The following is a 144,179-nucleotide window of genomic DNA, read 5'->3' on the forward strand; positions in this document are numbered from 1 at the left end:
ACGCTGACCAATCGCTACTCAATAAGTACGAGCGTGAGTTGATAAGGATCTTCCTCAACCGCCCTCTATGGACAAGTAAGTTTGAAGTTTTTTTATGATATTGTTTAAACTGCTTTTAGTTACCATTTAAGTAGGAGCGTTAACGCTTTAAAAATTTACTGGATAACATTTAACTTATAAGTGATACCCTTTAAATATTACCGCTACTCGCTTAAACATTCAATATAGAATTTAAAGTTTATACTTTAACGCTTTAATTTTTATACTTACAACATTGTTTACATGTCTTTGTTCCGCTCAACCACGAAAGACTCGTCGTGTGGAAGAATGACTCTGTCAGCACCACACGGGCCAATCTATTCGACCGCTCGAGGGGAAGGAGATGGTCACGCATCGATGTGATGGACGCATTCGTATGTATCTTGCAAAAAGACGATGAGCGTAGTGCCATATCGTTATAAGAGGCGCGCTCCATCACACGCACCACCGGCCTTGTTCATGTCAAAGCAAGGCGACGACGCACATGAATCCACGATGGCTATGATTGGAGATGCCACGCGCAACTTGCATGAAGTGGACATCGCTCATCCTCCCGATAATTATGAGTGGCCACTTCCATGTCATCGTCCCTTGACAATGAAAAAAACAAGAATATGGGCATTATTCTTCATGCCAAAGCGAAGAATACGATAAAAACGCGCTAGAAATGGTAAGTGCTTTAATAATTTGTGTTTGTGTAATAGTGTTCGGTAAATAATCGGCATTCTAATATGAACTTGTATATCTCGACAGCGGAACCTATTCGACCTCCAGTATCGACATGGAGTTGGGCGAGTCGGCGATCGCAAAGTACCCGCTTGTTCACGACAATCGAAGCCCCACGACGTAAAAAAAGGAAGTGTCGATCGCAGCTGCCTATGTCATGCGGTTTATCGAGCAGTTACTCGCCGGTGAGAAGCTACGGGTACCGCAGACTGACGTCCCTTATCTGCGATTAAGGTATGTTTCCCGCATACTTAGGGAGGGGAGGGCAGCCGGCATCACAGCCAGAGGGGAGTCTTCGCAAGCGGGTTCTTAGTCATTCTTTCTATATTTGTATACACGATTCTTTCTTTAATAATCCGGATTCATTGTTTAACATACACTTTCGAGTGTTTAAGTATATAGTTCATTGTGTAAATATCAATGTAATTAGTTTAAACTCCGCTTTTCATCTGTAAAAACGAACCGTAGGGGAGTGTACGCATAGCGGGGTCATAGTCATTGTATAGGTGTAATAGTTTTCAAATGTAAACCAGCTTTTAAATTCAATTCATTTTTTTCCGAAGAACATGACAAATTTTGTCAATGTAAATGTACATGTATCTAAATTCAATTAAATTCATTCTGTTTCGTTTTGAGGTTCTGTTCTAGCACCATCCCGTTGTACATTTTAAGCGGATACAAATTTATTTTAAACGATAAAAATAACAGTTAAACAGAGAATAAATATTTAAAACGTAAGAGATATATTTAAATATAAAGTTCAATATTTAAACAATAATAAGAAGTATATACACAATGCCTAGTCGGCACATGATTCATTCCACGATCCGCGATCGTGACCGAAAGCGTGGCAATGGCTACAACGCAACTTGCGGACCTCGGACGCTTACGACTCGATCCTCTTCGCCTAGGACACCCGTGTTGCCTTCTCGTCACAGCGGTCGCAAAACGCAGTCGCGATTTTTCATCCATCGGCTTGTCATTGTCCGGTATGGGGAATATAGCTTCCTTATACGCCATTTTTTTGAAGTCGAAGCTTCCTTCCACGATCACCCGGTGTTTCTCGCTCTTCGAGAATTTGAAGTCAAAATTCCTTTTGATTGCAAAATTCCTAAGTGCGTCTCGAAATGTTCAACGCCTTCAAAAACATTGTCCACTATCCAACGACAACACTTCACCTTGATCGGATGAGGAAGGAAGGCATGCCACACCCTCGAGCTCGCCATGATGTGGGAAATGTAAGCTACGCCAGATTCAATTCCCGCCAACACTTTAGTTTAAACAAACACGATCAATATTTAAACAGAGACACAAAAATATTTAAACGATAAACATAAATCTTAAACGTTAAAACAAAAAAAGTTAAATAATAAGTTAATAAGTTAATCGGAGACAATAGTGTTTAAATGGAAACTTGATAAATGTAAACGATGGCAGTGGATAATAAACAATAATTAACTTCTACAACTATATAAACATAACGAGAAGAAACTTACAACGAGAAGAACTCGCTTTTCGTGAGGATACGATGCCACATCATCCGCTCTCAACAACAAGATCAACAATGTAACATTTGAAGATGGAGTGCACGTGACACATGCTACTGGAAGTCAACCTCGCTTTTATATGAGACATACCGCTTTTATGTCCATCGGGTGTGATAAACTTCACCCTCGACACGGAAATATCGAGACCCCATCGCTCACATATTTCACCTAACACCGATTCCCAAGAAGTCAGCCGTGAACATTAGCACTCGTCCCCTCCCCGTCTGTATCTAGCAATAGCACAAAAAAACTCTCCATAATTTAATCGGAAGAGCTAAAATTGAATACACCAAATGAGAAGAAGAAAAAGAAGAAGAAGAAGAAGAAGAAGAACAAGAACAAGAACAAGAAGAACAAGATATGAGCCTTCTAAACTTTGTTTGAGAAAAAGCAAGCAGGAGGCAAAAAAAAATTGAAAAACTATGCATAAAGAAAGTTATGATTGGGCGCCATTTTTCCCACCTTTTGCAAGGGCAAAAAAGTAATTTCATATCGTGGACCCACTTCAACTTACCGGCGGGGGGTTAAAAGGAATGTAAAATATAACGGAGGGCTGTCCGGGGTGTGCAAAAGTTGGAGGGGGTTTTTGGGAAGTTTTGAAAATTACGAGGGGTGAACAGTAATTTTCCCTAAAAAAAATAATAATCAATTCCTGACTTAAAGTTTTAATTTTGAGAAGAAAAAAAAAAACTTGACTTAAATGCTCATTTTTTTTAATCATACAGTCAAATTTTGTGCGCATAAAATTTTCCTCAATCAATTAACCTCATTTACATAACTAATACAACGTATCGATATTTGTTTATAAAAAAAATTACTTACATACCCTTTTAAAAATAGATAATTTCTTATGTATATATGTATATGAAAATTATATTTATTTATATAAAAACTATGTTTTAAAAAATATTTTTTAAAACCACCACGAAGATACACAACAAATAATGAGATTAACGTTTGATAAAAAAAATTATGAGTTTGATTTTCTCTCAAAACACACCTAAAGGTTTGTCAACATTTGTAATATATATATATATATATAAATGTATATAGAAAAGAGGTAAAAAAAAATAGTAATTTTTTAAATCAAAATTTTAATTAATTCTGGATTGAAAAAATAAATATATAATAAGTAGAAGCACAATATATATATATATATATATAGATAGATGCTTTTGAAAAATTAAATGGAGAGAAGGGGTAAAAGAAATAGTAATTTTTAATTAATTTTGGATTATAAAAAAAAATAAATAAACAATATGTAGAAAAAAAATAAATATAATATATATATTTTCCAAGGGTATATTGCCGAGTAAATTTTTCAGGAGGTTACCAAACTATTACCTTGTTTCATTTAGGTATCCCAATTTTGATTTGAATCAAAAAGGATTCCAAACTTTGATTTTTTTTTTACCGACAAGTCACCCATAACATTCTGGCATAAATAAGCTGATGTGGAGCCCAGAATTTCATAATCAGCATGTGGTTTTTAATGAGTTTGTCCAAGTAGGTTTTCCACTTTATTAAAAATCACACGCTGACTGTGAAATTCCGGGCTCCACATCAGCTTATTTATGCTGGAATGTTATGCGTGACCTGTCGGTGAAAAAAAATCAGAGTTTGGTATCCTTTTTTATTCAAATAAAAGTTGGGATACCTAAATGAAACAAGGTAATAGTTTGGTAACCTCCTGAAAAAATTTACTCGTATATTGCCAATTTTGTCGTGCAAAGCACATGGCTTGAAAGTCTGTACAAAACCAGCCAGCCCATCCACGACTGACGACTATAGAGCACCGCTCTAGTTTCTCTTCCTCTCTTCCGTTGAGATCACCGATGGATGCTCCGATTAACCCACCGATTTATTATTTTATAATTATCTATATGGGGCGGAGCCAGAAATTATATAGAAGGGGGCCGAACTACAAATTTTAAAATAATTAATTAACAAAAATTTTAAAATTTAAATTTTAAATTATAAAATACATTTTTTTTTTAATAAAAATAAGTAAAAATTAAGAGAAATAATTAAAATTAATTAATATATCAAAATAAATATTTTTCTCAAAATTTAGATTTCTTTATGATTCTGACTTAGCCGGCTTAAGATAAATATAACGGAATTTTAGAATAAACCTGTAATTTATTTAATAAAAATTGATTTTATTTTAATAAATGAGATATTTGTTTATCTTTTTATATACTACTAAAATCATGATAAAATGATATATTTAAAATTAAAGAATAAAATTCAACAAAGTAAAAATTTAAAAAAGAAAATTGTAACAATATGAGTTATTTATAATTAAAAGAAATAAATATTTTTGTATCATGATAATTATTGGTAGTCTTTTAAAATTTGAGTTTTCAAAATTATTATTAAAAAAATTTAAAGATGGGGATTTAAAAAAAATAAAGGGCATAATGTAATTACTTCATTGACCTTACCCTTAAGTTGATGTTGTTCTGATTTGTAATTGTAAAAATATAGATAATATTTTATATTAAAAAAATTCTCATCTATAGGACATATTTAATTTAATAATTTATCTAAATTCGTTTAAATTTTTTTATTAATTTAATTTTTATAAATTATTTACATTTAAGATCTTATTAATTACAAAATAAACTGATATTTAAATATTTTTAAAAAATAATAACTTTCATTTAAACTTCTATTAAAGTAATCATAATTTAAAAAAAAATTATTTATTACTAAATCAAAGTTTTAATATTTCTCATATCCCTAAAAATCAATGCACATTAATCAATCACATATATTTTTACAAATTTTTTTAAATAAATAATCATTCAACTGAAAAAATAAATAAACAAATAAATAAATAAATAAATAAAATCATTCAACAGAAAAATAAAATAAAAAATATAAAATAATGAAAATATAAAAATACATAAAGATAAAAAATTAAAAATTAAAAATATATTTAAAAAAAACATTGAAAGGAGTGGGGAGGAAGGGGAGGGGAGGAAGAGGGGCAAGCAAGACAAGGGTGTCGGGAGGGGGGCGGCGAGCGAGGCCTTTGGAAGAGAAGGAGCGAGATCAACAGACCCACCAGCGACAGGGGGAAAGGGGGGGGCCGCTCTCCCTGCCCCCCTCCCCCTTCTTTTCTGTCTACATCACCAATGGATGCTCCGATTAGCCCACCGATTTATTATTTTATAATTATCTACATAACATATTGAGTTTTCACTATTTTTAGAGATATTATTTCTCATTAATTCTTTTTCATTGACATGTTCTGAGGGTTTCATATTTCCTCTCTTTTTTCACATGAGAGATCCTCCTCTTCAAGAGCTATATTTTTCTACTTCCTATTATTTTGGGGCTAAATCTTTGGTACCTATTGGCCTTTCACATCAATTTTATATTTCTTTTTCTTTTAATGGTGTAATAGGTATCTTAATTCTTACAGGAGCATTGACAGCTGGTATATATGACTTGGTTACTCTTTTTATATCTGTGAACACATTAGGTATTTCATTTGCAATTAATATTTTGTAATTTAATGATCCTTTGAACTTCAAGTTCACATTCTTTCGTACGAGGATCATATGTATATAATTTGGATGTGTTCCAATCAAATTCTTTTCCACTCATTTTGAATAATCATGTCTCTCCCCAATTAAAAAAAAAAGATAGATTCATTAAAATGACAATATGCAAATCTTGTCGTAAATACATCTCCCGTTAATGGCTCTAGATATCGTATAATTGAGGGAGATCGTAACCAACATATATACCAAATCTATGTTGTGGACCCATTTTTGTACGATTTAGTGGTGCTATTGGCACATATACTGCACAATCAAATATTCTTATATGTGAAATATTAGGCTCTTCACCAACAATAAGTTGTTGTGATTAATATAAATTACATGCAGTGGGCCAGATCCGAATTAAAGCTGCAACATGCAAAATAGCATGACCCTACGCACTTGTAGGCAGTTTTGTTCATAATAACATTGGGCGAGCAATTATGTTGAGTCTTTTAATTAATGACTCGGGCAACCCATTTTGCGTATGTACATGAGCTACCAAATGCTCAACTTATATTCCAACTGCCATACAATAATCATAAAATGATTTTGATGTAAATTCACCTGTGCTATCAAGATGAATTGTATTTATAGAATGATCTTAAAATTGTGCTTTAAGCCTAATAATTTGTGCCAATAACTTTGCAAAAGCTACATTTCTTGTAGATAGAAGCAAAATATGGGACCATCTAGTCGATGCATTGATTAAAACCATAAAATACATAAAGGGACCGCATGATGGATGTATTGGCCCACATCTCTTTGTATTATTTCTAAAAATTTAGGAGATTCACCAGCCACCTTACTTTTAGAAGGGCTGGCTATCAGCTTTCCCATGAGCATGTTGAACATACATGTTTATTATTTGTTAGGATTTTATAATCCTTTAATGGGTGTGCATGGGCACTAGTAATAATCTGGCGCATCATAATAGCACCTGGATGCCCAAGTTGTTCATGTAATAGTTTAATTATTTCCGGATCATTAACCTTCCTTGTTAAGACCGTATGTGATCCCGCTAATACTTTAATACGTGTATAATATAATCCTGAAGATATAAAGGGAAAGCTTTCAAGTACACATTTTTTGGCATGAAAAAACTTGAGTAATATAAAAATATTGTTTTCCCTCCTTATCAACTGTCTCTAAATGATATCCATTGAGACGTATATTTTTAATACTTAAAAGGTTTCTTCCAGATTTTGGAGAATATAGAGCATTTTTAATTTGCAAAAGTGTCCCATTTGGCAGCACTAGTGCTGCTCTACCGTAACCTTCCTTGCAAAAGTGTCCCATTTGACAACAAAAGTGTCAGGTCTGATGGCTCAACTATTGTGGCTATAAAAGTATTTTTCATTGTTAAGGATGTGAAATATATTTGCTTCTGCAATACAGTGTGCGTCGTTGCATAGTCAACAATGCGTTCATCATCAGCCATATTTTATCTATATAAAAAACATAACAAAGGAATATAACTTTAATGATATTTATAATATATTGGAAAAAAATAGTTCATATATTATAAATCTAATCTATGAGAAAGTCTGACACATCTGAGTGTGTATGCTTAATTATATCATCAACAAAGTTAGTTTCTGTGGAGTTGTTTGCAAAATTTGTTTTAACACCTTTACCCTTTTTGTCTTTAAGTGAATCTTAGTAAAGTTGGATAAAATGCTTGGGGGTTCTACAAATTTTAGACCAATGACCCTCCAATTAATCCACAAAGGTGACATGTATCTCTTTTCTTATCTAATCCATCATTATGGTTTTGTTATTTTTGTTGATGCACATTTATTTTATCATCGTGTGGTTAGAAATAATTTCAGCCCCCAGGATGACCACGTCTTCCACGACCACCACGATTTCGGTTCTTATAACCATCATTATGATGACGCCATTTTCGTTGCCCATAATTGGTTTCAGGCAGTGGCGTTGATCCGGATGGTTGGGTTTGATAATTTAGTATCAACAATTCATTATTTTGCTCTACCACAAGGAGACAAGAAATCAGTTCAGGAATTTAGTAAAATTCTTTTCTCTATATTGTTGTTGTAATATATCATCTCGAGCATGAAATGTTATTAATGTTTTTTCCAGCATCATATTTTCTGTCACCATTTTTCCATAGAGATGTAAAATTAAAACTATGTTAAATAGCTCAGAATTATATTCTTGCACACTTTTAAAATCTTGAAATCTAATATTTGCCCAATCATTAAGTGTTTTTGGCAAATAAACCATTTTGAGATGTTCAAATCTTTCTTTTAGGGAAAACCACAATTCTTGTACATCCTCAATGGTTAAGTATTCATTTTTTAGGCTATCATCAAGATGATGTCGTATGAATATCAATGCTTTTGATTGATTATCAATGGGCCCAATTGTTTTTTCCAGGTTTTTGGCATTTAGATGGAGCTTAACATCAAGGTTTGACGATATATAATTGTTTCCTGAGATAAAAAAAACCTCGAATTCTCTTCTTTTTTTTTGCGATATTAGCCATGATATCGAATTCTTAAACAATTAAAATAAAATACTAAAATAATGAAAATGATAAATAATAAATTTAATATTAGTCAATATAAAGCTAAAGCATGTAAGAATTAAATCAAAAGAATATATATATATATATATATCAAAAGCAAAGTTGTGTTGATAACATATTAAAAAGTAATGAATTTGTGACATAGAAATAAGTAATAAAAATAAATAAATGAAAGTAAAATATATTCCCAAATTACTTAATTAAAGGAAATAAATGAGAAATAATATAATAAGGAAAAGTGTTATAATATTCAACACACTTCTCTCAAACACATATCAGAACTCCCATAAATAGGATTCATGGATTTACATTGTTAATGTAACGAAAGGGATATTAGTGGAGGGGAAACGTATCAACATTTACATTCTTAATGCATCCATTAATAATAATAATAATAAGGTAGAATACGCTATTTAGTCCTTGTAATTTACTCAATCTCCCCCTTTAGTCCCTCTAATACAATTTGTCCTCAAAAGATCCCTCTATTATTCAGATTGGCTAAATTTAGTCCCTCACCCCAACGTCCGTCCAATTTTCCGTCCATCCATGCTAACGTGGCAGTTTTATCATTAAAATATCATTAAAAAATAATTTTTTAATCTAATCACTTAACTTTTTATTTTATATAAATAAATTTGTAACATATACTTTTTTATTTGATTATTTGATTTAAGATAAACAATTATCAAAATAAATATTTAAAAGATTAACAATCATCACGACAACTACTAAAAAAGAAATATATGATTTTTTGGTAAATAAATATTTGATTTTAATTTTTTTAAAAATTACTTTTAACATTGGATTATAATTTATTTGATATATCAATTTAAAAAGGCGCACGTTATTAAAAGATAATGTTCACTATATAAATTAATGAAATTATAAGTATTTCATATAAATATAGAAAATTAATTTTTTTGTTAAATTAAATTGGTTTATTGTTAGTTTTCTAATATTTAAATTTAAATAATAAATATTTAATTAATAATTGTTTTACTTGCTCTTCTATAATAACTGATAATGTTCATTATATAAATTATAAAATTATAAGCATTTCATAGAAAATAGAAAATTAATTTTTATGTTAAATTAAATTGATTTATTGTTGATTTTATAAAATTTAAATTTAAACAATTAATAATTAATGAATAATTGTTTTATTTGCTCTTATATAATTACAGATAATGTTCATTATATAAATTAATGAAATTATAAGTACTTCATATAAAAATGCAAAATTAATTTTTATGTTAAATTAAATTGGTTTATTGTTAATTTTATAATATTTAAATTTAAATAATTAATAATTAATGAATAAGAGATTTATTAAACTTGAAACATTATAAAATATAAATAATAAATATTTTTTCATACATTTTATTAATATATGAAAAAAATACAGGAAACTGCCAAAAAAAATTATCTAAGTTTGCAATATTGCTAAAAACACCCCCTTAATTTGGCAATGCCTAAAAACCCCCTCCTTTTAAACTCAATGTTTTCCAAACCACCAAACCATGCAACGGTGGTTAACGGAGTTATTTTTAAATTTTATGGACGAAATTGCCCTTGCATGGGAAGTCGTGGCACTGCAATCATCTCGGCGGTTTGAGAGGAAGTGGGGGGGTTTTTCTTAGGATAATCCCAAGAGACCACTATACTGGAGCCGTATACTTGTTTTTTCTCAACTTGCGTCTTCAACTTTTCCTTTTCCGAAGTTGTCTCTACCGGCACTTCCTCTGTAATTTCAGCTTTTCCTTTTCCATCGGTGTCTCGAAGGAGAAGTCCCGTGCAAGTATTCGGCATTTCATCAGTTTGCAATCTAAGGTATTGAAGAAGTTGTGATTATGGTTTTATGTTAACTATTCTGTTACAAAGAAAGATTTTTTGGTTTTGTTTTGTGGTTCTATTTTTATTGGAAGATATTAAAGTCTGCAAGGGGATTTCTTGGCTGGGGTTTTGTTAGTCTACAGAGAGATTTCTCGGCTAGGGTTTTGTTTTGTTTTACATTTTTGTCTAAGTACACGATCGAAATAGTTTTTTAATTGTTATGATTTGTGTAATGTTTATAATGTACGTTTTCCCTTTCGTTTGATATGGTTGCAGTTTTACAAATGAGGTTTCCGTTTTACAAATAAGTTTTAGTTTAAAAACGTATGCCTCCGTTTAAATATTGTTGTCTCTGTTTAAGAATCTAGGTCTCTGTTTAACAAGTAATATCTCTGTTTAAGAATTGAGAGGATACCGTTTAAAACCTTATATTTCCGCTTAAAAATTTGTAAATACTGTTGAATGTGTTGTTATTGTCGCAGGCTTGTGATTATGGCGGTCAACCTAGTTAATGGGCGATGCTACTTGACACCGGTAGTGGAGACCTTAGCTGAATTGAAAGTTCACATGACCCTCGATACTAGGAGATCATCCGGAGGACACCGTTTGCAGCATTTACTGAGCTGGAAGCTGTATTCCAAGAAAGGGCCCTTCTTGATTCTCTATTGCAAAGGTACGATGGCCGCACTAATAAGTTCAGGATCAAGGAAAGCCTGCTGAGTTTTAGGCCTGAAGATGTGGCCCTCGCTCTTGGTCTGCGTTGCGATGGAGACGCAGTCGTGTTTCAGAAGAAGAAAACACGCTCAGCTTTCGAAGAGAGGTATTTATCAAAAACCTACGAGAGACACAGAGACTCCATCAAGAGAACTCTTGAGCAACTTGTTCGACAGAGGAGAGAAGAAGAAAATTTTGTCAAACTCCTGATGGTGTACCTCATGGGTACCATCCTCTTCCCGAATACCTCATGCTCGGTTCCGAATTGGATCTTTGATTATGTTGATGATCTACCTGGCATGGGGCGATACGCATGGGCGCAGGTGACTCACAAGTGGCTTATGGAGGATATTCCACAAGCAGCCGCTCAAGTGCAAGCTAGATGCGCGGGGAAGAAGACCAACACTGGGTATATTAAGGGTTGCTCGGTTGCGGTGAACATCTGGTTTTACGAGCTGACCGGAACCGGAAAGAAAGTCTGTTTCGGTAAGACCCCAAGGATGCTGTCTTACGGTGAAAATAGTTACCGGAAGTAAGCGACTGTAGAAGCTAGTTTGTCATCTCTCGAAGGAAAAGAGGTAATAAATCATGAACAATGTGTTTAACAGCAGTAGTTAATGTTTAAATATAGTATTTAGTGTTTAACAGTATTTATTTTCTGTTTAAAAGTATTCTATAGAGTTTAAATATTTTGTTTTATGTTTAAAACCATGCGATACCTAAGTTAAATGTTTAAATATATTTGTTATTGTTTAAACTGAATGATTTCGGTGAGATTGTTTGGTTTACATATGTTAGTTTCCTAAGCTGGTCCAGGCGAATGCTGATGAAGATATATTTGTTCGGGCCAACCACCGGGTGGATGCTATTGCTCCGGAACCACTTGCTCGAAGGCAAGATGAGAGGCCAACCTTTTCCGTGCGCGCTAGATGTAGTTCTCCTACTTCCAGCCCAACGCGCGCACGCATTCCTCGATGCCGGAGAGGCCCTCCCCTACCCCTCCCGATTGCAACACCCCCCCGGGCCACGACAGTCCCCCCGATCGCCACAGCCCCGGCGACCGTGGCACCCCCCCCCACCCGATGGCACTGGCGCTGCTAATGTCAAAGCAGGAAGACGCGTCTGACACGACTTTCGCTATGATCGGAGACACCGCGCGCAATTTGCATGATGTTGACATTGTCATCTTCCCGATAATCATGAATGGCCACTTCCATATTGTGGTCCTTGACAATAACAAACAAGAATACATGCATTATTCTTCATGCCAAAGTGAGGAGTATGATAAAGACGTGTTAGAAATGGTAAGTTCTTTGATAAATAGAGTTTGACTAATAGTGTTTGGTAAATAATCGGTATTCTAATCTCAAATTGTATACCTCGACAGCGGAGACTATTCGATACTTGTATCGATATGGAAATCGGTGAAACGGTGACCGCAAAGTACCCACTATTTCACGACGTTGAAACCCCACGACAAAAAAAGGAAGTGTCGACTGCACCATCTATGTCACGCGGTTTATCAAACAATTACTCAACGATGAAAAGCTACGGCTACCGCAAACAGACGTCCCTTATCTCAGATTAAAGTATGTTTCCCGCATACTTAAGGAAGGGAGGGCAGCCGGCATCACTGAGAAAGGGGGGTCTTCGACTGCGGGGAAATAGAATTGATATGATATTTTTTGTTTTCAATTTAAATTCAATTCATTGTTTTCGAAGAACATGACAAATTTTTCAATATAAATTTACTAGTCTGTATACTTATGTAATTGACTTTCTTTGTTTAACTTTCAATTTTATTGTTTAAATATCAGTGTTTACATTTAAAATAAAGTAGTCTCTGTTTAACCAAACAACGTAGGATAATATGTTAAAATAAAGTAGTCTCTGTTTAAACAAACAATGTCTCTATTTAAATATATGTGTTACCTGTTAAGAATAAGAGTTTCTCTGTTTAAATATCAAAAGTTGGAGCTCAATTAAGTTTGTTTCTTTTTAAAAATTTGTTTATTTACAATGCCTAGTCGGTGACAGTTTCATTGCAAGATCTACAATTGTGACTGGAGCCGTGGCAGTGACTGCAATGTAACTCGCGGACCTCAAACACTTGAGACTCGATCCTCTTTTGTCTAGGACGCCCAGGTTGCCTTCTCATCACAGGAGGTCACAAACGCAATTCACGATGTCTGTCCATAGGCTTGTCATCGTCGGGTATGGGGAATATAGCTTCCTTATACTCCAGTTTGTAATTATCGACGGTGAAGTAGCCACTAATAAATCGATGAACGTTGGTGTCTGTCTGTATTATTGCAGCGCAAGCATGTTTGCACGGGATACCATAAACTTACCATCTGCGACATGAGCAAGTTCTATTGGCAAGATCTACAGAGTTGCTGCACTGGTCAATCACTTCATAACAATCATCGACACAACGACCAACACGAAGATTTCGGCTGTCCTCAACAAGTATCTCTACCTTTGAATGTATGTCCAGGCACAAGTAGGTCTCCCATTTGTTCGCTTGCTCACGGCAGTTGCATAACATATGCATCAACTTGAACCTGTACAACATAGAACATGAACATATTTAAACAAAGACACTGATATTTAAACAGTAACAATTATGTGTAAAGGGTAGGAGAAATATTTAAGCGAAGAGTAAGAAAGTTAAACACAGAAAAACGTTTTTGCACAATAATGAAATTAATTTAATTTTGAATACCTTATGGAGTCGACCATTTTTGTCACTGGTAAATACCGAGCTTCTTTGATCCACGCATTGAACGACTCCGCGATATTTGAATACATCTCACCCCAACGTTCACCTCTGAAGAGATAATTTGACCAATGTGCCATATCCGATTTATTAATCAACTAGTGATGGGCTTCGGAAGATGTGGCCTGAAGATAATTCACGGTATCATTGAAATCTTTAGCCGTCGATGCCCACGCAATACGAAAATATATAGACCAGTAGTCCTCCCTCAATGCCTTCCTAAGTCTGACGTTGGCTTTCATAAAATTTGCCTCCAAGTGTCGAAGACAGTATACATGTGGGGAAGAAGGGAAGACTCTCGCAATAGCATTCACAAGGCCCTTAGACCTGCTCAACACGAATGTAATTATCTCTTGATAATCTCCTTCATCGTATAAAGCATCACCTAACTTGGAAATGAACCAAGTCCAATTGGCATCGGTCTCGTTGTTAACAATACCGAAGGCAACGTAGAAAAAATCATTGTTTCCATCTTTGACTGTGGCTCCCAGTAGAGTACCCCGATACTTTCAAAGGAGGTGGGTACCATAGAGAAACAGCAGCGGCCTGCAAGCTCTCTTGAATCCCACAATACACGCACTGAAAGAAAAGAATGCACACTTAAAACGCTCACCGTCTCTTTCGATAATCGCAATGCTGCCAGGATTCATCTCAACTACCTTATCCACGTACCAAAGCAACAAATCGTAGTTGGAGATGTCGCTGCCGTTGAGGATCACCCAGGCATGCTCTTTTCCCAACCAAGCCTGCTTGTATGGAATGTGGACACCATGTTCCTGCAACATGTCCTTTTGAATGTCGATGGCCTTGTACAAGTGCCGGTCCTTGAGCTTCTGAATCACTCGTGCGCATTCCGCAGTCACTCGATGGCCTTGTACAAGTGCCGGTCCTTGTACAAGTGCATTCCGCAAGTGTGTGACAGGTTGATTGTCTTGATTCTGAAAGTATTTTTATTATATTCTTTTGATGTATGAAGGCGCCATTGACAACCATCGGCAGCGCATTCCGCAGTCACTCGGTGTTTTTCGTTCTTTATGAATTTGAAGTCAAAATTCCGTTTGATTGCAAAATTTTGAAGTGCGTCCCTGAAATGTTCAACACCTTCAAAACGTTGTCCGATATCCAACGACAACACTTCAGATTGATCTGAGGAGGAAGGAAGGCATCCTACACCATCAGGGTCACCATGGGGTAGGACCGGAGCGCTCGCAGAATCCGAATTCCTGCCAACACTTTAGTTTAAACGACAACGATCAATATGTTAAGCATAGACATAAAGTGTTTAAATGATAAATTAAAAATTTATACATTAATTCAAATATTTAAATAGAGACAAAATAAATTAAACGGAGAATACAATGTTTAAATGGGAACGTAATATATTTAAATAGAGAATGGCATAGTTAAACAATAATGAACTTATACAACTAGATAAACATAAAAGAGAAGAATCTTACAATGACAAAAACTCGTTTTCAGTAGGATTCGACAATGGCACATCGTCTGTCTCGATAACAAGATCGACTATAGCGCATTTGAAGATGAAGTACACGTGACACATCCGCTTGAACTCAACATCTTTTTCTACTGGACAAACTGTTTTATATCCATCTGGTGTGATAAACTTCACCTTGACACGGGAAACATCAAGACCCCATGCTCACATATCTCAGCTAACACCGATTCCCAAGAAGTCAGCGCCGTTAACATTAGCATTCGTCCCTCCCCGTTGTATCTAGCAATACCACAAAAACTCTCGATAATAAACCTGCATTTTTATAAACTGTATTACTCCCTCCCTACCGCAGAATGATCAAAATGAGAGCAACGACAATGAAGAAATTATCACCTTATCGGGAAACCGGCAGAACTCAAATCGAACAAACCAAATGAGGAGAAGAAGGAAATCGGCAGAACTCAAATCGAACAAACCAAATGAGGAGAAGAATAAGAAGAAGAATAAGAAGAAGAATAAGAAGATGTAAAGAGCCTTCTAAACTTTGTTTCACAAAAAGCAAGCAGAAAGGCAAACAAAAAAAGTGCACAATTGTATGCATAAAGGTTACACATGATGTTATTGGGCGGTATTTTTCCTTTCATCGCAAGGGCAAAAAAAGAATTTCATAACATAGACCCACTTGAAGTAACCGACAAGTGGTAATCCCTAGAGACAATTATTACTGGCGCCGGTTATACTTTTTTTTTCTCTTTCCTCCTCTTTAGGTTTTCTTTTCGGCTGGGCATCCTTGTCTCAAAGTTTTTCTTCGCTTTCCACCATTGTCTCGAAGAAGTATTCTGCAATTCATCAGTTTGCAGCGTGAGGTATTGAGCCGAGGTGAACGACGTTGAAGAAGTTGTGTTTATGGTTTTTTTTAATAAACGATTATGACAGAAAAAAGAGATTTTCAAACTGATGGAATGATATGCATGGGACGATATGTATGGGCGCAAGCAATGAACAAGTGGCTGATGGACGATTGAAGCCATATTGTCATCGCTCGAAGGAAAGGAGGCAATAAAACATGTGATTTAGTGTTTAAACTTTCGGTTCACTGTTTAAATATTTTTGATATCGTTTAAACACATATGTAAACCGTTTAAATATTTTCATTTAACTGTTTAAAAATATATGTTATTTTTTAAATTGAATGCGCCCTCGACGCCGTTCACTTAATGACACCCCCTGCCCGACGGCAACATCCACTTTATTCACGACATTGATACCATGTAAATAACATTATATCTCATTTAAATATAATTGATGTTGTGTAAATATCATTTTCATTGTTTGATTTCTAAGTTTATCTGTTTAAAAAATATTGTCTCTGTTTAAACAAAATTGTCTCACTGTTTAAATATCATTGTTTTTTGGCTTAGATACCGTTGTCACTGTTTAAATAATAAGCGTTTTTGTTTAATTTTTTTTTTATTTACAATGCCGTTTTTGTTTCTCAAAATGTTTAAGTAAAACGTTACGAGAGAATGTCTCTGTTTAAATATCAAAAGTTGACACTCAAATAAGTTTGTTTCATTTAAAATATTTAAACATTTACAATGCCTAGTCGGACCTCGGACACTTGTGACTCGATCCTCTTTTATCTATTAAGATCATCGACACAACGACCAACATGAAGATTTCAGCTTTCCTCAACAAGTATCTCTACCTTTGAATGTATGTCCGGGTATAAGTAGGTCTCCCATTTGTTCACTTGCTCACGCCGGTTGCATAACATGCGCATCAACTTCAACCTGTACAACGTAGAACACGAACACTTAAACAAGGTTAAACAAAGACACTGATATTTAAATAGACAAAATTATATTTAAACGATAACATTAGAATTTAAACGAAGAGCGAGATAGTTAAACGTAGACAATGATGTTTGCACATTAAAGAAAAGCTTTTAAAGGATAAGAACAATTCTCAAGTGATAAATATCAACTCCGTCTTAAAGGATGTGTTATGGTCATCCTCCTCTGGAGAATCCTCCGCAATCAAGCAATAAGTGAAAACTTTCTTTTCTTGCTCAAGTCGAAATGCCCACTTAATTGCTTGCCCATCATCCTCTGCTGGAGAATCCTCCGCATTCAGGCAATTACGCGGGCATTCCGACTTGGGCAAGAAAAGATAGTTTAACTTGTTGCGTGATTGCGGCTGATTGATTCTCCAGAAGAGGATGATCATGACACATCCTTTAAGATAGAGTTGATCTCAAAAATGTGGCCTGACTGAAGCGAATATCCTGGACACATGAAGAAGAAACTCATCCGAGAAGAAGTAGAGGAAGAGGAGGAGGAGGAAAAGGAGGAGGAGGGGGTGTCCAGGGGAAGGGGTCTTCCTTCTCATTTATGGTGTGAAGTCCATAAGCCGGTTGACGCTTCAGATCCGAGAAAAAAAAAGGAAAACGCAGAGGAACCGAGCTTGACTGATAACGAGGAAGGGGTCTTCCGATATTTATGTTAAATTTTAGAAAATTTAATGGCGTCATTAATTCTTGGGCACGGGATACCATAAACTTGCCATTTGCCACCTGCTAACACTTCAGTTTAAACGAAAAAGATCAATATTTTAAGCAGAGACATAAAGTTTTTAAATGATAAATTAAAAATTTAAACGTTAAGTCAATATTTAAACGTTAACACAAATATTTAAACAGAGACAGAATAAATTAAACGAAGAAGATAATGTTTAAATGTAAACGCAATATATTTAAACAGAGACTGGCATAGTTAAACAATAATGAACTTATACAACTAGATAAACATAAAAGAGAAGAATCTTATAACGAGAAAAACTCGTTTTCAGTAGAATTCGACAATGGCACATCGTCTGTCTCGACAACAAAATCGACTACAGTGCATTTGAAGATGGAGTACACGTGACACATCCGCTGGAAGTCAACCTCGTTTTCTATTGGACAAACCGTTTTATATCCATCGGGTGTGATAAACTTCACCCTGACACGGGAAACATTGAGACCCCATTGCTCACATATCTCTGCTAACATCGATTCCCAAGAAGTCAGTGCCATGAACATTAGCACTCGAATCGAACAAATTCTCACCTCATGAGGAAACCGGCAGAATTCAAATCGAACAAACCAAATGAGGAGAAGAAGATGTGATGACCCTTCTAAACTTTCTTTGACAAAAAAGCAAGCAGAAAGGCAAAAAAAAAATGCAAAATTGTATGTATAAAGGTCGGACATGATGTGATTAGGCGATTTTTTCCCCACCATTTTCAAGGGCAACAATGGAATTTCATAATATGGACCCATTTGAAGTGAACGGTCGGGGGTAAAAGGGAACTTAAACAATAACGGAAGGGTTGTCCGGGGTTTGCCAAAGTTGGAGGGGCTGTTTAGGAATATTTGAAATTCATGAGGGGTAAATAGTAATTTTCCCCAAAAATATGGCTCTTGGAAACATTGTTTTAATGATACTTTTGAAGGTTTGAACGTACAAAAATAATTTAATAAAGGCTTTTTCAAAAATCAAACACCAAGTAGGAGCCTTGGAATTACAGAGCCATGAGTGCAATAGACAACATGCTTATATCCAAATTTTTCAAATAAACTTATCTATCATGCACAAAAAAATGGATAATAAGATGTAAGCATACAATATGATTTAAAAAAGAGTTTTTTTTTGTTTAACATATCTCTAATTAAAAAAAAGTTGTCACTATGGCGCCAAGGTCATTATATTCATCAAATTGAGCCTAAGGTCAGTACGTCAACTGTCAAGGATCCAATTAGCACATTAATAAGGTAGATCCGTTAATGTACCCAATGTTTGGTGAATATGACACATAGCAAAGGCATAATCCAAAATGGGATTTTTCTTTTAAACATAGCTCTCTTTTTAAAAATTATCACAATGTCTCTCGTCCCATTATATTCATCAAATGAGTTCTGAGGACATTTTGTCAATTAGCCTGTCAACACAAATTGTTAAATGTGTGTAGAAAAGATTTTTAAAAAAATTCCCTATTTGGTCGGCCATGTTCATGTAGCTTGTGCTAGCAGAGAGCATGTGTCTATCTTAGTTTTTTCAATAACTATTTCTTTAAGGGGCTGTTTGGTTACCCGTAACTAGATGTGATGTAATTTGATTTACAAGTAAAATGTTAACATGGGTTGTTTGGTTTACTGTGAAAGCATATATGCAGGGATTTCACTTACATAACTGGGGTGTTTTGCTACATTTGGAGTTACGGCCAAATTGGTCGTAAGTCGAAATGCAGCATTTGTTTTTTTTTTAAATTACCCCTCATAAAACAAACAATAGCCATCGTTGACGCGGTTGGATTCCCCTCCGATGTCACCGACTGGGAGGATGCTCATTCGGTTCTCCAAGATCAGCAGAGTCTACTCCGACGAGCTCAACCATCAACAACGTCGCCGACTAGCTCGACCAATGGGAACCCGACCATAACCAGCCCGCCGAGAGAGTGGAATCCGGCCGAGCTCTAGGAGCCAAGATGTTCAAAAGGCTCAACAAGGAAAGCGGCCTCGAGAAGCCGAAGAACTCCTCGCCAGACGTCGCCTGGGTTTCCCATCTCCTCCGGTGATCACCTCCGGCAAGAACCTAGTATTCTTGAATATCTTAAAATCTCAGGGTCTTTTCTGTAAATATTTCAACGAAGGAGAAGAACCACATGAAGCCATTTGGAGGTCTTTTCCACGTGTTGCTCTATTCTGAAGATTTGTTTCACCAGAAAAATTTTCCACCAAAAACAATTAAATAAAAATATTCGGGTTTTTGTGTAAATATTTCTGATGGAGATGCAAGAGCTTTAGGACCAATTTTTCAATTCCAACCCTGCATTTCAATGTTATTATTTCTACTTCTTGTTTAAATAGATAAAATCCATTAAATTAAATATATTTAAATAAATAAAATACATTAAACTTAAATAAATAAAATATATTTTAAATAAAATATTAAAAAATTATAAAATATAAAAAAATTAGAAAAAAAGATAATCTCATCATTTATTTTACATGGTAGTTTTAACCCACAACTTACATCAAACCAAACACTTGAAAATTAAATGCAGCATTTTTAATTACAAGTAACCAAAAAACTATGATGTAAGTTAAAATACAGTAAATTGATTTACATTGTAATTGAAAATACGGCAACCAAACAGCCCCTAAAAAAAACTCTAAACTCACAAACAACTAGAATCTGTTTAAAAAAAACTTAAAGCTTGAGACATTGCTGCAATTTTAATGCTTTATAACATCTCTATTCATACCAGCAAACACAGCTCAGCCTTACAAGAACCTCAACAATGGCGGTCTCTGTCTTCTCTATACCCAAGAAATGCAGTCTTTGCAATAGTAATGCTTTGGGTTTTGGATCAAAACATTATTAGTGATCATGTTCTTCTCAGCCTGCCACCTTAATGTATCATGAGCCATAAGACTCAGCCTTCTTAATATTCTTTCAACTACCCCTTTCCATCCATTCACAAGATATATATCCAATGGCCATCAATCTCTTCAACACTCCTTTGATGGCCTTTTTATAGGTTCAAGTAACCTTAATGGTAGCATGCCATACCCACATATATATCTCATCACTGGCAACACTCTCTTTCTTAGCTTTATTGCAAATTTACTTTACTAACATTAGCTTCTTTGCCGAAACAATAACATCTATATATCTTAAGGTGATGCTTCATCCTCCAAAGGTGCATCAGCTTGGCTTCTTGAGGACCTAAGCATTCACTGCGCACAACAAATATTACTTTTGTTGACGGCCGGATTAATTTTTCAATCTTTAAAAATTATAAAAACTACCCCTAAAAGCTATAGTGACAGATTTAAACCATCACAAATCCGCATCTAATACTACTATTTCTAAAGATTTTGAGGTAGTTTAACATCTCTGGATAAACTGTCACTAAAAGATATCAATATATAGAGATGAAAATTTTGCCTCTATAACTCTATTTTAATTGATTAAGAATCATTTTTTATATTTGTAAATATACTACAATATTTAACTTTCAATGTCTTGCGTATAAAAAAAAAATTATAGTTTGAACAAATTGCAGAAATCAATACAAAATAAAGAAAATAATCAACATGCACAAAAAAGGCCTCCATGATTGTTTAGTACCTTATGAATGAAAATATAAAGTATTATGTGATATTTAGATCGACCATTGCCATAAAAATCAATGAACACATTATTTTAGAAAATGACAACTCTCCTGTTTGCAATCTCTTTGTCATTTCAGTAATTTATAAGTAAACACAAATAGAATTAATTTGTCAAACATGTTCATGTATTAAAAAACATCATGAATATTTACATTGTAAATTTGTAATCCAATAACCTGGATGCTCCTTTTTGAGAGATCTAATGGAAATTTAGATTTATCCATAAGTTTCCATGCAAAGATTGTTGAATCATTATATATATAAAAATATAAAGAAAATGAAAATGAACTTTATAAAATGCTCATAACAGAAACACAAGTAGACTGCTACCTTAGCATGATTCTTGCAAAAGCTTTTGGCAAAAGGATTTAATGGATTCATTAGATCTTCATGTTACAAAATATAATAAGAGATTCCGTAGAAAATTTGAAGGTATCCAAGTATTTTAAATGAAACTACACTACAAGAAAAACAGACTTTTGCGACAAATGTTTTTCGCGACGGCTTAAAATAGCCTTCCAAACAAGTTTTTTGCTACCATAAAAAATCATTGTAGCAAAACGAAACAATAATCTTTTGCAACTAACTCAAATACCCATCGCAACAACTATAAGCTTTTGCAACCAACATATACATTGATCGCAAAAACCATTACTATTTACGACCAACACAAATACTCGTCGCAAACACTTTGAGTTTTTGTGACCCAGATATACTCCTACGCATAAACTATGAGGGCTTCCTATGAAGACAAATGCCATCGCAAAAACTATTAACATGTGTGAAATTATGGGCTTTCGCGACAAAATTGCTTTTTGAGGAAAGTGAAAAAACCACGTGCATTAGAGAAAAAGAAAAAGGGGTACAAAATCCACTAGGCCACTAGGTGTGGAAACAAAAAAGAGAAAGTAACAAAGTAACCGAAACTAAGACAAAGAAAGGCCAAGAAGGCCAAACACAACAGGGAAAAGAAAGAAAAAGCATAAGAAAGTAGGTCACCCAGACCTCAAAGGGAGCTACCGGAGACCACAAAAAAACACAAGAGACTCGCCTGCCCCAGTCTGGTCATTGAGGAACTTCAAACTATGCCTAGCTACTGAAGCTGGCTCCTTCATTTTAGCTCTTATGGCTTTAGGCACTGCATTTAACCAATGAAAGAACATATGAATGCATTTCATAAGAATTGATTTGTGCACAGAGTATAAGTCCCTAAAGATGCGTTCATTTCTTTCTAGCCAAACATTCCAAAATAAAAAGCTAATGATTAAGACAGCCGCATCTCCTTGGCAGGTTCAGGAATGAGGGAGCGCCAACTCCCCCACAGGGCTTTAACCGAGAGAGGGGGAGGTGGAAGTTGGAAATACGTGGATAGGAAATCCCATAGTCTTTCAACAAAAGGGCATGAAAGGAACAAGTGATCCACAGTTTCTATCTCCGCATTGCACATCATGTAGGTGGATGTCACAAGCTTGTTGCAACCTCTAGCCTCAAGGTTATCAAGGGTAAGAATACTGTTATCCTAGGCAAGCCAATTGAACATACTAATTTTCTTTGGGCAAGGGGCTTTTCAAATCACATTGGTGATTCTACACGTGACTCCTCCATGAATAAGAAAACCACACATGGATTTAACTGTAAAGACTCCGTTTGGGGTGAGAGACCACCTCTTGTTATCCTCGGATCCTTGCCCATCCAAAATGTTATTGTTGAGTAGAAAGGGCAAAGATGTCTATTTTGCTTTAAACCAGGTAGTTTGGGTGAGGATTAGCATTTCTTTGATTGTACCTAACGGCCTCTCAGCTATACTGAATAGATTTGACCAAAGATTTTTTGGGGCACAATTGTCTACTCAATTATCCAGCTAGAATAGTGTTCCTCCATTGTGTACAATCAACGAAACGAAAGCGTTAAAAGCTGGGAGACATTGGAGCAACCCATTCCATAAAAAAGACCTTCTATTCGACGGTCTGCTGTGAAGGTTCTACACAAAATTAGAATGGGAGTAGTTGAAGTGGCCGATTTTTTCCCCACACCAAGGATCTCTGGTAACTATTTTACACCACCACTTTGCTAATAGAGCTCTATTGAAAATTTAAAGATTCAGAATTCCCCAAGACCCCTAATCACGCGGTCTACAAATGCGCTGCCACTTGACCAATCGCATTTTGGGATGTTCAATGTCTGGTCCGGACCATAGGAAGTCTCTTCTTATCTTATCAATTGCCTTGACTACCCAGCAAGGTAGTTTGAAAATAGACATCCAATAGGTTGGGATGGCAGAAAGTACAGAATTAACTAGTGTTAGTTTGCCTCCAAGAGAGAGGAGTTTGGCTTTCCATGTAAGTAATTTTGACCATATTTTTACAATAAGCTCCTCTCAAACTTGACAATTTGGTCGATTCCCAGAAATGGTTATACCCAAACAATTCACAGGAAGAGTTCCTTTATCACAGTTAAGAGTTTTAGCCAAATTTGTCAGGCAACATATTTTTAACAGTGATATAGAAACAGGTTTTCTGACAAATTGACAGTCAAGCCAGACATACCCTCGAATAAGATGAGAATTAGCTTGGTGATACTTAGATCTTCCTTACCCCAGCAGTAACAACAAGAAGATCATCAACATATTGGAGGTGGCACATCTTGCCCTAGGAACCCAACGGGACCCCGTGTAGGATTCCTGATTCTAAGGCGTGATTGAACATTAAACTAAGCACGTCCATGACCAACACAAAGAGTAGAGGTGAGAGAAGGTCACCTTGTCTAAGACCCCTAAGATATCTGACGTACCCTTTTAGTTCTCCATTGATTATGAAATTGGCTTTAGAGGAAAGAAGAATTGCTTTAATCTAACCAACCCACTGCCTACCAAAACCATAGGGATTAAGGAGCTCTTCCAGAAAGTCCCAGTCCACCATGTCAAAAGCTTTAGCGAAGTCAACTTTAATGATGTGTCCCAAAATTTTTCTTTTTTTGTAAACTAAAAATCAATTCTTCAGCAGTAAACATGTTGTCTAGGATACAACTACCTTTAATGAAGGCTGATTAGGACTTGTCAGTAAGGGAATCAATTAATTTACTCAATCTCGAAGCCAAGATTTTAGACATGATTTTTAGACCCGAGTTGATATGGCTAATCGGTCTAAAATTGGTCGAGACCTCATGGGAGTTGTTTTTGGGTATGAGAGCAATGCTAGCCCAATTGATACGCTCCAAATTGATTGAACCATTATGGAAATCAACACACAAAGTGAGGATATCCTTTTCAATGATATACCAATATTTTTGGAAGAAAGAGATTGGAAATCCATCTGGTCTCAATGCTTTATCGGCCCCTAGGTCAAAGGTAGCACGTTTGATTTCTTCCCTTGAGAAAGGGGCTTCTAGAGATGAAAGCTTCGGAAAATATTTATTTCTCAGGAGAGCGCTCCAAGAGAACATGAATCTGGAATCTCTTCTAATTCCAAAAAGGTTTTGGAAATGGGAGGCAAACACCTTACCCAAATTATCTGATCCTTCCACCAGAATTCCCTTGTCAAGAATCCTCGAAATGAAATTTTGATTTCTTCTGCCATTTGCAAAGGCATGAAAGAATTTTGTGTTTTCGTCACCTTCTTTTAACCATTTAGCTCTAGATCTTTGCTTCCAATAGATTTCTTCTTTTTTTTAAGGATGGTGTTTAGATCTGAGAGAATATTTGTCTCTTTCATCAATGCTTCCGGAGTTTGAGCCCTAGACTCTTTTGCCTTGTCGATTTCGTCAATTGCATGCAAGATATCCATTTTTTCAACTTGATAGAACCAAAATTTACTCTAGTACACTCTCTCAATTTGGATTTAAGCAATTTGAGTTTTTTTGGTAGGGCAAAAGCCCCACAGCCAATTGGGTTTGCTTTATCCCACCAAACTTTAATCAATTCCTCAAGACCTTCTTTAGAGAACCAGACTTGTTCAAACCTGAAGGTTCTTGCCTTGAAGGTGAAAAAGCCAGCCTTCAACTGCAGGGGAATATAATCCAACCCCAATCTAGGCAGGCTTGACTGGTGCACTCTTGGGTGCATAGCTAACTAGCTTTGATTAACCAAGAACCTATCTAACCGGATCCAGCTAGGCTCACTCATTTTGTTGCAAATACTTCATGCTTAAAAATCTACTTGGAAATTTTATTAAAATATAAATTAATTAGTTTTTGGGTAATTTTTCCCCCTTTGGGACATAAAAGTGAAAAATGATTTGATTTTTATTAATAAATATTATCAACAGTAATCTTAAAAAATAAGATTAATTAATAATTTTTTATAATAAATTTTTAATGTTTTTCAAAATAAATATATGCTTGAATAATATTGGTATATAATATTTATAAAAAATTATATATATTAACATTTTTATGAATAATATGTCAATAAATGATGTAATAAAAATTATTATCAAAACTGATAACAACTTATATTTTACCTACTATGAACATAAATATAAAATATTCATAATTGAATTTTATTTTTATGATTTTAATATGTTAATAAACATTATTTAAAAAAAATGCTTGTTTTAAAGATAAATCTCCAATTAAATATTTAACTAATAATGACAATAATTATGTAATGAATTAGCTTACTTTACTTTATGATTAATGGTGCAATAAAAAATCCAAAATAAAATAAATAATTGAATTATAAAACAAATAAAATTGGAGAACTAATTTCAATTTTATTGACAGAATGTTATATATTTTGAAAAAGTTAACGAATAAAGTTTTTCTATCATATATAAAAAAAATATTATACTATTTTATATAATTTACAAAAAATAAAATTAAATTGATTGATTACCGTGAAAAACATATGAGAGTGACCAGCTAAGAGAACTTTTATTATAATTATGAAAATGATTTTTACTTATATTTTCAACCATACCATTAGTTATATTTTTATGAATAATATTAAATGTTTGAGAGATATTTTATGCATCTAAATTTTGATTATATATGAGTAAAACAAAAATAACACAGGAGCATTTTAATCGAACTTTTAAAGTTAATACTTCGGTGCCGTTGTTTTTCCACTCTTATTATTAATTTATGTTTTGCCACAATTGTTTTACTTTATGTTTTTGTTAGAAATATCAAGATTCTGATTTTTTTTTTAGATAAGCCAGAAAATTATTTTATATAATAAATTTTCTCTAAACTATGTGCTTTTTTTCCTTTAAAAAAAAAAAAAGCAATCCAATGGGCCTATATATTAAATACGTATGTTATTGACATGATATTGGATTTATAAAAATTGGATATTTGATTGAGAGAAGAATATGTGCTGAAATATTGGATTGGTGCAGAACCTATTTTTAGGGCATTTAATTATTTAAATAAATATATTTGATGATCAAAATTAAAAAATATTAATAGTAGTAAATATATATTAATAAATATCTTGATTGAATTTTTTTAAATATAGGTAACATGCCTATTTTTAGCTTTCTTCTTTAAATGACATCTAAAATGTGGAAAGATGCTGTTGACAAATTATTATTATTATTTTTTGATAAAATTTTTTTAAAGCTTTTGGAGACTGGAGAGTAATAATAAAATAAAATAAAATAGGTTGATATTTTTCAATAGGATATATAATAAGACCGAAAACAAAATTTTAACATTTTTATAAGAAAATATTTTACAGCCGCATTTTTTAAAATTTCTCCTCCCACATATGCGTATTATGGTATAAATATAATAATTATATAAATAGCTATATTTCCAAAATATAAATTTACTTTATTAATATTATAACTCAAAATGCCAAATAGTATATGAAAATTAAATAAAAAAATGTTGATTATTTTATGGTGTGTATATATACGGCGTATAAACAACATTTTACCTAGTTTGATAAATTTTTAAATATGATGATAAGCAACTAACTTAACTAAAATTGGCAACTCAAATTTTCAACAAATATATAAGAAAAAAGCATTTATAAGGTTATATAGGTAAAAATATTATACTTTATAGATTAAAATAAAAGTTTTTTTTAGATGTATAGGCATGAAGCTTTTTTATTATTATTATTATTATTATTATTATTATTATTATTATTATTATAAACATAAAAAAGCGGGATAGATTTTTTAACTTTTAAATAAAATAAAATAAAATATCAGGTCTTTTATTGTAAGAGTGGAAATTAAAAACCCTGCAAGCTAAGTTTATACGCATTTAATTTTTTTTCTAAATAACTATATATTAAAATTTAATGATAGATAAAAATTAGATACAATATCTTTTTCACACATATCTCCAATCATTTAACATTATATATATATATATAAATTAGAGTACTTGAATTTATACTTATAATATATATATATATATAGATGGAAAGAAAATTACAAAAGAGAAATAGGAAATAATGAATAGGCTATAATTAAACATATAAAAGAGAATCCTAATGATAAAAAATCATAAATATAAAATTACATAATTTGCAATAAAAATACTCCATAATTTGTTTCATAGGTACCCCTCACCACCACCCTACAATTGCATAACCCCCAACATAAGTTTTCCCAAATCCACCAACAAACCAAAGCAAACCAAAAACTCTTTTCAAATATACCAAACCTCTCATCCCTCCCTCTTCACAATACCACAACCCTTTGCTTACAAGAAAACAAAGAAAACTCACTCCCATTCCCCCCACCACACCAAACTTCTCCTTTTTTAAGTTCTATTCTTTTGCTTCCTCTTTACCAACTCATTCCATTAATTATCTTCAATATATATACATATATATGATGATGATGATGATGATGATGATGATGATGATGAAGAGAAGGGAGTTTGGTAATTTGGAATGGTTATTGTATGGGATGATAATATTGGTATTGTTTAGTTTGGGAGGAGTTCATCAATGCAATGGTGGTAGTTTGATGGGAAATGAAGTAGTAGTGATGGTTGATGGAAAGGTGGCAGTGGCGAAGACGGACAATGAGTTTATTTGCGCCACCGTTGACTGGTGGCCGCAGGAGAAGTGTGACTATGGTACATGTAGCTGGGGTTCTGCTTCTTTGCTCAATCTGGTATGTCTATTGATTTTGTATTGTTACTGTATGTATTTTTGAGATACAGTTTCTTTTTTTTATGTGTATTTTAGAATGATAATCTTTTGGTATTGTAAGAGGATAATTATAGAATGGTTTGTATTTATTGAAATTATAGATGTATTTTTTATGTATTATATATATGTATATATCATTGAGATAGATGTTGTATATGTTGATGGTGATGACGGGTGATGTCTTTCTCCCCATTATTTGACATTTTTTAAGATGATTCATTTATAAATTAAATGAGAATTGACAAAGTGGACAAGCTGATGTTAGAGGTGTGTGTGTGTAGGTCTATCTTAAATATATAGTCTAACCTCATCCTGTGTATGAGAAACCTCACACCACTACTTGTGCATAGGAGACCTTGTATATTATTAGTTTTGTGGGAATTAAATTCATAACACCACATGAAAATGAAATACCTTAAATATGGAGGGCAAAAATATAAGTTTTTGGTTAAAAATGTTATCATTTTTTTTTTAATTAATGTTTTATTTTTATGTTTAAAATATTTATTACAAATAGATTTGGTCATTAATATTTAAAATTTTAATTTTATTCTTTTTTTAGGATTTTATTGAGAATAATTTGTTAAACTTTGATTATAAAATAAGATTTTATTTGTATATTTTATAGATGCTAGTTTAGGTCCATTATAAGATATATTTATACAATGGATTTGTTTAGAGATCCCCATCCAGATGGTCCCCCTTATATTGTCTTTACAAGGAAAATCATTAACTATTCTTAATCTACCATCCCTGATTATAGCATCTATAAAACTAAATAAAGTACAATAATTAATATTAGACATTTTTTAAATATATAGATAAAATGAACACAATACAATGACCAAAATAATTCATTCTTTTCTTTTTTCTGAAATGAAAAAAAATATCAATGATTAATCAATAGATCAAAAGATTGAAAACTCTGCAATGAATATCCTAATTTGTTTCCTTAAGCAATAAATAGAGTCATTTTCTTAAAAATTTGATTGACACAGGTGTTTCTCCTTTTGCTTCATGCAGAATCTCTCAAGCAAAATTCTGGCGAATGCTGTCAAAGGCAAGTTTCTGATACTGACTAAAAAAGATCAGAGAAACCGATGAGCAAGCAAAAGACGATGTTTTCTTTCTCTGATTTTCACTATTCATGCAGAGTTTTCACCGCTTAAACTCCGTCTAGGCGGTACATTGCAAGACAAAGTCATTTACAGCGTCGGGAATACTAGAGAACCTTGTACTTCATTTGTCAAAAACAGTTCAGAAATGTTCGGTTTTACTCAAGGCTGTTTACCTCAGTCTAGATGGGATGAACTCAATGACTTCTTCAGAAAAACCGGGTATTTGTTTCTGTTGAGCCTTTCATTCAAGTGATCATCTCTAGACTTACTGAACTTTGACAATAACTGCTTCATATCAACACTGTTTTTCTAACCAGGGCAGTAGTTGTTTTCGGATTGAATGCGCTAAATGGACGGGTTCCTATGCAAGATGGTTCAGTAGGAGGACCTTGGAATTCGACAAATGCCGTTGCACTTATTCGCTATACAGTCAACAAGGGTTACAAAATCCATGGTTGGGAGCTTGGTAAATTCAAACATCCTACATGCAGTAATGTTCATGTTGGGATTTCAGTTATCAACACCTGAACTCACTCTGCATCTTTGCTTGTTAGGAAATGAATTGAGTGGGAATGGAATTGGAACAAGAATTTCTGCAAATCAATATGCTGCTGATGTTATCACCCTGAAATCAATCATCAATGAAATTTATAAAAATTCGACAGTGAAGAAGCCACTAGTGATTGCACCAGGGGGCTTCTTTGATGCAGCTTGGTTGGGTAAACTCATCAATCAAACAAAGGCAAATTCACTGGATGTAATCAGTCACCACATATATAATCTTGGTCCAGGTAATTAAATTTGTTACCTGAAAAGTGAAATTTCAGCTGGTGTCTCTAATTTCACGGCAAGTTTGATACTAATAATTGGTAGGTGTGGATGAGCACTTGATTGACAAGATTCTTGATCCCAAGTATCTTGATGGCGAGGAATCGGTCTTCAGAAATCTTCAGAGAATACTTAGAAGCTCAGGAAGTTCGGCAAAAGCCTGGGTTGGTGAAGCAGGAGGGGCCTACAACAGTGGCAGAAACCTTGTAACAAATTCTTTTGTTTTCAGCTTTTGGTGAGACAATGCCATATATATCAACATAGTTTCAAAGTGAAGTAAAAGAAAAACTAGTAATTTGCTCACATTTGTTTCGGCTTCAACACGGTAGGTATTTGGATCAGCTTGGAATGGCTTCAAAATATGACACCAAGACTTACTGCAGACAAAGCTTGATTGGCGGGAACTATGGCCTACTCAACACAACCACCTTCAAACCAAATCCTGATTACTACAGGTGCGTCTGCAATTGCTCAAACAACGTAAATGAAAAATCATATCAATCAAACGAAGATGATATATATATATATATATATATGCACATCAATAATTCATTTCTTTCACAATACAGTGCGCTCTTGTGGTACCGATTGATGGGACGAAATGTTTTAGAAACAAGCTTTAACAGCACAAATAAGATCAGAGCATATGCTCACTGTGCAAGAAAATCAGTAAGATTAAAAAAAGACTAAATACCTTTTTTTCTTCTTCCCTGTATTCATTTTCTTTGGCTTCACTTTGCAGAGAGGAATAACAGTGCTCTTGGTCAACCTCGAAGGCAATAGAACAAGTCAAGTGTATATCAATTCTCGAGTATTCCACAGTAAAAAAGTTACAAAATTAGGCAGAAGAAGATCAAGTTTTCATCATCACAAGATTTCCAGAGCTAGGAGGCACGTGAGGTATGAGTACCACGTTACAGCCAAGGATGCCAACTTGCGGAGCCAAACAATGCTTCTAAATAATAATACCTTGGAAGTGGACTCCAATGGAAATATTCCAAAACTCAAGCCCATCAAAGTAAAATCACATAAGCCTATATTTATCAAACCATTTTCAATTGTATTTGTTCATATTCCTTACTTTCATGCTCTTGCCTGTAAGTAAGCTTGCGTTGACTTCCTAAACCTGCCATCGAGGCTGCAAGTTTTGCAAGATGTTGACCAAAAAAATAAAGAGAAGGAAAAAGAAAATTTACACATAAGAAAAAGTTGCTCCAATTTTTCTCCTTGTGCATTCATCTGCCAGTCTTTTTTCAACAATAAACTCAGAAACTATAAGAAAAATCAATTTACAAGATAAAAAACGGAGAACATTTCTTATTATGGATACAAAGCGTATAAGACAGACACTTCATTTGTCTGATTTGGAGCCTCTTATGTATAGGAAGGCCAATTTAGTCAACTGGAACTTCAACCTCCATTTTCATGCCAGACTTGCCAAGAATCTGAAAGATGCGTGCATGTAAGAGCCATGAATGCATAGTACACAGCAGAAATGAGAATTTCATCTCACTCAAAAAGAAAACAGTTGGGTAATCACACAAATCATGAGTACAGATAACAGAAAATTGAACTTCAGAAATAAAGAATTATTTATCTGCCCTTCTCCAGTGGGTGGAGATATGTATGATATTTTTTAGCAACAAAACAACATGGACAGTAAAACAGCCGTCAAGTGCAAAACAGTCACAGTACAAAACATATATAAAGAAATTTGATGCCCAGTTTATTATGCAGAAAGAATGAAATCCTTTATTGAAAGAATTAGTAAACAACAGAGTACCAATTATAGAGACAATTATCATGAAGTTTTGGAGAATTGTTACTTAATGCTTCTAAATAGCTTTTTGTGAGTGTGTGCTTCAAAGGAAATAGTAAACATTTGCAAGTGCAAAAAAATTTCATAAATAGCAAAATTTTCTTGCCAACAATTAAGCTTGTCCATGCCGTCTCTAGTGGTAGTTCATTTTAAAATTTTTCAGTTACACTGAAATCAAAAGGATTAAAAATATCTGTCACACATGAAAGATAAATGGTGCCACTTTACTTTTCTTATTTCTTTGCATTGAAAAAACCATCAGGTAGAAGAACAATTTGAGATGGGACGGTTGTCATTCGAACCTGATTGAATGGCTGAAGACCATAAAAAAATTGCACTAACTATAGATAGCATATGTAATATAACCAGAACAACATATTGTTCCTCGTTCAACAAAAATACCAAGGGTATCCAATCAGCTCAAATTTTGGTATAGCATCAGTATTTTTGTGCAGATAGCTTCTTTGAGTAAATAAAGTAATATATTGCTTTAATGAAATGATACTATGCGGATAATAGCAGTTCCATTAGAAACACAAATCTATCATATGCTCAATATCTGTTGTCTCCATCAGCACAAACTAGTGAGCAAATTGAGCTATAAATCATAAATTGAACATTAAGACTCTTGGATAAAAAGGCACTGTTTGTAGATTCCTAGAAAATTACCTTTATGAAATCATCCAATAAAAGAGAAGAGTTCCTGGTGTAACCGGCTTCTTCCAATAGACGGCTCAAGACTTGCTGTTAACATGATACATAAGTAAGAAAATATAATATAAATGACACTTGAACAAGGATAAATTATTAATCAAAGAGGAAAAACTTTAAATGTGTGAACAATGAAGCATGCACATAAAGGTCACCTAATGGAGTCTATATTAGTATTATTCAAAAGCAAGATATTTTGCAAAAACAAAAAAATAATTTAAAAAACCGGAAAAAAAAAAAAGTCTTTCAGCTTAAGACACTCACCAAAATTTCAAAGGCTAAGAATGCTTCTCATAGAAAAACTACCACAAATTAAAAAACGATGAAAGCAAACCTGTTCTCTTCTAATACACTACTTAGAGCACACTACAAAATTTGCAACTGGGAAACTATTGGCAATTTATTAAATAGTTAAATATACTAATTGGTGATGGATTCAGCCTCATTTCCAACCAAATGTTCTAAAGGCCAAAACCTAAGATAATCTTGGATGCTAATTTTGCCAGATAGCTAAAGAAAAAAACATCTGTTTGGGCCAAGACAAAAAGAGCCAAATAGTCCCCATCACTTTCAAATCAAAGGTGAAAATGAGCATATTGTCATCTTCAATTACATACAGAAGGAAAAGAAGAATCAACAGCCTAGCTCTATATGTGACCCTTTCCCCTTTAATGCCCAGTTTTTTTTCATATAAAAAAGGCCTTTGTTATCAACAAATAAGATCTCTCTCATTTTCAAACTTGACATTGTCAATAAAAAGAGGAATTAAAAATGAGCTCAGCCATTAATACTCATCAATGACAAACTCTTAAGAATGTAAAATACCCTTGCCAATTAAATCTTCATTATGGATGAAATTCTGAACATAATCAATAAATTCATATTCCCTAGAAAGCTTTGGTGCACTATGATCTTCCTTTCCAAGAACATAAAATGCACAAAGAATTGTACAAGTTGATACATGATAACATATGCATTGCATATAGATAATTTTCTAAGGCTTACTTTGGGAATAAGTTATATTTCACCACCTATTTATAATTCCGCTACCAAAGATAAGTAACAGTTTTATCAGTCTAATACTTTTTCTCTCTCATCTAGACTTCCTTAAAATTTAGAGTTACTGCCAAGGAGGTAGTTCAGTTGAAAAATATTGCTCGCCCATATATCCTGCCTACCAATCTACTAGTGCTCCTCAGAAATTGTATCCACACTATCTTTTGCTGAAAACTGACAGATCACCAAAAGACAGTAATTTAAATGGCATCAGCATAAAATTGCAATAAACATACACAGCTTCTAAAATCCTATGGGATTATCTTATTATAAGTATTTTCATTAATTATTTACCCAACAGTAAAGATTGAGCATATACCAGTTGCGAAAGTAATATCAGAAATCCATCCATGCTATGCCATATAATTCATGTTTTAGTTCCTTTTATATATAACGCAATAATCATCCAAATGATCAATGAAAACAAAATAAAACAATTTTAGTAGGATTAATGCACCTCTCTTTGCTTATCTGACATGAACGATCCCGTGAAATCCCGAAGCACCTCTATCAAGTCACTGAAAGTCACTCTCCCTTTAGAGTCAATATCATAAACTTTGAAGATCACTGGAAAAAAAACCTATGAATCACTAAACCATTATATATATATATATATATATATATATATATATATTTATATAACACCAAAATTGAAAGATCGCCATGAATGACTTCCACCAAAGACACACACACACACACACACACACACACACACACACACACAAAAAAAAAAGAACAAAATTTTCAGAGCCAATCAATCAACCAACCAACCAATTTACATACACTCCATCTTCTGGTGTGGTGTGGCCAGCGGACTAAAAGCAGACAAGAAAGCAACAAAATCCTTGAAGTTCAATCCATCAACCATCTTCAACAATCTCTACATAACAATTAAACAAAATCAAATTTAATAAGAAAAACACAAACAAAAATCACTCCCAACCACAATCCAACATCAAAAAAACCTGAGAGAGCGGATTGAGAGAGAATTCAGGAATGGATAAAAACTCATCAGCAGCTATAAACCCGTTCGAATTGCGGTCCAATTGACAGAACCTCTTGTACAATGCCACAATCTCTTGCTGCGAAACTGAATAAAAAATCCAATCACAAAACCAATTCAAACACTCCATTCAGCATCAACCAAACAACAATCAATGAAAATCAAAACAGAGGTGAAGAAGATCATCACAGAGGTAGTGGCAGTGCTCCTGGACTTCCTCTATGTCATACTGAGTCAGCATCGATGGTACGTTCCCCATCAAAGAGAGCAAGATAGCGAGAGAGCGAACGAGAGAGAGAGAGAGAGAGAGAGAGAGATGCTTTGCGTGGAGAGCTTGGGAGTGGTCGAGGATTTGAAGAGAAGAGGGGATTGATTCGGAGCATCATAGCCGTCCACGTGTTTACTAGTTGGTGGTTCATATCTTGAGGAGATGATGATGGTGTGCTTTAAGATTTGGTTTTCCCTATCTGGAGGCACTTCATACGTCTCAGATGTGTGATAAGGATCTCTTAGCCATGTGTGTGGACCCTGTTCGAATTTTTTTTTAATTACTAATAATATTAAATGTTTTTAAAATGATATGGATTTTAAGTTTAATTTTTAGATTTTTTTTTTTTAGTACCTATAAAGTATTTTCGTTTATATAATAATATCGAATATAATTTTTTTAAATAATTAAATTAGAAAAATAAATTTAAGAAAGATAAATAATTTGTCAAAAAAATTAAATAAGATTAGATTCTAAAAGTCTAAAATCAAAACATTGTGGAGCCATGAGGAGCTTGTTGCAAACTTGCAAATGCCCAATTTTAAAAATTTATGCTCTTTTTTGTTTAAGCAAGAAGAAATATTGTTTTTTTTTATGGTTGCATGTTGCATCAAGGGACCTTTTTTAATTTTTATTGTTTTATTTTATTATTATGTTTCCTAAGCATTTGATGGTATGTTGATGTAGACTAGCGAGGAAAGGTTATGAATATGAATATTCTGAATAATCAATCTTGGATAAATCACCAAACTTGGTTCAATTAAAATTTTTATTATTTTTTCTTAATTTTTATGTCTAATTTATAAGTTATAACTCAATCCATACGATTGTACTCACAACTCATAAAGTTCTAAGGGAAGAAGTTTCCTTTAGAAAATTTCATTATTTAAAATAAAAATATTTAGTTATTAATTTTAAAGATATTAATATTGATAAACACTTATACTAATTATAAAACAAAAGTTTTAATATTTAATTATGTTTAATATGATTTTTATGGGTTTATATATAAATATCCACTTTTTATATTAGTATGAATGCATATTTCCCATAATCAAATAGTAGAATAATTTTAATAAAATTAAAAATTTTGGTATAAATTTTTTTTCTAATGAATAAAATTATCAACACATAAGTGGGTTCAAGCGCAAACTTTGATAAGTATGAAAAAAAATAATCTTAATTGATTAAAGTTCAAGTAGATGTATAATGCAAATAATATTTTACTATTTAAGATTTATTTTAACTTTTTATAGAATTCTATTTTTAATTTTCTAACAAAAATTTTAAATATATATCTAAATATTTTATTTAATTTCAAATCCATAATTTTAATGACATACAATTTGGCATATATTTAATTTTTTTGGCAAAGACATAATAAACATGAAAAACAAATAAAAACATAAAAACATTTTTTTTTATTGGGACAATGTGAACAAACTACCATGCACATTTTAGATTCCCAGCCATATTCGAAAAAAAATAAAATCTTCGGCCTTCTCCATCGGTGTCAATTGCATTACCATTTGTGTATTACGAAGATATTCACAAAAACTATCATAAAAAATAAAAATATATATAATAAAAAAATTTCAAAAATCACAATTAACATATAGATTCTTTGGAGATAGGCAAATGTGAACATTTGAGCCTCGGCCATTTCCCATTCTTCACAATAGACACAATGCCCATTTCCCAAGTTGAATGCCCATCCAAGTGTAATGCATAACCCATGCTCCAGTTTATAATAAATAAAATAAATAAATAAATATTCTTAAAAAATAAGAATAGTAAGAAAAAAAAAGGAATAACAATAATTAGGATTAATGGCTCATAGCTCAAGCACAATCCGCAAGCCTGTGTAATGGCCCAACATGGGTCCAAAAACCAATTCAAGGGTATAAGAGAGAAATTATATACGAATAATGATATTTTTACCGAATATATTTCCTGAATAGGTTTTCTAAATGACGTAGATGTCAAGTTGGCATCCATGTCGGCATCCATGTCAGCATCCATGTCATTCTTTCTTTTTCTCTTATTTCAAAAAAAAAAAAATTAATTCTCTTTATTATCTAAATAATAAATTTAAACCTTAATAGTAAAAAATAAACCTGTAAATGATAAACCAAAAACCCCCTCCCTAAACTCTAAACTGAAAATCACAAACCCCCTCTTCCCCCAAAGGGGGTTTGTGATTTTCACTTTAGGGTTTAGGGCAAAGGATTTAGGGTTTAAGGTTTAGGGCTTAGGATTTAGGGTTAAAGTTTTTATATTTTTAGGGTATAAATTTTGTAGTATTTGGATTTAAGATTTTAGATATAGTTTTATATTTAAAAAAAATTAAGAATTTAAGGATTTTTAAGGTTTAAATTTGAAGTTTATATAAAAAATAATAATGACGTGGATGAGGATGTGGATGACAAGTTGGGCATCCACATCATTCGGGAAACCTATTCAGTGAATCTATTCGGTAAAAATAGCATCTCTCATTATATACATGTAGTTAGATTTTTTTTTTGTTAATTTTTAAAAATAGGATTATTCACAGGAAAGAGAGTTAACTAGTTTTAAGTTTAATTGTAAACAAAGGTGCTTGAAATTAGAAGTTGAGAGTCTGTTGCGGCTTCACTAATTGTGTAGAATTGTTTCAAGCTCTTAGGTATTTTTTTTAATTGGCATCGAATCTTCAACTAGTGATAACCAAAATGCAAAAACTATTGTCAAATGAAATGGAGCTTATCCCTATACCATATATAGGGTGCTGAAGTTATCCAGATGGTTTATAAAGACAGTAGAAAAGATTAGTTTTTTTTATTATTTTTTATCGAAGTTTTCAATAAGATATTATTAGAAAATATTATATAAATAATTCTTATTTTATTGGATTATCTTATCCACAAGATTCCTTCTTTCTTGGTAAGAATGAATTTTATGGAGAAATGACAGTGACTATGAATCAATCAATAGATTAAATTCTTCACAAATTCGTAGGTTCAATTTCTGCTGGATGCACGGCAATGGGAACGTTCAATAGACTATCAAGATAAGAATCTTCATGAACCGGGTTATTTTTATAGCATGTCTCTTTAAAGTGAAAGTCGAATTCATTCCGTATCGTATCATCTTGACTTGGTTCTGCTTCCCCTCTTTTTTTACCAATACCGAGTCAGGAAATAGTTCTATATACTCCTTCACTAGTCCTTCTATGTCGTAGTGTTGAAACCAAGACATTCCATTTGAGTTTAGAATAGTTTTTATTCACTCATTTCTATAGATAGATGGTCAGTCGATCTATAGAAATGAAAGCATTACCACATAAAATCTCTGAGAAAAATCTTTCAAAAAATAGTCAACTAATATTATCAACTAATTAAAATGTTAAAATGGTTCGTTATTAACTACTGTTGCTTTAGCTTTACACACGTCAGTAGCATATTTTTATGCAGGTCCAACAAAACTACTTGTTACAAATAAGATCTTGTTGTTGCATCGAAACATATAAATGTTGACTAATCTGATTAACATTGAACTTGGTATCCCTGGAGAGATAGTTCTCTAATAGACCGATGGATAAGTAATTCGACTCATTCACATACAAATCATGAATGTCACTAATAACTCGACACAAAAAAAATGAAAAACCTAGTTATTTTAGTTAATTTATTTGAAATGTTACGAATTTTTTGAATCTTTTCCATGGTTCGATAGATAATTTGATAAGCCAATGATTTTTTTTCCATGTTTCAGAATATGGTTAACCAACATGTTAACTAATCGATTACAATAAATTGGATCTCCAACTAAATTGAGTATCATACATGTAATGATAGTACTTATTTTTAGTTTAGACCCCCTATACAATCCAAAGCAATAAGGAAGCAGAACTCTATTTTTTTTCTTGAAAAAATATTTCCTTTTTCAATTAAGATGGGATGACTCCTTGAATCAAAGAATGATCGATAATATCAAGGTGTATTTTTTCCGAATCAACAGGTTCATTGTTCAATTCATGAGTTGGGTATAGTAATAAGAATTGTGTGTGTCGTGTAGCTTGAGCAAAAATAAGAGCTTAAATACCACTCGTAAATAAGCCAAGAAACATAACGGGTATAGGAACTAATGAAGGTACTGTGCATAACTGCATGGATAAGCTCACACCAACCCGTCAATTTTGGATCCAATTCGGGATTTTCCTTGGTAGGTATCGGGAAGGAATTGGAATGTATATTGAATTTAATTAGTTAACTTTAACTATTTTATTTATTATAATTATTTATTATTTTAATTATTATTTATTATTTTAATATATTTTTTTAAAAAAAAAAAGAATTCCAATTTCCTTTTTCCTTTACGAATTCTAATCCTATGTCTCTTATCTCTAGGAGGTCTTCTTCGAAAAGGTTGCTTGGATTTATCCATGGGTTATTTTTTTTATTCCTTATCTCGAAAATTCTATTTCTTTATTCATTTTAGATCCGACCGAATAGCATTTGATTATATATGTTGTTATAGTGTTGTATATATGTTAAGTTCTTCCTTTCCTCTTCATCGATGTTGCCCACCAAATAAAAGGCTTGTTTGGAAAGACTATCTAATTCTCCGGAAAGAATGAATTGAAACCCCCTAATTGTTTCTGCGAGACCAACATATTTCCCTGGAGAAGAATTATTCTCAACGAATCCATAAGAAGTGATCCCATTTTTTTCATCGGGTCCGGATGAAGACCAAAGATCTTGAGCTACCGATCCAGCGGAACAACTCAAAAGAGCACAAACTTCGATGGAGCAAATGGAGATAATGTCGGCGTACATATGGACACTGGGACTATTTGCACACAACCACTACTCACACTCTTATAAAAATGTGCCATCATCCGAGATTCGAACTCTCACTATTTGTGAAGGGTTCTAACAGAGACCCGAATACCAATAGACTGTTGGGTTATTGGTACTCGTTGTGTCTGTCTTGAAACTCTTCTAGTTTTGATATATTGTTATAGTTCCTTTATCATAATAAAAACAAAGAGCATGGGTCAGGTCCAACTACAACAACAGTAATGGATGAGCCTTGTTCCACAAGATCAACAGATTATAACTATTAGGATATCCTTATCAAAGTTCACAAAACTCCGCAAATCGCAAATGCAAAAGATGGTTTTCCCCTGCCAACAAGCTTGTCCTTGGAAACACCACATGAACACTCTTATTATATTTCAGTACTCTCACTTTTGTCTCCATCTTTGGCAACAATAACACCTTTGGAAAGTCTTTTTTTAACTTTTTTTTATGAATGGTGACAAGCACTGCCTCACAAAAGAATGTCGAAAGGATAAGTTAGTTTGATGGTGCACCAATTATGGTAGCTTAACGACCCCTTAAGAATTTATTATGTGGTTCGAGCTAATACACAGGACATGGAGATGATATATCAAGGACCACAATCACATAATGGTAAATCTCTCCTGCCTTGTAACCCAGAAGGATTAGAGAATATGACTCTTCCTACAAAAGACCTAATAAACAATGGATGAACAGTATTGATACAATATTTCTGCAATATATCTATAACATTTTACACAATACTGTACAATACTACAACATAAGGATTCGACTTTGCATCATTGACTTCCACTAAGCTATTTAGTGGTTGTCGCCCTTTGAAAGTTCTTGCTAGTAAAATTGTAGTAAATTGCAGGTGTTGTTTAGGAAACCCTTCACTATAAGCATTTGGCATCTGCATGATGATAAGACCCAAGAATATTAATCCGTGGAAGCTGAAAACTTATGTTGTTTAAAGTAGTGGATAATCATCCATTCTGCGGCCCAAGGCATGGGCTTGTGTTGTTGTAAGGTAATAAGTTCATCAATATGCATGGCTATGCCCAGCCCAGGGTTTATGAGTTGTTTTTGTGCTTTTAAAATTAAAAAAATGAAAAAGAAGATCATAAATAAAATATATACACATGATAAAAGTGTTCAATTGTGTTTGTACTCATAAAAACTTTTATAATTGTGTATACATCTAAATGCCCCAATATTTATATAATATGAAAATATGAATTTTTATGCAGTGCATATGCAAGTATTTTAATCTTTTTCATGTATTTAATAACAAAATTCTCTAAATTAAACTTCATAACAATCATAATAAACTTACACTTCAACATTTTTGTTACGTGAAAATATAATTTTTTTTTATTGGGTATATGTTTGGAAACCTTTTCTTTAATTGGTAGAGGAGTATAGTTGTATAGTATGGGATATTATATGAAAATTCTCATAAAATTAGAAAACATCAATGCATATATGATATATCCATGTTCAATGAGTATGTACATGCAAAAGTATCAATTTCATTAAATTCAACCTAACTAATCAGTGGCATTTTATTTATCTCCCAAGTAAAAGGTCAGGACTTGACTCTCTTCAATACAATACTTCAGGGTTTGTGGTATGTTTATATTTATTAATAAATAAATAAATAAATAATATGTATATTTTAAAAGTTTATTTTAATAAATACGCTTGCTTTTAGGGGGTGAATACACAATGTTCATGAGAACTAATCACTATTTATCACATGAAGAAACCCATATTTATATTGTTGAAATAATATAAAATTTTTAATAACAATATTATTGAATAGTGAAATTACGATGATGAAAATATGTGAAGTTTTTAAAAATATATCAATATATCAATCCCATAAAATATTGACTATCCTAAATTAGCCACGTTTATACATGGAAGTGACCCTAATTTACCTTCTTTTTTATTTTATTTTATTTTTAATTTGTTTTCTCTTCCTGCTCTTATTTTCTTTTCTTTTTTTCCTCTAGTTATTATTCTTCACTCCTCCTAACTTCTTCATGACCTTCATCTTCTTCTCTAAGCTTATACGTATTCTTCCTTCTTAATTTCCTTTCTTTCCCTAGCTTCCTTTTCTTTCTTTGTCTCTTCCTCCACTTCTTTTCTTCTCTAGCTTCCTCTTCTTCCTTAGTCCCCTTTTTTTTTTTCCCTTTTCTCAATAAAAGGAGGTATTTATAGAAAATAAAAAAAAACTTAGGGAATCTAGCGGCATTTGTTTTTAAAAACACGGCTAAATTTAAATTTTATGCACATAACGCCGAATTTAAATTTTTTAGCAACTGACGTTAAATTTAAATTTAAATTTAAAATTTTATTTTACCGGCATTTTTATAAAAATCAATTAAAGCAGTAAATCAATATAAAAATATTTATAATTTAATGCCATTTATTCTAGAAACTCCCATAAATCAAAAAATCAATTAAAAAATATTTATAATTTAGCGGCATTTATTTCTAAAAACGCCTTTAAAACATATATAATTTTTAATTAATTTATTAATTTAGCGGTGTTTTTTAAGAATAAACGCGGCTAAAGTGAAATTTTTTTAAATTTGCAAATAGATTTATTGTCATTTATTATTAAAAGAGCTACTAAATTTAAATTTTTAGCACAATTAGAGGTATAAGTGGGGCGGAGATTCTCCAAAATAGCCCCCATGGGGGGTGGGATTCCCCACGGAAATCCCATACCTAGTAGGGATTCCCTAACAACAAAAATAAATTATATATTTTTATTTTTATTAATTTAAAATAAATTTACATGAATATAATATTATATTGACCAAATATTTGATTTTTTGAAAAAAAATATTTTTTTGTATTTATTAATAATGTTTTAGTAAATATAATTTTCAAGTTTAGTAAAAATTAATTTAAAACAATTGAGTTACAAATACAATCTTAACAGAAATTTTTGTTTTAAAAAGTTATATATACACATATATATATACCTTGTAAGTTGTAACCCTGACATCGTAGTTAGCACCCTTGTAATCCCCGATATGGGGGTTAGCACTTTTGTCTTAGGTTGGGTGAAGATTACCCGACCCCGCGGGGGAGTAAGTGGGGAGAGTTTCTCCCTCGAGGGAAATTTTGGGGTAGGGAATCCCTGCCCAGTAGGAAACGGTGACGGGGATGGGGACGGGAACCTAACTTGCATCTCTAAGCGCAACACCGAATTTAAATATTTTACTAATGGCGCCAAATTTAAATTTAAATTTAAAATTTTCAATTTAGAGGCGTTTTAATAAAAAGCGTCACTAAAGTAATAAATCAATTTAAAAACATTTGTAATTTAATAGTGTTTATTTTAAAAACACCGCTAAAATATAAATATTTTTCAATTGATTTATCAATTTTACGGCGTTTGCTGCAAAGACATCGCTAAATTGAAAATTTTAATTATAAATTTAAATTTAGAAATAACATTAGCGGCGCTTATTAATGTAAACGCCTCTAAAGTTTATTTTTATTGGTGTTTATTAAAAAAACCTTAAAATTCTTATATTTAATGTCATTTTAAAAAAACGCCGCAAGTAAAGGGCTGCAAAATGCCTTTTCATAATGTAGTGAGAGAAGAAAGCAATATATGGAAAAGTGGTGCTATGGAACCTACTAAATCAAGTTTTTAGAACCTAGAGCTTGTAATGATATGCAATTGAAAGATGCTAAACCTGTATCTTTAGTCAATTTAGAGATTACAAAATATGATATAATTTGCCATCAACTCTTCGTTGAGAAAATTTTTATAATTCATTTTAAACTTTTTGTACGAATTTATTAATTAACCGGTAAACACTGTAAATATAAATATTTTTTTTTATTTATACATCGAACCAAAGTGTGTAGCTTAGTGGTACCAGGGTCTCCTCGCTTGAGAGAAACGCGAGTATGATTCTCCCTGACCCCACTCCCCAGCTTCAATGAAGGTGTGGGCACATGGTCGTTTCCCCGACCTATAGGCCCTGAGAGTTGGTGCTTACTACCCAACCTCGAGAAAAAAATAACCTAAACATTGTTAAGCAAGATTTATTTATTTTTTTTAAATTGGAATTATAGTTGAGATAGAACATTAAAGCATTAAAAAACTCTTTAATAAATATAAAATTTATAGTTTAAAACTTTCAAGAAATTCTAATATTAGTATGAGTACTACATAGGAATTTTTATTGTGGTCCAAATATTAGAAAAATGCAAGGTAGTCAGACTTGGACCGGCCCGGCCGGTTCAACCAGAAAAACCGGGAACCGGCCATGTGGCCGGCCCGGGTATATCCCATTGAACCGGGTATGAAAAAACCCGGTGACCCGGCATGGTCAATCGGGTCACAATGTTTGAATTTTTTTTTACAATATTTCATAATTTATTATTATTTTCTCATTGGAAACCACAAAATCATGTATATTTAATAATATTAATTTTTAATTTATAATCAATAAATAGAATTACAAATATATATATATATATATTTATATCATAAACATACCAACAAAAATTAACATTTAAAAATAAAATCCATTAATATGTTATGTAAATACTTTATAAAAATTTAATTTATTAAGAAAATAAAATAATAAATGAGTGCAATTTTATTATAAAAATATAAAAATAAAATATTTTAACTAAATAAAAAAATATAAGAAAATTTAAAACAAAATAAAAACTCAATTGAGATTGGGTAAGTTATATAATTTATTGATAAATATATCATCCATATAAAAGGATAAAAATTAGTGAATTAAATTTTTTATTAATTCTAACAAAATCAACCAATAAACAAATAAATAAATAAATAACACTAAGAGAAGTTCGATAATTATATATTAATATATTAAATTTGTAAATATTTAAAAAACTTAAAAATAAATGACATAATTAGAAAACACTAGTGTATATAAAGTCATTTATCAATTTAAATATCAAATTTGAGTAGTTTTTTTATATTATAATTATGGTTTTAATATTATATTTGCTTATTATTAATTATTATAATATTTTTTATATTTTATTATTGACCCGTTTCAACCCGGGTTCGACCCGGTCGAACCCATTGAGCCCTGACCCCTAGGCTTAGCCGGGTCAATGCCCGGTCCGGGTCTGACAACCTTGGAAAAATGTAAAGTCTATTTCTTTTGTGATTATTGGGCCATGGCTTTTGTATTAACAAAGTATGAATTTCAACTTTAGTTTTATAAAATCATTTGCATCCAAAAGAGGGAAAGAGGGAAGAAGGGGGGGGGGTATGGCTGTGCAAACGAACCAAGCCACTTGCGAGCTGCTCGAGGCTTGGCTTGGAAAAAAAAACTTGTTATTAAGCAAAAAACCGAGCTCGAGCTTCACTTTCAAGCTCGAGTAGATAATCAAGCCAAGCTCGAGTCTCACACTATTCGGCTTATTAAGGCTCTTGAAAAGCTCGGTATTATACATATGCTGTAGCAAATTAAATATTTTTTAAATCATATTATAGTTATGTTAGAGTGATAAAAATATTGTATATATTACTGTAGCAAATCAATGTACATTCTATACTGTAGCTACTGAGCCGAGCTCGATATTTCCTTAGCGAGCTGAGCTCGAGCTTAACAAAGAAAGCTCGAAATAGACTCGGCTCGAGCTCGAGTTCAATTCAAATAGTACTGAGCCAAGCTTGTACATAACAAAGCTCGGCTCGATTGCAGCCTTAGGAGGCGACCCCCGCTGTCGCCGATGGACACCCCTCTCTATCCCTTTTACTTCCCTCTCTCTCTCTCTCGTTTACTTTTATTTTTATTTTTTAAAAATATCTCTCTTCCTTTACTATTTTTATTTTTATTTCAAAAAATATTATTTTTTTTTTACAAATTAATACTTATAGTCTAAAACATAATAATTTTTTTAAAAAATATTTATAGAAATTTATTATTTTATTTAATATTTTATAAATTATTTTATGTAGTATATTTTTCTGAAAAAAAAAATCCATATTTTAGTTTTTGGTTTTTTACATTTTTTTTTTTCTAAGATGAACGATTAGGCCATTAAAAAAGATAAGAGAGTGCACAAGCCTTAGTGGAGCAAGTGAGGGTGGAGTTCACGCACACGTGAGCGCTGGAACCACCCACACATCACCACTAAAGATTCTAATGGGAACCTGAGTACCAATAGACCACTTGGTCGTTGGTTTTGATTTTTTACAAATTAGTTTATATAATATATAAAATTATATTATTAGCAGAGTTTTTTAAAAATTTATTTTTTGGTAACTGATTTTTATAAACTAAACTATAAATTAATATATAAATAAATTTAAAAAATTGTAAAAAAATTATTAATTGATTTTTTTTTTTTTGCAATTTGCCCCTCTATCCTATAATTTTTGGCTCCACCACTGTTTGCATCCATTAATGGGGATGTGACAATTCCAATGAGTTATTACTAGATCTTGATTTGGTCCTATGCAGCGTCATTAATTTAGACAATGTTTTAGGAGAGATGTGAGTTTATACTAATTATAAGCTTGTTAGTTACGTCGTAGTACACCCATAAGCACGTCACAAGAAAGATCAATTTCTTGTTTGTCAGGCAAGGCATGAACTATCAAAGGGTCCATTGGTAGGGGTGGTAACGGGGCGGGGTGGGGCGGGGAGTCCTCTCCCCGTCCCTATCCCCGCCAATTGCGGGGACGGGGATTCCCCATCCCTGATTCCCCGATGGGGGGATTTGCTTCCCCATCCCCATCCCCGCGGGGATCCCCACGGAAATTCTTTATTTGCAAACATACTATTATATTTTGGAACTTAAAAACTACTCTACATAGATATACACGTAAAAATATGATAACATTAAAACTGCTCAACATAGAGCTCTCATATCTAGTTTACATAGTTTATGTGATTAGTCCAATTAAATTAAAATTAGAGTTTTTTATATTATTAATTAGCCCTTAAAATTAGAGCATTCCCCGCCTCCGTCCCTGATTAGGAAACTGAGACAGATTGGCCCCGTCCCCGCCCCCATGAGGGAGGGATTCAGGGAAAATCCCCGTCCTCGCCGGGTCCGGTCCCCGCGGGGATCGGGGATTCCCCTCTCCATTACCACCCCTATCCATTGGAAAAACATATAAGCTTAACCCTTGACTCCTACTTGTACCCATACTATTGGAAATATAGGTAGACTTGACTCTAGACTTGGATAAGTAGCCGATAAACTCAATGCTAATATTTACTATAATTATAAACATTTTTTTAAGGAATTAAGTGGTTCACACATTGTTAATTAATCAAGATGGAGCATCTGTTATCTATGTTATGTTAGCTAATAATAAAGGCATTAGTCTAAAAAGTGAAGCTCTCGAACCTAATCAATTAAAACCTACAACTTATAATGATATTTTTGCCATTTGAGAGATTAAAAAGATATAGAAATTTCCATGAACTCTTTGTCCTTTGTTTTTCTTCCCAAACTTGAAAATCTATGCTCCTCTTTTTTTCTTTTTTTTTTGCCAAGATGAGCGGCCTAGCTACTAAGAAAGGCAAGGGCGTGCACAAGCCTCAGCAGAGCAAGTGGGAGTGGGGCCCGTGCACATATGGGCGCTGGGACCACCCGCACACAACCACTACTCACACTCCCAAAAATATGTCTTCACCCAAGATTCGAACTCTCATCACTTGTGAAGAATTCTATTGGGGACCCGGCTACCAATAGACCAATTGGTTGTTGGTTATGCTCCTCTTTTTAATTAATCTTAATTAAAAATTAGGTCTAATCACCCAATGGCAATGAAAATCCTCAATTCCGTTTTGTAGAACAACCTTCAATGTCGTTGCAAAAATTAGATAAAATTATATTTTGACAATTAATATAATATATATATATATATATATATATATATATATATATATATATATATATATACGAATTCCTAAAACTTGTAATGATATGCAATTGAAAGATGCTAAACGTGCATCTTTAGCCAATTGAGAGACTAAAAATGTGATATCTTGCCATCAACTCTTGTTTAGAAAATTTTTATAATTCATTTAAAAATTTTTGAACCAATTTATTAAATAAACAATAACTATTGTAAATACAAACATTTTTTTAATTTATATGTGGGACACAAATCTAAACATTGTTAAGTTGTATTTATCTTTTTTTTTTTTAAATTGAAATTAGAGTCAATATAGAAGATTAAAGCTTGAAAACATATCTGTAATAAATATATAAGTTTCAGTTTAAAACTTTCAACAAATTCTAATGTTAGTATGGGTTTTTAAGAACTATTGTTGCGGTGCAAATATCTGTAAAAAGTAAGTCTATTTCTTTAGTGATTCTTTGACCATGGCTTTTCTGTTAACTAAATATGAACTTTTCCTTTTATTTATAAAATCATTCGCACCATTAATTAGGATTTGACAATTCCAATGGGTTATTAATAGATCTTGATGTGTTATGGTCCAATGCAGTGTCATTAGGAATAATGTTTTACGAGAGATGTGAGTTTGCATTAATTAACCTGTTAGTAACGTCTTATTACACCGATAAGCACAGCATAAAAAAAATCAATTTCTAACTTGTCAAGCACACCATGAACTATTAAAGGGCCCCTTGAAAAAAAAAGGACCAAACTTGTCCCTTGATTTCTACTTATATTCATATTATTGGAAAAATATGTAGACTTTGACTCTAGACTTAGATAAGTAGTCCATAAACTTAATATTGATATTTATTACAATTATGAATAGTTTTTAAGGAATTCAGTGGCTCACACTGTTAATTAATTAAGATATAGCGTTTGTTATCTCTCTAGTTTTAGGTAAGTTTGAAGCCAGTAGTTTGAAATATGTAGCTCTGAACCTATAATTGATTATAACCTACAACTTATAATAATATCTTTGCCATTTGAGAGACTAAAAAAGAGAGAAATTTCCATGAACTCTGTCCTTTGTTTTTATCCAAACTTGGAAAATCTGTACTCCTCTTTTAATCAATCTTCATTAAAAATTAGATCCAATCACCCAATGTTGTTGCAAAAATTAAATAAAATTGTACTTGGACAACAATGCATACAATGTATACATATATATTAATTATTTATAAATTTATACCAATTTATTAATTAAGTAGTAACCAATCCCATTGGTGATACAAATATTTTTTTTTAATTATATAAGGACTCACCTTGTGTTCCGAATTTGAAACTATGTAACACTTTGTATTAACTTAATAATTATTTAATAGCATTTATTTTTTAATTTTGGTGGGGATAGAAGATCAAAGCATGTAAAAATACAAGGAATACAAAAAGTTTTTTTTAATAAATACATATAAAAAAATTAGGAGAATAAAATTTAAAGTTCATGAGTTGAAAATTGATATTTACTACTTGACAAAACACCCTAAGTTTGAACTTCAAAGACAATTTCAGGCATCATATTAAAATAATACTGGGTAGAACATACAAGTAATTTTTTCAAATGCAAGAAGTTTTTGGAACCCTTCAAAACCCAATTCATTCAATAAGTTTTGAGTTACTTACTGATTAATGCAACCATCCATAGGTTTCCAAAAAAGCGGCAATTAACAATCAAGAAACAAACCTATGCATTATCATTAACTCCTACGACACTTCTTCTGAACATTAAACAACTAATAAAAGAAGAAAAGTCTGAATTATGTAAGCCTGTCCCCAATTTGAGCGCAGCCACTGATTCAAATTGAGCTGCAAATTTGACCCTTGCTAGCTGTTACAGACTGCTAATGTAGGATAAACATAATAAAAACTAGGGGTGTATTTGAGCCGAGCCGTTCGTGAGCGGCTCGGTGTTTGGCTCGATAAAAACTCGTTCGTGTTCAGCTCATATTGTAAACGAGCCAAGCTTGAACATCATTTTTAACCTCGATTAATAAATGAGCCAAGCTTGAGCAGCCAAAAGCTCGGCTCATTTTGGCTCGCAAACATAGCTCACGAACAAGCTCGTTTATAAGCTCGGTTGTGAGCTCGTTTATATATATATATATGTATGTATGTATGTATGTATGTATGTTAAGGTGTATATGTGACTATGTCGTTGTTGTCAATTTGAGTCACACATATAGGGCTCTAAACTACTATTCGAAGGCTCAGCTCGTTAAAAGCTCAGGTCAGCTAGTTCATTAAGTTAAATGAGCTCATAAGATAAACGAGCCAAGCTTGAACACCACCAAGCTCGTCTCATTAAATCTTTTGAACAACTTGTTTATTGTATAATTAAAAGCTCGTTTATGGTATCATTTCCAATTTTATTTGTAACAATCATTAATATAATCATTCATAATGTCATGAACAAGCTTATTTACCGGATCATTAATAATATTAAAAAAATATTTATAGATAGTTACATCACAATGTTTATTTTGTTATTATTGTAATTATTTGTTAACTTATTTGATGAAGATTTTAACAAGCTTGAACTCAAACCTTAATGATTCCATAAACAAGCTTAAATTATTCTTTTAATCCTCAAACTCAAATCGAGTTGAGTCACATTTGATAATAATTCATTAAATAAGCTTTAAATGATACTTTACTAAATCAAAAAAATAGAATATAAAAAAATAGTCAAGCCTAAATTAAGCTAACAAGCCAAGGTTAAGCTTCGAATTTTCTTAACAAGTTGAGCTTGAGCATGAAGCTCGAAATAAGCTAGATTAGAGCTTGAGCTCGGTTAAAATAGTAACGAGCCAAGCTTGGACATGAAAAATGAAGCTCGAAGAAAGCTCTTCTCGAGCTCGAGCTCGATTAAATAGTAACGAGCCAAGCTTGAACAAGGCAAAGCTCGGCTCGGCTCGGCTCGTTTACAGTAAAAACATTACAAAAGAAAAAAGATCTAAAAAAACAATATTCTAAAAGTGATATAGTCAAAATCGAATTAGAGATGGGTCTCTTATCCAGTACAATTCATCTAAAATATTCAGTTTTATAAATAAAGCTTCTCTCTTTGCTGTTTCTCGATGTTATCAAGTATGAATGTATGATGATATCTCTATTTACTTCCAACCAAGATCAAAACTCATAAAAATTTCAATCAATACAAAGGACAACAACAACAGAAATCATCCACAAAGACTTGGAAGCATCAGCGACGGGTGGAATGTTGGAAATGGAGCGATTGAGAAGGGCAACGAGCAAGGAGAATCCATCGACGTAGATAGGTAGGACCCAAACAAAGCCATCATTTTCCGAGACCCATTCCCGCAGCAAATCCCGCTGATGCTTGGGAGTTTTGTAAGAGCCAACGGTGCCGACGCCATTAGGACCTATCGCGGAGGAAGATCAAAGTAATGCGAAGGACGACGATGTGGGAAAGAATGGGAGGGGAGATTGGGCGGCGCCGATAGGAGGAGGTGGAGATGGGTGACGATCGCCGACTACATTGTTCCTTTCCAACTCAACGAAAATCCAGTTCTCGAAGATATTATCATTTCAAATTATTTTCTACTTTTAATTTTGATCCTTTGGTTCAATTTCATATTCTAGTGTTTGATTGCACTCACACTAATAAAAGAAGCAGAAATGAAGAAAAATTTCAGTTATCAATGATGTCGGAATTTTTTTTTGATTAAACTACTAATAAAGCATATTTTATGGTAGTTTTGTAAATGATAATGAAGGAAAACTCAATTGTTAAATTATCTTCGAGTATGTGAAGCAGTATAACAATGGAAACCTGAATTATTTAATTCTCTTACATGCAAAGAATTGTAGGTGATAATGGATGCATTTTGTTAGGTTTGACGACGTGGATTGGCATTATTTGACAAGCCAAGTAGTGACATGGCAAGAGGAAAGTGACGTGGCATGATGACTCAGCAAAGAAAGTAATGACTAGGATGATAATGTGGCAAAATGTTGATGTCATGACATGTGAAGCTACAAGGGTTAGAAGATCATGATGAAGATGATGTTTAGAAGATATTCCTCTCAATGAAATCATGTGATGATCAACTATTTTTGGAAAGTGTATCAAGTTAAAAGAATCTCTTCAAGAAGGGTAAGTTTTATTTAAAGTATGTTTATCTATCCTTGGTAAGATCCAGGATGATAAATCATATCTTTGATAGAACTCTTTTGTGGAAAGATCTATTTTAAAGAGGGAGAGGAATATTCTATCATTGGCAAGTATTCAAGATCATGAAGATTGTATGGAACTTAGTTTGGTGTGAAGCTATTTGAAGACACAAACTAAGTTAGGCAAGGACAAGCCAAGGTGATTATCAAGACCATAGTTAGCAAAAACTATTTAAAGAGAGATCCAAGAGCTAATTATGGGCGGAACTATTCATGGAGACTAATCATGTATAGAGATTGATTGAAGATTACATGAGATATGATTAGAGATTTGAAGATCTAAGCATGGATGATTGAAGATCATGCTTGAAGATATTGAAGGCTAAACCTGGATGAAGATGAGATCAAGTTTAGTAACAATATTTTCATGAGTCAAACGAAGATCATTTGGGAAGACCAAACTTGGGCAAAATTTGGAAAGAAGATCGGGAGATCTTCGGTGACCATCTTTGATGAGATGGTTGCGTGTGCCTTAGTGGGCACGTCCCTCGGGAGAGGGTGACCTACTGAAGTGACGTGAGGAAGGAAGCATCTGCAGGCAGGAGGAGCTCGGGTCGAGTCAACTGCTACGAGGCGAACTGAAGGACCGGGAAAGTTGAAGGTAGCAGATTTGGGTGCAACTAGCTAGAACTCAGTCATGTTCAGTAAGGTGGGCCATGTTGCAACTGGGTGTTGCAACATTTAACTTTGGAAGGTGTCCAAGTTAGAAAGCTGCAGAGAATTCTAAAAGAGGAAGGTTTATTTGGACGTTCGTGCGTCTATATAAGAGATCATGCTTAAAGATTTAGGATGAGCCACAAAGAGAGAGACCCTTTGGTGAGGGTTGAGAAGAGTGGGCGTCGGTCAAACTTAAGGGGATATTCTTTGTCTTGAGAGAGTGTTTTACTCTTTATTTTTAAGCCTCTTTTAGTGGATTGATTTTCCGGGCCTGGCTCCCCCGATGTAGGCAAGGTTGTGCCGAACTGGGTTACCAATTTACTTGTTTTCTTTCTCTTGGATGATTGTGTGTGTGTCCAATCTTCAAGTGAGTTTTTGAGTGACTTATCTTACCACACTAACCCATCGGAACCATCACATTTCATACAACCAAATCATAGTTCAGTTATGAATAACTCTAATCTTGATGTTGTTCTTTTGATGAGTAAGCAAAGTCTTTTTGTTTGCAGATGATTTCACAGGTTGCTACTTACAATAGGTGGAATGCAGTAGCGGAATGGGTAGTGTTTATCACTACTAATTAACTCAAGCAAGCTCTTTGGTAACATTTGAAGGTTCCTGAAAACAAGTTGGATGTTTCTTCTCTCTCTTCAATTGGAAAACTGTCATAACTTTTTCTGATCCTGTAATTGACAAGCATTCCACCTATTCAAAGTAGGTGTACCCCAAGCAATATTTGTGCTATTTGTCATCTAATGTTCCTCTTTTGGGTTCTCCTTTGGATTCTTATATATGCCTTTATTTGGGCAATCAATAAAAAAAAATTAAAACAAAAATGTTTCAACTTTCAATAAGTATATATTATCAATCCAAGCATGTTATTGAATATTGTTAATACATGTATATGTCTGTATTCTTTACTCAGAAACAGATCAGATTTAAAATCCAAGACAAGTTCTCTTCAAATTTTCTCCTTGTTATGGCATCAGCTTTACAACTGAATAATCAAATGAAACTGCTAACAAACACAATTCAAATAAAATGAATTCGTTGGTCATTATCACAATTGAAGTCAAACACACTGAAGACCCAACACCTTAATTACAAGCATGTAAGTATTGAATGGAGTTGCAAGCGAGTACAAAGAAAGGAACTCAGTACAACCATGAAAGATCTTGCTTGTAAGATGCAGACCTCGCAGTTCCTTGAACACCATGCTCAGAAATCTGCGGACAGTCCTCTACGATCAATGTTTCTAGTTTTCCTGAGCCCACAAGTGGCTTCAGACCATTGTCGGTCACACCCAAACATTTGCTTAGCTTGAGTGTGTTCAAGTAAGGGAAGCTCATCACCAACATGATCCCCTCATCAGTAATCTCTTGGCATTTGACAAGCTCCAAGTGTTCCAGAAAATGAGAAGTGCAAAGAGCAGCAAAACCCACATCATTGAAGAAGCAACAACTGTTAAGCACTAGCACTCGAATTGGACAGCTTTCGATCAATGCAAGGATGCCATTCTGAGTGAAACAAGAGATGGATGGGAATTCTCCGTCAGAAAAACACAACTCTACTTCTTCAAGCATGCTGCATCCCTGAGCCAATGCCCTCAGACTATCATCAGTCATTTGTGATGGACTATTTACTAAAACTGGAGCCAAGAACTGCGAAGGAAGATGGATTAATAAGCATTTCAGGTTTTTTGAGCACTGGCTCAATGCGGCCATATCAGCGTCTTTGACACCTATACACATGTCCAAGTGCAGCTTCTCCAAAGACCTGCATTTCCCGAACACAAATGAAAGCCCTCTACCTGAAGCTATAATACAATTCATCAAGCTAAGTTCCTTCAACTCATCGCAAGAAACCTCCTGTTTCAGCCACCTATCAACAGAGATGTTATTGCAAATCTTCGGGTACCGATAATAGGCGTCCACCTCAAACTCCAAATGCTTAAGTTTTCTCCATCCAAGACCTAATTTTGTGAGGTCGTCCTCACCAATAGCCCTACAGTTCTTGATGACAAGGTCCTCCAGAGTTCCAAGCCTGCCAAGATATTCAAGCCACTCCACACTGCTCACTTTCATACATCGAATCAAATGGAGAGTGTTCAGCTTCTTACAGCCAACAACAAGGGGCAAAATACCATTCGAACTAATAGCCGGAGCGAAATTTAACTTGAAAGAAATAAGGTTCTTGCAAGATGTTGGAGAAATTGATCAGATCCCAATGAATCAAGTGATGCACACTGCTGCTGCTCCAGGTTGTCTCCAGAAATACAGGGATGGTGCGCTTCATGTCGGGACTCAATACAAGTGAAGATTGAATGGTGATTATATCCTGTGAGAATTCAGTGAGAAATACAAGTGACCATTGTCAAGCATCTCTCACATTCTCAGTACCATTCTGAGAAACAGAGTGCTTGTCTTCATAACTCAGTGTGCAGCCTTGTCATTGAACTTGCAAACCGATCCTAACAGTGGTATCAGAGATAGTTATTCAAACAAGGATGTCTAGCTCCTCTTGACAAAAAGATTCTGAAGTTCCTCATTTCAAAGGTGAAAATTACAACCTTTGGGCATTGATGATGAAAACCATGTTTAGATCAAAGGATCTATGGAAATTGGTGGAGAAGGGATTCAGTGAAGAAGGAGATGCTACTAGAATTAATGATAGCCTAAAAAAGGATGCCAAAGCCATGTATTTAATCCAGCGAGCACTTGATGTAAGGATACTCGGTAAGGATCTCAAGCCAAGACGACTAAGGAGGCATGGGACACTATAAAGACCGAGTTCCGGGGAGACTCGGACAACTCCACTATGCGACTTCATGCTCTTCAAAGGGAGTTTGATGTCATCAAAATGAAGCATGGTGAGAGTGTTCAGGACTTCGTGAGCAGGGTATTAGACATAGTCTACCAGATCAGAGTCTTGAAGCAGGACCTCCCTCAAAAGGCAGTAGTATCCAAAATACTTAGAAGTTTGACTCCCAAGTTCTCACAGGCCGTTCACTCGATCATAGAAGCAAAGGACCTGAATACAATATCAGTTGAGCAATTGAGCAGCTCACTGAAAAATCATGAAACTATATTAAATATTGAAGCAAATCAACATGAAGGAGAGAAGGCATTGTATGCAGGCAGAGGAAGTGCTCATGTTTTTGAGCATTCAAACAGAGGGAGAGGAAGAGGCCGAGGTTTCTCTCCCAAAGGAAGGGGACGCGGGCTTGGCAGAAGCAGTGACCCAGCTCGCACTGAACCCAGTTTCTCTGCAGAATCTAACAAATCCCATAAGGGAGTACAATGCTTTGTTTGCAAGAAGTTTGGGCATGTAAAAGCCCAATGTTGGTATAGAAACAGGGAAGCTAATGTTGTGAAGGAAGAGAAGCCAAAGGAAGGAGAAGAAGTGGCATTTATGGCAATCAATGAAGAACCAAAACAATGTGGAGGACTATGGCTAATTGACAGTGGATGCTCAAACCACATGTCAGGAGAAAGAAGCCTATTCCAGAGCATAGCCACCACACCAAGACATTCCATCAAAGTCGGGGATGGAAAAGCTCTCAAAGTTGAAGGCATCGGCAAGGTGTCTCTCTGTTCAAGCAGAGGTAAAATTACAAACTTAAATGATGTTCAGTATGTACCAAGTTTAACTCACAATTTGTTGAGTGTTGGTCAAATGATGGATGCTGGATTCGACATTGAGTTCACCAAAGGGGTTTGCAAAATCAGGGAGACTGAAACCAAGGCACAGATAGCTCGGGTGGCAATGACTTCTAACAGGCTCTTTCCTTTAGAAGCTAACGATGTTGATTTTGCAAACTTAGCACAAAGAGAAGATGAAGTTTCAAATCTCTGGCATAAGAGATATGGACACATAAATGTAAAGAATCTAAAGCTAATATCAAAGCAGGGCCTGGTGTTTGGGTTGCCAAATATTACAAGTATAAATTCGTGTGAAGCATGTTCACAGGGGAAGCAAGGTCGCTCTGTGTTCCCCAAAGGCCAAGCAAAACGTGCAACTGCACCTCTTGAATTGATTCATGGCGACCTTGTAGGCCCAATCAGAGCAACGCCCATCGGAGGTAACTCTTACTTTCTTCTATTGACTGACGACTACTCCAGATACAGCTGGGTGTATTTCATGCACCGAAAATCAGAGACATTCCAGCTCTTCAAGCAGTTCAAGCTCTTGGTGGAGAAGCAGTTCTCATTCCAAGTCAAGGTTTTGCGCACTGATCGCGGAGGCGAATTTACATCCAATGAATTTGAAGCTTTCTGCCATCTCGCCGGAGTGCACCACCAACTGTCAGCTCCACAGACCCCTCAGCAAAACGGCGTCGCCGAACGCAAGAACAGAACAGTGACGGAGATGGCTTGTACCATGCTAAAGGAGAAGAAGATGCCGTCAGAATACTGGGCAGAGGCGGTGGCGACGGCAGTGTACATCCTCAATCGGTCTACAACATCGGCGGTGAAGCTTCGAACTCCGTTTGAAGCTTTGACCGGTGAGAAGCCCTCCATTGACCATTTCAGAGTTTTTGGCTGTTTGGTCTATATGCTCGTTGATCCGATGCAGCGGACCAAGTTTGACGCCAAATCCCGACCCGGAGTGCTGATTGGTTACTGCGATCGTTCGAAAGCCTATCGGATCATGGATCCAGATTCGAAACGCGTACATGTCAGCAGGGATATCCGGTTCTTTGAAGAGAAAGGCTGGGATTGGTCAGGAAGTGCTGACTCAGTTGCCTCAATCTATGCACCCGCATGTGAGGAGGGGATGACTTCCCTTAACAGAGATATGGAGATATCTCCACCGTTCGATCAGACTGATGAACGGATTGATTCACATCAAAGGCCTTCTTCTAGTCTCGAACAAGACGATTTGGTGGCCGGAGAAGACGGTGGCGGTCCGACGAGGTATAGAAATCTCACTGATCTCTATAGTTCCTGTTCTCTTGCTCTTTCTGTAGGGGATCCTGCATCTTATGAAGAAGCTGCAAGGTGTGAGGAGTGGATTGCGGCCATGAAAGAAGAGATGAATGCAATTACAAAGAATCAAACTTGGCATCTGACCTCTCTTCCAGAGGGAAAGAAAGCAATAGGACTGAAATGGATTTTTAAGTCAAAATTTAATCCTGATGGCACCCTACTGAAAAGGAAAGCTCGTATTGTGGCTAAAGGTTACTCTCAGCGAGAAGGAATTGATTTCGAAGAGGTGTTCTCTCCAGATCACTCGAATGGAGACCGTCCGCTTTGTTCTTATCCATTGGAGCACAAAAAGGAATGGAAAAATCTATCAGTTGGATGTAAAATCCGCATTTTTAAATGGAGATCTCATGGAAGAAGTATATGTTCTTCAACCAGAGGGGTTCATTGTCAATGAAAAGGAGGAAGAAGTGTATCGTCTCCATAAAGCTCTATACGGTCTACGTCAAGCACCCCGGGCCTGGTATAGTCGTATAGACTCTCACTTCTCTCAATTGGGTTTCACTCGGAGTAGTAATGAACCCACCGTATACTCCAAGATACAGGGTAATTCTGATACTCTTTTACTTTGCCTGTACGTTGATGATATTCTATACATGGGGTCTTCAATGGAGTCTTTGATTAACTTCAAAGAGAATATGATGAAGACATTTGAAATGACTGATATGGGGCCGATGAGGTTCTTTCTCGGCTTGGAAGTGATACAGAAGAAAGGATTTGTTTTCATGTCACAGAAGAAGTATGCAAGGGATCTCTTGTTCAGATCAGGGATGCAAAATTGCAAGGGAGTTGATACCCCAATGAATTCAAATGAAAAACTCTGTCTTCAGGACAATTCTGGGAAAACAGATCCACAGAGATATAGGAAACTGGTTGGTGCTCTACTTTACCTCACCCATTCTCGACCCGATATTATGTTTGCTGTCTCAATGGTTGCTCGGTTCATGCACTCGCCGAGTGTGAATCACCTAGGAGCAGTAAAGAGAATCCTTCGATATGTTAAAGGAACGATTGGTTTTGGGATTTATTACAAAAAGGGAGAAAATTTCAAATTGATGGGTTACTCCGACAGCGACTGGGGAGGATCTCAAGATGACAGGAAAAGCACCATAGGGTGGGTTTTCTCCCTTGGCTCTGGTGTTATAGCTTGGTGTTCGAAGAAGCAGTCCATCACTGCTCTGTCAAGCACCGAAGCAGAGTACATCTCATTGACTGCCGCTGCCTGCGAGGCTGTTTGGCTTCGTCGACTACTAGAGGATCTCAATGAGAAGCAGGAAGACTCTAACATCATTCTCTGCGATAACTCATCAGCTCTCTCTATTGCCAGGAATCCCACTCACCACGGGCGAACAAAACACATTGATACCCGCTTCCATTTTATTCGTGATCTTATAAAAGATGAGTTAATTAATGTGAAGCATTGTGGAACTGAAGATCAGTTGGCGGATGTGTTTACAAAGGCCTTGCCCAAAATCAAGTTCAGTTCATTCACTGAGAAGCTAGGAATTGGTGAATTATTTGATCAAGGGGAGTATGTTGGAGAAATTGATCAGATCCCAATGAATCAAGTGCTGCACACTGCTACTGCTCCAGGTTGTCTCCAGAAATACAGGGATGGTGCGCTTCATGTCGGGACTCAATACAAGTGAAGATTGAATGTTGTTTAACTGGATGCACTTGGTTGTAATGCATCTGGGGATGCTTAATTACTTCTGTTGTTATGTTTGTTTGTAATGTTTGGTTATTTTGAATATTCTCTAGTTATGTACTGTGCAACCATGAAGGTTGGTCTGCTAGGTGTTTGTATTAATGCCTGGTGCTTAATTGAATGAAATAAGAGAGTTAATTAGTATGAATTCTCTTCAGTCTTCTCTTCATTTTATCTTTGATCTGGTTGTGTGATTGAATGGTGATTATATCCTGACCAAATAACCAAGACCAGTGTCATTGATGAATGAACAAAAGCTCAAAGTTAGTTCAGAGAGTGAATGGCAATGAGAGGAGATGACAAGGAGGCCTTGGTTATCAAGTTGCTTTCCCAAATTGGACATCCAACCAGAGTATATGATTTCTATCTTCTTCAAGTTCGGAAAACGAATGCATAGTGATGTCAATGCTTCAGTAGCTGGATGTAATCCACAACCAACTCTCAAGAAATCCCTCTGTTCTCTTTCTATAAAGTGTATGTATTTGCTCACAAGAGAGACTGAGTTTCTGTCACTAGTTTTACCAATTCTCCTAAAAATCTCCGTTAGCAATGATTCAGGAAATCTTTCCATTGCAATTTAAACTCTAGAATCTGCAAATAGGAACATATAAATACAATTACAAATCCCATTCAAAATTTCAGTATCAGAATCCTTCAGTACTCTTATTCTGCAGGATCAGAATACTGAAAGAATCCAACAATCAAACATGCAACAGAAGGAATGATTCATAAAATACAAAAGAAGAAGAAGTTTTGCAGCTTTGATCTGACCTGGATTGAATGGATTTGCAGCAATGAGAGGTTGTCTTCAAGGTAAGGACGAATGAAGATGGAGAAGATATGAAAAGAGGCTTCCTTTTTGGTAGGTAAAGAAGAGCAATCAACGAGTATATAATATTATTCATTGCTTTTTTTCTTTTGTAAATTATATAATTTCAGGGGGCTACTTGAAAATTTTCTAAACTTTATCTTCTTCAACAGGATTTTCGTTGAGCCGGAAGGGAACGATGCTGTCGGCGACCGCCACCCATCTCCTCCGATCACCACCACCGAATCCTCTCTCCCGTTCTCTACCCCATCGTCGCCCTCCGTCATTGCTTCGATCTCCCTCCGCGGCGGGTACTAATGGCGTCGGCGCCGTCGGCTCTTACAAAACTCCTAAACCCCAGCGCGATTTGCTGCGTGAATGGGTCTCGGAAAATGATGGTTTTGTTCGGGTCCTACCTATCTACGTCGGTGGATTCTCCTTGCTCGCTGTCCTTCTCAATCGCTCCTTTTCCGACATCCCACCCGTCGCTGATGCTTCCAGGTCTTTGTGGATGATTTCTGTTGTTGTTGTCCTTTGCATTGATTGAATTTATTATGAGTTTTGATCTTGGTTTTAAGTAGATAAAGAAATTGCTTATGCTTGAAAACATCAAGAAACAGCAAAGAGAGAAGCTTTTGTGATTAAACTGAATTTTTTATATGAATTGTCATGGATTATGAGACCTATCATTAATTCGATTCAACCATATCACTTTTAGAATTTTTTTTTTTAGATAGTTTTTTCTTTTGTTATGCTTTTAGTTTTTTTTTATCATACATTAGCTGTCTCTAACAACTGGCGACAAATTCGCAGCTGAATTTGAATCAGTGACTAATGCTCAGAAGGAAGTGTCTTAGGAGTTAATGAGAAGGCATAAGTTTTTATCTTGAATGTGAAAATGCTTCTTTCTTGGAAACCTATGGATGGTTTCATGAATCACTGACGCAAACCTCATGGCATAAATTGGGTTTTGAAGAGCTCCAAAAACTTTTTGCATTTGAGAAAATTAATTGTATGTTCTACCCTGTATTTGTTTTATGATGCCTGAAATTATCTTTAAAGTTTAAACTTAGTGTTGTTTGTCAATTACTAAATATCAAAATTTTAACTTGAATGCCAGAGTGCATGTGCAAGTAAAAAACTAATTTAAACTGACCTGGGGCAGTATAACAGAACTCATAGACAGGGAGTTGAGAATGTAGTCATTTTTAGTGCTTTCTTTCATTTTGTTTATATATTTTTTTTGTAAAGCTGGAAAAAACCCATAACAGCATATGTAGGATTCAACCTGATGAAACTACTTCCAGGCTACTTTTGCTGAGGACATTTGGAATGGATACTTATGTGTTAGTTAACTAAATTCTGTGAGAGAGGAAAAAACTTACATGGATTGATTTTCCTCTTAACAGTTCACAGTCAAGGGCAGACATTTTATCCCTTGCTTTGGCAGTAACTAATATTCTGGCTGGCCTAGTATGGTTGTCAATTCGACCAAAGAATATTTCTCCGGTGAGCCTCACATGCTGCAGGTTAAGTTTATCTTTTCCTTTTTTTAGGTTTTCCATGTATTATATAAATTTTGGTGAGCAATGGCCATGCCTAATATTATTTGGAACTTTATGCTTCTAAACTTGATATCAGGTTGTTCTTCGTGGTGTACAATGTCGGCGGTTAAACCCTCTGATTTCTGAACGTGCAGTTCTTGAAATGCTATGGTACAACCTTTTTAATGTGCTTGAACACTTGAACTTATCCTTTTGATATGCGCTATAAATTTAACTGTTTATTTAGCCTAGTTTTTACCATAGTCTCTTATTCAGTCTAGATGTGTCTTAGTAAGAAGAGTTATACTTGTGAGGCACTCATGAGTAGATGAATTTCTCTAGTCAATGCAATAATGTTCTACCACTGCATACAGAAGGTCTACAATATCAACTTTACAAATATGAACATGAACTAATAAAAAGCTTTTGTTGCACAACGTCTACTTGTTTGGAAATTAATGGAAAGTTGGCTGTTGAATAGTGTCTTCCTTGAATTGGTATAACTGAGTATTTGATGAATAAAAAAGAATTATAAAGAATCACCCAAGGATAATTAACTTTATTTAATAAACAAGTCAGGGTAAAATAAACACTTGTGATGCAGAAGCATAAAGTTTATGCTATTGATTTGTTGCATTTTGCAAATTAACTATGAACATATCATGAGGCAAATTTACTTCGATCTTTTGACTTTATTACTCTTTGACTTTTCATTTCTTTTCATTTATAGTTCATCCTTTTCATTCTTTCATATGTCTTGCTAATGAATAATGATGTGGGTTTGAGGAAATCTATTTTAAATTTTGGGTTTGGTGGAGAACTTTTATTTAAGCTACCCTAACTTTGACTTTATTAATACTAATAAAAACTAAATGTTTTAAAATTTAAAATTTGGTTTTTTTTATAATAATAAATATTTATTGATATTAATGAAATTTTAAAAATAATTATTTACATATATTTATTTAAAAAATAAAATTTTTATAAATATATGAATACTAGTTATCCTAGGTTGTTTGTTTAGGGGAATAGTACTTATCCTCTCAACCAACATGGATTAAGTCTTGTAATGTGGGTTAACTCTTTGAGCCTTCTTGTATTGTTTGTAACACTTCATCTTAATTTTCTTCTCCATGAGATTACTTCACACCATGTAACCAAGAATTTGCGGAACGTATTCTCTCCTAATCACCCATTACTCTAGTAACAAAGGTACTGCTTTTGAACATAACATGCTTTGCTTTGCTGTGGCATGCAGTGGTGAGAATTGTTTTTCTTAGTTTTATAATTTTATGTTTGATGGTATTACTTAATTTAGAATATAAATGCTTACCTAAATAACATTGTTTGATAAATTAGTTCTGATCATCAGGGCCTGGGACTCTTTCAGCTGTGACTTGTTGCAGATCTTTAGTTGTTGTGTATGATAGGAGTTGTGTGCTTCAAATTGGTGTTGCGGCTGAATTCCCCTTAGAAGATTGTGATGCAATGGATGTTGATGTGAAGAAACTACTTAAAGGTTCACTTTGCAGAAGTGCCATGGAATCTCAAAAGCTTATGAGTTTTGCCAGTATTTGTTCTTGATTATAGTGATATTTGTAGATGGATTCCCAATATTTTTCTTTCAAAAGCACTGGGACCTAGTCAAAGATTCTCTGATTTCCCTTTGTAATGATTTTTTTGACAGGAAAGCCAACCTTGAGCGCATCAATTGGATTCATATTGCTTTGATTGCTAAAGCTAATTCTCCTGAAAAAATTTCAGACTTCCGCCCTATTAGCCTAATTAATTCTTTCTGCAAAATTTTATCAAAAGTCCTTGCTAATAGGCTGAGATCTGTGACTAGCTCCCTGGTTGATGACTCGCAATCAGCGTTCATCTAAGGGAGATGTATTGCAGATAATATTATTGCCACCCAAGAACTTGTTTTCCAACTTCAAAAGCTGAAGGTGCTTGGCTATGCCTTCATAGTTGACTTTGCTAAAGCCTTTGATTCACTCGATTGGGACTTTTTTTTTGATATTCTTGCTGTTCGAGGATTTAGTCCCCGTTGGATATCTTGGATTTCTACCATCTTTCACACCTCCAAAGCCCGTGTTCTTGTGAATGGGGAACCTCATGGATTCATTCGATGCAAATGTGGTTTGCGTCAAGGAGATCCCCTCTCCCCCCTTCTGTTTGCTCTTGCTGTAGATACCTTTAGTGTGATGTTCTCTCACGCACTACGGAACCGCGTCCTTGTGGGTGTGCCCATTGGTGCCTTAGATAGCATCTGTCATCTTCAATACGCTGACAACCTCATCATTTTCTCGACTGGAGGTCCAGATGACCTTCTCGTTATCAAGCTTATTCTGTACCTATTCGAAGGTGCCTTTGGCCTAACCATTAACTTCAACAAGAGTTGTCTTTACTCCACCAATTATGGATACCAACCCAGTGCAGTTTCAGCCTCGATTCTTAACTGTACTAGGGATTGTCTTCCACTCACATACCTTGGTGTCCCAATCTCTAGTAAATGGCCCAAACGTGAAGACTGGATGAAATTAACCTCTATAGTTAGAGCCAAGGTTTCATCTTGGAAAGCCATCTATCTATTATTTGGGGGGGTCATCCTCACTCTACTTAACTCGGTCTTTTCTTCTATCCCCACCTACTGGATGTCTATTTTCAAATTACCTTTCTGGGTAATTAAAGAGATAGATAAAATAGGTAGAGATTTCCTGTGGAAAGGTCCGGACCTTGGTTCCAAAGGCCTCCGCTTGGTTGCTTGGGATAGAATTTATCGTCCTCGTAGCATGGGTGGTTGGGGCATTCTTCACCTCCACTCCTTTAATAATGCTCTACTTGCTAAATGGTGGTGAAAATCTTTACAGGTTAACAAGGTTGTTGGTCAAAAATCATCCACCTAAATTACCTAAGTAAAGGACCTCCCGGGCCACTCTTCTATTCTCCGCGTAGGAACAAATCTTTCTTCTGAGCTGGCATCACCCCAATACTACCCGCTTTTAGAGCTTGCACCTCTAAGTCTGTTCACAATAGTGCCTCTACCTTTTTTTGATTTGACAACTGACTTGGTAGTCGAGCTCCAAAGGACATCTGGCCTGATCTCTTTGATAACTGCCTGTCACCCTCGATTACTATCAGACACCTTTATCTGAATACCTCTAATTCGGTGTCTTTCTTTCGTGAGGTCTCTAGTGATGCTCTTTTACCTCTCATGCAATCACTTCCTGATTGCTCCTCCTCTCAGGAGGATAAGAGTATTTGGACTTTGTATAGTAGTTGCTCCTTTTCGGTTCGCTCATTCTACAATTTCCTAGTTGATGGTGGAATGTGTACTTCCCTCTATTCTTAATTTTGGCAAGTGGATTGTCCAAGCAAAGTCACACTCTTCTGCTGGCTTGCTAGCGATAACAAAATTCTAACTCTGACCAACCTTCCTAAGAAAGGCTGTAATTCCCATAATGCAATGGATACCTGTGTTTTGTGTTATAATGATTCAGAAGCTGTTGACCATATTTTAATTCACTGTAATTTCGCTTCTCGAATTTGGGCTTTCTTCACGAGAATTCTTAACCTTCAGTCACTCCTAAATTTGCTCGAGCAGGTTTGGTCCACTTGGATTCCCTCCTTAGACGCGCGTTTGCGCACATTCTGGGATCTCCTTTCCAAAGCAAGTTTTTGGAATATCTGGCTGGAAAGGAATAATCGAATCTTTAATTTCACCTTTAACTCTACAACATCAATCCTTTTTAAAATTTCTCATATGATTATTAATTGGTGCTCGACAGCTAAAGATTCTACTCAATAAGTCTCCAACGATTCCATCCAGTCTGTCAAGCGCTCCCTCGACTTCTTGAGTGCCAGATCAGCGGACCTCGCCAGCAGCTCAACACGACCTCAGCTCCATGAGTGATCCTTCTTGGTCTGACTGAGCTAATCTTTGTTGCCTCTTGGTGGACTTCGTCATCTTAGTCTTTGGCTGGGGGTCCTTCATCCGTGTTTTTTCTAGTTGGTTCTTTCTTTTTACTGTTGTAGACTGTCACACCGCTGGTGTAGCATCCTTTTCTCCCTATTGTTTTTTATTTTTTATTTTCTGTTTTCTTGTCTCGTTTATTTGTTTGAGTTGTTTGGTCGTTGTTTGTTGTTCTTTTTTTTTTCTAATAAAGTTGTGGTTTATTCACTTTTATCAAAAAAATAAATATGAGTCAAGTTGAGTCAACCCAACCAGCCAGCAAAATTTCTGCAGCAATACACTCATGAATTGAGTCAAGTTGTTTGCGAGTCAAGTTGTTTGTCACTTTATATGCAACAATATGTCGAATATAATGTACAAGGAAATTTTAACAAAGTGGCAACATGAAATAATAAAAATATGTCGATCATTTCGAATAGCAATCTAAAGCATTTCATTATATTGTGCCTGCAGGAAAATACACTGGCACACCATATATGCAATTCATGCTGAGTTGCTGACTATATAAGGAAAACATTATTTTCATTTTGATTCTGAACACCTTGAGAGGTAAAAAAACATTCATTCTTAATATTATTTCAATTCTTGGAGAAAAGTGTCACAATAAATCATTGGTTTAATTGCTATACAAGTCCCTATAATTTTGTACTTTTTGCCCTTTTAGTCCCTGCAATATTTTTAAGCACAATTAAGTCCTCATATTTAGTCGAGTTGGGCCATTCTAGTCCGTGGTGTAGATGGGCAAGTGTAAGTTGCAAGGACTTAATTGTACATAAAAATATTACCATGGACTAGAACGACCCAACTCGACCAAATATGAGGACTTAATTATATCTAAAAATATTAGAAGGACTAAAAAAGTAGAAAGTACACAATTATAGAGACCTGTATGGCAATTAGGCCTAAATCATTTAGTTTTTATAGAGTTAACAAACCATGTTTATCAAAAGGACAAAATATAAAAATTGGTTGCCACCTGATACAATTAATGATGTGCATATAAATTTACACTATTAGACGTATGCAGTATATCACTTGAACACTCACACCAAATCAACTAGAATCAGCAATGGGCGAGTGGAAATTTCATGATAATATAGTTGATAATTTTGAATGCATCTTAGGTTTCCCAAATATCAAGATGCACTTGACAAAATAGAAATATTGCAAGTATTTATGAGCACAGAATACTTGCACAATTGACATGGATCAACTAATTTAACAATAACGATCTCATGTCATATTGTACCCTTCATGATCAAAATTGTGAATATACATGTCATTTACTCCTATTAGGCAGGCACATTAGCTGATGAGAGCTGCTTGCAAGAATCACTCCAATGAACTTTGATGAACTTCGACGACCATTTGCAAATCAACTTCTTACCCTAGCTCAACCTACTCTCTTCCTTCCCCTCTCTTCTTGGTTTCACTTTCCTTTCCTCTTTCAATTCACTCTCTTTTTTCTTTTATTCTCACTTTCAATTACACACTTTCATCCTGATGAGCAAGCATCATAAAAGTCTCTCACCATGCAATTACCCTTGTGCTCTCTGTAAGTTTTTTTTGATAAGATCCCAGAGGCTAATTTATTAAAGAGAAAGAAAATGAACAACTAATAAGCAGCAGACAAACAAACTAGGAAGGGAAAAAAAAGCAAATACAAGATATAACAAAAATACAAAAGTTAAAAATAAAAGCCGGCATTGTTGATGCAGCGCATGATCCATTAGAGAAGGTCCTTGCCATTGAGGAACAAAGCAATGTGTGAAGATTGGAGGCATAGGAAGCTGGTCTAAAAGCAGGGATCATCCAAGCTTTGGGGATGACATGAGTATGAGGCTGACTAGAAGAAGCAATCAAATGATTGAGAATGTTGATCTGTCCACTAATCGGCCAGCCGGGGACGGTATTGGCATTCATCATCAGGTCTTTAAAGCTAGATCAAGAAGTGAAGACATGTTATACATTGTACTGATGTTGCAAACGGATTCTGATAGAAAATATAAGAGCTTCAATCTCAGCCTCAATCATTGATGAAGACGTCAGAGGACAGCAGCCTGCAAAAGTTAACATGTAATTAGACTTTACAATGAAACAACTGACAGAACATACCTGCGTGTCTTCATTCCAATAAGCAGCAGCAAAAAGAAATAATTTCATTGCTTGAAAAGTTATTCAATAAAAGCTTTTTGCCAATCAAAGGAGAGTTGATATGATAATTGTTCTTGGTAAAATGAAAAGCCCGATATGAAATCAATCTCGGATTAAATTGGCAGCACGAAAGATAGCATCACATCGGGTTTTTTAGATATGCCAAGCAACTGCAGCAATAACAGACTTAAAGAAGGCTGGGACATTAGCGCAGACCACCCAGTTACTAGCAATAAAACCACCTGGGAAGCTAATTTGAACACCCAACATGGCTCCGATGTGATGCCAAATTAATTGAGCTTTGTTACATAGGAAAAGCAAATGCTCAGCAATTTCCAGCTCCAAACCACAAAGAGCACATAAATTCCTGGGGCCTAAATTGAAAGAATGAATAACATCACTGATTAACAGATGACCACAAAAAATAAGCCAAAGGAAATGTTTTACTTGTGGGGCAGTTTTAATGTTCCAAAGTTTTCTCCAACTCGGCCAAGGATTATAAGTGGAATTTTTATTATTTAGAAAATGATAGACATTTGGAGCGATTTTTAACTTGTGAGACTTAGGAAGCCAGATTCAATGATTAATGCCAGCTGGATCAATAGTTCCCAGTCTGTTAATGATATCAACAACACTACTGCCAAACAAACATTCAAGCTTTTGAAAATCCCAGTAGTTATTGGAAATAAAATCAGAGACAGATAGAGCATCAAGATCTAAATCAGTGTTGATGAAAGTGGGTTTATAAGCGAAAGGAATATCAGAACACCAAGGGTCGTGAAAGAGAGAAATGGTGCCGGGGTTTAAAATTTTTAAGCCAACAATGAGATTTCAAAGTATTAGCAATAACACAAAAACCCCCTAAAAAGAGTAGAACATTTAGCAGGGGTAGAATTACAACAGAAATTCATATACCCATACTTTTGAATCAAAATATCAACCCATAAAACATTTTCTTGATTCAAATATCTGAAAACACGCTTAGCAAGAAGAGATTGCTTGGCAATTAATAAATCTTTGATCGCTAGACTCCCGCCCCCCTTCCTCATGTTTAATACCAGTGATATAATTCCAACCAACCGCTTGGATACCCTTTCCATTGCCACCCTTATGCCAAAGAAAATCCCTAACAATTTAATTGATATCATTAAGAACAATGTCAGAATAGGATAAACTGATAAATAATAGTTCGGGATAGAAAGGAGAGAAGAATTGATCAATAAGGTTTTCTCAGCCATGGATAGTTTAGAGTGTTTCCAGTGAGCATAGGTGCGATGAATCTTATCAATCATGTGGTTAAACACAGAAAGTAGCAAGTTTCTTTGGAGAGATTAGAATGCCAAGATACTTAAAGGGAAAAGAAGCAGAATTGATTTTCAAAATGGTGCAGATACTGGCTTGAACTCTTTTATTAAACCAGGAAGGAAAATAGACAGTCGATTTATTAACATTGAGATGCTGTCCAGTTAAGCGACCATAAGAATCCAAGCAGTGATTGATGTTACGAGCTGCACATCTAGAGGCCCAAGTGATGAGGACCAGAACGTCAGCAAACATAAGATGATTGAAATTAGAATTGATGCTGCTCAAGAAACCCAGAATTTGACCAGAGTGAAGGGTTGAATTAAGTTTAGTAGTAAGGATTTGGGAAACAAGAATGAACAAATATGAAGAAATAGGGTCACCTTGTCTAACACCTCTGGATGAAGTGATCCATCTAGTAGGACAAACATTAATCAAAAAGGAAAAAGAAGTAGAATTCAAGCAAGTTTTAATCCAGGAAATCGAATGACTGGGAAAATTCATTTTAGCTAGGGTGGCAAGAATTGCACACCAACTAAGGATATCATAAGCCTTCTCTATATTTATTTTAATTATCATCCTAGAGGGTCATTGATGTCACGCTCAATAGAATGCACCACTTCTTGCAAGGCTATAATGTTATCGAAGGGACAACGATCCACCACAAACCTTGATTGCTCTCGACCAATAAGTTTTGGGAAAACGGAACAGAGTCTATTGGTGAGAATTTTAGAAATAATTTTAAAACAAACATTACAAAAAGAGATAGGGCTAAAATCGGAAACTAGACAAGGATTCTCTTTCTTAGGAATAAGAGAAACAAATGTCTTACTCCAAGAAGCAGGTATAATAGCATTATTGAAAAAATATTGAACAACAGAAGTTACCTGATCACCAATATCATTCCAAAAAAATTTGAAGAATTCTGCACTAAACCCGTCAGGTCCCGGGGCACTTACCAGAGGGGAGATTAGATACAACAAAGTAGACTTCCTCATGAGATATGTCCCGAGTAAGATGATGACCCTCAGCATCAGTAAGTTGGGGGAGATCATTAGGGAGATCGAGAACAATGTCGAACAGATTCTGTCGGAGGGCTCAATCCAAAGATTAGTATAAAAAAGGATAAAAGCTTTTTCAATATTAATACGATTAGAATAAGTAGTACCATCAGCATTGGTAATGTGATTAATAGCATTGGCATGATTTCTAATGCGAACCATATTATGAAAAAATGCAGTATTTTGATCCCCATTAAGAATCCAATTAAGATGTGTGCGCTGCGCCCATCGAGAGCCATTTTATCTTTGGAGATTAGAAAGCTTACTATAAAGATCCGAGAGCTCAGCAAAAACGTCAGAGACATGAGAATCGATGTATTCCAGTGAACTAATGGTTGTTTCAGTATTTTGAATCTCGGCATCAATGGAATTAAGTCCTCCACTATTTTCCTCTTGAGATAAAATACAATTGAAGTCACATAGGATGAGCCAGGGAAGGTTCAAAGCTGCAATTCTATTAAGTTCCTGCCATAAAAAAAATCTGATTGCAAAGTCGATTAGAATTATAGATGATAGAAATAATATGATTAGAGTTAGGATCAGGAGAGATGATAAGATGCAAGGCCAGGAAACTACCATTTGAATGACTTGCCCAATATTCCTTTTCCAGAGAACAATAATACCACCTGACATACCCTCATCCAAAATAGCAGCCCAATCCCAAACCTGAGAAAGTTTGGAACGAAACCGATCTAAACGAGCAGAGTCTGCTCTGGTTTCAACAAGACAAAAGATGGTAGGGTTGTGTTTCCTGAGAAGTTGTCTAAGGCGAATATAGGTTTCCCTAGAAGAGATACCCCTGTAATTCCAACTTAAAATATTAATAGATCTCATCATCAAACAAAAATAATTAGAAAAGTAAACTAGCAATAAAATCAAGAAGACTGAGAATAGTGAGGAACAAAGAGGCAATTAGGAACTAGGTTCGCTAATCTCCAGTCTTCCTTTCTTTTGGGACGGGGTCCCTGTGTGAGATCCTTTTTTGATTAAAGCTTCATGATGGACTTCTTCTTGGTATTGATCTAAAGTCATAAGGTCATTAGGTTCTTTATCGTCAGACATAGCAGAGCCATCGTCCTCTGAGAAGCTATCCCCACCATCACTTCCATCCTCTTTCGGGTCTCCATCTAGAGTTGCTGAGTCTCTGTCAATAGCCATAGAATGGGGACAATTACAATTGGGGGATCCGAAAGGGGGGATGGAATATCGATGAGCGAATGATAGGAGGTGGGGAGCTCGAGGCGGTGTGGTCAGGATTAAAGTTTTTGGAACTCGCTCTATGGATAGAAGGCTGCTGATTGAGAGTTCCAACAGACTTTGGAAAGGAAGAACCATTATTAAATTCAATGGGCGGTGCCTTGGAATAGGGATCATTTTGACTTTGAATATTGGTGTTAGGGACAGCGATTGGTGGGGCCAGATCTGGTACAGAGGTCTATGGTGTCACATCGTGAAAGGTAGTGGAAGGGCGAAAGTTGCAAGAATCTCGAAAGCCACCTCTACCGCTTTCACGAAATATTCCACTTGAGCTGTGAACTGGAATAGAATGAGATCTATTGGATCCATCTCTTAGATCGGCTACCACGTCAGGGTTCACGTGACTAGCACATGAGCTAGCTCCGCGTCCTCGAGCTCGGCCGTGCCAGCAAGAGACCAACATCCACGGGCCGAAGTTTGTCTCTGGTAAAGGGTCAGCAAATTCCAAGGTGGGTTCCGGCAGAGATGAAACATGACCTATAGGGGGTGACTCCTTCACCTGACCACCAATGTCTGAAGCAAGATTTGAACTGATCGCCTTCCTCTGAGGAACTCAAAGGGGTGGAGAGGATCGACCTTGCCTGGTTCTCATGGTCTGGTTACAAGAGTTGGTCCCATGACCGATTATGCCGTAGTTGTAACAAAAAGTGGGTAATCTCTCATACATCACAACAACAAAAACCTTCTGATGATCATCACCAACTCAAAACACCCGGCTGAGGGGTTTAGAGAGATCAATTTCAAGGCAAACATGAGCAAACTTAGAAAGAGTGAGAGAGGTTGTAAGTTCATCAACTTTTAGGAGTTGTCCCATGTGGGTTGTGATGGTTTCAAGGGTATCATCAAACCAAAACTCCACTAGAAGATTGTACAGCTGAACCCAGACGGCAGTGGTGGTGAGCTTGGCGAAGGATGGTTCGAAGAAGGGTTACCAGGGGGAGAGTTAGAGAATGATTCCATTGATGGACCACAGACCATCAAGTAGTAGTTTTTGCACAGTGTCCTAGGAAGCACAACAAATGAGAAGAAATTGGTTGGGGAGGTCGAATATGAGGATTTCCCTGAATTCTTCCCATTTAACCATCAGACTCGCCTTCATTTGGTCGAATGGGGGAGGTTTACCGAAAAATTTCCCAAACAAAGAGTTTTGGGACCTTAGCCAAGCTCGAGTAATGGTATCTCCATCAATCTTGACAAAGTTTGGGGAGGTTTCTTTTAATTTAGCTAATATTTGTAGATTGTGGAAAGGGGAAGTGTTTGATTTATGAAGAGAAGATGAAGCAATTTGAGCCCAGGTGTTTGACCCAAGAGGAGGAGGAGGGGGAATTTGTCCCCCGCTTGGCATGGCAAGGGGTGCGGAAATGGGAGGGAGGGAGAGGAGTGTAGCACGAAGGTAGAGGAACAGGGCTGTTGTTTAGAAGATGCTGTATGCTTTGCTCTTTATAAGTTGATATAGTTTTTTTTTTTTTACCTTGAGCCTTGGAGCCCATCATCCAACCCACCAAATGGGCTAGACTCAACATGAAGTTATAGAGTACAACTTCCTTTTATAGTTAAGTCAATGTAGCTGCTAAGACTTTTGCATGTCTTAACTCATGTGTCAGCTATTATGATTAGAGATTGTCAGCGCACCAGAGCAAAAATTACTGCAGCAAGCTCTAAGTCATGAGTGGGGTAGTTCTCCTCAAAAGGTTTCAGTTGCCTAGAGGTGTAGGCAACTACTCGGCCATTTTGCATTAAGACACAACCCAACCCCGCCTTACAAGCATCACTAAAAATAGTAAAACCATCTCCAGGAGAAGGAAGTGTGAGAATATAGCTATGGATTTTGTGTCTGGTTTTCCTAAGACCAATAAAGGTTTTGACAGTGTGTGGGTAGTAGTTGATAGGTTAACTTAATCTGCTCACTTCTTAGCTATTAAGACCGATTTGTCTTTGGAAAAACTTACTGAGTTGTATATTGACCAGATTGTAAAGCTTCATGGTGTTCCAGTAACCATCATCTCTGATCGGGACTCTCGGTTCATAGCTCATTTTTGGAGGAGCCTACATAAAGCTTTGGGAACGAAACTCACTTTCAGTACGGCCTTTCATCCTCAACCTGATGGGCAATCAGAACGAACTATCCAAATTTTGGAAGACATGTTGAGAGCATGTATACTAGATTTTGGAGGTGCTTGGGATCGACATCTACCCTTGATAGAATTTTCCTATAACAACAGTTACCAGGCAAGTATCCAGATGGCTCCCTATGAGGCTTTGTACGGGAGGCGGTGCAGGTCACCTATCTGTTGGGATGATGTAGGAGAAAGAAAACTTTTGGGGCCAGAGATTGTGCAGATAACAGTTGAGAAAGTTCGGAAAATTAGAGATCGATTACAAGCAGCTCAGAGCCGACAGATGAGTTATGTAGACAACAGAAGAAGAAGCTTGGAATTCCAAGTGGGAGATCACGTGTTCTTGAAAGTTGCTCCTACTAAAGGAATTGTTCGCTTTGGTGTGAAAGGTAAACTTAGTCCTCATTTCATTGGCCATTTCGAAATCTTGGAACGTATTGGTGAGGTGGCTTATCGGCTTTCCCTTCCACCTGCTCTCTCTCGAGTGTATAATGTGTTCCATGTCTCCATGCTGAGGAAATATGTTTCCAATCCTGATCACATGATTCAGTTCTCAGGTTTTGAGTTAAACAGTGATTTATCTTTCGAAGAGCAACCGATAAAGATTATAGATTTTAAGAAGCAAGAACTGAGAAAGCGGGTCATTCCTTATGTCAAAGTCCAATGGAGAAATCATTCTGTGCGTGAAGCAACTTGGGAATTGGAGGCTGAAATGAGGGAGAAGTATCCTTTTCTGTTTCTCGGGCCAAGTGCGAGTTTAGAGGACTAAACTCTTTTTAAGGAGGGGAGGATTGTGGACCCCGCCAACCTGGTGGACCTACCTCTTTATTTGTCTCCTTAAAACCAAGTTAAGTGCTAAACCATGTTTGATTTACCCCTTAATCCCTTTTTCTTCTTCTTGTCACCATGCTGGGAGCTTTTCTAGAGAGAGGAATTCCCGGAGGGATTCCTGGACGCCATCTTGTCATGGTCTCCTTCTTGGCCGATCGTATACACCCCATGACCATCTCCCTCGTCCACTCCTCCATCTCTCTTCTTTCTCTCCATTCTCCCACTTGTTTTACTCCTTGGAAGTTGAAGAAAAAAGGCCATCCATCACCGGAGTTCAGGTCTCCACCGGTGGTCTTGGCATCCGGAGGTGAGGAGAAGAAGGACAAGTAGCCGCCGACGTTCTCCAAAGGCAAGGTAGGCTCTCTCATTCTCGTGTTGATGGTGGAGTTGTTTACTAGAGTCTTGAGAGAAACTTGTGCTTGTGAAATCCTTAAGCTTGGTGGTAGATTATTTTCTATTAAATATGCATGTTTGAAGCTCTTAGTGAGTGATCTATGCTCTCATGTGTCTATGGTTGCCTTTGATGATGATGTTTGCATGAAGAGCTTCACCATTTTGATTTATGTTTGGCTTATCCTTGCATGGAGATATAGATTTATTTTTTGCATACATGAAACTGCAGTCTCATTTTCCCAAAATTACTTGTCGACAAGGTCAGGGTTTAACCCCCACTGACAGGGTTGCATATCGCTCATTTGGAGACCAAAATATTCAGACACATTTCCAAGCCAAGAATACAGAATATTCACAAGTATTTTTCAAAAATTCAACTAATAAAATAAATAAATAAATAAATAAATAGATAAATAAATAATGTAAAATAATATACTCACTTTTCCAAGCCTAAGCCTGGTTCCACTTTGAAGAAATAATAACAACATTTCACAAATATTTTCCCCAAATTCAAGAAAATAAATGATTTACCAATAAAATAAAATACCACAAGTATAAATAACCAATAAAGAATTATTCAACCAATCTCAAGGATGAAATGCATAATTATTAATACAATCAAATACTAAAATTTGTAAAAATATAAGGTCTAATGTATCTCATCAATTGAAGAAAAAACAATGGCTCACCTAATTCCAAAATAGCTAGAAAAATAAATTCAAAGGAGACATTGTCAAAACAAGGATGGTAAAAATTTTAGGAAGGAGATAGGCAAGGACATAAAGGCAAGTGGATATTTAAGGAATAAAGGTATAACCAAATAATAGATAGGTAATCCAAGTTGGTGTCAGGTTGACCAAGGATTCAAAAGCACTTAATAAATCTTAAGTTTTTGTTATTGGGAATAAACATGATTACAAAAAAAAAGATAATTACTTTGTCAAATAATTGGAAGTAACAAGGGAAATAACCTATATAAGTTTTGGCAAGTAATAACACTATGGTTCCAACTAAGTATAGAAACTTCTCTTCATCTATAACATAAGTCATAAATAAGATGGCATTCCCACAATAATTTTCAAAGAATAATTGCAAATAAATTTTCAGAAATTTTACATGAACAATAAACAAAAACACAAAATTTTAAACACAAGAGTTCAAGGGATTACTTACTTGGTGATCCCCTAATTCAAAAGAAATCCAAGATGATGCTCAAGGTGGTCCTAAAATCCAAGGGAAAACCAACCAAATATACATGAATACTTGGAAGAGTTCAAGCACAAAGATTAAAGATAAGCTAGTCTAAAATACCAACACTCTACTACAAAGCATGGTCTTTCTAAACACAACTTAGAACTCAAGGATTCAAAGGAAGCAACAAAACATCAATTGCTATAAACAAAAGAACACAACTCATGCTCTACCAACATAGTGGTTTGACATGCCAATACATATATATCAAATATTAACACAACCAAGATGCATGTCACTTAAACACAATTGTGAAGCACACAAAGTAAATAAATATAATATATATATATATATGTATATAAGGGTAGGTGTATGCATGAAAAACTCATACACCAAGGCATGGATCATGCAAGCTAACATTGAAGGGTGTAAACATAAGTGTTAGTGCAACCGCACTATTTATTGGCATGATTTGACACCTAGACCAAATGACATGGCAACCAAGGTGACAAAGCATAATTGATGATGTGGCAAGCATGGTGACATGGCAAGGAGACTTGGAGTGCAAGGCAAACATCTTGAAGATCTTGATGGAGCTATTTTTAGTAAGTCTCTAACATGGAGCCAAATATCTTGAAGATCATGGTGAAGCTATCTTAAAGATCTTGGTGGAGTTATTTTTGGCAATGCATTACATTTGAAGACAAGATCATATCAAGACCATATTTAAGTGATTTGATTGAAGACTAAATATGGTGGAGCTTAATTAAAGAAAGATCTATTCATGGTGTGAATGAAGATATGATTTGAAGAATCCTTGATGAGAATCATTGAAAGTCTATTAATCAGCAAGATTTGAGGACCAAACTTGGGTGAATTGAAGATCAAGTTTGGAGAATCTTTCGAAGACCAAATTTAGGTGGATTGAAGACTAAGTTTGGCAAGTTTCATGGAAGACGCACAGGAGCGTGCGCCCCTGCGAGGGGACTGCGTGATGAGGAGTCGAGGAGGTAGGCTAGTTGCGGCAGTCGGGATCGGGAGATTTTGGGCTGCATCGACTCGGACTAAGCATGACCGGGAGGTTGATGGGTCTTGAGGTCGTCCCATAGCGTAACTGGGAACTCGGTCAAGTCGCTGATCGGGGGCCATGTTGCAACTTATGTTACAACGGGGAGTTCAGCAATGCTAATTTCAGCGAGGTTTTTAAATTAGTAGCACGGAGATTCTAAAAGAGGTATGTGCTTATATTTGGGACGTTGAGGCGTCTATATAAAGCTACCTTGCTCGTAGATTGTAAGGTGTGACTCTTGAGTGACTCTTTTAAGGAGAGTGTGTGAGCACCAAACAATCTGGAGAGGTAGTGATCTTCATTGTTGAGAGTGTGAGTGACAAGTGTTTGTACTCATCTATTTTTTTACCTCTTTTAGTGGATTGTTTATCTCCGGGCTTGGCCCCCGGGACGTAGGCGAGTGGGACGCTTGAACCCAGGGTTACTCAACGTCGTGTGTCTCCTCGTGTTTGTTTGTGTGCTTTTTCTTTATTGGTTTGTGTGAGACTTCTATGAGTGATTAAGTGTTACTTAATACCCACAAACCACACCGGAGGAACTAACAATAAGTTTTTATGCAAATGAGAACATGGTTTCTTGCACATGTATGAGTGGTTTCAAACATATGTATATTTACATATGGAGGTGGTTTCATGTATGCAAAAATAAATCTATATCTCCATGCAAGGATAAGCCAAACATAAATCAAAATGGTGAAGCTCTTCATGCAAACATCATCATCAAAGGCAACCATAGACACATGAGAGCATAGATCACTCACTAAGAGCTTCAAACATGCATATTTAATAGAAAATAATCTACCACCAAGCTTAAGATTTTCACAAGCACAAGCTTCTCTCAAGACTCTAGTAAACAACTCCACCATCAACACGAGAATGAGAGAGCCTACCTTGCCTTTGGAGAACGCCGGCGGCTACTTGTCCTTCTTCTCCTCACCTCCGGATGCCAAGACCACCGGTGATGGATGACCTTTTTTCTTCAACTTCCAAGGAGTAAAACAAGTGGGAGAATGGAGAGAAAGAAGAGAGATGGAGGAGTGGAGGAGGGAGATGGTCATGGGGTGTATACGATCGGCCAAGAAGAAGACCATGACAAGATGGCGTCCGGGAATCCCTCCGGGAATTCCTCTCTCTAGAAAAACTCCCAGCATGGTGACAAGAAGAAGAAGAAGGGATTAAGGGTAAAGCAAACATGGTTTAGCACTTAACTTGGTTTTAAGGAGACAAATAAAAGAGGTAGGTCCACTAAGTTGGCGGGGTCCACAGAGATGGCAATATGAGCCTCACATGCTGCAAGTTAAGTTTATCTTTTCCTTTTTCACTTTTTTCCATTTATTATATAAACTTTGGTGAGCAACGACCATGCCTAATATTATTTGGAACTTTATACTTCTGAACTTGATATCAGGTTAATTGTTCTTCGTGGTGTAGAATGTCAGCGGTTAAACCCTCTAATTTCCCAATGTGCAGTTCTTGAAATTCTATGGCACAACCTCTTAGAATCAAGTTAGTTGCTGGTTGTATATATATATTGCATGTCCATGAATGAAACCTGTTCATGAATTGCCAAGAACATGAAATAGCCTTTTTATTCCTTATGAATATATTTTTTTCAATATACTTGAACACTTCAACTTGTCCTTTTAATATGCACTATAATTTTAATCCTTTATTTAGTATAATTTTTATCATGGTCTCTGATTCCATCTAGATGTGTCTTAGAAAGGGAAGTCACACTTGTGATGTATTCATGAGTAGATAAATATTTTTTGTTAATGCAATAATGTTCTATTGTGGATGCCAGGAAGGGAACACATGGTCATTTCTCATTTCATTTGGAAATAAATGGAAAGCTGCTTGTTGAATAGTATCTTTCATGAATTAGTATAACAAAGCATTTGATGAATAAAAAAAGATTATAAAGAATCACCAAGGATAATTAACTTTATTTAATAAGCAAGCATGGATAAAATAAACACTCGTGATGCACAAGCATAAAGTTTGAATCGTTTGATCCTCTTGCTTTGTTTTGCAAGTTAACTATGATAATATCACGAGGCAAATTTATTTTCATCTTTTGGCTTTATTACTCTGACTTTTCATTTCTCTTCATATTTATTTCATCCTTTTCATTAGTGCTTGCTAATGAATTCATTAAATGGGTGTTGGGTTGGGGGATAAAGGATGTGGGTTTAAGGGAATTTGTTTTAAATTTTATGTTGGGTGGAAAAATTTTATTTAAGCCAATCCAAGTTTGATATAATTAATACTAATACAAACTAAATATTTTAAATTTTAATTTAACTTTTTTATAAGAATAATAAATAATTATTATTAATAATAATTTTTTAAGATTGATTAACAAATTTATTTATTTAATAAATGCAATTTTTATCAAAAATATGAATATTAGTTATCCGAGGTTGTTTGTTTGGTGGGATAGTACTTATTCCCCAACTAAAAATGGGTTAATCTTCTTACGTGGTTTTCCTCTTTGAGACTTGTTCTATTGCTTGCAACACTTCATGGTAACTATTCCATTAGATTGCTTCACATCTTGTACCCAAGAATTTGTGAAGCATATTCTTGCCTAATCACCTATTACTACAGTAACAAAGGCACATGATTTAAACACAGCATTCTTTTCTGTATCATGCAGTGCTGAGAATGGATATTTTTCTCAATGTTATTTTTTATGGCATTACTTTCTTTATAATATACATGCTCACCTAAATAACTTTGTTTGACAAATTAATTCTGATCATCAGGGCATGGGAATCTCTTTCAGCAGTGACCTGTTGTAGATCTTTAGTTGTTGTGTATGATAGCAGTTGCATTCTTCAAATTGATGTTGCAGCTAAATCCCCATTAGAACATGGTGAAGCAATGGATGTTGATGCGAAGAAACTTCTTCAAGGTACTTTGCAGAAGTGTCATGGATTCTCAAAAGCATATAAGTTTTTCCAATTTTTTGGTAAGAAAGCACAAATTCTTGTGTGCACGTTGCCTCACTAAGATAACTTTAATTTAGTTAAATACCATTTTTATACAGAAAGCTACATGGCAAATCTCTCTTTATCCTGGCAAATCTGAGCTTCCCTTTTTGCCTACAAATACACAGACATAGAAAATAGCATATTTTCATGGATAATTGCTCTTTGAGCATCTAGGAATTCACTGTTTTATCTTTTCTTTTATGCTTGTATCAGATTCTTAACCAAGGGAACTTTGAGGGGAATACTCGAAACCCTAACACTTCTTGTTAGTGGTTAGAGCATTATTCTCTAGTTACCTAGTTTATGCCATTCAGTTGGTAATAGTCCTCTAGATTTGTTGTGAGGTTATGATAGAGTGTGATTAAGAGAAGACATAATTGTAAACAAAAGATTCATTAGCCTGGAGTTCATAAAGGCACTAATGTGCCTAAGCTCGATCAGTTTAATTTAGTTCCTTTACTAGCTACTCGCTTTGTTTGCTACCAACTAACTGTGAACCACTAGCCTAGACCATTGGCTTATTGAAGAAATGGCCTAAGTTTTGTATCTTATGTTGTGTTCATTCAAATTATGCCATGGCTGTTCAAATAAATTTACAAAAACCATCAAACTCAAATAAGTTTTTTTTATAGTTTTATCCTTTAATTTCAATGTTGGCTCACATGCAATTTTCCATTTAGTCAGTTATCTTGCAGCCAATTGGGGACAAGGGAGTTGCAATAATTGGTGGCAATACTATAAGGGGATTCAACAATACTGATCAGGTACTTGAGAAATTGGGATATGACTCATTTTTCTTCTGTAATGATATTTTACTCATTTTATAGTTCATTATTTCCACATTGTTGTTGCTGATTCATTTATGGCCTCCATTGTCTTCTTCAATGTGAGATGCTATATCATGCTTTGGTATATATCTTCTGAAACTAAATTTCAGGCCTATAATTGATTGCTCCCATGGTTGCAAAAACCAACATCTTTTCATTGATAAGACAATTAAGGTCTAAAAGCATAACATAGACATAAGACCAGATGTGGTATGATAATAGTTGGTCAAGCATTATATGGAGAAAAGCACAAACTTCAAGGGATTTGCTTGAGGGAAATAGAATATAAGGTCCCAACTACCATGTCAAAATAGATACTATAACATTTTGATAAAAGATTGCTACAAAAAGTGATTTAAGAGTGGAGCATTCTAGGGTAGATACGTGGCATTCTATGCATTTTGCTACTCAAATAAATACTTTGAGTGCTGTAGAGGTAACCTTGACAGAGTGAAAATTTCATGTAAATATTATTTATAAGATGATATTAGAGATTAGATAATCATAATATAGAGAGGAGAGGATTTTCTGGACATCTTTTTGGTGAGCTTTCTGGTAAGCATGTACTATGTAGAAGTGCAAGCATCCACATTTAGATCTAACAAATGAAATGAGTATTATGCATGGGGCAGTTGAGCAAAATCAATTGCCAAACCAAGTGACCTCATTTATTTGTTAAGAATCTAACGATCAATGGTCTGAATACCCTTAGGGATCAGAATATAGGAGATCAGTAGGGATAAGTGGTAGCGCATATACATATTGAGTCAAACAACTTCAGTTATAGGAGCAAATCTTGTCTCAATTCTAGACATTAGCATGGGAGAGAGAAAAGTTCTTGCTTACTTCCTGTTTGTCATAACTTCAGTGATCTATCATAGTAAACATAAGCCATGCAGTAACTTAGTCATGAATGATTGGTCCAACACCCAATTTGAGTTGTCTAAAATTGGAAGTAAAAAATAGTCATGAGCACTTGAAAATTATACAGGCTAGACTTAGCTCTTGAAGTATGCTTGAAAAGGCATACAAACAATTTAACTAGAAGTTGTACAAATCTATCTCTTTGTCTGTCTATATGTACGTAAACCATCTTAGGTCATGGCAAATATCTACTGCTATGTTGAAAAGGCTAAAGATCCTGCTAAGGATACATATGGAGAATCATGATACTTCAAGGATGGTGTGTAGTGGAGAAGGCACTCCCTCAATATCTCATATTAACCCTGCTTGTTAAAAAAATGCTGGAAATGCTCTAGATACACACAGTGCACAAGTTTGAGTCATAGTGAGTTCAAAAAGGAGAACAGAGGATAGGATTAGAAAGGTAAAGGAGATTTTTATATGAATCTCCTTGGGAAAGTATCTAATATTTAGCCGGTGCTAGTGATCATTGAGCAATAAGGGAAACTCAAGCTTGCTTTCTCATGCTACTGAAATGAGGTCATCAATGTGGGGAACACCATGTCTTCAAAATTTCATGCAGAAAATATGGTATCCACATGTAGACATCAATATATATGCTATTTGCTATTTTTAACGGACCCTCCCGAAATAAATTGCAAGCAAGCATTAGAAGCAACTCAGTGTTTATATTTACTACATCAACTAGTGGTTGCTCTTTTGCTGAGAAGTTGTTGCCTGAAAGGCTCATATTATTTGTTATGGCTGAAAGCTGATGTTAGAAAATTCTGGGACATGATACCATTTTAAACATGCAATTGCCTGGTTTACATTGGTTTAAGTCAAGTGTCTTATTTGACTTGCGGAATAGATGAATTATCAATGTTGCACATTACATTGAGGGGTTCTTGATATTTGCTACCTTTGCCATTCAGCCAGGCTTTGTGTTGAGGAATATGGCTGTTATGTGCTTTGTGATAGAGAAAGAGAGTAATTGGATCAAATCCTCATTCATAGCATCAGAAACATGTATGACCTTAGGTCTACATATAGAAGCCAATGATACAAATATACCCAACTACTTCTGTACATACATACATCGAACACATGTATAGCCATACATACATACATACATACATACAACTAAAATCCCCTCTCAAACTAAAGGTGGATCATGCATCTTGAGTTTGGATAACATGAATAGATACAGATCACGCGTTTGTGCCTTGGTGAAAAAATCAGCCACCTGGACCTCTGTAGGAAGATAATGAAGTGACACTGCATGAGTGTGTACATGATAACGGATGAAGTGTGCATCCACACCAATGTGTTTGGTCAGCTCATGCTTGACCGGATCAGCAGTAATCTGAAGAGCTCCAATACTGTCATAGTGAATAAGAATAGGAGAAGTGATCGGTATACCAAAATCCTGCAGAATTGAATGAATCCAAAGCACCTCCTGTACAGTAGAAGCTAAAGCATGTACCTCAGCTTCAGTACTAGATTTGGCAACAGTAGGCTGTTTTTAGGTCTTCCAAACAACAAGTGAAGACCCAAGAAAGATATAATAGCCAGTGACAGAGACTTGATCATCAAGAGATCTAGCCCAAGTAGCATCAGAATAGGACTGCAGCTGAAGTGTGTACTGGTGTGAATAGAATAGACCACGCGAGACAGTGCCAAAAAGATATCGAAGTACTCAGAGAAGATGCCCATAATGAACAGATGTGGGGGCCGCAATGAACTGACTGAGAATGTGCACAGCATGAGAAATGTTAGGACGTGTGACGGCCAGATATACCAAGCTGCCAACTTGATACTGTTAGCGGGAGGGTCCGATAAGGGAATCCCATTATGAGTAAGAAGCTGCAAATGTAACTCCATCGGTGTAGCGGCAGTACGAGTATCTGTTAAACCAGAGCGAGCAAGGAGATCTAGAGTGTAACGCTACTGAGATAGTTGATAGCCATCAGGATGAGATGTGATCTCAATACCCAGAAAGTAACGGAGCAGACCTAGATCAGTCATAGAGAAGGTCTCATACATTTTCTACTTCACAAAGATAATGTGAGCAGAATCATCACCAGTAAGGATCATATTATCCACATACAGAAGGAGAATGGTCCGACCATGAGGTGAAGAATGCATGAAGACTGTTGGATCATGTATGCTCGAAGTAAAATCAGCAGCCTCAACGATTGTGCTGAACCTCTCAAACCAAGCACGTGGAGCCTGCTTGAGACCTTAGAGAGTGCAGTGAAGATGATATATAGACCCCGGAGGCACCTGAAGGCCAAGGAGAAGAGTCATGTAAATCTCCTCCTTTAGGTCCCCATGAAGAAAGGCATTCTTCACATCAAGCTGATGAAGAACCGACCTACCAACAGCTGCGATAGCAATTAATGTACGCACAGTGTGCATGCGGGTCACTAGGGCAAAAGTCTCCTCATAGTTATGGCCATACTCTTGTTGAAAACTACGAGTAGCAAGACGCGCTTTATAGCACTTGAGAGACCCATCAGAATGAGTCTTCACCCGGTAGATCCAGCGATAGGTGATGGGAATAGCATGGGCAGGAAGAGGGACTATATCCCACGTGTGAGTCTGAGACAAAGCATCAAACTCCTCAGCCATAGTAGTTCACCACTCAGGGGATAGAACTGCTTCTCTGTAGGTACCTGGCTCAATGACATCTAAGACACTGGTGCTAGCAGAGGCGTAACGAACAGGGAGATGTAAAGTGGGGCGATCACGTAAGGAGTAAATGTGAGAAGATACCTCAAGAGCTGGATCGGTAGTAGGAGAGGCGTCAGATTGATACTCTCACCCCACCATATTGTGATGTTCATGCTGCGCAGATTTTTACCTATTTTGGGTCTTACTCTCGTTGTCGTAGCCATGATGAGACATGACGTATGTATGAGTTCATTATGCATCTCCGCCCTGAGTTCGAGCCAACTCGGGCTTAGTTACTTCATGCTCCATCAGCATACTCTTTAGATGAGGCATTTGCTATTGTTCTTGCTGAGGAAACCCAACTCCGAGCTTCCTTCACAGGGGGGTAGTGCTCTTGGTGTCTCTTGCCCTTCTTCTATCCCTCTGGCATCCTCCTTTACTCTACCTCGAGCTTCATCTTTTGTCTCATCTCGGCCTTCTCCACGATTGAAACAGACTGTGACTGGTCACTACTGTGGCCTACTTGGTCATCTCAAGCATGATTGTCGAAAGAAACAGTATGGACTTCCGCGTATTACTACCTATGGTGCTTCTTCACCTGCTCTACCTCTTCTTCTACTGCCCGACTCCCCCTCAGGTACATTTTGTGCATGCCTCTCCTACTCCACCATCTCCTGCTCTGCTATCTACTGTCAATTAGCAGTTATTGGCGATGTTCCGATAGTTCCAGTAGTCCCATTTACCAAACTCCACTAGACATGCGCTGTCGGCTCAAGTCCCTCCCTCCGCTCAAGGTAGTCTCTGTCCTCTCTTTCTCTATCATGGTGCCGGGAAGAGGTGGCCAGGGAAGAAACCTAGTCTAATCTGATACCATGATAGAGAAAGAGAGTAATTGGATCAAATCTTCATTCATAGCATCAAAAAACATGTATAACCTTAGGTCTACATAAAGAAGGCAATGATACAAATATACCCAACTATCTCTGTACATACATATGTCGAACACATGTATATCCATACATACATACATACATACATACATACATACATCTAACACTTTACACAAGCTATGCAGGTTGCATGAATAATTTCTTTTGCTGCCTGTGGCTTTATGTTCCAACTAGGATTATTAGTCTGGCACATTGTTATGTTTGACAATCTGATGCTCTGGATAATTCCTGTTCGTTATCATGACTTCTTACTGCTTCCTTAAATACTTTATATTTGTGTTTTGTTCTTCTCACTAATGATTTAATATTTTCTTTTATTTCAGTCTTTAGAGTTTTGAAAATGAATGATAATTGATGACTATTATTCCCATTCCTATTTTCTGAGAGTAGACTGTTATGCTTTTTTGAATTTAGGCCAAAACTTGTTATAATTACTTGCTAATAATCGCAGGCATGGATTACATTAATTGCTGAGAAGCTAGATGCTACACTATCTACTTCTTGAGATATGCTCGCCTATTCTTATCTCTCACTATAAGAAAATTTCATTTTACCCATGGCAATTTACCTAGCGACACGTTTTGTGGGTATATACGCAGTGAAAACCCATGGAATAGAAAGGAATTCATCAAATAAAATATATCAAATTTACCCAGGGAATAGATTCGGATTTACGTACGATTTACCCAAGTAATGAACATCCCTGGGTAATTTGTGGGCAAATAACGTGGGTAGTTCACGCCTGGAAATTACCCACAATATACCCAGGGAATATTTGTGTGGGAGAATTATTCATGGGTAATCCGTGGGTAAATATAATATTCTCACGGATTATCCAGCAAAGTTGTTTGTGTGTATTATAGTGGTGGGTAATCCCTGGGTAAATTTAATATATTATTTCAAATTTTATTTAATTTTTATATTTATATTTGATAGAAGATAATATTTATCAAAATTGAATTTAGATTTAAATTAACAATCATAATTAAATTAAAAAAATTAAACATTATAAAATAAATATAAAGAAATAATATCATAATAATTTATTCTATAAATTATATGAATATCATGAAAAATAAGATGATAATAAAAAAATCAATTGGATATATAAATTAATCAATCAATTTATAAACTTATGAGAATTATTTAATTTACATATAAATAAGATTATTATGCACTTCTATTCAAAATCTCACTAGACAAACTATATTAAATATAAATAATACATATATGAAAAAATTTAAAACAAAAACCAAGATAGTTAAATAAAAAAAAATTTGTAGAGTTAAGTCCTAAATAGATGCCAATGAAATCAATCAACTTGTTATTTTATATAAATCAATTTATTACATATAATTTTTATGTGATTATATAATTTAAGATAAACAATTATGTATTAAAATAGGTTTTTTAAACCATTAATATTCACAATTAGCATTATTAAAAAAAAATGAATGTGTTTTTCTTTTTGGCCTATAAATATTTGATTTTAATTATTTTGAAAATATTTTTAATTGAGATGAGTTAAAAATAAATAAATAAAATTATTGTAATTATAATATTTATAATTATTTTGGATATCAAATAATAATATAAATTTCATGATTCAAATTAAAAATCAAAATTATAATAGTTTATCTCCCTAAATTGTAAATATTTAACAAAATAGAATCAAAATATTTATTTTTTTAAATATAAAAATCACAATAAGTATTGAGAAAGCAAACTAAATTTAATTTTATTATATATATATATATATATATATATATATATATATATATATATATATATATATATATATATATATATATATATTTACTTGACTTTATTTGAAGGAAATTAAAAGATCCGTAATATTGTTCCTTTTGTCTATATTTGTTTATAAGTTTCCTGATTTGGAACCTTTTAATCTAAAAGAATATACTATAATATTGATTTCATAATTATCCTTTATTTTCTAAAAGAAGGATAAATATTGAGTATGACCCCCAACTCCCCTAACTCCATCAAGCTATTGGTCTCATCTTCCCATTTATGAAATACAAAAATTAAAAAAAAATAAAATAAAATAAAAAACAGAATACAAAAGAAAACCCCAAATCCATATATCCCTTCGCCGCTCACCCTCATTGTCGTGTTCAATTATCCCATGTATTTTATCAATGGGTTTAAATTCCATACAAGTGATTATAGTGTGGGAAAATCAACCATCAATAGTGGAGTGTGCATCAAAGGTTCTAATTACAGTGAGTTATCAAGTGATTATTATGGTATTTTAAAGGAAATCATTGAATTAGAATATCCCACACTTCCAATTAAAAAAGTTGTCCTCTTCAAGTGTGATTGGTTTGATCCAACTCCAAATGTTAGTAAGAAAGTTCATAAGGACTACAATCTTGTTGATATCAACCATAAAAGAAGGTTTAACAAATATGAATCTTTCATTTTGGCGGAACAAGCATTTCAAGTATATTATGCACCTTATCCAAGTATGAAGCGTGACAAGGCTGACTGGTGGGTTGCGTGTAGAATTAAATCTAGATCAGTTATTGATATCCCTATAACTGATTTGCCATTCCAAGATGATGAAGTAGAAGCACATTCGATTGATACGATTGACGATACAATAATACCTTTAAATGATTCAAATGGTGCTTTTGTTGATGTAGATGATAGACATGATGATGTTGACTAAGAAGATGCAGTTGAACCTGATTTGCAAGAAACAAAAATGGAAGATGATGAAGATGATGAAGATGAAAACATATCTATTGATAGTGAATAGTATTATTTTAGTTCTAATGTACTGAATATACTTTGCTCTTAAACTCACGTAGCATTTTCCAAGTCATGTTTTATTTTATCTACTGAGTATAATTTGCTTTAAACCTTATGTAGTATCCTCTATGTTATGTTTTATTTTAATGTACCGACTATAATTTGCTTTTAACTTTAGGTAGCATTTTCAAAGTTTTTCTATATGATGCTATTATGCATTTGCAATGTTTTATTTGAATTTATTTATTATTGTTAGATTTATAATTTATATATGTCAATTTAGTCATTTTTGTAGACATGCCTAAAGGTAAAGGAAGGATAAGGCCATATTGAGGAGAAAGATCTCGTGGGAGGGGATGCACACTAATCCTACAAATGAAGAAAACTTAACAAATCATCTAATTGCCATTCAGCTTAATGATACAGCAACCGAGGCCCTTAATCCCGCAAATGCATCTTGTGATATTGCAAACAATGACACAAATCATACAATTTCAACTTCTACTATATCCCAAGCTAGTAATGATCCAGTTGATGCAACAGCTAATGGAGGTAGACTTCGCATCATGGTTGTGAATGGATTGTAAGTATTTTTTTAAAAAAATATGGCTATATGTTATAATATATGAACGCATTTACATGTTTATAATTATAACAGGTTAGAGCCCTTTAGAAAATGTTCACGTGTGATAACAAAGGTATTTAAGCAAAAGGTGGAAACTAATGGCTACATATGGAAAACAATTTCACAAGCTACAAAAGATTTTTATTTTGAGGAGTTTAGCGTATTTTTTATTTTGAATTCAAGTTATTTATTCATTCCATTTTCATTATTGAATATCAACAAGTTTATTGTTTTGCAGAAGCATTGTGTGTGGGATTCTTCAGTGGAGGCGCAAGTGAAGGTGGCATGGGTTGTGAAAGCTTCACAACAATACAAAGATTTTTTGCGAGGTATAAGAAATTTTGAGAAGAAACCAGAATACATGTCTGATGATGTTTGTAGACATTGGAAAGCCTCTTGGGATAAACCTGAATTTAAGATGAAATGAGAAAAAAAATTCAAATAATCGGAGGAGCATTACAGGACCGTCATCTCATACTGGAGGGTCAATATCCAATGTTGAACATGGCAAAAGACTTGTAAGTATAAATAGAATTCATTTGTATGATGAATGAATCTGTGTTGTTTGCAATATAAATAAAATTAACTTGCATGTTATTTGAGTTTGTGCTTGTTGTACTATAAAGTAAAGTGTTTTATTTTTATTTATGTCTAAACTTACATATGCTTTTATTGTTAACTAGATGATTATATATAGTTAAAATGTATGTGTTGTGAATGTTATAAGCATCTTCATTGGGATGGATGTATTCAGACCATGAGTGTTTTTTTTTTTATTTATTACCACTAAAAAGCATGATGGACAAACCTTGTTTACATATGCTTTTCTATTAATGTCTAAAATTTCATATGATTTTATTGTTAACTAAATAATCATAGCTAAAGCGTATATTTTGTGTATGTTATAGGCATCTTCATTAGGCCATATACCTACATCACATGAGTTGTTTCTTTTTACTCATTCTAAGAAGCGTGATGGACAAACTTTCATTGATGAAAAGTCTAAATCACTCAATGTAAGTTGTTAAAGTCTTTTAAATCATCATGATTTTTTCATTTTACTTTTCATATTTTCTTTGTAATTATTTATTTATATATTTTATATTATGCATATAGGATAAAGTATTTAGCTTGAGAGAGGCATCTCAAGCAATTTATGGATCTAGAAATGATATTGCTCAACTAATTGATGAGGTCGCACTTTATTATGAGGCAGTTGGTGGTGAGAAAAAGAGAAGGGTGTATGGTCTTGGATCTCAAGCATCTTGTTATTATGGTGGTAATACAAATGCAAGCAAATCAAGTGCTAGCTCTTTTTAGTCACAAAATCAAGAGGAGATTCAAAATGAGTTGGCAACTATGAAGAAGAAGATAGAGGCTCAAGATAATTTGATAGTTGGCTTGAAAAGAACAATAGAGATGTTGTATAATCACATTGGTATGCCTCCTCTACATGGTACACAAAATGCAAGTAACAATAACCCCGATGAGTGTGAAGGCACAAGAGATGGAGATGGAGATGGTAGTGAAGATCCTGGACTTTTATAAATATTTGTGCTTTAATTGCTACTTTATTTTTCTTATCTAACTTTGGGTATTTTTTTGTATTGTTAATTGTTGTTAATATCTTACATTCTTATGTAGTGGTATTGTTGATATTCTAAATACTTATGCATTGATATATTTTATTTATAGTATAATTTATAAAAATATTAGAGATTGCTACTTTTAAATTATATTTGAATTTGGGATTTAATGGATGTAGGTTCAATTAATTGCTTATCGAATACCCAGGAATTTTAAAATTTTAACATTAGAATTACCTAGGTATTACACAGGGAATTTCTATAATTCACAAAAGCATTACCCAGGGATTACCCAGTAATTTTATATTATTAATAGGATATTTACCCAGGGTTTACCCAGGGATTTTCTATTATTAAAGATATATTTACCTAGTATTTATCCAGGGATGTTTCGTGGGGACATTTACCAAGAGGTTCCCCAGGGATTAATCCGTGGGTATTTCCTGGTGTTTTATCAAATACAAAGAATTAATTAGCTAGAGATCGATCCGTGGGTAATTCCTGGTGTTTTGTCAAATACAAAGAATTAATTAGCTAGAGATCGATCCGTGGGTAATTTACCTAGGGATAAGAAATTTCGTGGGTAATGTTTTATACACGAGTGATTTAGCCAGGGCCTCAAATCCCTGGGTATTCCCTGGGGAAACAAATTTACCCAGGGATATTTATAGTGTTACCCATAGAATTGTCCGTGGGTAAATTGTTACTTTCTTGTAGTGTTTGTATCCAGCTTTTCTTCGCGATTTTACACTCATATAAATTTTAAATTCAACCCTTAAAAATCTCTAAATTCTTAAAATTATTAAAAAATATTATACAATTATATCTAAAATCTAAAATTTTAAATCCAAATACTATAAAAGTCTATATCTAAAATTATAAAAACTTGAACCGTAAATACTAAATACTTATCCTAAAATCTTAAACCATAAATTTTAGATAGTAATAACAACAATTTAAGGTTTAGGAAAAAAGTTTTCAATTTACTGTTGATGGTTTTACTTTATGATTTTTTTTTTATTAAAAAAAAAGGAAGGAGAGAGAGAAAAATGACGTGGATGCTGATAGGTATGCCAACTTGAAATTCACTTCATTCAGAAAATTTATTCGGTAAACCTTCGTAAAAATATCATTACACATATATTAATTATACGAACTAGTCATCTCATAAATATTTTCTTTCATTCCATATAAAACTTTTATTTGGAGGTAAAAAGAAATTAAAATAGATTTTTAAAAAAGGAAAAAGAAAAAAAGAATGATGAGGAAGAATGTTGACATGGATGCTAATTTAAAATCCACGTCATTCAAAAAATTTATTCTGTGAATCTATTTTGTAAAAATATCATTACTCATATATTTTGATCTCATAAATCATGTCATAAATATTTCCTTCGATTCCAAATAAAAATTTTATTTTGAGATAAAAAGAAATTTAGAATATATAAGGAAATACCATCTTTAATAAGTAATTAATATTCTAAAAAATAAGAGTAAATAATAAAATAAAATATTTCTTTTATAAATTTATTTAACCTAACGTCTATTGTTTGAGCAAACATTTTCCAAAAGAACTTAAACTTATTTATCAAATACAAACAGTTTTATTCGATAACAAAAGTTTGAGCTAGAGAGTCCAGATTTAATTTTCCCCTATGATGAATTGTAAGATTGCTTTCTGAATTAAATTCTCATGTAACTGTACATGACAATATATAATACAGGATATTTGAATATAGGGAAACATATCCTATAATTGGGAATGACCAAATCAAAGGAATGTTCTATAATTGTGAATGACCATATCATTGGATTGATTTGCTGAATTTGATTGACACCCGAATCTTTTCAATCATTTCCATGAATTGTGGGAAATGATTCATTTGCTTTAACGCATCCCCTCAAACTTGTTATCCTCTGGGTGACAAGTTTGCACCGAAGAAACTGAAATAATTGCTTGGATAGGCCTTTGGTAAAAATATCAGCAATTTGATCAATAGATGGGACAAAACGCACATGATGAGTACCACCAGCAACACGTTCTCTGATGAAGTGATAATCCAGCTCTATGTGTTTGGTGTGAGCATGAAAAATAGGATTAATAGCCAAATACGTTGCACTAATATTGTCACAATAAAGGATAGTAGGGGTCTGCAAAGCAAAGCCAAGCTCACACAGCAGGTGTTGAACCCAGATTGTATCAGCACATGTTGTAGCAAGTGAGCGATATTCAGATTCAATACTAGACTTAAAAATCATTGGCTGATTCTTGGTACTCCAGGAAACAAGGTTTGGTCCAAGATAAACACAAAAACCGGTGGTAGATCGGCCAGTATCTGGACAACTGGCCCAATCTACATCACAATAGGCATGCAATTGAAAAGGAAAAGAACTGTGTTGAATCTAAATACCAAAATCAAGAGTACCCTTGAGATAACATAAAATACGTTTGGCAACAAGTAGATGTGGTTGGCGAGGTGTATTCATAAACTGTGCTGCATGATGAACTGCATAGGAGATGTCTGGTCTAGTAAGAGTAAGATACTGAAGCGCGCCAATCATATGCCAGTATTATGTGGGATCAGAGAGTAACAAACCGGAAGTGGATGAAAGTTGGGATTTTGTAGAGATAGGAGTAGAACATGGTTTGAAATCAACCATATTGGAACGACGTAATAAATCTAATGTATACTTGCATTAAGAGAGACGAAGGCCTGCTGGAGTATAGGTAGCCTCAAGACCAAGAAAAAAATGCAATGGTCCTAAGTCCTTGATTTCAAATTTGATCCCAAGTTCTTGGATAAAAGTAGTTATAAGAGAGGTGTTGTTGCCAGTAAGAATGATATCATCAACATATAATAACAAGAGCATCATCTGAGCACCGCGACAAAATATAAACAATGAGGGATTAGCCAGACTGCATTGAAAACCATAGTGAAGTAGAAAAGAATTGAATTGATGAAACCAAGCACGTGGAGCTTGTTTAAGCCCGTAGATAGCACGATAGAGCTTGCAAACATGTGAAGGACAGCGAGGATCAACAAAGCCCAGTGGTTGTTGCATGAAAACAGTTTCAGAGAGAATACCATAGAGGAATGCATTTGTAGCATCAAGCTGACGAATCGAGCAAGCACGAGAAATAGCAATGCTAAGCACAGTGTGAATGGTAACTGGTTTAATGACAGGGATGAATGTTTCACCATAAACGAGTCCAGGTTGTTGATAAAATCCTTTGGCCACAATGCGGGCTTTGTAACATTCGATAGAACCATCAGAGCAGCATTTGATTTTAAACACTCACTTGCAACCAATAGTATTGCAGCCGTTTGGGGGAGGAACCAAAGTCCAAGTCTGATTTTTAAGAAGAGCATTGAACTCTTCAATCATCGCCGATCGCCACTCAGGAAACTTAACAGTAGTAGAAAACCAAGTGGGTTTTGATTGAGATGAAGATAAAATAGTAGCAAGTGCACTAGGAAGAAGATGCCAAGTGGTAAATAGACTAGCGGGCACCTTGACTTTCAGGTGCCATCTTTCATTCTGGTAACAATAGAGTGGCTAGATTAGGTGATTGAAGCAGGAACACTTACTGAATCAATAGGAGTAGGGTCACTACTGTCCGGCGACAGAGTTATCAATGGACTGGAAAAGTTATTGTCTTGTGGTACCTCCTGACCAGTGGTGGCGAGAGAGAAGGGACACATCCGGTGGCAGAAGTAATAGGTGGAGACTGCTGAGTATACACCTTAAGAATGCCAGATTATCACAGGTGCGTAGGAGGAATAGGGGGTGGAGCCGGAGGTGCGATCGGCAAGCCATCAACAGGGGTCAACATAGTGGAGCTGAAATCATGTAATGATGAAGTAGTTGCAAGGACTTGGAAAGGAGTTGTCGTATCCATAACAGCTCGATTATGAACCACCTTAGAGCAAAGAGTAGCAGCCGTAAGAACTACTATAAGAGCCCGGGTTAATGGAGAAGAGGAGGAAGCATCTTGAGGTGGGCGACATGAAGAAGAAACATTATAAGGAAAGGTTGTTTCATCGAACTGAACATGCCACGAAGTATAGAGCCGTCTTGAGGATTTACCCAAGCATCTGTAGCCTTTATAGCGAGTGTTGAACCCTAGGAAAGCACACTCAATTGATCTTGGATGAAGTTTGTTAGCAGTATAATGTCCCATGAATGGGTAACAAGCACATCCAAAAATGTGTATGTTTGCATAGCTGGGTGTGCTGAGAAATAATAGTTGAAATGGAGACTGCCATTGAAGGACAGCAGTAGGAAGCCGATTGATGAGATAGACTGCATGAAGAGCTGCTTCAACCCATAGGGAAAGGGGTAATGTTGCAGTAGAAAGCAAGGTGCGTGTCATGTCAGCAATATGTCGATATTTGCGCTCAGCTCTCCCATTCTGCTCAGTTGTGTGGGGGCAAGAAAAACGTTGGTGAATTCCTTTCCTAGCACACAGATCCGAAATGGATTTGTTGACATACTCAGTACTACCATCGCTTTGTAATATTTTTAGAGAGGAAGAAAACTGGGTTTCAACAAGAGCAAGAAAATTTTGAAAATGATTGAACACCTCTGATTTATGTCGCATGGGATAAATCTAAGAGTACCATGAAAAGTCATCAGTGAAGATAACATAATAACAATAAACAGTAGTAGAAGAGACAGGAGACATCCAAACATCGGAATGAATTAAAGCAAAAGGCACAGAAGCTTTAGTCTCATTTGTTGAAAAGGGTGCTCGAGTTGATTTGCTCAAGGCAAAAGTTTTACATAATTCAGATTGCAACAAAATAGGGAGGAACTCAAAAATATTATTATTAGCTAATGTAGACAAGACACACAAAGATGGATGACCTAAGCGATGATGCTAGAGGGTAGATGAGACTCTGGAGGCGGTAAGGGCTTGAGGAGAGGTGGTGATGGCCAAGGGAAAAAGGCCATGCTCACAGCAGCCCTAAAATAATGAAGATCCAGAGTGTTAAGTCATTAATAGAAAAACCCCAAGGATAAAAGGTAAAACTCACAGAGTTATCTTTAGTAAATTTGGCCACAGAGAGAAGGGTTTTGCGCATAGAAAGGATGTGCAGTACATTGGAGAGGTGAAAGAAGCCAGAAGAAGTAGGTAGAGACATTGAACCAGTATGCTGTATAGGAAGAAACTCACCATTACTAAGCATGACCTAATCAGATCCATCATATTCAGAATTAGGATTAAGTAAACGAGCATCACCCATCATGTGGTGAGTAGCGCTAGTATTAGGGTACCAGTTTGTATGAGGAATCTCAGAGAGTTTCATACTAGCAAAGGAATGGCTAAGATCAGACTCTGAAGTGGTGTGACGGCGATAGCATGTGACAGCAGAGTGGCCAAGTTTATTACAAATTTGGCATTGAATTTTGGTAGAACCTTGTGTAGGATTGTGTCCCCGAGGAGGAGGACCCAAGATGCTAAGGTCAAGAGAGGGACGAGCATACTAGTATTGATTAGAATTGGGAAAACCACGCCCACTACCACCACAACCAGAACGAGCACCATGATTTCCACGACCACCACATGTACTGTGACCCCCGTGAGGAAGTAGCAGTAAAAAGAGCAATAGGCGAAGCAATAGAGGGAGCATGAGCAAGATTAGTTTGAGTTTCAAAAGATAGGAGACGAGCATGGAGATTAGAGAAGAGAGGAAGCGGGGGGAAGTTTAAAAGAGCGGTAACAAGCATGGCATAGTCAGGACCAAGACTGCGTAGAACAGAGGACACAAGATCATCATTGATAAAAGGACAATTAATGGCAGCAAGACAATCAGCAAGAGAATCTATGAAAATGAAATAAAAATTTTTAAGTGAAAAATTGTATAATCCATTTCAGAACTATAGATATCGAATTAAATCAAATTGAAAACAGAATCATTATTACCATGCCACACTATTTAATTTGGACATTTATTTATATTTAAGTGACATAAAAAAATGACCAATTTTATTAATGATTAATTGTGAACTTGATATCTTCCAATTTTTTTTCTTAAAATTACTATGAACTTAATTCATTTTACACATGTAACATAGATTTTGGATTAAAAAAATGTTTATGTTGGCTTTTTTTTTATCTAATAGGTAACCAGTGCCTTTTATTTAAAGGATTGTTAAAAAGATAGACAGATATTAGTGCACCAGTTACAATAGCTTTCGAGTCTCCCAGAAAAACTATAAATGAGCTATCATCAAATTAAATGGGTCCATTAGAAAAATAAACAAGCTTGACTCTTGACTCTTGACTTGAATAGGAAAAAATGATCAAGGTATAGTTTGTCATGCACGGCATGACTTTTGACTTCCACAAATAGCTAAATCGGAAAATGACAAAGTTTATGGATGAATAATTATGAATTTAATTTCTCCAATTTTATTATCATTACCTTAATTTGTTAAATAAGTGTAGTGTGGATTTTTGGAGAAATTAAGATGTTTGTGTTCACTCTTTTGTTTATGGATGAGTTAACACGCAACTTGACCGTTGACGTCTACAGGTGGTCAATGATCAATTAATGTATGATCAATTACTATGACTCTTGACTTCCACAAATGCTCAAATCCAAAAATGACGGATTTTTTTTATGATTAATTATGGATGTAATTAATTAATTTATTTTAATAAATAGATGATAAATACATTTCATTTAAAAGAAGTAAAAAATATACACAAATATGAAGTCCAAATATAAATTTAATAAGCATCTATACTGTAACTTTGTGTGGATTTTGGAATTCGATATTAAGTTCTTTCAGACAAAATATTTCACACAAAAGTTTCAATGCTAATAAGCCAAGAGGCCATTGTGAATTTAGTTTTTTTTTTTTGAATGGTTATTAACTTAATTTATTGTATAAATATAATTTTGATTTTTTTTTTAGGAAGAATGTTTATGGTGTATTTTGACTATGGATGAGCTATCAACAGCGTTAATGGGAAAAATATATAATATGTCATGAATGATCTTGACTAGTTTAAACGTATAGCAATAAATAAGAAAAATTAATGTATAGTTTTTCAAGCATGGCATGATGACATATAAAATGATCCATTGTATATAATAATTATATAAATAAATAGAAAAGCTTGGCTCTTGACTTCCATAAAGCGTACAATTAATACTACGCATATTACTATATACGTAAGTGTTAGTCATGGCAAATTATTATAAATAGATGTTGTAGAGGGGCTAGCTAGCTAAGTGGCTCACATACAACAATCGATTAATTAAGATGAAACACTTGCAATTATCTCTCTTTCGTTCTTCATGTTTCAGTGCTACTCTTACGATGTTCTGGTTGATATTATTGGTTCATCATGTCTTACAACAACCAAATGTTGGTTTTGCTTGTGTAGAGAAAGAAAAGATTGCTCTTCTTGGTATCAAATTAGCATTTAATGGTCATGGAAGCATTGTTGGTCCATACTCATGTTGAGTTTTGCACAGCAAATGTTTCTTGATGTAAATAAAATAATTTCAGATACTAAACTGAACAATAAATAAAATCAATCAAGCAGACACAAAATTTATGTGGAAAACCCTCCTATTCAGAGGGAAAAAATCACGGGTCAAACTCCGAATCAAATCCACTATCAAAATCAACAAGTACAAAAAACTCTCAAGCAAATGCACACTTGAGATCACCACCAATAATGGAGAAATACAAATAATAACTCTAGAAAACCCCCTTTCTTGAATGATCACACCAAGAAGAAAAAAAAACTAGAGAAATTACCCTCCAAGATTGCTCCAAACAAACTTGCTGATTTGAGTAGGATTCAATAAAAGAAGATATGCTTTCTTCACTTTCCTCCTTCCAATGGACACAGAGAATAAAACCAAGCTTCTTTTTCTTTTTTCTCACTATCGATGCCTTCTCAATAGCCACATATTTATGTTTTGGGTTTCTTTTTGCATTTTGTCCTCTGTCTTTATTACTAATAATAAATGGGCTGGATCGAAGTTTGGCCACCAAACCAACAATCTCCCCCTCCAGCCCATGGGGAGATGTCCACACTTCAACTCTTCATTTGCAATTCAGTCCCATTGCCTTGGCACATAACTGATGTTTATCACGAGTCACTACCTTAGTCAACATATCAGCTGGATTTTTATCAGTGGGGATCTTCTTCAGACATATTTCTTTCTTATTTATGGCATCAAGAATCCAATGGTACCTCACATCAATATGCTTGGTGCGACAATGATATGTGCATTCTTGCTTAATTCTAATGCACTCTGGCTATCACAATTAACCATATATTCATCTTGTTTCAAGCCCAATTCTTGAAGAAATCTTTTCATCCAAAGCATTTCTTTGCCTGCTTCAGTCAAAGCAATATACTCTGCTTCAGTGGTGGATAAAGCTATGCATTTTTGCAACTTGGACTGCCATGAAACAGCTCCCCCCGCAAAAGTAAACACAAACCCTGAAGTTAACTTTCTATCATCAAGATCACCTGCCATATCCGCATCTGTGAATCCTTCTAGAATTGGTTCTGAAACTCCAAAATCTAAACACATCTTTGAAGTACCTCTCATATATCTGAATATCCACTTCACAGCCTCCCAGTGTACTCTACCTGGATTAGAGAGAAATCTGCTGACTAAACCAACTGCATGAGCAATATCTGGCCGGGTGCATACCATAGCATACATATGACTCCCAACTACGGACGAGTATGGAATTGCTGCCATATCTTCCTTTTCTTCTTGAGTAGTAGGACAAGATTTCTTGCTAAGTGTAAAGTGATTAGCAAGAGGTATGCTAACTGGTTTAGCACTCTTCATATTAAATCTATTCAAAACTCGATCAACATACTTCTCTTGTGACAACCACAACTTCTTGGCTTTCCTGTCATGAAGAATTTGCATACCTAGAATTTGTTGTGTTGGCCCTAAATCTTTCATGTCAAAAGATCCAAACAACTCCTTTTTCAAAACATTAATCATGGCAATATCTTGTCCTACGATCAGCATATCATCCACATATAACAAAAGGATGATAAATTTACCATTTGGAAGCACTTTAAAGTACACACAATGATCTGCATCTGTTCTAATATAGCCATGACTTATCATGAAAAAGTCAAATTTTTTATACCATTGTCTTGGTGCTTGTTTCAACCCATATAAACTCTTCTTTAACCTGCAAACCATGTGTTCTTTCCCTTTAGCTTCAAAACCTTCTGGTTGATCCATGTAAATTTCTTCTTCCAAATCACCATGAAGAAATGCTGTCTTCACATCTAACTGCTCAAGCTCAAGGTCCAAACTGGCAGTTAATCCAAGAATAACCCGAATAGAGCTCATCTTCACAACAGGAGAGAAAATCTCATCAAAGTCAATTCCTTGCTTTTGATTAAAACCTTTGACCACCAAGTGAGCTTTATATTTTACTATCTTTTCACCATCCATCTTCAACTTGAACACCCACTTGTTCTTCAAGGCTTTTCTATCTTTAGGAAGTTCGATAAGCTCATAAGTATCATTCTTCATTAAAGAATTCATCTCCTCATGCATAGCTTTTATCCAATGAGCTTTTTGTTTGTGATTTTGAACTTCTTGAAAGCTTTCCGGCTCCCCCTCTTCAGTAACTGTAATATACGCTGAACTGGGATATCTAGTAGATGGACGATGTTCTCTGGCTGATCTTCTGAGCTGGGGTTCTTCTCTAATTTTAGGTGGAAGTGACAACTCCCCTTGCTCAACACTATCATCGACATCAATCTGTTCAATCATATCATTAGATCCATGCTCTTCATGTAATTCCTCGTCATTTGTGATAGTCTCTGTTGGAGTAACTGGCACTGAAAAAGAAATGTCACTATTCTTCTCTGATGTTTCAAAATTAGCCAAGGTCTTATATTCTTGGAAGATAACATCTCTGGATCTAAAGACCTTTTTTTTCACTGGATCCCATAGCCTGTAACCAAACTCTGCATCTCCATAACCCAGAAAAATGCATGAAATAGCCCTGTCATCAAGTTTCTGTCTTTGCTCCTTCGGTACATGTGCAAAAGCTTTGCAGCCAAATACCTTCAAATGAGAGTAAGTAATATCTCTCCCAGACCATACTCTCTCAGGAACATCAAAATCTAAAGGTGTTGATGGAGATCGATTCATTAGGTAGCAAGCTGTGTTAAGAGCTTCACCCCAAAATGACTTAGGTAGATTAGCCATTTTTAACATGCATCTGACCTTCTCTAGAATGGTTCTGTTTGTTCTTTCAGCTACACCATTATGCTGTGGAGTACCAGGAACAGTCTTTTCATGTCTGATGCCATGCTCCAAGCAGTAATTTTCAAACTCTTTTGAAGTGTATTCACCTCCATTGTCACTACGAAGACACTTCAAGGATGCCCCCTTCTCTCTTTCCACCATGACATGAAACTGCTTGAAGTAATGAAACACCTGGTCTTTTGATTTCAAAACAAACACCCAAACCTTTCGTGAAGCATCATCAATAAAAGTAACAAAATATCTACCACCCCCTAGAGTTTCCACATCAATGGGACCACATACATCAGAATAAACTAACTCAAGAACATTAGTTTTCCTTTCAGAGGACTTACTAAATGAAACTTTATGTTGCTTGCCAAATAAACAATAATCACAAGGGTTTAAACACATACCTTTAGCAAAGGAAATGAGAGACTTCTTTGCCAAAATCTGCAAGTCTTTTCACTCATATGTGCCAACCTCTTGTGCCACAAATCTAGGGAAGCTTCATCTTCAATTGCATTTAAGTCACCTTTAATCATCCTCAGTTGAGTCTTGTATAATGTATGACACAAAGTACCTCTAGCAACCACCATTGAGCCTTTAGTAAGTTTCCAATTCTTGTCACCAAAGATATTGAAATAACCTTCTAGGTCCAAAGCATGAGTAGAAATCAAATTCAAACACAATTCTGGAACATGTCATACATTTTTCAGAATCAATGTACAACCAGTATTTGTCTCCACACAAACATCACCAATACCCACTATATCTGCATAACGGCTGTTACCCATCTTTGCTCTGCCAAAGTTTCCTGATTTGTATGTAGTAAAAACTTTCTTCTTTGATGTAGCATGGTATGATGTTGCTAAATCAATAACCCACTCAACACAAGAATCAGTAACTTGGCTTTCATCCTCATTAAAGAAAAGTACAACCAACTCTTCTTCCAACAGATACAGCTGCAATGGTATTTTGATCATTTGTCTTCTTTGAATTCTTCTCATCATTCTGTTCTTTTTCCCAGATCCTGCAGTTTCTTCGCATATGCCCTTCTTTGCCACAATGATAGCAAGTGAATTTGCCTTTTGGATATGACTTGCCCCTTGACTTAGAGCGCCCTTTAGGATCTCGACTCTTACTCCTGCCTCTGTTCTTTGTAACTGTAACAAGAACCTGTGAAGTATCAATGCCCATATCTTTCCTTCTTGTCTCCTCATTATAAAGACTATCTTTTACCATAGATAAAGATAGGACACCATTCGGAGCAGAATTGCTAAGAGACACTACCAAGGTCTCCCAACTGTCAGGAAAAGAACTCAAGAGCAATAATGCCTGCAATTCATCATCTAGTGTTATTTTCATAGTGCTCAACTGATTTACCATATCTTAAAAATCACTCAGGTGTTCAGCAATTGATCGCCCATCTCTAAGCTTCAGATTCACAAGCTTTCTGATAACAAAAGCTTTCATTTGAGCATTCTTCCTCTCATACATATTTTCTAATTTTTTCCATAGCACTTGTGCATCAACTTCTTTGCTTATATGATGATATACACTGATATCAACCTATTGTCAGATAGTTCCTACAGTCTTCCTGTGCATTTTCTCCCAATCATCATCAGATTTTCCGGTTGGCTTAGTAGCTCCCAATTTAATAGGATCATATAAATCCTTGCAATAAAGAAGGTCCTCCATCTTTGACTTCCAAATTGAATAGTTTGAAGCCGATAATTTCATCATTGTACCCGCAAAATCCTCCATTTCAATTCACACCAAGAAACACATGGATCAACAAACCACACTCTCTGATACCACTTGTTGAGTTTTGCACAGCAAATGCTTCTTGATGTAAATAAAATAATTTCATGTACTAAACTGAACAATAAATAAAATCAATCAAGCAGACACAAAATTTACGTGGAAAACCCTCCTATTCAGAGGGAAAAAACCACGGGCCAAACTCCGAATCAAATCCACTATCAAAATCAACAAGTACAAAAAACTCTCAAGCAAATGCACACTTGAGATCACCACCAATAATGGAGAAATACAAATAATAACTCTAGAAAACCCCCTTTCTTGAATGATCACACCAAGAAGAAAAAAAAACTAGAGAAATTACCCTCCAAGATTGCTCCAAACAAACTTGTCGATTTGAGTAGGATTCAATAAAAGAAGATATGCTTTCTTCACTTTCCTCCTTCCAATGGACACAGAGAACAAAACCACGCTTCTTTTTCTTTTTTCTCACTATCGATGCCTTCTCAATAGCCACATATTTATGTTTTGGGTTTCTTTTTGCATTTTGCCCCCTGTCTTTATTGCTAATAATAAATGGGTTGGATCGAACTTTGGCCACCAAACCAACAACTCATTGTATAAGTCATGGAATAAGTACAGAATGTTGTAGTTGGCATGGAGTGCATTGCTCACCACAAAGCATATCAGGCGTCTAGACCTTCATGACTCTTATGGCGACACTCTGAACGTCTCATTGTTTCTTCCTTTCCAAGAACTACAAAGCCTCATTCTATCATATAATCGCTTCAACAATTGCATCCCAAGTGATTGTTTTAGCAACCTGGCAAAATTACACAATCTTGAGTACTTGGATCTCTCTTGGAACTATTTTGATTCTAAAGCTCTTTCTTCTTTAGCTGCATTAAGCTCTCTCAAGGCTCTCTCTCTGAAGCAATTTTGGAAAGAAACTGAGTTCTTTATTAATGGTATGCATATCCATTGTTGTTGTTTGTTACCCCTCTCTTGAGCAAATCATATTGATGCCAAAGCTCTAACGACTTCTTTGGATTGTAATATTAGGTTCTCTCAATGTTCACAAACAAAATCAGATGACAAGTGAACTTTGTATCAATGGTATGTATCTAGTACTCATATTGTTGTTGTTGTTTCTTATTTTGCTTACTTGCTTTGCTAATTAATCTTATTGTTCTCCATGATTGTCTAGTAATCGAGGCATTGTCCAAATTGAGCAAGCTAAAATACTTGGATATATCTTACAACTTGTTGAACATAAGTATTATTCCATATTTGAGTGGAATATCATCTCTCAACACTTTGGATCTTACCAATAATGACATGAATGAAAGTCTTGATTTAAATGGTATATAATTGCCACCCTTACCTCTATTTCCAAAGATATTGTTTATGTATAATTCAATTTTTCTTTTGTTTTTCTTGAAATACCCTATAAATGTTTTAAAATAATAACTTAATTTGCCATATTAGGTTAACATTTTATATATTCATGATAATTGAAATTTCTATTTTTGAGGTAAATGTGGATAAACCACGATTTATTGAAAAAGCGATCGAAATAAGAGCCTTTCACCAGAAGTGAGGGGGTACAACAAACATTCAGATTTCTATTGAAAAGCCATATAATTTTTTTTATTTTTTTAAAAATAAAATAGTTAGAAGGCTTGAGTTTGAGATTTTCACACACACGCATATATATGCATATCAATAAAATCCAAAAAATTTAAATATATATGCAATATTGTAATTGTTATTTTTCTCTCTAAAATTCTAAATTCTTCATGCATTTTTGTCTTATTTATTTTAAATTTTTACCATTTATAAAATAATATTATGTTTTTTTTTACTAAAAAATAAGAGTAAATAATTATCTGATAATAATCTATAGTTAATTGTGGCATGTTTGCAATATTGGCTTGTGTATATATATATATGGTCCATGGAGCCAAATGTTGAAGTAGAAAACTTTATTACTAAGAGTGGAATTTAATTTAATCCCAATAAAGAAGCATAATAAAGTTGGTAAGTAAAAAAAAAAGCTAAGAGAGTTATTGTGCATGCATAGTCATAGATAAATATAAATAAGAATAAACTCAATGCAAATAAATAAAAAAACCTAATATTATTCCATTATTTCAAGTCTCATATGACTTACAATGGAATATAGTCATAAAACGCTTAGAAAATTAATTGAAAAAAATAATCAATTATTTAATCAAATAAATAAATATAAAATCTAGGATAAAAAAAAGATAATATCCCAATTAAGAAATTATATTTATACTAGATAACCAACATTTCCAATGGTAAAAGATCTCTATAAACTAAAACATAAAAACAATTATAGCAAGAGGAAGCAATTATAATAAATTTGGTGGGGATATGTGTACTTTGGAAAAAGGGAGGGGGTGAAAAAAAATTCTCTATTCCCATGGTGTTGCATGAAAAGTCCCTTCACTAATCTAATTTAGAAGAACAATTTTTTAAGTACATTTTTCTTCCTCCTTAATTGTATTTGTACTTATTGTTAAGTGATAAAGCCTCTAAAATGTAGATAATAATAAGAATTTCAAATCCACTAACACCATTAATCCCCGTAGTGAATAAGACTTCTTTTTATCTTAATCTTTTGACTCTCACTTTTCTCTTGGGTTAAGCTTCCAAATATTATGATCTGTCATAGTCATAATTATTCAAATTATTTGAGCCAACTCCACATAGATGTAGCCTAATGAATTAATATATACACCAAACACTTGTTCCATTGCAAGTTTATTTCAAAATATGGAAGCTCACTAGGTTGAATTTGAATTAAGACATTTACTAATTGTACCTTTTTTATCATAAGCATTTATTTAAGTCTATTATCTTAAATTTTATTTAGTTTTTGTGGTCATCATTTATGGTCTATTTTAATTACCACCTGTTAAATTATTTACTTCCTTTGTTGCCATCATTTATGGCCTATTCTAATTTATCAATGAAAAAAAATGATATATCTATAATGGCATATCAGCATGTCAGGCTTGGTACAATATGAGTATATATGAGAACTTACACTTGTTTGGGATCTCACTGAATGAGATCACAGCCTGGATAGAAGCATCATCACTCTAAACATACAAAATGGTGGTCTTTCTTCATCACTCTAAACATACAAAATGGTGGTCTTTCCTTCATTCCATCCTTTGAATATATAGTGCTTTGGTTTATATTTTGTTGTGATAATTTGAAGAAAAGTTCACTATCATTGGGCTTCTTTTTAATAAGTGACAAGTTCAGAAGCATCGAATTATAGGCCAGGATGGCAGCAAACAAATTTTAAATATATATATATATATATATATATATATATATATGAGGCCACATCTACTAGGTATGTCCCTAGAGTTGAATTTTAGGGATTATGAATCTCAACCATTGAATCGTTATCGAATGGATGGCATCAATCTCATTTTTGATTTACTGTGCTTAGGAATAGTAGTACAGTAAATATGCACAATGTTTTAATTTGAACCATTTAATCATGTTTACAAAGTACTCTAATCAATCACAACAGTTAAAACTTATTTCTACTAGAATAACAGTGCAGAAATAAAAAACAAAACACCAACCTAACTACCTATTCGGAGACCAAGTACACTCGGGAGCAACTGTTCATACTACTGTTACTGTGCCAATTCTCTTTATCTTTCACATGCATTTTCTCTCACATACTTTTTAATATCTGGGGATGTTCTACGAACGCCCCCAGATGACTTAATGTCTATATATATAATATATATATATAACAAGATGCACACACCCAAAACTAAATAATAAAAAAAACACTAGCATTTCATTAAATAAAATACAGCAAGGATGATGGTATATTTTAACTTCATTTACTGTAAATTTTTTACAGAATTTAGTAAACTAAACAATCTGGTGGAGTTGGATATATCTGGGAATAATTTTACTGGAGTTAGCTCTTTTATGTCGAAGGAGTGGACATCTCTTAGAAGATTGTATATAGATGGCAACGAGCTTAATGGCACATCTTTGGCAGGTAATAATTGCTTAATATTATAAAATTATTATTTATTTATTTATTTATTGATTCTAATAGCAACAGGGTTTGTTCCCCCTCAAATAAGCAATCCTCAAGTCATAGATAAACTCCTCAGAATGCTTATGATAGAAAATACAATTTCAGTGTATATTAAGTTCACTAAATGTTACTAGTTCCAATTATTAATCTTATTATTTAAAAAAAATAAATCATTTAGCTTCGCCAAATGATTTATGGTTAAATTGGGTTTTAATAATTAATGCTATTTTTTTTTTCAGGACTGTGCAAGATAAAGAATTTTGAAGAATTAGGTGTTAGCCATAATAATTTGAAGGGAAATATTCCAGTGTGTATTGGAAATCTATCATCTCTCAAACATATTGATATTTCCTACAATCAGTTCGGAACACTCTTTTCTTCATCTGTCATAAAAAACCTCACTCTGCACAAGTATGCAATTTTTTCAGACAATAACTTTGAAGGCATCCTCTCAATAGACTTATTTTCTAATAACATAGATCTCAAAGTGTTGGATCTTTCAAACAATTATCAACTAGAAGTCCAAACCCAACATCTAAGAATGATGCCGCCATTTCAACTAAATGAAATTTCCTTATCTAATTGCATTCTTAGCAGGCCATCTAGTTTTATCCCCACATTCTTGTCCAATCAATACATGATAGAGTACATTGATTTTTCAAAGTACTGGTCTTAAAGGAAACATTCCACCATGGTTATTCAAAAATAAGACTAAATTGAACGGTTTAAATTTGAGAAATAACTCGTTAAGAGAGGACCACTTATCTTTCCATCCTATAAAGTAAATTTATTATTATTTGATATCTCTAATAATGAACTCGCTGGAGAAATTCCAAACAACATTGGTTATGTCCTCCTTGATATTGAATACTTGCGCATGTCACATAACTTTCTACAAGGTGCTATCCCTTCCTCCTTCGGAAATTTGAACCATGTAAAGCTTGTAGACTTATCATATAATCATCTATCTGGTGTGTTGCCATGTATAAAAAATCTTTCATACCTTATAGCTCTCAATATTAGAGAGAATAAATTGGAAGGAAATCTAACATCGGAATTTTGCCATTTGTCAAATGTTGCATACTTGGATCTTTCTAAAAATAATTTCTCTGGTTTAGTTCCTTCTTGCATTAACATGCCTTTTTTGCATTATTTGAATTTAAATGGAAATCGCCTAATAGGACCTTTTCCAAATGCAATATTAGGCAGCCCTCTAATTGCATTAGACATGGGAAACAACAATTTTATTGGTAATATCCCAAGTAAGATGTGGACAAGCCTCAACTATTTAAAAATAATTTCTTTGGAAGGGAACTATATTGAGGGAGAACTATCTGGAGAAATATGCAAGTTGCAATATCTTCGAGTACTTGATCTTTCTCAAAATAAGTTACATGGAAACATACTTTCATGCCTTCATTATATGGGGTCCAGTGAGTATGTGGCTTGAAGCCATTTTAGACATTGGTTATGAATCATCTAAACCAAACAAAGAATTCTTTTGGTATCATATCAATGGTCAGCTAAGTAGTGCTATAACAGCTGAAATTGGAGATATTGGGTTTTTAACAAAAAGAAAATCATATAGTTACGAAGGGGACATCCTAAACTACTTATATGGACTAGATTTATCTGAAAACCAATTTGATGGGAAAATCCCAGAGGAGGTTGGTGAGATGACTTTGCTCCGAGCTTTGAATTTCTCTAGCAATCACTTGACTGGTCCAATACCCGCTACATTGTCAAGGTTGACAAATATTGAAAGCTTGGACCTCTCCCACAACATGTTGATTGGCCGCATACCTTTGCAATTGATAGAGCTTCATTTCTTACAAGTCTTCTCAGTGGCATACAATAACCTTTCTGGTCCAACATTAGGAATGGTCTCTCAGTTCGGTACGTTTGATGAAAGGAGCTATGAAGGGAACCCTTATCTTTGTGGTCCTCCATTGGTGAAGAAGTGCACCTTCATGGTACCATCTCCAGAGCTAAGTCAAGTTGCTAATGATCATGATGATGAAGAAGAAGTAATGGACCATATCATATTTTTTGCATCATTTGCATTTGGTTTCATCATAGGTTTTTGGGGATGGATGGCTCTATTATACTTCAGGAAATGATGGAAATATTTCTTCTTCCTTGTTATTGATCAGTACGTGAAGGAAGTCCTTGGATGCAAGTAATCATCTAATGAAAATGAAGTCACTTCGGTAGCCATTTGTTCTTCTCATGTTTCAAGTCCTCTTAAATCATGTTGGTATGGTGTTTGTTGTACCCAAATCTCCAATTAAAGATCTTATCATTTCAAATTGTCTTCTACTCTTAATTTGATCTTTGGCTCAAACTCATACTCCATTGTTTGATTGTGCTCACACTCATCAAAGAATCATAAATGAAAAAAGTTTTGAGCTTGATGATTCAAATTACTTAAGAATTTCAAATGAATCTTGTTTCTCACGTGGGTTTCTTGAACTCTTAAGAATTCATGTTTCATGAATCAAAGAACTTTAAGCCGTGGAGTTGCAGACTGAAAACTAATGAAATTCTTTCAAGACATGTAAAAGTACTTGTTTGTTAAGTGAACCCAAACGATATAATTACAGTGATATGGGATTTGAACATCCTGAAACTTTTATTTGCTTCTACCCCTTATTGTTCTTAATCTTTACATCAAATATATGATTTGTTTTATTTTTATTAGTAAATTTAATGCTTTGTTAAATTTTCTCAGATGAATGGTTTTCTTGTACAGAGAGCAATGAAGCAGTTAATGATGAGGGGTGCTACTAGGATGGTCTCAGGGCATGCTAGTTAGCAAATTTACATTAGGGTAACTAATGCTAGTAAATGGCTAAAGCTTTTTGGTTTCTATGTTTCATTTTGTTGTTATGAGGAAATGGTTGACAATCCTTTGTTTATAGACAATACCATTTTATAATGCAAGTTATGCTATTTCTTCTTATGTTTGTTGTGGTTGTTGACTTATAAACACTTTTGTTGATTGTCTTTTGTTCGGGTCAGGAAGGTCATCACACCACAACATACCGATAATTGTTCTACTGATATGATATGTACTACATACAACCAACTATAAGTACATGGTGGGACCCTTATTGCCGAGCACCTTGGTACAACAGGCCATACAGGAACCACCATGCACCAAACCAACACATGGCAACGCGAGGGAGGGACCTTTAATTCAAATGGAGGGTGAGGATCGCGCCACGTGGCATTGCACCCAACCGGAGCCCATTTGGTAATATTAAGGGGTTGTTTGGTTGTCTGTAAGTGAAATTACATGTAAGTGAAATTACAGTGTAAGTGAAAATGCTGCATTTCTATTTACATCACTGCTGTTTGGTTTGCTGTAACTGAAAATGCTGCATTACTTTTAATTTGTTTGGTTTGATGTAAGTTAGAAGATATGGTCACCATGTAAGTAGAGGCGGTGAGATTACCTCCAATATACTGTATTATTATTAATTATTTAATGCATTTTAAAAAAAATAATTTAAACTAAAATAATTAATTTAATTTAATTTAATTTAATTTTTAAATTAAATTAAATGATTTAATAAAGTATTTATTACATTTAAAAATAATAATCAGAAACTCAAATAACTAAGCCAAATAATAATAAGAAACTTAAATAATTAAATACTAACTCTAAATAATTAATTTAACTCTCCCCATCTACTTTTAACACTAATGTAAATTAATTAATTAATTAACTTAATAATAAGATGTTGAAGATTGTAATTCCGAGCAGTATTGGACCATTCCATGTTCACCAAACAATGATATAATCTAGCCCAATAACGAGCTGACCCAGTTTGATTATTACACCAAGTGAAAGATGGACTAGAAAAAACAAGATCGAATAAGTTATTAGAATCAACAAAGTTTTTAAAGAAACAAGCTTTTGTATCATAATACATGAAATTTCCTCCTTTATGCTCATTTCTGGATAGAACGGCATTAAAATCACCCAGAACGAGACAAGGAAGCTGTAAAGGGGCTATCTTTGACAACTCATGCCAAAGAAGACACTAACTACGAAAACGAGAAGAATTATAAACAACAAAAATGATGCAATTTTTAAGAAAATGATTGGAAACCACCAAATGCAAAGCTTTAGGAGAAACAGCAATTGGCATGACATGACCAAAATCATTGTTCCAGAAAACAAAAATACCACCCGAAAAGCCAACCGCTTCAATTGCAGCCCAATCCCAGTTACGGGGAACTTTAGTAGCAAAACGATTCACATGATCATAGTTAGCACGAGACTTAACAAGGCAAAGAAGATGAGGATTATAGGTGCGAATCATCATGAACACTCAAGAGGAAGTGTCCCTCGCAGACATGCCCCTGCAGTTCCAAGAAAGAATTTTAACAGAACTCGTATTCATCATGGATAAACTTGAGAAAGAGAAAGGAGAAATACAACCTGATTAAAGGTAATAGAAAATGTAGACCAGTCTGATAGGAAACCTAGGAACAAGGGTTCCAATGTTCTGTCTTTCCTTTCTTCAAGGAAGGGCAAGAATGAGGTACCCCCTTCCTGATGAGGGTCTCATGTCGAGCTTCAACTTGATACTGATTTAAAGTCATGTTATCCTTAAGACCATCATCATCTGACTTATCATCTTCATCTTCAGAAATCTCCTTCTCATCATCATTAGAAGAGGCATCATCTTGACTATCATTTTCCTTCATATCTTCTTCATTAAGAGCATTTGTTATCTATTCAACGATTTGCAAGTAGGAATCCTTCTCAGCAGACGGAGGGCAAGAAGGGTTGCCAGAGAGTGATGTACGGAGGATGGGAGATGGGGAGGAAGACCGGGTGGGAAGAGGGTTTTTCAAATTAACTTTTTCTGGAGATCCGTGAGGCCCTGTGATAAGATTGGATGGGTCAGTCAGTTGCACAGGAAATGAACAGACGATCCATTAGGAGATATTTTGATATCTGGATGAACGGTCGGATTGACTTCACCAACGGTTGGATCGAGGAAGCTGGAAGTTATGAGTAGAGGTGGGCACGGTCGGGATGGCCCGGGCCCGGGCCCGACCCGCCGGGTCCAGTTCACCGACCCATCGACCCGGACCCGGCCCGGGCTGGGTCTAGAACCCGGCGGGCCGGGTTGGCCCGTCGGACCACGGGTCCGGGTCACTATGAAGCCGGGCCCGGAACCCGGCCCGGCTCCCCAAGTTGGCCCGGCGGGCCAGGGCCAAACCAGCGAGCCAACCCGCCGGGTTGCCCGGGGTCGGCCCGCAGCTGGGGCCCGGCGGGCCGGGTCGTGGCCCACCTCAATTTTTTTAAAAAAATTTAAAAAAATTACAGAAAATTCAGAAAAAAATTCAAAAAAAAATGAGAAAATTTGTGAAAATTCAAGAAAAAATTCAGAAAATTTCATATAAAAAAATGAATTAATTAAGACCCCAAAAATGAAGACCACAAGTTTCCAAGTAATAAGAGATGTCCCACGTATTACACTAAATTTCACTAAAAATTGAAATTATACTAAATTTGGAAATAAATGGCTTGGACTTAATTCGTTTACATGCCGAATTAAGTTGCCTACGTATCCTCCTGGGTGTAAGAGGAATCAAAGCCACGTAGTTCTATTACACATTATAATCGTCACCCACTTACTTAATCGGTACCATCTAGGTCTTGGTCGGACTCGATATGTATGTCGAGGCAGTGTGCTCATCATGTTATACGTGTAGAAGAAATCACTAGCATCTGGACTTCCTTCATCTGCTTCTTGTTGCCGAACTTGAGCACGTTTCCGATCGTCCGGTGCAAACTTGAATTTCAATATTTTTGTGGGGTCGATTACGAGCGTGTCGAATCAACATGTTTCCACTGCGCTAAAAAGTGCGCTGCATAAGCTCATGTAGACATAGGACATGCAAAAAAATATCCTTTACCATTAGTGAAAGAATGGGGATGCAGATTTTTCATTACCTTGCCACCGAGTTGAGGGGCGTTGAAAGTCATGTCTGTGTTGATTTCTTCTGAGAACCGGAAAGTTGTGTTTAAGTACAAGTCGAGCTCTGTATATTGTGATCCCCTTGGTTTCTTCTTTGCTTGTCTCTGCCGGAATGATTCTCCTCCACCACTACTAGATTGTCCTACTGCCTCCTGTACAACCTGTGGAACTATATGACTATATCTAATACAATAGCTATCATATAATTCAACAAGTTGACTCCTAGTATCAACAACAATTTCATTGACATCCACAATGCCGTCGGAGTCCAGTTCAGATTCTTGAGTATCCACGTCGCTCATGGGCAAGCTCATGGGAACCGGTTGGGAATCTTGTCCTCCATTGAATCCTAAGAATTTGTAATATGCGTCCAAATATTCCTGCAAACCTTCTAGCTTTTGCCTTGGATCAAGAACAAATGCAACTAAAGCAATAGGAGGTATATTTTTATAATAAGACAACCATTTCATTTTCATAGTGATTAACGCACAAAACAATTGTGGATCTAATCTAAACTTCCAAAATTGTTCAGCCACGTCAACAACACCATATAGAAATAAATGGGAAGTAGGAAAATAAACTTGGGAAAACAAATTAGTACATGTGTTAAAAACCACAAGCAAATCAATAATACGAGCGATAATTACCCAGTTATACTCATATAAAGAAAAACCAACTAAGGAATCATTAACAAACTTAGTCAACAATGTCCTATAGGGAAATGTTGCACTAAGAAGCCGATAAGTTGAGTTCCATCTTGTTTTGACATCTTTAGGGAATTTTTTGACCCTCATGTTATGTGCTTTACAATAGCGAGCCCATTGTTTCATGAGGGTCATGCTTTTTCCCATATAAGCTACGACCTCCCTAACGGGGAGTACAAATTCTTTAAGCTCTTCCAAACCACTTTGCACACATAAGTTTAAAACGTGACAAACACATCTTATATGAAAATATTTGCCACCACATGAAGGCCTCAAAAAATCTTCTAGAGGTGTAATTGAGGCCGTATTAGCGGAGGCATTATCAAAAGAAATCGAAAAAATTTTAAACATTAAACCAAATTCTTCGATAACTCCACGCATAAGTCTATAAATATTATCGGCACTATGAGACTCGTTGAACACCCTAAAAGCGAGAACACGCTTTTGGATGTTCCACTTGTCATCAACCCAATGTGCCGTAATACCCATAAAAGAATTTTCATGAAAAACATCGGTCCAAACATCGGAACATAAAGAAACCGAAGAGTTGAAAGTACGAAAATACTCACAAAGTTGTTCTCTACCAAACTTGTATTGTTTGAATATTGTTCTTTGAATTGTCCTTCGTGAAACCTTCTTGCATGCCGGTTGTAGTGTGTCATTGATGCATTCTTGAACTTGACACCGTTCAGCGAAGTTGAACGGCAAGCGCTCGACGGAAATTGTCTCCGCAATTTTATCCCTGTATTTTGCTTGCGAAAATGTAAATAGAGATGATCGAGAACCTGTACCTTCATCCACAGTGAACCGAATTTGTGACTGTGATCGGGCATGTCCAAGCTTGTCCGGGTGCTTCTTCTCCAAGTGTCTGTTGAATGTGCCATACCCTCCACCCTTACAATGTTTAAATTCGGAACCACAATAGTTACATTTACCATGTGTTACAATGCCATCATTATTATACAATTTTGTAAAATGAGTTTTAAAAATGTTAGATTTGAGGGTAATGTCTGTGGAGTTGGTTGCTTGTCCGGTTTGTGAGGGTACATCAACCGGTGCCGATTGTTCTATTGGGCTCTCAAAATCTTGAAATGGATTGCTTTCTTGAGTAGGTGGTGTGGGAGTGGAAGCCGATCCAACAACGCTTTTTTTCCTCGAGAGGATCCACCCGTGAAGCCATGTTTTTAATATCTAAGAATACAACAACTAATTTCATTCAAGTTTACAACAAATAATATCTAACAAGTATTTACCAAAAGTCTAAAACTAATAATTGAATTAAATATCTAACAATATTACAAATAATTTCATTCAAGTCAACAAAAAAATAATTTTTATGCAAATATTAAAAAAATGCATACACAAGTCTAAAAACTAATAATGAAAATTAAATATCTAAAAAAATACTACAAAATAATTTCATTCAAGTCTACAAAAAAATAATTTCATGCAAATATTTATAAGTATACAAAAAAATTACACATAATAATTTCATGCAAATCAATAAAAAATACATTCATGCAAATCCAAGTCTACAAAAACTAGAAATATTAATTTCATGTACTTTTTAAAACTCCCACAAGTTAAAAATAATTTCATACAAATACATAAAAAATACATTCATGCATTTTTTTTAAAAAAAAACCACAACTCTAAACTAGTAATAAAAAAATTAATATCATAAATGCATCATTCACAAAAAAATAATTTCATGCAAATATTAAAGAAAAACCAAGTCTACTTTTTAAAAACTCCAACAAGGTAAAAAAATAATTTTCATATAAGTCCATAAAAAAATACATTCATGCATTTTTTTAAAAAAACACAACTCTAAACTAATAATAAAAAAATTAATATCATAAATGCAAAGAACAAAAATTCATTCACAAAAAAATAATTTCATGCAAATATTAAAAGAAAAACCAAGTCTACTTTTTTTAAAACAACCACAAGTTAAAAAAATAATTTTCATACAAGTCCATAAAAAAATACATTCATGCATTTTTTTAAAAACCACAACTCTAAACTAATAATAAAAAAATTAATATCATAAATGCAAAAAAATCATTCAATTCTACAAAAAAATAATTTCATGCAAATATTAAAGAAAACCAAGCCTACAAAAAAACTAGAAATATTAATTTCATGTACTTTTTAAAAAAACACATATCCATTCTAATAATAAAAAAATAAATATGAAGAATATAACTAATAATTTTTGTTCAAGTCTACAAAAAAATCATTCATACAATTATTTAAAAACAACTCTATAGAAACTACAAATAATAATTTCATGCATTTCTTATATGTCCACAAGTCTAAAAATAATAATTAAAAATAAATATCAACAATTTCAACAAATACTTTTTATTCATGTCTACAATAATAATTTCGTCCAAATATTTATAAAAAAATCAACCAAAGGTCCAAAAACTACAAATAATAATTTCATGCATTTTTTTAATATGTCCACAAGTCTAAACTAATAATTAAAAATAAACATATAAAGAATACAACTAATACTTGCATGATTAAATTAAGACAAGCCTAGGAAACTATAACTAAACATAAAAATAAATAAATCATCCAACCTTGTTAATTGGGAACTTCTGAAATCTTAAAAAATAAGAGAAAAACCAAAGTTGAACCACTCCAAGTCTCCAAGATTCCAACTTGTAATATTAAGCCTTGATAATTAAACTCCAAGAATCCAAATAATAAGCCTTGAGAGAGTGAGATTATGAGAGAATGAAAGTAGGAGATTAAGAGAGCATGAGAGTAGAGGGTTGGGAAAGAGTAATAATTGGTAAAAAGTAAATAATAGTGGGGTGGGGGTATATATAGAAATTTATAAGAATTTATAAATTTCTGAAAAATTTAAAATTTGAAATTAAAAATAGCCAACGGCTATGAATTCAAAAAGAATTCATAGCCGTTGAAGCCCAACTGGGCTTCAACGAGCCCAACCCGCCGAGTTGACTCGGCGGGTTGGGAACCGGGTTGCAACCCGGTTTTAGTTAGGGCCGGGCCGGGTTGCCGGACGGCCCGTGCCCACCTCTAGTTATGAGAGAAGCTGTCAGAGTAGAGGGGTGGGCGCTACTGTTACCGGCATTGGGAGTAGACGACCGCCCAAACCCACTAATGACCTTTCCTCCATGTGTCCCGTGCCCAACATTGCCTCGGAACTCGGCTTTCTCAGAACTCATCGCAGCTGCCGCCTCGCGAGTCACGGAATTGACACGACTGCCATCCCCGCTACCACGCATGCGGCCTCGCCGGCGGGAGACTAGAAGCCAAGGACCATAGTTAGTTTTTGATGGGACGTCAACCGGATTATGAAGGACTTCCGATGAGGAATGCTCAGGACGAACAACGTCAACCTTCATGCTCTGATCGGCAGCATGCTGGGCATGACCAGACCCTACCATCATCTCCCGAACAAATCGAGAGGATGGATGGGTGGATGCAATTCCAGTCGCCACCTTATTAGGACATGTGTTGGTGCCGTGTCCGATCATTCCAAAGGAGTAGCAAAAAGTCAGCAATCGCTCATACAATACAACCACAAACACCTTCTGTTGGTCGTCACCAAGCCAAAAGCCCTGACAGAGGGGTTTTGAGAGATCAATTTCTACACAAACTCGAGCATATTTGGATCTAGCAATGGTGGACATGAGCTCATCGATTCTGAGAAGGGTGCCCAACTAGCTGATAAGGTCTCTAAGGTATCATCCTCCCAAAATTCGACAGGAAGATTGTGGAATTGGACCCAGATTGTAGCAGAGGTAAGTTTGGCAAATGATGGTTTGAAAATGGTTTCCATGGGGAAAGCTGTAGGATTAATACATTAATGAACCAAGGTCCCTCAGTAAGAAGCCTTTCCATAACTTTATCAGAAGAACACAGTATTAAAATAAAACCATTAGGAAGGTCGGAGATGCAAACTTTACCACTGTTAGCCCATTTGACAAGGAGCGCATTTTTAACCTACTCAAAGGGAGGTGGCTTACCAAATAGTTTACCATAGATAGCGTACTGGAAGCGCATATGCACCCTAGCCATTGCATCAGCATCGAGCTTGATAAAATCGGTTGTTGTTTCTTTCAGCTTGTTGAGGATGTTGATATTGTGCAGTGGAGAATTGTCCGAAAGCTAAGTGGAGGTAGAGGCGACTTGGGCCCAGGATTTACGAGGAGGAGAAGGAGGGGTTGAGGAGGTTGGAGGCTGACCCCCGCTTGCCATGGCAAGGGGAGAGCCCAGTGAAGATCTCACAGAGGAAATCTACAAGTTGTGTTGAAAGGGAATAAAACCTGAACCTTTCATTCAAGAGGAAATTGAGGCACAAAGGTTGTGATAATTATCTCAACATATAAAATGTCTAAAAAAAAAAGATAAATGAAAATCTACACACTTCGGAGAGCCCTGGAGTAAATTCAAGAGGGTATATATGTAAAAGGCCCTGCTTTCTATATATGAGAATATTTTCACTTTCACTTATACAATTCTAAATAAGGGACAAGAGTTTTTATAATGAAAATGAGTATGAAGCGATCAACAAATGTCAGAGAAATAGAAGATCTACGTGGCCAAATTGTCATGCTAAAACGAGCTTCTCTGTTCTTATAATTTTAATATATAAATTTAAGTTAGTTTTATACTGTTCTAGATATTTGGTTTTGGCAAGGATTTAAAAACCGGACCGGTTGGTGAACCGGTTGGCCAACCGGTTCGCGGTTCAACCGGTCCAACCGGTTCGACCGGCCGGTCCAACATTTTTTATTTTTTTAAATTTTTGTTAAAATAAGAAATGTCAAAAAATCATAAAATTATAAAAAAAAATTCAAAAAAATCAACAAAAATGCCCATTCATATTAGTGAATAACTCTTGATTAATAACTCTTGACGTTATTAAAATTGTTCAACCGGATTTAATTTTTTCAAATAAATAAATATTTAAAAATTAAAATAATAATAATAAATAAGTAAAAATAACTTCAAAAATAAAGAAAAAATAATAAAAAAGATACAAAATTACATATTGCAAATTTAAATTACCTTTATAAGGTCACAAAGTCTTAACTTTATATAAAATTAAAATTTTTAAAATACAAATATACAAGGATACAACTATACAACAAATATTAAAAATAAAGAATTAAATAAAATATAAGTATACAAGTATACAACAACGATAATGATTAAAAAATAAAAACCAAACCATTGAAATGTTTGGTTTAATACTTTAATACTTTAATTTTAATGATTTAATTGTTGATTAGCGTAAAATTATAAGTTAATTATAATAAATTAATGATAATAAATCATAATATATTAATATCTTCAAGTATTTTGTTTTTTTTCAAGTATTTTGTTTTTTTTTTTGACTTTTTTGCCTTTTTGAAATTTGGACCGAGTTAATGAGTTTATTAACTTTATTTAAGTTTTTAATTATAAAATAAATAAACTAATTAAATAATTTAATTAATAAATTAGCCGGTCCGGTTCAACCGGTTCACCGGTTCACCGGTTGAACCGGTTGAACCGGCCGGCCCGGTTCTTTACTATTTTATGTGAGTAATCGGACCGGTTTATCGGCAGGTTCCCGGTTCAACCGGTTCAACCGGCCGGTCCGGTCCGGTTTTTAAATCATTGGGTTTTGGATGTCTATGATATATAATAATGGTACAAATCTATTTAAACAATTTCCCCATATAATTAACTATAGATTAAGATTTATATATTAAAAAAATTATATAAATAATAAATTATTTATTTGTAAAGGTTTATTTTAATAAATATGCTTATTTTTATTTTTAGTGGGTGAATACAACAATCAACAGAACGGTTCACTATTTACCATGCCTAAGGAAGCCATATTTATATAGTTGTAATAATAAAATAATTTTATTAATAATATGAAATATTTTTTATAATAATATTATCGAATAGTGAAAAACAATGATTCGGAATATAAATTTTTTAAATATATATATATATATATCAATTCCATAAAATATTGACTATCCTAATATAAATAGTAAAATACTAACCCATCACACAGGAAGGATGCAAAAGCAAAAGCAGCAAAACAAAGAAAAGCACTACTATGAGCCCTACTCAATTTAATTTTAAAAAACCAAAAACTTGTAATGATATGTAATTGAAAGATGCTAAACCAGCATCTTTAGCCAATTGAGAGATTAAAATGTGCATAAACTCTTCCTTTAGAAAATTTTTATATTTCATTTTAAAATTTTTGTATCAATTTATTAATTCTTTACACCGGGCGCAAACCTAAATATTGTTAAGCAAGATTTTTTTTAAAAAAAAATGGAATTAGAGTTGAGATAGAAGATTAAAGCATTGAAAAATTCTATAATAAATATAAAATCATCAGTTAATTAAAACTTTCAAGAAATTCTAATATTAGTATGAGTATATGGAAAGTATCATTGTGGTCCAAATATTAGTAAAATGTAAGTCTAATTCTTTTGTGATTCTTTGGCCATGGCTTTTATATCAACAAAGTATGAACTTCTACTTTAATTTTATAAAATTATTTGCATCCATTAATGGGGATGTAGCAATTCCAATGAGTTATTACTATATCTTGATATATTTTGGTCCCATGCAATATTATTTAGGACAATGTTTTAGGAGAGATATATGTGAGTTTTTATTAATAAGCTTGTAAGTTACGCCTTATTACACCCATAAGTACGTTATAAGAAAGATCAATTTCTTGCTTGTCAAGCATGGCACGGCATGAACTATCAAAGGGTCCATTGGAAAAAGCAAGGTTGACCCTTGGCTTCTACTTGTATTGATGTTATTGGAAAAATAGGTAGACCGTACTTGACTCTAGACTTGGATTAGTAGTCGATAAACTCAATACTAATATTTACTATAATTATAAACATTTTTTTTAAGAATTAAGTGGCTCAAAAGCTATTAATTAATCAAGATGGAGCATATGTTAACTATTTTATGTTAGTTAACTATGAAGGCACTAGTATGAAAAGAGTTGTTCCCGAACCTAATCAATTAAAACCTACAAACTTATAATGATATATTTGCCATTTAAGAGACCTAAAAGGGATAGAAATTTCCATGAATTCTTCGCCCTTTGTCTTTCTCCTCAAAATAGAAAATCTATGCTACTCTTTTTTTTTTAATTAAACTTCATTAAAAATTAGATCCAATCACCCAGTGGCAATGAAAATATCTCAATTTCATTTTGTGGAACAACCTTCAATGTCGTTGCAAAAATTAAATAAAATTGTACTTTGACAATAATATATATACATATATATTATTTAAAAATTTATACCAATTTGTTAATTTAGTAGTAACCAATCTCATTGGTAATACAAATATTTTTTTTTTTAAGTAAATAAGGACTCACCTTGAGTTCCGAATTTGGAATTATGTCACACTTTGTATTAACCTAATACTTATTTAATAGTACTTACGTTTTTAATTTTAGTGGAGATAGAAGATTAAAGCATGTAAAAATACAAAGAATATAAAAAGCTTTTTTGTTGAATAAATACATAAAAAAATTAGGAGAAAAGGTCATGAGTGGAAAATAAAAAATTAATTTATATATTTTCTATACCCACAGAATTTGTGATGAATTTGGTAAGGTAAATTACATATGTAATATAGATCTCACATTGATGATTTGTTTTTGGGTTGATTTTTTTTAGAAAAAAAAAATTAGTTGTTCACTAGTTGAAGTTCCATGAAACATTGAATCATATGTAACATGTAAAAAAATTTAGTTGGAGAGTCTATTTACTTCATAAAGTTCGCCAATGAACTCTTGTAATATTAAATAACTAACCTTCACCACATAAAATCTTCTCATTATATAGATGCCACTTCATAAGTGTTCTTTTTAAAAAAAAAAAAAAAAAAAATCTTTTATAATTTGTATAACATTAATTATGCCTTAATTCAAAAAACTAAATGTCTCACAAATATTTTATTTTATTCCAGATAAAAAATTTATTTTGAGTTAAAATATTAAATTTTAATAAAGAAATATTTTGTTGTAAGTGTTGGTTTATGTTTAAATTATTATTAAATTAAGTAGTAAAATAGGGAAAAAAAAATTATTCAATGCCTACTCTCTGCAAATATTTTCCAAAAGACTTAAAACTTATTTGCCAAATACAAGTAGTTTCATTAGAGAAGGTTTGAGTTTAGAATTAAATTTAAATCCCCATCCATCTATAATAAATCCATGAAATTAAATGATAGAAAATATTGAGCTGAAAAGTATATAAGTCGTTCAAAAATAATTATCGATATCATATCAAATCAAATTGAAAAATGGACTGGGTTTTCTATCTCAACTGGCCCATGATGGTTAGGCAACACACTATTTTGGACTTTTCTTTATATTGCAAGTGATGTAGAAAATAGTGAATTTTATGGATGATTAATTGTGACCTTGGGTTTTTTATTTTGTTTTTAAACAATCAAGCTAGAACTTAATTCATTACAAAACTGTAAGCATGGATGAGCTATCAATGGGTCCATTGGAAAAATATACAAGCTTTACTCTTAAGTCGGTAAGTCATGAACGATATTGACTAGTTACTGTTAGTTCCGTCAGTGTTGTTTGTAGTTTTAGAAAATACTCAAACACTCAAGGAAATCTCACACAAACCAAACAAAAAAGAGACACAAAAGATTGGTAACCCAGTTCGGCGTCCACTCGCCTACATTTAGGAGGTAAAATCCGGAGATAAACAATCCACTAAAAGAGGTGAAAATAATTGAGTACAAGCACTTTGTCACTCACTCTCACAAATAAAGATCATTACCCTCTCTAGATTATCTAGTGCCCACACACTCTCTTTCTCAAGAGTCACACCCAATCTCAGAGCAAGGTAGCTTATATAGACACCTCAACGTCCCAAATATAGCTCATACCTCTTTTAGAATCTCCGCAACTACTAACTTTAGAACCTTGCAAAATTAGCTGTTGCAACTCTTGTTGTAACACAACTTGCAATATGGTCCTGATTGCTGACTTGACTGACTTTTGATTACATTGCGAATGACCTCAAGACCCATCAATCTCCCGGTCATGCTTAGTCCGAGTCGGTGCAGCCGGATCTCCCGATCCTGACCACCGACAACTAGCCTACCTCCTCAGTTCCTCACCACGCAGTCCTCTCGCAAGGGGCACGCGTCTTTGTGCATCTTCATGAAACTATCCAAACTTGATCTTCAATTCACCCAAGTTTGGCCTTCAAATCTTCCCAAGAATTCTTTAATCAATCATTCCAATCATGCCAACAATAGGCATGTTTTCAATCATACCCTTGATAGTCTTCAATCATACCTATTAAGGTTCTTCAAATCATACCTTCAATAGCCTTCAATCATACCATTGATAGGTATTTTTTCAATTAAGTTCCATCCATATTTAATCTCCAATCAAATCTCTCTAAATATGGTCTTGATATGATCTTGTTTCAAGTTGTAATACATACCAAAAATAGCTTCACCAAGATCTCTAAGATATATGCCTCCAAGCCAAGACTCATTGCCATGTCACCATGCTTTGCTATGTCATCAATTATACCACGTCACATTAACTAGATGTCAAATTATGCCAATTATAGTGTAATTGCACTAACAGTTACTAATTAAACAAACCTATTAAGTAGAAAACATCAATGTATAATTTGTCAAGCATGCCATGAACCATCAAAGGGTCCATTGGATATAAATAGGCAAGCTTGACTCTTGACTTCCACAAGGCATCAATACTTAGTAATGCTACTCAAATTATTGCTTGCTTAAGTGTTAGTCATGGCACATTATTATAAATAGTTGTGGAGGGGTAGCTAAGTAAAGTGGCTCACACACAGTTAATTAGTACTAAAGATGAAACACTTGCAATTGTCTCTCTTGTGTTCATCATGGCTTAGTACTCTTATGTTGCTGTGGATGCTGTTGCTGGTTCATCTTGTCCTACAACAACCAAATGGTTGTTTTGCTTGTGTAGAGCAAAAGAGTGTTGCTCTTCTTGATATCAAATCAGCATTTACTGATGGGCATGAAAGCAACGCTGATCCATACTCCATTGATTTATGAAATAAGAGTATCGATTGTTGTAGTTGGTATGGAGTGCATTGCTCACCAGCCACAAACCATGTTAGGAGCCTGGACCTTTATTACTCTTACAAGAACACTTTGAATGTCTCTTTGCTTCTTCCTTTCCAGGAATTGCGAAGCCTCTCTCTATCAGACAACGTATTCAATAGCTGCATCCCCAGTAATTTGTTTAGCAGGCTAAGAAAATTAAACAGTCTTGAGCACTTGGATCTCTCTTGGAATTATTTTGATTCTAAAGCTGTCTTCTTTAGCCGCATTAAGCTCGCTCAAGGCACTGCCATTGGGTCGCTTTTGGATGGGAACTGAATTATTTATCAATGGTATGTGCATCTATGGTTGTAGTTTGTAGTTTGTTGCACCTTTTTAAGTAAATCATATCAATGATAAAGCTCTAATGATTTCTTTGGATTGTAATATTAGGGTCTCTCAACGTTCACAAACAGAGTTAGCTGACAAGTGAACTCTTTATCAATGGTATGTATCTAATATATTATTCTTGTTATTTTTTGCTTTGCTTGCTTGATTTGCTAATTATTTATTGTTCTCCAATATGATTCTCTAGTATTATTCGGAGCTTTATCCAAATTGAGCAAGCTCAAATACTTGGATTTGTCTTACAACTATTTGAATGGAAGCATTATTCCATATTTGGGTTAAATATCATCTCTCAAGACTTTGGATTTTAGCGATAACAACATTGGTGAAGGTTTTGATTTAAATGGTATATATGCGAACCTTATATCTATTTCCAGAAATATTCCTTTAATTTTTTTATCCTTTATTTTTTTTTGTGTTTGATAAAAAGCCATCCTTTATAAAAGAGTTTTTACTAGCCCCCGGTTTAGATATGTCAAAATTGTTTGTTATTCCTTTAGTTTTAATTTCAAAAATACACATTTGTTTTTGAATAAAGTGGATAAACCACAAATTTATTGAAAAGGAGCAAACTAAAAGCAACAAAGTACAAAAGAAAGTACAACAAGCATAGGAGCTAAGCAGAAGTCTGTTATCCTCACCAGAGATGAGAATAACAGAAAATAAGGAAAGCAAAAAGAAAGATAAAAGAGGAGCAATCTGAAGCTGGTGAAGTCAACCATATGGAGGCACAGGCCAGCTCAGAGGAGGAGGAAACGGACTACTCCTGAATCTGATCGGGCGCCCGATCACCGGTGTAGACAGAGGATCTGGAGCTGAGGAAGTTTAAGGAACGCTTGATCTTCTGAGAACCCTCCGAGTCAATCAAAGAGTGGGAGTCAGAATCTGCAGTAATCCAAGAAAGAATCATATTAGCCGTATTATAAATTGTAACAGAAGTTTGTGAGCATTTTTGGTTAAAAATACGGTTGTTGCGTTCCAGCCAGATATTCCAGAAGATGGCTCGGGAACAGAGGTCCCAGATATTTCTGAGGGGAGAAATAATAGAGGGAATCCAATTGGTCCAAATGTTATATACTGAGGAGGGTAGAATTTCGGTATCGAATAAACATTTGAAGAATGACCAAATTCGCTCAGCGTAGATACAGTTTAAGAAAAGGTGGTCCACTGATTCAGTGTTATTATGGCAAAGGGTACAAGTGTCAGTGGCAGAAGGGTTGCAACCTTTTTTGAATAGGTTCTCAAGAGTTAGAATTTTGTTATCCCAGGCAAGCCAACAGAATAAGGTGATTTTGCTAGGAGACTTAGTTTTCCAGAAATTGGGATAAAGTTGATTATGAATTCCTCCATCAATTAGAAAATTGTAAAAAGATTTGACTGTGAAAGTTCCATTCTTTTCTAATGACCAGAAGTAAGAGTCATCATGATCATTGGAACAATCCCGGTAAAAGAATTTAGAAGTCCGATGAGATCATTTTGTAGTGGGTCGATCTAAAGAGATTACCCTGGGAGTTGACAATAAGAATAAATTGTTTTAAGGTAATCCAAGGGTAAGGACACCCGGTAAAGAGAGAATCATAAACGTTTCTAGGTGACCTGCCCTCTAACCATCTATCAAACCAGAATAGAGTTTTTTCACCATTGCCAATTGATTTGGTTAGGCAGGAACGGAATGAATGAAGTATGGTATTAATTCCCGCCCAAAAGAACGATTTATTACTACGGGGTTGTGAGAAAAGAAAGGTTGGGGAGTCACTGTAAAAATAATTGGCTTTAATGATCATGGACCGAAAGATGATTACGGTGCAAGAATGAATTTCCACCACCATTTGCCAAGTAAGGCTTTATTGAATTCTCGAAGATTAAGGATGCCCTCGACCACCCATGCTTCTGGGTCGACAAATTCTGTTCCAAGCAATTAATCTTAACCCCTTAGATCCCAGGTCCGGGCCTTTCCAAAGAAAGTCTCTCCTGATTTTGTCAATATCATGTATGACCCAGGTAGGAAGTTTGAAAACTGACATCCAATAAACTGGGATGGAAGATAACACAGAGTTGATAAGAGATAAGCGACCCCCCAAAGAGAGGTAAATTGCTTTCCATTGAGTGAGTCGAGAACGAACAGATTCAATCAGCATCGCCCAGTCAGCTCTTCTAGGGCGTTTACCAGAGAGGGGTACCCCTAGGTAAGTGATGGGGAGACAATCTCTATTGCAATTAAGAATTCTTGCAGAGGAGGGATTCGGTTGATAACCGAAAAAGATGGAGTAAAGACAGCTTTTTGAGAAGTTGATAGAGAGACCGGAGCAGCCTTCAAAGAGGTAAAGAATTAATTTAACAATTTTAAGGTCTTCATGTCCACCCCCCGAGAAAATGATAAGATCATCAGCATATTGTAAATGGCAAATGCTGTTAGATTGGTCAAGTTGTACCCCAATCAGAACTTTGGAGTGAATCGCGTGAAAGAACATTGCACTAAGGGTATCAGCCGCTAAGGCAAAGAGAAGAGGAGAGAGAGGATCACCTTGTCTTAGGCCTCTTTTGCAGCGAATGTAACCCTGAGTAGTACCATTAATGAGAATTTGAGTTTTGGCAGATTTGAGAATTGTGTGTATCCATGAGATCCAACGACTACCAAAGCCTCTAGCTTCTAGAATCTCAAGTAGAAAATTCCAGTCCAAGGAGTCAAAGGCTTTAGCGAAATCAACTTTAAGAGCGTAGCCAAGAATTTTCCTTTTTTGAAGATTGAAAATCACTTCCTGAGCAGCAATAATATTATCAGCGATACATCTACCCTTAATGAATCCGGATTGAGAATAATCCACTAATAAGCCAACCTTTTGGCTTAATCTAGATGCAAGGATTTTGGAAATGATTTTGCAAGTGGAATTGATAAGGCTGATGGGTCTGAATTCAGAAACTTCAGTTGGGGATTTGGTTTTGGCTATAAGAGCAATGTGAACCCAGTTGAGGCGTTCAAAGTTTAAAGTGCCATCATAAAAATCACTACAGATTTGAAATAAATCTCTCTGAATAAAACTCCAATGTTTTTGAAAGAAGAAAATAGGGAAACCATCTGGACCTGGAGCTTTATCAGCGTTAAGATCGAAAACAGCATTTTTGATTTCATCAGAAGAAAAAGGAAGTTCTAGCGAGGAGAGGTCAACTCTTTCTTTGAAATTAAAAAGATGGTGCCAGTTGAGAAGAAATCTATGAGGGATTGGGGTACCAATAAGGTTCTGAAAGTAATCAGTGAAATTTTTTCCAATTTCTTGGTTACCCTCAATCCAATTCCCATTACTTCGAATTCTAGGGATAAAATTTTTATTCCTCCTGCCGTTAGCCAGAAGGTGGAAATATTTAGTATTTGCGTCACCCTCTTTAAGCCAAGTAATTCTAGAGCGTTGTTTCCAGTAAATCTCCTCCTGTTTTAGTAGAGTGTGAAGTTCAGATTGGATGTGGGCGAAACGGATAGATTCATCCTCAGAAAGATTTCTACTTTCACGAGTGATATCAAGTGAATTTAAATCAGCGAGCAAACTTTTTTTATGAATGTTAGAAGCACCAAAATTTTCTTTTGCCCAAAGGCGAAGTTTAGATTTCAAGTAGGCAAATTTTTTGGTGATAATGTAGGCCCCACAACCAACAGGATTTTGATCAGACCACCAGCCTTGAATTAAGCTCTCTAGAAGATCGTTGGAGTACCAAGATTTTTCGAATCTGAATAATCTAGAACGAGTGTAGTGGTTGCCGAAATCCAAGTAAATGGGGGAATGATCGGAGCCAATTCTAGGAAAAGAACTTTGAGTTGTTCTAGGAAAAAATAATGGCCAATCATGTGTGTATAAAAATCTGTCCAGTCTAACCCATAAGGGATTGGGTTGTCCATTAGTCCAAGTAAATTTGCGCCCATGTAATGGAGGATCAATAAGATTGAGGTCTCCAAGAAGTTGCTGGGCATTAGCAATTTCCCTAGGATTAGGGTTTCCAAAATTTTTATCATTAAAAGTGAAAGAAGTGTTGAAGTCTCCACAAATGAGCCAAGGTAAATCGTGTAAATTTCTGACAGTACGAAGTTCATTCCAGAAGTCAATTTTTAAAGTCCTGTCATTAGGGCCATAAACACTTGTACAAGCCCATTTAATGTTGAGTGAAGTATTTGTGAATTCAAAAGTAATAGAGAAGGTCCCCTTGTGAATTAAGGTACCCAAGATGATGGAACTATCCCAAGCTATGATGATGCCACCAGCAGACCCGATGGCCGGAAGATAATCAAAAGAATTCAGTTTCGATCCACCAATTGTTCTCCAAGTGGAGCTATGAATTTAATTGAGTTTAGATTCTTGTAAACAAACAATATCTGCTCGTGAAGAAAAAATTATGTCTTTAACTAAATGGCGTTTAGAGGGTCTGCCAAGACCCCTAACATTCCAACATAGAATAATCATCAAAACTGATAAGGTCTAAATGTTAGATCTCGAAGGAGATCCAGTAGAGGAAGAAAAGGTTCCAGCCCTAGAAATTTCTAGACTGCGAACTTTATCAAGACATTTAAGCTTATGATTTGGGAAACCTTGGAATTTAATACCACAAGCATTGCTGTAATTAAAGAATTGTGTATCATTCCATGAAGAAAAAACAGCTGCATTAATAGAATTAGGCGTACCGTCTCTAGGATCGTCAGGTACTTTCTTCTTTGAGGATCTGGGTGGGTTAGGGATGAAACCGGCATCTTTGTTCCAACGACTAGAAGGCTTCTTTTGCCGATCACTTCTTCTAATTTGCTGTTGAGCCTGGGTAGGAATGGTAACAGCAGCAGGAAGCTTATCCTTAGGCAGGAAGTCATGAGTTTCTATTCCAATAGTGTCTGAATTACGACCCATATCCCTGATAGGAGAATTCCCAGGAACAGGGGCGATGTTAGAAATCAGGTCGTCCGTGAGAATTTCAGAATCCAACTGATGTAAATTCTCCTCGTTCAAAATAATTTCATCATCTGCAATCCCATCAATAGGAATGTCATCATCATCCCCCCAGTCGAGCAACTCATCATCGGAATGATTTAGGGGAGTGACAGGTGGGTTAGGATCTTGAGAATAGAATTTCTCTGAATTAATGGTAGGGACCAGGGTCCAACCACCATGAACAAAGATCCAATTATATCCATCAGGAATAGAAATAATCGGAGGTAAAGATTTAAGATGTGTAGGTAAAACATCTGTGTTATTGGAATCAATCTCCATTGGAATAACAATTTCCTTGCCTTTGATTTTAATTGAAGGATCTGATAAAGAAGTGGGTTGTATAGTTGCCGAATTAGGAGGCAAATCCGGATTCGGATTTAGTAAAATTGGGCTCGAGTGAGAATGGGTTGATTGATTTGAATTAATTAAGGTGTTTAAAGAATCAGACCCATCTCGAGGTGAACCCAACGCTGGTGAAAGATCATCTTTGAATTCGGGTGCAGCCGGATCCCGAGGAGCTGAAAGATCTTGTGAGTCCAAGGATGTAATTTGGTTGCCTAGGGATCGGTTTGAATTTGAATTATTAAAGGAATCAGAGTGAGATGGATCCCGAGACGAATCAGCCACCAACAAGCCTTCAATATGATCCGAAGAAAGCTGATCTCGAGGCAAACGAGTGGCCGTTGTGAGCTCCTTCTCCACGTGAGCATTGTGCATGAACAGCACGTCCCCTTCCTTGTTTCTCTCACGAGAAACCAAAGGAATCTGGGGGACTGCTGCGGAACAGTCGCCGGAGCTCCGGCTTTCCTTGACCAAGGAAGGGCCGTCCGAGCTCTTGTCGGTTGGTTGCAGGTTTCCCGGAGGTTCCGGATGGCGGGAAGATGAGGACGCGACTGGATTCTTCACAGAAGCCGAGCCGTGAATCAACTTCGAACGAATAATCGGTTTGCCATCATCTTCTAGTCGAACTTTGAAGCTTCTTACTCCCACATCGACGATCATCTCAATAGGGAAACGAGTGGGAGATTTGAGTCTCACTAGGGCTCTCATGAATTCAAGGGAGACATCTTCATCCTTTTGAACGAAAATAAGGTCTCCGAGGGGCTTCAGAACCTCCACAATTGAATCCCAGTTCCAGCAATGGAGAGGGAGATTAGATAATCTGATCCAGTTATAATTCCCGGCGGCGACGGCATGCGAACCAAATTCCGGCGTCCAGTGGGAGAAGCTGACGGTGCAGGGGCCGTGTTTGGTAGAGAGGGTGATCTGATTTTTTTTAACTATGAAAAGAGTTGCTCTAGCTGTGAAGAGAGTGAGAATGAAATGGTCTCCAAACGGGGTGATGTTCTCGCATTGATCAGTGTTTAACTGAACAGGAAGTGCAGCATGAAGCGATTGAACGCTGGCATTTCCAGAGACGATTTTGACAATCACTCGTCTCTTAAGATCCTCTTTGGAGTGAATAATAGACTCGGAGATGGGCAAAGACACCCTAAGAGATGATATCTCAGAGTTAAGTCGGGGAACAGGTATATGAAGCAGAGGCTTGGTGTGAGATAGCTTTCTCGTCGAACTAGGGTTCGTAGCATGGGAACCAGAATGAGAATGCTTGAGAGGACAACGAGCAGCGAAGTGCCCAACTCCAGAGCAGCGGCGACAGGTGAGTTGATGACGGCAGTCATCTACTTTGTGACCCGGTCTAAGACAGCGTTTGCAAATCTCGTCAGACTCCGGAGATCGACGACGCTTCAACGTGGTGTTAAAAGATGAAGTGGTGTTCTCTGGGGAGGCGGGAAGGCGAGCGACATCTGCAAAGGAAACGCCGTCCTTTACAGGAGAATTCTTGTTCTTCTGAGGTTCAATCACTTGAGATTGAGGAAGAGGAGCCAAGTGTTCGGAGGAAGAAATTTGTTGTAGTGGTGCTGATGATCGGAGATCCCTACGGAGCCCACCATGGCTCAGCCGAGCACCTCCACGTGCTCCACCCTGCGAGAACCGGGCACCACCACGAGCACCACCTCGAGCGGGACGGGCGCCACCAAGAGAATCTCGAACGCCGCCGTGAAAATCCCGAGCACCGCCGTAATAGTCCCGAGCGCCGCCCAGGAACTTCATCCCGCTCTCGGGTGTCGGAAGAGTACTTTTCTTAAAATACACATTTGTTATTATGTTTTTTTTTAAACAATATTTCATTAGAAAATATTGCAATATTTATAACTAGAACCATCAAGTAAAAGATTGAAATACCCTTTCTGTTTTTCAAGAACAATAGGAGCAAAAAAGTGTACACCCGAGAGCGGGATGAAGTTCCTGGGCGGCGCTCGGGACTATTACGGCGGTGCTCGGGATTTTCACGGCGGCGTTCGAGATTCTCTTGGTGGCGCCCGTCCCGCTCGAGGTGGTGCTCGTGGTGGTGCCCGGTTCTCGCAGGGTGGAGCACGTGGAGGTGCTCGGCTGAGCCATGGTGGGCTCCGTAGGGATCTCCGATCATCAGCACCACTACAACAAATTTCTTCCTCCGAACACTTGGCTCCTCTTCCTCAATCTCAAGTGATTGAACCTCAGAAGAACAAGAATTCTCCTGTAAAGGACGGCGTTTCCTTTGCAGATGTCGCTCGCCTTCCCGCCTCCCCAGAGAACACCACTTCATCTTTTAACACCATGTTGAAGCGTCGCCGATCTCCGGAGTCTGACGAGATTTGCAAACGCTGTCTTAGACCGGGTCACAAAGTAGATGACTGCCGTCATCAACTCACCTGTCGCCGCTGCTCTGGAGTTGGGCACTTCGCTGCTCGTTGTCCTCTCAAGCATTCTCATTCTGGTTCCAATGCTACGAACCCTAGTTCGACGAGAAAGCTATCTCACACCAAGCCTCTGCTTCATATACCTATTCCCCGACTTAACTCTGAGATCTCATCTCTTAGGGTGTCTTTGCCCATCTCCGAGTCTATTATTCACTCCAAAGAGGATCTTAAGAGACGAGTGATTGTCAAAATCCTCTCTGGAAATGCCGCTGCTCAATCGCCTCACGTCGCACTTCCCCGCTCGCTAAACACCCGATCAATGCGAGAACATCACCCCGTTTGGAGACCATTTCATTCTCACTCTCTTCACAGCTAGAGCAACTCTTTTCATAGTTAAAAAAATCAGATCACCCTCTCTACCAAACACGGCCCCTGCACCGTCAGCTTCTCCCACTGGACGCCGGAATTTGGTTCGCATGCCGTCGCCGCCGGGAATTATAACTGGATCAGATTATCTAATCTCCCTCCATCGCCGGAACTCGATTCAATTGCGGAGGTTCCAAGCCCCTCGAGACCTTATTTTCGCTCAAAAGGATGAAGATGTCTCCCCTTGAATTCATGAGAGCCCTAGTGAGACTCAAATCTCCCACCTGCTTTTCCCTATTGAGATGATCGCCGATGTGGGAGTAAGAAGCTTCAAAGTTCGACTAGAAGATGATGGCAAACCCGATTATTCTGCTCGAAGTTGATTCACGGCTCGGCTTCGTGGAAGAATCCAAATGCGGGCCCCTCATCTTTCCCCGCCATCCGAACCTCCCGGAAACCTCGCAACTCAACCGACAAGAGCTCTGGACGGCCCTTCCTTGGTCAAGGAAAGCCGGAGCTCCGCATGATCGCTCGCGCAGCTAGCCCCCCAGATTCCTTTGGTTTCTCGTGAGAGAAACAAGGAAGGGGACGTGCTGTTCATGCACAATGCTCACGTGGAGAAGGAGCTCACAACGGCCACTCGTTTGCCTCGAGATCAGCTTTCTTCGGATCATATTGAAGGCTTGTTGGTGGTCGATCTGCCTCGGGATCCATCTCACTCGATTCCCTTTAATAATTCAAATTCAAACCCGATCCCCTAGGCAACCAAATTACATCCTTGGACTCACAAGATCTTTCAGCCCCTCGGGATCCGGCTGCACCCGAATTCAAAGATGATCTTTCACCACATAGGGTTCACTCTCGAGATGGGTCCGATTCTTTAAACACCTTAATTAATTCAAATCAATCAACCCATTCTCACTCGAGCCCAATTTTACTAAATCCGAATCCGGATTTGCCTCCTAATCTCGGCAACTATACAACCCACTTCTTTATCGTATCCTTCAATTAAAAATCAAAGGCAAGGAAATTGTTATTCCAATGGAGATTGATTCCAATAACACAGATGTTTTACCTACACATCTTAAATCTTTACCTCCGATTATTTCTATTCCCGATGGATATAATTGATCTTTCGTTCATGGTGGTTGGACCCCGGTCCCTACCATTAATTCGTAGAAATTCTATTCTCAAGATCCTAACCCACCGCCACTCCCCCTAAATCATTCCGATGATGAGTTGCTCGAATCGGGGATGATGATGACATTCCTATTGATGGGATTGCGATGATGAAATTATTTTTGAACGAGGAGAATTTACATCGCTTGGATTCTCGAAATTCTCACTGATCGACCTGATTTCTAACATCGCCCCTGCTCCTCGGGAATTCTCCCTATCAGTGATATGGGTCGAATCTGCAGACACTATTGGAATAGAAACTCATGACTTCCCCGCCTAAGGATAAGCTTCCTCGCTGCTACCATTCCCTACCCAGTGCTCAACAAAGAAATTAGAAGAAGTGATCGCAAAAAGAAGCCTTCTAGTCGTTGGAACAAAGATGCCGGTTTCATCCCTAACCCACCCAGATCCTCAAAGAAGAAAGTACCTGACGATCCTAGAGACGGTACGCCTAATTCTATTAATGCAGCTGTTTTTTCTTCATGGAATGATACACAATTCTTTTAATTACAGAGAATGCTTGTGGTATTAAATTCAGGGTTCCCCAAATCATAAGCTTTAAATGTCTTGATAAAGTTCGCAGCCTAGAAATTTCTAGGGCTGGAACCTTTTCTTCCTCTACTGGATCTCCTTCGAGATCTGACATTTAGACCTTATCTGTTTTGATGATTATTCTATGTTGAATGTTAGGGTCTTGCATGCACCCTCTAAACGCCATTTAGTTAAAGACATAATTTTTTCTTCACGAGCAGATATTGTTTGTTTACAAGAATCTAAACTCAATGAAATTCATAGCTCCACTTGGAGAACAATTGGTGGATCGAAACTGAATTATTTTGATTATCTTCCCGCCATCGGGTCTCACTGGGTGGCATCATCATAGCTTTGGGATAGTTCCATCATCTTGGGTACCTTAATTCACAAGGGGACCTTCTCTATTACTTTTTGAATTCACAAATACTTCACTCAACATTAAATGGGCTTGTACAAGTGTTTATGGGTCCCTAATGACGTGACTTTAAAAATTGACTTCGGAATGAACTTCAGACCGCTCGTAAATTTACACGATTTACCTTGGCTCATTTGTGGAGACTTCAACACTTCTTTTCACTTTTTAATGATAAAAAAATTTTGGAAAACCCTAATCCTAGGGAAATTGCTAATGCTCAAAGAACTTCTTGGAGACCTCAATCTTATTGATCCTCCATTACATGGGCGTAAATTTACTTGGACTAATGGACAACCCAATCCCTTATGGGTTAGACTGGATGATTTTTTTATACACACATGATTGGCCATTATTTTTTTCCTAGAACAACTCAAAGTTCTTTTTCCTAGAATTGGCTCCGATCATTCCCCCATTTACTTGGATTTCGGCAACCACTACACTCGTCTCTAGATTATTCAGATTCGAAAAAAATCTTGGTACTCCAACGATCTTCTAGAGAGCTTAATTCAAGGTCGGTGGTCCCGATCAAAAATCCTCGTTGGTTGTGGGGCCTACATTATCACCAAAAAATTTGCCTACTTGAAATCTAAACTTCGCCTTTGGGCAAAAAAGAAAATTTTTGGTGCTTCTAACATTCATAAAAAAAGTTTGCTCGCTGATTTAAATTCACTTGATATCACTCGTGAAAGTAGAAATCTTTCCGAGGATGAATCTATCCGCTTTCGCCCACATCCAATACTGAACTTCACACTCTACTAAAACAGGAGGAGATTTATCGGAAACAACGCTCTAGAATTACTTGGCTTAAAGAGGGTGACGCAAATACTAAATATTTCCACCTTCTGGCTAACGGCAGGAGGAATAAAAAAATTTTATCCCTAGAATTCAAGTAATGGGAATTGGATTGAGGGTAACCAAGAAATTGGAAAAAAATTTTCACCGATTACTTTCGAACCTTATTGGTACCCCAATCCCTCATAGATTTCTTCTCAATCGGCACCATCTTTTTAATTTCAAAGAAAGAGTTGACCTCTCCTCGCTAGAACTTCCTTTTTTTCTTCCGATGAAATCAAAAATGTCGTTTTTCGATCTTAACGTCGATAAAAGCTCCGTGTCCAGATGGTTTCCTATTTTCTTCTTTCAAAAACCATTGGAGTTTTTATTCGTAGAGATTTATTTCAAATCAGAGTGATTTTTTTATGATGGCACTTTAAACTTTGAACGCCTCAACTGGGTTCACATTGCTCTTATAGCCAAAACCAAATCCCCCAACCGAAGTTTCGAATTCGCACTCCATCACTTTATCAATTCCACTTGCAAAAATCATTTCCAAAATCCTTGCATCTAGATTAAGCCAAAAAGGTTGGCTTATTAGTGGATTATTCTCAATCCGGATTCATTAAGGGTAGATGTATCACGATAATATTATTGTCGTCAGAAGTGATTTTCAATCTTCAAAAAAGGAAAATTCTTGGCTACGCTCTTAAAGTTGATTTCGCTAAAGCCTTTGACTCCTTGGACTGGAATTTTCTACTTGAGATTCTAGAAGCTAGAGGCTTTTGGTAGTCGTTGGATCTCATGGATACACACAATTCTCAAATCTGCCAAAACTCAAATTCTCATTAATGGTACTACTCGTGGTTACATTCACGCAAAAAGAGGCCTAAGACAAGGTGATCCTCTCTCCTCTTCTCTTTGCCTTAGCGGCTGATACCCTTAGTGCAATGTTCTTTCACGCGATTCACTCCAAAGTTCTGATTGGGGTACAACTTGACCAATCTAACAGATTTGCCATTTACAATATGCTGATGATCTTATCATTTTCTCGGAGGGTGGACATGAAGACCTTAAAATTGTTAAATTAATTCTTTACCTCTTTGAAGGTCGCTCCTGCTCTCTATCAACTTCTCAAAAAGCTGTCTTTACTCCATCTTTTTCGGTTATCAACCGAATCCCTCCTCTCTGCAAGAATTCTTAATTGCAATAGAGATTGTCTCCCCATCACTTACCTAGGGGTACCCCTCTCTGGTAAACGCCCTAGAAGAGCTGACTGGGCGATGCTGATTGAATCTGTTCGTTCTCGACTCACTCAATGGAAAGCAATTTACCTCTCTTTGGGGGGTCGCTTATCTCTTATCAACTCTGTGTTATCTTCCATCCCAGTTTATTGGATGTCGGCTTTTCAAACTTCCCTACCCGGGTCATACATGATATTGACAAAAATCGGAAGAGACTTTCTTTGGAAAGGTCCTGACCCGGGATCTAAGGGGTTAAGATTAATTGCTTGGAACAGTAATTTGTCGCACCCTGTAAGCATGGGTGGTCAGGGCATCCTTAATCTTCGTGAATTCAATAAAGCCTTACTTGGCAAATGGTGGTGGAAATTCATTACTGCACCAGAATCATGCTGGTCCATGATCATTAAAGCCAATTATTTTTACAGTGACTCCCCAACCTTTCTTTTCTCACAACCCCGTAGTAATAAATCGTTCTTTTGGGCGGGAATTAATACCATACTTCATTCATTCCGTTCCTGCCTAACCAAATCAATTGGCAATGGTGAAAAAACTCTATTCTGGTTTGATAGATGGTTAGAGGGCAGGTCACCTAGAAACGTTTATGATTCTCTCTTTCTGGACTGTCCTTACCCTTGGATTACCTTAAAACAATTTATTCTTATTGTCAACTCCCAGGGTAATCTCTTTAGATCAGCCACTACAAATGATCTCATCAGACTTCTAAATTCTTTACCGGATTGTTCCAATGATCATGATGACTCTTACTTCTGGTCATTAGAAAAGAATGGAACTTTCACAGTCAAATCTTTTTACAATTTTCTAATTGATGGAGGAATTCGTAATCAACTTTATCCCAATTTCTGGAAAACTAAGTCTCCTAGCAAAATCACCTTATTCTGTTGGCTTGCCTGGGATAACAAAATTCTAACTCTTGAGAACCTATTCAAAAAAGGTTGCAACCCTTCTGCCACTGACACTTGTACCCTTTGCCATAATAACACTGAAATAAGTCCAGCAAAGACTTAGTTTGAAAAAGGTGGTGATTTTCTAGACTGGGGCACATTCCAGGAAGATCCAAGGAATTCCAGAAATAGAGGGCAAGCATTGGATGATGTTTATGATGATGCGTTGAAGTCAACATCGGCAGAAGAGGCATTACAGATAATAAGAATAAATGATCCCAGAATATTCACACTGCAATATCACAATCTGAGAGCGAATTATGAAAAATTATTTTACAAGCCTCTTGATCCTTACATATCTTTCTGGGAATATTCTTCTTTTAATATAACCAGGATTATGAATGAATGGCTGGAGCATAATTTTCAGATTAATTGTGCTGCGCAGCCGGTGGATAATATAATTATTCAAAGAGAAGATTGTATTAGGCCCATCAGTCTGATCGTTGAAGGCCCAAGTCGTATTGGTAAGACTGCTTGGGCCAGGTCACTTGGTAAGCACAATTATATATGTGGTCATCTGGATTTCAATCCAGCAACGTATCAACAGGATGTGCTGTATAATGTCATTGATGATGTATCTCCGGCGTATCTACGCCTGAAGCACTGGAGAGAGCTTATTGGTTGTCAAAGAGACTGGCAGACCAATTGCAAATACGGTAAACCAATCCGTATAAAAGAAGGTATACCGTCTATTATATTGTGTAACCCAGGTAATGATTCAAGTTACAAAGAATACTTGGATAAACTTGAAAATACAGGTCTGCGTGATTGGACATTAAAGAATGCCAAGTTTGAATTCTTAGATAACCCTTTGTTCCAATCGGCCCAAGCCCAAGACAGCAATACAAGCCATTCGATGCGGATGCTCGATCCGAAATGGACGAGTGGGGATCGGAGAACTACTTACGGAGGAGCAGAGCAAAATTCGGAGTATTCTCATGGCAACTACGTAATCCTCTCTATTTCGAGGGTCAAAGATCACATGGATGAGACCATGCAACAACAATCGGGACAGGGATCACAATGGAGATAAGATTCAACTACAATCTTCGCAGGGGCTCTACGTATAAATAAATGCTTTGGTTGTATTTTTCAGTATATGGACAACACTACATCCACGTCATCGAGAATTTTTCTACATGTATTTAGATGTAATGTAATGAATTTCCTTAATAGTTTCGGGGTTATTTCTATTAATTCTGTAATCAGAGCTGTTACACATTTTGTTGGCCGGTTCGAAAGGCATATCATTGATGTAGAGAATTCGGCCCATGTCCAGTTCTATTTAGACTAATGAATGAAATGCTTGTTTAATAATTATCATCAGTTTGATAATGATTTTTTTTAATTTAGTGATAACATATATGATTTCATTTAAAATAGCAATTATTGCAGAATACTAATTGCACACTGATATTACATGAAACTACTAATAATCAGAATACTTGCTAAACAGATGGATCAGAAGGCACCAAAACTTCTGGAGCATCTGAGGTTATATTTTTGTAATTTGCATCAGGTTGAATAAACGGAGCCGCATAAGAAAGATCTTCATCATCACTGGATGCACTAGAGGCTACACGTAGCATACGGAAGACAGACTCTTCGTGTTTCTGGAGAGCGCTGACAAACTTGATGAGTGGCTGAGGATGCTTCCTGATTGCTTGGGCTATACATATGCCGTGGAGACATTTGATGATCTCCGCAGGACCGTATTCCATAAACAGATAATTTACTAACATGATATCTTGTTTTTCCATCTTCCACAACAAGCTATAAGGGAATGGTCTTATTATATAGAGGTAAATTGATGTATTTGTAACGGGTATATTCCAATGGTCAAAAGGTGAACAGCTAAAGCCATATGGTGTCAGGGTTAGTAAACACTTAATAAGTACATACAGCCGTTCTACAGTCATTTATGCCTCCTGGTTGTACATATAACAGGTAATTTAATGATTTTATATTACATAGTGGGACCCACTTTTTCGAATTCATCGTCTGAATTCTTGGAGAAGAATTCAAGATGATTATTTAAATTTTAAATTTGAACTTTACTGGAGAAGATTCTCGGCTTTATCTTTAATTCAAATCAACCAACCAGATTCAGACACGTGGCGGTACGGAGGGGGCCATCCGCAGTATTTATTCTTATTGTCAACTCCCAGGGTAATCTCTTTAGATCAGCCACTACAAATGATCTCATCAGACTTCTAAATTCTTTACCGGATTGTTCCAATGATCATGATGACTCTTACTTCTGGTCATTAGAAAAGAATGGAACTTTCACAGTCAAATCTTTTTACAATTTTTCTAATTGATGGAGGAATTCAGTAATCAACTTTATCCCAATTTCGGAAAAACTAAGTCTCCTAGCAAAAATCACCTTATTACATTGGCTTGCACGGGATAACAAAATTCTAACTCTTGAGAACCTATTCAAAAAAGGTTGCAACCCTTACGCTAGCGACACTTGTACCCTTTGCCATATACTACTGAATCGGTGGACCACCTTTTCTTAAAAGCAGTATCTCTGTTGAGCTGAATTTGGTCATTCTTCAAATGTTTATTCGATCACGAAAATTCTACCCTCCTTAGTATATAACATTTGGACCAATTGGATTCCCTCTATTATTTCTCCCTCGAAATATCCCGGGACCTCGTTCCCAGAGCCATCTTCGGAATATCTGGGTGGAGCATAACAACCGTATTTTTTTAACCAAAAAAATGCTCACAAACTTCATTACAATTTATAATACGGCTAATATGATTCTTTCTTGGATTACTGCAGATTCTGACTCCCACTCTTTGATTGACTCGGAGGGTTCTCAGAAGATCAAGCGTTCCTTAAACTTCCTCAGCTCCAGATCCTCTGTCTACACCGGTGATCGGGCGCCCGATCAGATTCAGGAGTAGTCCGTTTCCTCCTCCTCTGAGCTGGCCTGTGCCTCCATATGGTTGACTTCACCAGCTTCAGATTGCTCCTCTTTTATTTTTCTTTTTGCTTTCCTTATTTTCTGTTATTCTCATCTCTGGTGAGGATAACAGACTTCTGCTTAGCTCCTATGCTTGTTGTACTTTCTTTTGTACTTTGTTGCTTTCAGTTTGCTCCTTTTCAATAAATTTGTGGTTTATCCACTTTATTCAAAAAAAAAAAAAAAGAAGATTGGAATACCCTATGGCATGGTTGGTATTTCATTAAAAAGACATTACACATAAACAATGTTTTTATTATGTCCACAGCAAGTTAATTTTATGTTAAAAGTTATAATAACAATATATTTAAATGTAATTTCATCCTTTCCAAATGTACTAATTGAAATTGTGTTTATTAAGTTTGACATTGGTTAAAAACATCAAGATAGAAATCTTACAAAGCTTCATCTCTATGATCTATGTAGGCTCGTGGATCTTTTAATAGAGTTATCAATTGATCCAACTATTTGTGAATAGCTTGAGCTTGAGCTCATTCCAAAATTTAAAAATTTTTAGCTTAGGTTGAGTTTGATTTTCAAGCTCGAAACTAATTTCAACTGAGCTTACTTCCATAGCTTGAAATATAGAATATATTATAATTTTTTATATATATTTATAATATACTTGTAATGCTATAATACGTTTCATATTATATAATTTGTATTGTTTATTTTTAATAACAAAAATCAAGCCATGAATGAAGTTTTAGTTTTGAAATAAATCAAATTTAAATTCTCAAAAACAAATATAGTCTATTTTAATAACAAACTAGATCCAATTTGGATCCAGTTTTTAAAATAAAAAATTGAGTAAAGCTCCAACATGCTTTCGGAGCTCTATAGCTGAAACTACTCAATTTCAAAGGGTGTTGGAGTCAAGTCCAATTCAATCAAATAAAACCCATTTACATTCCACCTATGAATAGTGGTTGTCATCATTGGTTCCATTTTTTCCATTTTGCCCTTCATGGTTTCTTATATTTACAATAATGTTACAAAAGGTTGTAATTGTCTTTTCACTAAAATACTTTCAAAAATATAAAAATCCAGCTTAAACGCCTTGGGATTCAATTTTTTCCCCCCAATTTGGCTTTCATGTTTAATAAAATCACACTAATATTATTACTTCACATTTCACTTTTATATTTCTGTCTTAATCTTTGAATTTATTAAAATGATACAAATACCACTATTTACATAATATGATTTTGAGTTTTGTTATTTTCTGAATACCCCTTAACTATTTTAAATTTATTTAAACACCTATATTTCTTGTAAGAGTATGTCTTACATCTCTTACTTATTGTTTTTCAAATCCAACATTGAATTTATTAGAATTTTAAATATCCTTAGATTATACACAATTTAATATTTTTTTTTCTTGAAATATTCTATAAATGTTCCAAAATATTAACTTAATTGGTAATATTAGTTTAACCTTTTATATATTCATGATAATTCATGGAAAACTCTATAATTTTTTAAATAGTATTCAAAAGAACTTGCTTTTTTAGTTTTTAATGTATGTAACCCTAGAAAACCCTAAAATTTTTAAAATATCCCATAAACTTGTTGTGTAGTGTTGTAATTCTTATTTTCATCTTTAAAAATTTGATGTTCTACCCGCAATTTTTTTAGTCTTATATTGATATCTTATTTTATAGCTTTTAGCACTTATAAAATAATAATATGTTTTTATTTCTAGTAAAAAAAAATAAACTAATTAACTTTCTCATAATAGTTCATAGTTAATTGTGATGTCAACAATATTGGATTGAAGTAGTTACTTCTTCAACCGTCAATAGTTATTTAAGTCTATTATCTTAGTTATTATTTAGTTTTTTAATTTGAAAGGTTAAATTTCTATCTGTTAAATTATTGAATTCATTTATTATCATATCTTATGGTCTATAATAAGTTGACAATTAATGGTGACATGTCTCCAGCATGCCAGGCTTGGTCCAAAATGAGCAGACTTGAAAACTTGTACTTGTTTGAGAACTCATTAAATGAAAGGATCATGCCATGCTTAATCACAGCATCATCACTCTAAACTCTTGGCCTTACTGGGAACAACAAGGGAGGAAATTTTTCTTTGAAAGGTGAGTTCTTTTATAGTTAAAAGATGTTTTGTTGTGATAAATAGTTTACATTTAAAAAAAAAAAATCATTATTATTGAGTTTTTTTTTTAATTAATAAGTTCATGAGCATAGATGTCCAAGATGGCAACAAACAAATTCCCTTTGACATATAAATATATATATATATATATATATATATATATATATATATAGATATAGATATAGATATATATACCTAAAAGTAAAAATGCACTAGTATTTAATTAAACAAATACGTGCAAAGATGATCATTTGAATAAATTTAACTTTATTTATTGTAAATCTTTTGCAAAAATCAGTAAACTAAATAATATTATGTTTTAATTCTAATAGAAAAAACTAATTAATTATCTTAGAAAAATCCATAGTTAGTAGTACGTTCGCATCAATGGTTTGTGTATATATATATGAAGTTAAAGGATTGAAGTAAAATATCTCTATTAAGTAGAATGGAGTTGTAATCTCAATAAAGAGGTATCATAAAGTTGGTAAGTAAAAATATAAATAAAAGTAAACTCAATACAAATGAAAAAAAAAGCATGATATCATTCCATGGCTTCAAACGTAAGACTTACAATGGAATATATAGCCATAACCAATTCAGATAAGCCAAAATTAACCAAAGAAATAATCAATTATTTAATCAAATAAATAAATATAAAAATCTAGGATAAGAATAAATAATATCTCAACTAGAAGTAGTAAAACTAATACTAGTTAGGTAATATTTTTAACAATAAACCATCTGTATCTAAAAATTTTAAAAAAAAATGACAAGATGAAGCAATTGAATAAAATTGGATGGGTATTTTGCACAAAAAAAAGTCAAGAGTTGAAATTTCTCTATTTCTATGGTGTTGCATGTAAAAACCCTTCATTAACCTAGTTTAGAAGAGCAATTTCATTTTCTTATAGTAAAGAGAAGTATTAGGATGAAATAAAAAATTAGTAACCTTTACAATATATAATAATAATAATAATAATAATAATCTCCTAGTATGAATACTTCCAGTAGAGAATGAATCAATAATTATTATTTCTTAGTCTTCAACTCCAACATAAATTATCCTTGAATTAAAATTTAAGTAATTTACATATAAAAGTTCAGCTCCCACATTTCTCTTTAGTTCAGTATCAAAAGATTATGATGATATATTCAAAATATTTGAGCTAACTCCACACAGTCTTCATCTTTGTTATCTATGTAAGCTCATGGATCTTTTAATAGGGTTATCAATTGATCCAACTATTTGTAAGTAGCTTGAGCTTGAGATCATCTTAAAATTTAGAAATTTTTGGCTTAGGTTGAGCCTGATTTTCAAGCTCAAAATTAATTTCAACCGAGCTAATTACTTCCATAGCTTGAAATATAGAATATGTCATAAATTTTATACATTTATAATATATTTGTAATGCTATTATATGTTTATGTTATATTTAATAACAAAAATCAAGTCATGAATGAAGTTTTAGTTTTGAAATAAATCAACTCAGATAAAAATTCTCAAAAACAAATATAATGTCTATTTTAATTTCTAACTAGATTTAACCCTGATCAACTTTTCAAAATTAAAGCAAATAAAGCTTCGACAAGCTTTTTGAGCTTTAGTTTAAACTACTTAATTTCAAGGGTGTTTGAGCCAAGTCTAATTCAATCAAACTTAACCCATTTACATTCCACCTATGAATAGTGGTTGTCATCATTGGTTCCATTTTTCCATTTTACCTTTCATGATTTTTTTATATTTATAATAATGTTACCCATACACCTTTAAAAATATTATAGTCCAACCCATGTGCCTTCAGATTCGATTTGTTTTCCCAATTTGTCTTTCATGTTTAATAAAATCACACT

At 35.2% G+C, this 144,179-nt stretch overlaps 5 protein-coding genes and 2 long non-coding RNA genes across 12 annotated transcripts; 4 read left to right on the plus strand and 3 right to left on the minus strand.

The window, feature by feature from the left end:
• Positions 1–28,061: 28,061 nt before the first annotated feature.
• On the plus strand, positions 28,062–31,610 carry LOC120255439 (heparanase-like protein 3). The gene is made up of 9 exons (XM_039263263.1): positions 28,062–28,495; positions 29,557–29,593; positions 29,687–29,870; positions 29,969–30,117; positions 30,206–30,442; positions 30,525–30,714; positions 30,809–30,934; positions 31,049–31,148; positions 31,222–31,610. The coding sequence occupies exons 1-9, from the start codon at positions 28,208–28,210 to the stop codon at positions 31,582–31,584; spliced, it is 1,674 nt and encodes a 557-aa protein (XP_039119197.1). The 5' UTR covers positions 28,062–28,207; the 3' UTR covers positions 31,585–31,610.
• LOC120255441 lies at positions 30,189–31,276 on the minus strand. The gene is made up of 4 exons (XR_005535011.1): positions 31,174–31,276; positions 30,784–30,940; positions 30,460–30,663; positions 30,189–30,276 (listed from the first exon to the last, which is right to left on the minus strand). It is a non-coding gene; the product is annotated as an uncharacterized LOC120255441 (long non-coding RNA).
• A 68-nt stretch (positions 31,611–31,678) lies between the features above and the next one.
• LOC120255440 (calcineurin subunit B-like) lies at positions 31,679–35,388 on the minus strand. The gene is made up of 6 exons (XM_039263264.1): positions 35,258–35,388; positions 35,031–35,155; positions 34,849–34,945; positions 34,523–34,632; positions 32,968–33,042; positions 31,679–31,924 (listed from the first exon to the last, which is right to left on the minus strand). The coding sequence occupies exons 1-6, from the start codon at positions 35,325–35,327 to the stop codon at positions 31,874–31,876; spliced, it is 528 nt and encodes a 175-aa protein (XP_039119198.1). The 5' UTR covers positions 35,328–35,388; the 3' UTR covers positions 31,679–31,873.
• An 18,721-nt stretch (positions 35,389–54,109) lies between these two features.
• On the minus strand, positions 54,110–60,498 carry LOC120255442 (F-box/LRR-repeat protein 14-like). The gene is made up of 3 exons (XM_039263266.1): positions 60,420–60,498; positions 59,867–60,239; positions 54,110–55,160 (listed from the first exon to the last, which is right to left on the minus strand). The coding sequence occupies exons 2-3, from the start codon at positions 60,217–60,219 to the stop codon at positions 54,110–54,112; spliced, it is 1,404 nt and encodes a 467-aa protein (XP_039119200.1). The 5' UTR covers positions 60,220–60,239; positions 60,420–60,498.
• Positions 60,370–66,124, plus strand: LOC120255443 (protein COFACTOR ASSEMBLY OF COMPLEX C SUBUNIT B CCB4, chloroplastic-like). 6 transcript variants are annotated; one of them, XM_039263269.1, is made up of 5 exons: positions 60,370–60,510; positions 60,630–60,957; positions 61,866–61,965; positions 62,098–62,171; positions 65,792–66,124. In XM_039263269.1, exons 1-5 carry the CDS (start codon positions 60,489–60,491, stop codon positions 65,793–65,795), a joined length of 528 nt encoding a protein of 175 aa, XP_039119203.1. In that variant the 5' UTR covers positions 60,370–60,488; the 3' UTR covers positions 65,796–66,124. The 6 variants fall into 6 exon arrangements, with proteins under 6 accessions (XP_039119203.1, XP_039119205.1, XP_039119204.1 ...); XM_039263271.1 differs by having other exon boundaries at positions 61,866–61,985; positions 65,792–66,122; XM_039263270.1 differs by lacking the exon at positions 65,792–66,124 and adding an exon at positions 63,373–63,711 and having other exon boundaries at positions 61,866–61,985.
• A 14,015-nt stretch (positions 66,125–80,139) lies between these two features.
• LOC120255444 lies at positions 80,140–88,875 on the plus strand. The gene is made up of 3 exons (XR_005535012.1): positions 80,140–80,267; positions 81,031–81,110; positions 88,764–88,875. It is a non-coding gene; the product is annotated as an uncharacterized LOC120255444 (long non-coding RNA).
• Positions 88,876–105,742: 16,867 nt separating this feature from the next.
• Positions 105,743–108,948, plus strand: LOC120255434 (receptor-like protein 56). Its single transcript, XM_039263256.1, has 5 exons — positions 105,743–105,767; positions 106,643–106,786; positions 107,068–107,491; positions 107,582–107,799; positions 108,263–108,948. Exons 1-5 carry the CDS (start codon positions 105,743–105,745, stop codon positions 108,946–108,948), a joined length of 1,497 nt encoding a protein of 498 aa, XP_039119190.1.
• Positions 108,949–144,179: the final 35,231 nt, after the last annotated feature.

Source organism: Dioscorea cayenensis, unplaced genomic scaffold (assembly GCF_009730915.1).
Source record: "Dioscorea cayenensis subsp. rotundata cultivar TDr96_F1 unplaced genomic scaffold, TDr96_F1_v2_PseudoChromosome.rev07_lg8_w22 25.fasta BLBR01000998.1, whole genome shotgun sequence".
Classification (NCBI taxonomy): domain Eukaryota; kingdom Viridiplantae; phylum Streptophyta; class Magnoliopsida; order Dioscoreales; family Dioscoreaceae; genus Dioscorea; species Dioscorea cayenensis.

Excerpts from the sequence above, each read along its gene's own strand:
- LOC120255439 (XM_039263263.1), top strand. The coding sequence starts at position 28,208 with ATGATGATGATGATGATGATGATGATGATGATGATGAAGAGAAGGGAG. Across the intron at positions 30,935-31,048 it reads CCAAATCCTGATTACTACAG|TGCGCTCTTGTGGTACCGAT; the intron begins GTGCGTCTGCAA and ends TTCACAATACAG. Across the intron at positions 31,149-31,221 it reads CTCACTGTGCAAGAAAATCA|AGAGGAATAACAGTGCTCTT; the intron begins GTAAGATTAAAA and ends TTCACTTTGCAG.
- LOC120255443 (XM_039263267.1), top strand. The coding sequence starts at position 60,489 with ATGAAAAGAGGCTTCCTTTTTG. Across the intron at positions 60,511-60,629 it reads GAAAAGAGGCTTCCTTTTTG|GATTTTCGTTGAGCCGGAAG; the intron begins GTAGGTAAAGAA and ends CTTCTTCAACAG. Across the intron at positions 60,958-61,865 it reads CCCGTCGCTGATGCTTCCAG|TTCACAGTCAAGGGCAGACA; the intron begins GTCTTTGTGGAT and ends TCCTCTTAACAG.
- LOC120255442 (XM_039263266.1), bottom strand. The coding sequence starts at position 60,219 with ATGGAAAGATTTCCTGAATCATTGCTAACGGAGATTTTTAGGAGAATT. Across the intron at positions 55,161-59,866 it reads GACACTGGTCTTGGTTATTT|AACATCTTGCAAGAACCTTA; the intron begins GGTCAGGATATA and ends ATCAATTTCTCC.
- LOC120255440 (XM_039263264.1), bottom strand. The coding sequence starts at position 35,327 with ATGGGGAACGTACCATCGATGCTGACTCAGTATGACATAGAGGAAGTC. Across the intron at positions 35,156-35,257 it reads GGAGCACTGCCACTACCTCT|TTTCGCAGCAAGAGATTGTG; the intron begins GTGATGATCTTC and ends TTTTTTATTCAG. Across the intron at positions 33,043-34,522 it reads TGTCAGATAAGCAAAGAGAG|CAAGTCTTGAGCCGTCTATT; the intron begins GTGCATTAATCC and ends TCATGTTAACAG.
- LOC120255434 (XM_039263256.1), top strand. The coding sequence starts at position 105,743 with ATGGCATATCAGCATGTCAGGCTTG. Across the intron at positions 106,787-107,067 it reads TAATGGCACATCTTTGGCAG|GACTGTGCAAGATAAAGAAT; the intron begins GTAATAATTGCT and ends TTTTTTTTTCAG. Across the intron at positions 107,800-108,262 it reads ATCATATAATCATCTATCTG|TGAGTATGTGGCTTGAAGCC; the intron begins GTGTGTTGCCAT and ends TATGGGGTCCAG.